At 40.3% G+C, this 144179-nt stretch overlaps 3 protein-coding genes across 9 annotated transcripts; 2 read left to right on the forward strand and 1 right to left on the reverse strand.

The window, feature by feature from the left end:
• The first annotated feature begins 11394 nt into the window (after positions 1-11394).
• Ranbp6 (RAN binding protein 6) lies at positions 11395-15954 on the forward strand. 3 transcript variants are annotated; one of them, XM_021225154.2, is made up of 2 exons: positions 11395-11591; positions 12707-12914. In XM_021225154.2, the coding sequence occupies exons 1-2, from the start codon at positions 11456-11458 to the stop codon at positions 12775-12777; spliced, it is 207 nt and encodes a 68-aa protein (XP_021080813.1). In that variant the 5' UTR covers positions 11395-11455; the 3' UTR covers positions 12778-12914. The 3 variants fall into 3 exon arrangements, with proteins under 3 accessions (XP_021080813.1, XP_005063759.1, XP_040601681.1); XM_040745747.1 differs by having other exon boundaries at positions 11416-11650; positions 12707-15954; XM_005063702.4 differs by having other exon boundaries at positions 11415-15954.
• Positions 15955-18241: 2287 nt separating this feature from the next.
• Kiaa2026 (KIAA2026 ortholog) lies at positions 18242-99679 on the forward strand. 5 transcript variants are annotated; one of them, XM_013114863.3, is made up of 9 exons: positions 18973-19104; positions 35835-35931; positions 40404-40604; positions 61786-63203; positions 74072-74151; positions 82266-82355; positions 90933-91048; positions 93319-93506; positions 94467-99679. In XM_013114863.3, exons 2-9 carry the CDS (start codon positions 35903-35905, stop codon positions 98033-98035), a joined length of 5691 nt encoding a protein of 1896 aa, XP_012970317.1. In that variant the 5' UTR covers positions 18973-19104; positions 35835-35902; the 3' UTR covers positions 98036-99679. The 5 variants fall into 5 exon arrangements, with proteins under 5 accessions (XP_005063762.1, XP_012970306.1, XP_012970309.1 ...); XM_005063705.4 differs by lacking the exon at positions 35835-35931 and having other exon boundaries at positions 18242-19104; XM_013114852.3 differs by lacking the exon at positions 35835-35931 and having other exon boundaries at positions 18242-19104; positions 93319-93446.
• Positions 99680-105565: 5886 nt separating this feature from the next.
• Mlana (melan-A) lies at positions 105566-115256 on the reverse strand. Its single transcript, XM_005063213.3, has 4 exons — positions 115009-115256; positions 110521-110617; positions 107379-107507; positions 105566-105820 (listed from the first exon to the last, which is right to left on the reverse strand). The coding sequence occupies exons 1-4, from the start codon at positions 115077-115079 to the stop codon at positions 105752-105754; spliced, it is 366 nt and encodes a 121-aa protein (XP_005063270.2). The 5' UTR covers positions 115080-115256; the 3' UTR covers positions 105566-105751.
• Positions 115257-144179: the final 28923 nt, after the last annotated feature.

Below are 144179 nucleotides of genomic sequence, written 5' to 3' on the forward strand. Positions count from 1 at the left end.
AGGACATTTCCAGTTAGCTCTCTCTGCCTCCTGCTCGTGGATCAAAGCTATAGCTCTAGTGCTGTGTCTGCGTGTATGCTGTGATGCTCCCTCAAGATGGTTATGGACTCATCCTCTGAAATTGTAAGCCTCCAATAAACTCTTTCTTCTGTAAGTTGCTTTGCTCGTGGTGTTTTGTCATAGTAATAGAAACTAAGACATGGGTTGAACTTAAAATTCTTTTTTTTTTTTTTTTTTTTTTTTTTTTTTTGGTTTTTACGAGACAGGGTTTCTTTGTATTGTTTTGGAGGCTATCGGTCCAGCCCGGCCTCAAACTCACAGAGATCCGCCTGCCTCTGCCTCCCGAGTGCTGGGATTAAAGACGTGTGCCACCACCACCCGGCGAACTTAAAATTCTTAACCATATTGTTCCTGTTTGCTTTCTGTTATTATGATAAATACCACGACAAAAGTAACTTGGGGAAGAAAGTGTTTATCTCATCTTACAGTTTTACAGAGGGATGCCAAGGCGGGGACTTGGGGCAGGGACCTGGAAGCAGGAACTGAGGCAGAGACCACAAGGAACTGCTGCTTACAAACTTGCTTCCCCTGACTTGCTCAGCTACCTTTCTTGTGCAACCCAGGCAGGTCCACCTGCCTGCCCAGGGATGTTACACTCACAGTTGGGTGGACTCTCTTCCATCAAGTAGCAATTGGGAAAATGTCCCACAGGCCAATGTAGCAGAAGCACTTCCTCGGTCGTGATTCCCTCCCCCAGGCCAGTCAGCTTGTTCACTGACACTAACTCTGACGTGTGCCAAAGAATTCCCCAGCGCGCTGACTCCTTCTCAGATTAGCTTTAAGCAGCATACAGAGAGAGAGAGAGAGAGAGAGAGAGAGAGAGAGAGAGAGAGAGAGAGAATCACAAAGGAAACAAATTGTATGGAAACACTGTTGTAGGAATCCATTGACTCCAGTTAAGAAGCCATAACTGCAAAGATATATCTGTGGTTCCTGTAGAAGCAACTCCTTTTTCTTATTTTGTGATTAATAATCATTATTCCAGAAAGGCTTCAAGAATTACATTGTCCTCACCATTGTAAATATTTTCATTTTTACAGATTTTGAAAAGGTTATTGAAGACATAAAGGAAGTTTCTATGCACTAATCCACTTGGGCCCAGCAAGACAGCTCAGTAGGCAAAGGCATTTGCTGACAAAACTCATGACCTGAGTGTCCCATCCCTAGGATCTGTGTGGAGGGAACTGACACATTTCAGTTGTCTCTAAGCACACACACACACACACACACACTAATAATAATAATAGTATAACTAAAATTTTAATTGGCAATTTGGAGAAAAATATTGGTTGTCTAAGTTCTATGAATTCTAGAAATTGTGATGGTTTTGTCAAGGAGAAAAAGTAGACTCCATAGGGAAGCTGAGAAGGCTGCTCTACCCTGTTCCCGCTTCCCCTGCCAGGCCTACAAAGCAGGTCAGAGTACAGATAAACGCTATTCTTCTCTGAACAAGGTCTGCAACTGCGGTTTCTGATGAAGTCCCCTCGGAGGTCTGACGAAGTAGCTCTCATCCCACTAGAGGGCGCTGTGAGTGCAGGTCAGATGGTGCAGCAAGTCAGCAGGCCCTCCGGAATGAGGAGGACTTCAGTACCTTCTTTATAAATAACCCTCAAGGAAAGGTACACAAATGACCTCAGGAAGTGAAGAAGAGGAGACAGCCACATTACACAATTTTTTTCTACATTCTTATTCTCTCTCATTTAGACGCTACAAGTCTTAGTGAAGTAGGCCTTATTGCTCCCCGTTTAAAATAAAAAAAGAGGCATTTACTTTATAGATCTTCCTGAGTTCCCTAAGGACCAGCAGTATTTGAGGTAGTTATTCTACCAGCCTAAGACCTGGAGCAATTGTAAGGGGCAATGTCCATCTCCTGACCCGTAGTGACCATGTGACATCCTTATAAAAAAATCTAATATTAATCCTGAGATATTTGGAGATGAGTCATCATTACTCATCACTCAAACATAATATAACTCATCTACAGACCTGTTTAAACTCATTGAGAGCCAGGTGGGGTCACGTGGCAAGGACATCTGTTCCGAGGTATTTTTCCAGAATCCAGGACTTCCCAGTGTTCATTCACTTTAGTATTCCACAAAACACTTCTCAGAAACACCTCGCATCCACCAAGTGCTCAATGTGCTATTAAATGCAATTTAATTTCAGAAATTAAATATTTGTACACTCATTCCCCCAAAGTGCATTTCCTTTCTTTCAAAAAAGTATAGAATACCACATGCCAGAGTTACAGACAAAATTCCCTGCCTTTGTGAAGCTTACATTCTAGAGACAAATAATAAATGTGATGTTAACCTGTGTGTGTGTGTGAGAGAGAGAGAGAGAGTGTGTGTGTGTGTATGCGCGCGTGCATGCGAACACCTGTGTGTTACCATAGAAAAGACATGCTAAGGAGACACACAAGAGGGAGGGCAGGTAAGTGACTCCTGAAATGAGGTATGTGCACATTAAAGTTTGAGAAGCTCTGATCAATGGAACGATGATATGATGCAGAATAAAGATGTGCTCTTTTGGTAAGCAGGAAAAGACTCCCAAATCAGTTTGGGGGGCTGATAGAGCCTGACACTAACACACAGACAGGTACAGGACTGTAACCCATCATAAACTTTGGGGGTTTTGTTTGTTTTTGTTTTATGAGACAGGGTTTCTCTGTGTAGCCCTGGCTGTCCTGGATGGAACTTGCTCTGTAGACCAGGCTGGCCTCAAAAACAGAGATCTGCCTGCCTCTGCCTCCCAAGCACTGGGATTAAAGGGGTGCACCACCACCTGGCAGCATCCTAAATTTGTATTTATTTTTATCTTATTTATTATTTTATGTTTGTTTTTATTTTAAGGCAGGTTCTCACTGAGCAACTCTGGTTGTCCTGGAACTTGTTGTATAGACCAGGCTGGCCCAGAATTCACAGAGATCCCTCTTGTGCTGCCTCCCAGGTACTATGGTTAAAGGCATGTAGCTCCACACTCAGCCCCAAGATTTTTAACCTTCTATTCTACACATGAGTGTGTATGTATTTGTATGTGAATGCTTATGTGCATTAGTGTATAATTAGAAGTGACCTTGTAATTTTTTAAAGTGCTTACAATATAAGATATCTGTTGCTATATCAAAAATAAACCATAGACCACACAGGATATATCAGTAAGATTTTATGCACATTTAACCAAATTAAGTCTGCTTCTATTCCAAAAGTTTATGTATCACTTCTTACAACAAAAATAAAAATTTAAAGCTCCCTCTGCCTCATATTCCTTAGTCATTTCTAAGCTTTGCTTCCTGTGCCAAACACCTGGGCCCTTATTTCATTTCTTCTAAGCCTTGGCTCTGATTCCAGCCATGGTTATAGGTATCAAAGGGTCCTTCAAGGTTCCACTCTCTTTGCACTGGTGTTCATCTCAGGGTTATGTCTGTAATTCTAGATGCCTCCCACTCAACTTAGTTTTTTGTGTTGTTTTGTTTTGTTTTAAAAATCCCAGGGGCCTTATCAAGAAAAAAGTAAGTCGAGAACTCTCTCCAGACTTTGGTCACAAGGGCCACCACTGAGATACTCATTACTCAAAATCAAGTGGCCCCTTTGGAAGCACACAGTTGTCATACCACCTCATCTTGCACATACTGATATTTGCCATGGCTAGGAACTTCGAAATTAGCAGCCAGCCCACCTTTACACCTTGACCGTGAGAGGACCCAGTTCTGAAAAGCATAGTTCCCCATCCTTACAGAACCTCCTTCATCTCCATAACCCTGACAAATATGTCCACTGTCCACTCCCGATTCTTCCCCTGAAAGGGTACCCAGCATCCCCCCTGTTCCCTCTTCCCCACCTCACCCTTGACACAGTCTCCTTAACGAGCAGAAGCTTCTACAGAGCAAAGAAAACTATCTCCAGACAACTGCTCCTTTCTTATAAATGGTCCCCAAGGAAAAGGTACATAGTTGGCCTTGGGAAATGGAGAATAGAAAAAAATAAACAGTCCCATATCAATTAATGTTGTACGGTTTTTCTACATTCACATTTTCTCATATTTAGCTGCCATGCACGTTGACCCAGTGAAGTAGATTTCATTATTCCCAACTTAAAATGAACAATGGTCTGTGGGCGGGTGGTATGACTCAGTGCTTAAAGCCTTGCTGGGCAACTGTGAGGACTGGAGTTAGGATCTCCAGAATTCATGTAAATACTGAGTATGCATGGCCGCACACCTGTGATTCCAACCTCCAAAGACAGAAATGGGGCCTCAGAGTAAGCCTGATGGCCAGACTAGCCATATCTGACCTCCCTGGATTTGATTGACAGATCCTGACTTGTAGAATAAGGTAGGGTGCAATCAAGGATGATTTCTTACAACAACCTTGGGCCTCACATGCAATGCAGTCACACACCTGCACCCCCCAACATACATACATGACAAATGGGGAGAAAGCAGATAGATAGATAGATAGATAGATAGATAGATAGAGAGATAGATAGATAGATAGATAGGGAACAAACTGGGTATCCAGCAAGGTGGGTAAATACAAACCTGATGACCTGAGTTCAATTCCCAGAACCCACAAGGTGAGATCAATTTCTGCAAACTGTCTCCTGACCTCCATATGTGAACTTTGATGCCCCCCCACACACACACACACTAACAGCCACTGACCCAGTCTTTTCAGGGCTGGCTCTGTTTTAAACTAAGTGACTTATGGGGCAGTTTCATGCTGTGCTGGAAGGAGCCATGCAGGGGGTTGATGGCTCTGAAACTCCAAGTTTCCCTAGACAGGTTCTGGATGTTCCCCCTGTGGCAATGAGGACTCCGCCAGGTCAGGTACCCATTGTCCTGACTAGACCATTCCTTCACATTCACCATGTTTTACACCAGTGGTGCAAAAACCACATCACTCAAAAGATTCAACTATGCAAAAGTATGTAGAATAAATAGGAATGTACTTTTGTTACTGGGGAAATTGGGCCTGTCTTTTCCTGGTCCTTAGTCATCAGTAAAAGAATTTTAAAAGGGACTGAGAAGAAAACTCTTGCACAGATTTTTCAAGCTTGGCATCAAAAAGAACTGGGTGGGCCAACAGAAAGTCTTGGTGGGTGCCCAGAGGAGGGGTGGAGAAGAGGAAAGCCGTGCCTTTTGCAGTGCAGGGTGGCGAGCAGCTGCATGACTGAAGGGAAGGCGGGCTTTAGAGAGAGGGTAAGAAAGCCATGTGTGGCAGGGGCGTTGGTGGCACACGCCTTTAATCCCAGCACTCGGGAGGCAGAGGCAGGCGGATCTCTGTGAGTTCAAGGCCACTCGAGTCTACAGAGTGAGTTCCAGGACAGGCTCAAGGCTATACAGAGAAACCCTATCTCAAAAAACCAAACAATTAAAAAGAAAGAGAGAGAGACAGAGAGAGAGAGAGAGAGAGAGAGAGAGAGAGAGAGAGAGAGAGAGAGAGAGAGAGAGAGAGAGAGAGAGAGAGAGAAAGCCATGTGTGTCCAGGAAAGCATGCTTAGACTTTCGGGAAGAGTAAGAAAGATAAGGTAGGCATTTCTACTTCTCTAGCTCTGTCATCTAAACCCACATATGGCTCGGCTGGCTCTACTCCACATCTGCAACTGTCCTCAGTGTTTGTTCAGTGGTTCTGGTATTTCAAATGTCTTGGGGTCTCCTGTAGCACAAATAATAAAAACCCAGAGATGGGTATTGGGATCCAAGCTGAAGATCAGAAAAGTAAAGCAGCCAGCCATTAGCTCTTACCTCTACCTCAGACTGAAGGAGGTGATCCTGTTTCCATGAATCCTCAGTGTGGCTGGAGACTGAATGTCTTGAGACTGAATGTGGAAGACTGGATAACAGAATAAGCCCCTGAGCTCCTGTCTCTAGTGCTGGGCTTAAAGGTGTACACCACCACTGCCTGGCCTCTATGGCTACCTAGTAGATTGCTGGGATTAAAGGTGAACACCACCACTGCCTGGCCTCTATGGCTAACTAGTAGATTGCTGGGATTAAAGGTGTGCGCCACCACTGCCTGGTCTCTGTGGCTGTGGTTAGCTTTGCACTCTGATTGTCAGGCAAGCTTTATTAGATCATAAACAAATATCACCACAGTCTCCACAGTAACTGAAGCTTAACATACATATACATACCTACTCATATACAGGCACATATCTTAAAATGCCAGGAGTATTGTGTTATATAATTTTAACAGTGACCACAGGTCTTACTATTCATTATTCCCCTTAGGATACAGACTAATGCATAAAGACAGTTTAAACAAATAAAACATTTATGAACACAGTTAATAGCTGCAGAATATAACCAAAAGTACAACACATTGAAATAACAAGATTACATTTAATCACATATGATAAAAAGTCCAGTTTGTTTGTTTGTTTGTTTGTTCTGGTTTTGGTTTTTTGAGACAAGGTTTCTCTGTATAGCTTTGGAGCCTGTCCTGGAACTTGTTCTGTAGAACAGGCTGGCCTCAAACTCATATAGATCTGTAAAAAGGCAGTTTTTAAGGTAGAAAAAGGCTCTGGTATAGAAAATCTCTGACCATATACCAGTGCAATATATGAAGTTAGCTAGAGTTGTGAGATTAATGGTGGCCAGACAACATTAGAGTGCCAGACTTAATGAAACCCACTATAGGGCATGATAAGTCAATGAGTGAAGTAAAATAAGGGGGCAAGGATCCTTGTACCCTTGGACATCCTCCTGGACAGGTGACCAGTGTCAAAATCAATGTAAAGATGGGTGGCCAATAGCAGAGATTTCTCCACTTTGTAGTTACCCACCAACTTGCTGGTTGCACTGATGTATTTGAAAAATGCTTTCATTTATGATTTGCTTTGTTCTGCTACTATAAAAACTCAATGAGACTAATGCAATATCGGTACATGGAATTTGGAGTACCCTGAACCTGTATTCTCAAGCCACAGTTACTCCCACTGGGCAGCTGAATAAACTATCCATTTATTCCCTCAGAGGTGAGGTGAGGTGGTGTGTGTGTGTGTGTGTGTGTGTGTGTGTGTGTGTGTGTGTGTGTGTGTGTGTGTTTAAGGGCTGCAAGAGGCTGCTGCCTCCAGAAAGATGGGCTATTGCTGAAGCAACCCAGAGAAAAGAAGAAAGAACAAGAAAGGAACAATATCTTTCCTGACCCGGCCTCTTTTGAAATTGTCCGGTCTCTTGAGGTTCTTGTTGGCAGAATTCAACAGAGATCCAGCTCTGAGTGGTGAAGACACTTGTTTCCAAACCTAACCTTAATATCAGAGAACAAATTATGCAAGTATAGATGGATCTGAGCTTAAGAAAACTGGCAAGTAGCACTTTGTTTAAACAATGATTTCCAGTGGCTACAGCCTAAACTCCCTATTTTAAAGTTTCCAAGATGTGCTTCATCTAATGGTCTAATGCCTAATGATAATTACCTGGATCCATTGTTTTGTTCAGTGCTGTGGCAGAACAGTTCTCTGACTGAGGCATTCTTTTTCGCTTTGATTAGGAGGAGTCTGCACAGACAAACATTCCCTTACCAACTCTTTGGTTGATTTGAATTACAATTTGTGGAGAAAAGAAAGGAAACTTGATTATTGCTCTTAGTCAGTTTTCAGAGTTGCTGACTTAGGAATCTAAAGATGATTACCAACTTTTGATATTAGAAATTTGTCACATTTGTTCATATTTTTGATCCTCTTTTAATCTATTGTAGGCATTATTCTCTTCTATATTCAGGTTGTCTCATTTTAGGCCATTTAAAGAGTTAGTGACATTTTCATAGCATTTTGGTTTGTTTTCTGTATTTTTTTTAGTTCTGGATTATTCTTGAAAAAATATCATACACAATCAACCTAATTCTATCCCTTTCATTTTACTCTAAATTTCTAAGCCCTTCAGTGAAATTAGTAACTTATCCTTACCTTTCCCCGACTTGGTAATAAACACCTTAATTGTTTGGTGTTGGGCTACTCTAGGGAAATGACCTTGAAATGCCCTCTCCATCAATACAACAAAGTTAGAGTTAATTACAGAATTTAAAATTGTTCAATTCTAACCAAATTGGCAAGCCAACTTGGGTTATTATGTACACTCTCATATGGGGAAAGACGGGGACAACAACAATAAAAAAGTAACTACAAGGTAATTTATTCATTCTAAAATGAAAGGTAAACTTTTAAATCATTATATGTTTTTCAAAAGCAAGAAATCATAAGTGATTGCCCTACAACGGGTTCGATTTTGCTCCTACTGTTGAAATTACAAGTCATTTTATCATGTGGGAGCAATGAGAACAAAATATGGACCCAAGATTCACCTTCGTGAGAAAAGCTTTTTCCCTCCCAAATAGTGGTGTATTTGTTTATTTATATAAGCATGCTTTTTATTATTTTAGAAATAAACTGGCAAATAACAGCGCCTCAAACCAGATGACCAGGGCAACTCTTGGGAAGATGTTTTAGTCTCCTCCTCGTATGCTGTGAGCTATTGATACCTCTACAGTCTTTGCCTTCTTTCCCGCCGTCAAATTCAGCTACTGAAAATTTAGGTTTTCTGGCTAACTGAACTAGGTAATTGACCAACACAATGTCTCTGTGCTTTTTTACATCCATTTTCCTGGTCTTGCCAAACAAATTGCTCTAAAACTTGACTCACAGTACTTGATTAAAATCTTGTCACCTTTAGGGAAAGAACCCACGTTTCTTAGCATGGAATAAGATAGCCTTCATCACATGGTCTCAACTTAGCTCCCCATCTCCCTCCTTACCGCCCCAGGCCTCTCAAGCCCCACACCTAATGCTCTGACACTGAACCATGGGCAGAGAGCATTCACAGTTTGCTTCAAGGCCTCTGCATTTAGCAAGTTGTTCCCTCTACTTAGGACAGTGCTCTCTCTCTCTCTCTCTCTCTCTCTCTCTCTCTCTCTCTCTCTCTCTCTCTTAAATGATTAATTAGGGCTCATTCTTCAGAAATCAGTTCGGATGTCACCTTCATCTGAGATTGACCTCACCCACTTTGAATATTGACTAAGAGTTTCCCCTGCCTTTTCCTGCACAAATTGTAATTCAGGTCGACCAAATAATTGGTGAGGGAATGTTCTTTGGTGCAGACTCCCAATTGATTTGCTCTATATCCTAGTGTGTTAGGCAGCACCTTAACGCTATGGACAGAGTTATTATCACACTAATTCCTTGAGGATGTGACATCTACTACCTCCCATAAGCATCTTCGTGAAGTTGATATTTGTGTGTATACTTCATGTTTGTGCTTATGTGGGTGCGTGCACATTTGTGCAAGTGGAGGTCAGAGGTCAACTTCTGGTGTCCTCTTAAATCAACTCATCTTATTGAGAAAGAACCTCTGACCAAACTTAGAGCTCATCAATTTGTGTAGGATGACCCCTGAGCTCTAGAGATTTTCCTGCTTCTGCTTAGTGTTGGGTTATATATGTGCAGTGTGGTGCCGTTTTTCCATGGGTATTGAGATCCAAACTCAAGTACTCACCATGTTTACATAGCAGAAATTTTATCAACTGAGCCATTTCCCTAGCTTTTCTTGTATTTAACTTTTGATGTCCAGCGCTATGCTTGATATAGCTTCAATGAATAGTTACTGATGGAATAAATGTATGACTGAACAATCTTAACATCATTTCAACCATCTTCCACACTGTACTAAGTTATATATACTCCCAACATAATATCATTGCACCAACCTTGGCATTGTTAGTCATTTACATTCCAAACACAGCAGGGGGTCTGCAATTGCATATTGCTGTAGCTTTAACAAGCTCTTAGTATGCTAATGGTTGTAGCTGTAAGGAAAGCATTTCTCCTGCATTCATTAACATTTCCTAAAACTGCAGATGCAGTGGTTTTTGCAGCCAAACTTTTTCTAGGAGCAGTAAGGAAACCAGTAAGTATGGTACAAGACGAAGAACTACAGGTAAGATCTTAGAATCAGGAGGAAAACCAATTCGATCCATAATTCTCAAATTTGGGTATTTATATGGAAACTTACTATGCATATTCAAATTAGACATTCTGGGATTACAGGTTTCAGAATAGTGTAGCATCTGGAAGCTGGCCCTAATATCTGCATTTTAAATAAACATCCTAAATGATCTTGATATGGTACACAGAACGAGAAACTCTATTCAGAGAATCGTTTCATACTGCAAATTAACTTAAGATACCACCTATTTGGTCTGTCATCTTGTTATTGTGAAAACTATCATTTTTCCATTTTGTATGTATATACAACGGAATTCCACAAAACTGAAATTCAGATGAAGGTCTTTGATGATGTTGCAAAAGCAAGAGTAATTATTGGGGAGTTCTGTGGTGAAAAGGGTGCACTTTAAGAAAGGTAGAGTTTAGACTCAGCTGCTATCTTGGGCAAGTCCTTCAGTCTCCAGGCTCTCAATTTCTCACCTAAAAGTAGTACTATATCTATCTTTATCAACCTCATAGAATCATATAAAGCTTTAAATGAGTGTAATAACTACTAACACTAAGATCACAGTTGCACTTTATAATTAAGGTTTTAAATGACACACCTGCCTAAAGATACTTAGCCTCGGGGAATTTGTTCTGAGGGTAACCTTAGCAGCTTCCTGTTAAAGGGTAATTAAGATTCTTCTAACTGTACTCTGTCATATTACAGCTTAGAAACACAGGTGAGTGACAAAGATAGAAAGTTAATAGAAGATCAGGACTGAAGAAGTTTATTATTACTCCACATCATTTCCACCATACTTACTTAGTGGTTCTTTCTCGTCTCTATTATAATCCACAGGACAAGGGATTCTGATGTACTCCCTATTTGAGTATCACTATTTTACTTCGTTGGATGTGGTAGTGGGCAGGAAATCGTTATCCTTTAATTGAGCTTATTTTGGGAACAGCTAGCTCTATTACGGTATCACTCATATATCCTATTCACCAATTTAAACTGTAGAACTCAGTAGTTCTTAGTATAATGGCATGGCACTGGGAAACCATCCTTACTATCAATCACAAAACATTTTCATCAACCCTCAAAAAGCAATCCGCGGACAGCAGCTATACTCCGTGCCTCCCCTACTCCATAGCAACGGCTAATTAAATTCGGTATAGACGGCCTATTTGAGATCTTTTATAAAAACAAGGACATCATATAGAATGTAGACTTTCCGGGCGAATTTCTCTCCTCCTATCTCCTTCCCGTCTCTGCAGGAGCACAGGGATCGGGAAACACAAGATACCCCCAACATTCACCCCGCTCTTCCCCTCCCCCCCCTTCCAGCGTTACCCGGGCTTCGGCCTGGGGAGCGCGCCCCGCCCATCCCCGCCGTCGCCCCATTGACGTCACTGCTCCAGCCGCAGACTCCCTCCCTCCTCCCCGGTCGCGGTAGCTTTGACAGGGCACGATGGCGGCGGCCGGGTCTGCAGGGTTGCCGGCGACCGTGTCGGAAAAGCAGGAGTTTTACCAGCTTCTGAAGAACCTGATCAATCCAAGCTGTATGGTGCGGAGGCAAGCAGAGGAAGTCTATGAGAATATCCCAGGTCTGTGTAAGACTACATTCCTCTTAGACGCCGTCCGAAATAGAAGAGCAGGTTATGAGGTGAGACAAATGGCTGCCGCACTGTTACGACGGCTTTTGTCCTCTGGGTTTGAGGAGGTCTATCCAAATCTGCCTTCTGATGTGCAGAGGGATGTCAAGATTGAACTGATACTGGCTGTTAAATTAGAAACACATGCTAGCATGCGGAAAAAGCTTTGTGATATTTTTGCGGTGCTGGCCAGGAATTTGATAGATGAGGATGGCACTAACCATTGGCCAGAAGGTCTGAAATTCCTCATTGATTCGATTCACTCTAAAAATGTGGTGCTGTGGGAAGTTGCACTTCACGTTTTCTGGCACTTTCCTGGGATTTTTGGGAACCAAGATCGCCACGATTTGGATATCATCAAGCGGTTGTTGGACCAATGCATTCAAGATCAAGAGCATCCAGCAATCAGGACATTATCTGCTAGAGCTGCAGCTGCATTTGTCCTTGCTAATGAAAACAATATTGCTCTTTTCAAAGACTTTGCAGACTTGCTTCCTGGAATCTTACAGGCTGTGAATGATTCCTGCTACCAGGATGATGATTCCGTGCTAGAATCCCTTGTTGAGATTGCAGATACGGTACCTAAGTATTTGGGTCCCTATTTAGAAGATACTCTGCAGTTGAGCCTGAAGTTATGTGGAGACTCTAGGCTTAGTAATCTGCAACGCCAGCTGGCTCTGGAAGTAATAGTGACCTTATCTGAAACTGCAACTCCGATGTTGAAAAAGCACACGAATATTATTGCACAGGCTGTGCCTCATATATTGGCGATGATGGTTGATCTACAAGATGATGATGACTGGGTAAATGCTGATGAAATGGAAGAAGATGATTTTGACAGCAATGCAGTTGCTGCTGAGAGTGCACTAGACAGACTGGCTTGTGGACTTGGTGGAAAAGTTGTTTTGCCAATGACCAAGGAGCATATCATGCAGATGCTTCAGAGCCATGACTGGAAATGTCGACATGCTGGACTAATGGCCTTATCAGCCATCGGAGAAGGTTGCCATCAGCAAATGGAACCAATTCTGGATGAAACGGTTAACTCAGTTTTGCTTTTTCTTCAGGATCCTCATCCAAGGGTGAGGGCAGCAGCCTGCACTACACTTGGACAGATGGCTACAGATTTTGCACCTAGTTTCCAAAAGAAGTTCCATGAAATAGTGATTACAGCTTTGTTGCGAACCATGGAAAACCAAGGTAATCAGCGTGTGCAATCCCATGCAGCCTCTGCTCTTGTTATCTTTATTGAAGACTGTCCCAAATCATTACTAGTTCTATATTTGGAAAATATGGTAAAAAGTCTGCATTCCATCTTGGTAATTAAGCTGCAAGAGCTGATTCGGAGTGGAACTAAGTTGGCCTTAGAACAGCTTGTGACAACCATTGCCTCAGTTGCAGATGCAATAGAAGAAAGCTTTGTTCCATATTATGATATATTTATGCCCTCACTCAAACATGTTGTCGAGCTCGCGGTTCAAAAGGAACTCAAGCTTCTTCGAGGGAAAACTATCGAGTGCATTAGCCATGTGGGTCTTGCCGTTGGGAAGGAGAAATTTATGCAAGACGCATCGAATGTGATGCAGTTACTATTGAAGACACAATCAGACCTAAACACTATGGAAGATGATGACCCTCAGACTTCTTACATGGTTTCAGCGTGGGCTAGAATGTGTAAAATTCTCGGAGAAGACTTTCAGCAGTATCTCCCGCTGGTTATTGAGCCTCTTATTAAGACTGCTTCAGCTAAACCTGATGTTGCTCTCTTAGACACACAAGATGTGGAGAACATGAGTGATGACGATGGCTGGCAATTTGTCAATCTTGGAGACCAGCAAAGCTTTGGAATTAAAACTTCAGGACTTGAAGCAAAAGCAACTGCTTGCCAGATGTTGGTTTACTATGCTAAGGAGTTAAGAGAAGGATTTGTGGGCTATACAGAACAAGTTGTGAAGCTGATGGTTCCTTTGTTGAAATTTTATTTTCATGACAATGTTCGAGTGGCAGCTGCAGAAGCCATGCCCTATCTCTTGGAATGTGCAAGTATCCGTGGCTCGGAGTATCTTTCACAGATGTGGCAGTATATATGTGATCCCTTAATCAAGGCTATTGGAACTGAACCTGACACAGATGTACTCTCAGAGATAATGAATTCTTTTGCAAAGTCCATTGAGGTGATGGGAGATGGTTGTCTTAATGATGAACACTTGGAAGAACTGGGAGGAATTTTAAAGTCAAAGCTTGAAGGGCACTTTAAAAACCAAGAGTTGCGGCAAGTAAAAAGGCAGGAAGAAAATTATGATCAACAGGTAGAAATGTCTCTTCAAGATGAAGATGAGTGTGATGTTTATATTCTGACCAAAGTATCAGATATTTTGCACTCATTATTTAGCACTTACAAGGAGAAGATTTTGCCATGGTTTGAACAGCTACTTCCTTTAATTGTGAATCTAATTTGTTCAAGTAGACCATGGCCAGACCGACAGTGGGGATTGTGCATATTTGATGATATCATAGAGCACTGTAGCCCAACCTCATTCAAATATGTTGAGTATTTCCGGTGGCCGATGCTACTCAATATGCGAGATAACAACCCCGAAGTCAGGCAAGCTGCTGCTTATGGACTGGGTGTTATGGCACAGTTTGGTGGAGACGATTATCGTTCTTTATGTTCAGAAGCCGTTCCACTGTTGGTAAAGGTTATTAAGTGTGCAAATTCCAAAACGAAAAAAAATGTCATTGCTACAGAGAACTGTATCTCAGCAATAGGGAAGATTATGAAGTTCAAGCCCAACTGTGTAAATGTAGATGAAGTTCTCCCACACTGGCTGTCATGGCTTCCGCTGCATGAAGATAAAGAAGAAGCTATTCAGACTTTGAATTTCCTCTGTGACCTAATTGAAAGTAACCACCCAGTTGTGATCGGTCCCAATAATTCCAATCTTCCCAAAATCATCAGTATAATTGCAGAAGGAAAAATTAACGAGACTATTAGCCATGAAGACCCCTGTGCCAAACGCCTAGCTAACGTTGTTCGACAGATACAGACTTCTGAAGAATTATGGTTGCAATGTATATCCCAACTTGATGAAGACCAGCAGGAAGCGTTACAAGAATTACTCAATTTTGCTTGAAGCACTTTACTGTCACTATCATAAAAATAGCTACAAAGTGTTGTGAGTGGATCTATTACAAATGAGAGATACCACTTCTTTCTGCTAAGCAGTTCGTACTTCCGTGTTTCTCCAGGATTAGTGTTAAGGTCTTCTGTTTATTTTGCATGTGTCATCTCTTAAAGAAACTGTGGTGGTCACTTGTGGTTCCAGTTGTCTTAAGAGTTACTTGTCACCTTCCCCGATTTAGTGTGAAAGGTACAAATCATTGCTATTTGTCTGAACCATGGACGCTAGGTAAACGGTATACGTGGTGCCAAGATGTCTGTGACTACCACAAGAGGTAACGAGCTCAGACAGAAAGGGAAACTCCCAGGATAAGCATCTTTGGAATCGAGGGTGGAGTATATTGGCAGACTTACTCTTCCTTGGTAATGCTTCTATGGTACTGAAGGATGCTAGAACTGAAAAAGTTTTGAGGTACTGCAGTGGATGTAGGAGGGTTTTTTTTCTATAATATAAATGAACCTGTTCATGTAGAACTTCTGTGAAGGGGTTGGAGCATGACTAAATTCCAGTTTCCAAGGTGTCTAGTTGAGAGGTACAAGAGTTTAACTAAATTGGTCTTAAAAAATTAACTAGAATTGAAATGGTGTGGAGGAGGAAGTGCTGATTCATCTAACCCTGAAAGCATGTGACAGACTTTAACAGAGCTTAATCAATAACAGTTAATGCTTGTGGGAGTCAGTTGTTATTACATGTTTTAGCAGAGTTTTACTTTGTGTTTATATGTAAGACCCCCCCCCCTTTCCCCACACCAAACAAGAAAGGAAACCTTTGTTCAGAATGGGGGATAAATAGATTTCTGTTTTGAAGCAGTTTCTAACAGATTCTGTGAAGACAGTGAAACACACTTAATTTCATCTTTAAACATTTAAAAAATGAGCTTTACGAGTAGTCATTTATCAGTGTATTGTTTTACAAAACAACTCTGAATTTAGGGTTAATTATATCAATTGAAATGTCTTTACTGTTGAAGGTGTTTTGTAGAGTAGAAAAAAGTTTCTACTTAACAAAACTTCATTCAACACTTGCAAACAAGGATGTCTGTTGTGATTTCCTGTGTCTGTTGTGGATGATGTGTGTAACGGAGCAAACATGTCAGACCCAGTAAGTGCCCAATAAACTGCCAGTGTTACTACTGTTGGTTGTTCTTCTACTGTGTTCTTTAGAATTTGGTTTACATGGCATTCCTCCCCAGTAGGTCTATCTAGACTACTGTAGACAGGGATATAAAGTTAGAATTTAAGATAGTTCAGAATTTGATATATAGTATGGTTACAGGTGTATTTGGAATATATACCTTGAAGTTTAATAGTTTTCTCTGGATTGTGGGATTAAATGGCAACTTTTCTTCTTGTCTATAAATTAAAATTACATACAAACAGCAGATTTCTTATATAATAAAGTGGGGGTTTTTTTTGTAAAGTTCAAGGACCTGATTTACTATCATCTTGACCTCTTCATGAACTAGAGTTAAGGTTTCTTCTACTTACCTGTAGCTCTTTCTCTGTGTGACTTAAGAAATCTTTCATCAGTGTGTTGTTTGCAGTTCATACAGTCTTGTAAAACTGGCAAATGATTTGTGATTGGGTACTTGGGAGTTTTTAAGTAAGAGAGTCTTTAAATTTGAACCTTGATTTTCCTAAGTATTTGTTTCCCTACCTGCAAGATGAGGATAATACGTGGCCTATGCTATTGTTGTATGAATCAAAGGAGACGATGAATATAAAGTGCTTAGCAGCAGAAGGGTCAGTAAATGGAAGCTATTGTGTGACAATTTTGAGATAGGTCTGGTGGTTAAAAGGGAGTGAGCATTTGCTTGAGTTTGGTCGGGTTTAGATGCTTGAGTTTTGTCAAAGGAAATGAAAGAAGCCCCACCAGACATATTTGCCAGTTGCTGAAGCAGAACTGGTCCCTACCTTTTTCCCTCATGAGCTAAAGTATATCTGACAGAGAGGAAACCAAAAATGCCAGATGAGTCCATTCATGTGTGAAGGAGAGTGTAACCACTCCAAAAACTCATGCTCTTGTTTCACCATTTTTCCTACAAGTGACTTTTAACTTTCTGAACCCCCTACAAAAAAGTTTTAAGTCATTACATTTTATCAGTCCTTTAAAAGTCTTTATGCAGAAGTAAACAATCTTGAAGGTGAGATCTCAGCAATTTATACATTTCATGTTCAAATTGCACTCCTATAGTTTTGATTTTATGTATTATTCCAAGTTTCAAACAAGTAAGTCTGAATATCATACGCATTAGAAAACAGTAATAACTGTTTTGGGGCTTATTAATTCCCCCTTATTTTATGCATCATGTGAACTGTGAGTCCACTTTTTTAGTCACTTTAAAAAATATGTAGCAAGATTGCTAAAGTCACACCAATGACAAGCTGTACAGCTTAGAGTAGAAATATGTGGAGCTTTTTTTTTCTTTTTTCTTTCTTCTTTTTTTAGCGAGATTGCATTCTCTTGTTAGCCGAACTCAAGAATCCAGGTGTTTTTCGGTTTTAAAATTTCAAGAGAACACAGGATTCGGGTTTAAAAACTGTTAACTGGGATCTGGAGTGTCGAGAACTAGAGTTCTACAATCCTCCACTCTTCTTTTGTGAAGTCCTTAAACTTCCTTTCCATCCTTTCCTAAACGTTAGGTTTATGAAAAAAGACCGGTAGGCACAAGGGAGGAGGGGTGCAAAGATGCTGTTTTACAACGGAGAGGATTTGCTGCTGTGCTTTCTCGTTATTCACTTGTCCTTAATAAGGGTTAACTAGTGAATGCTTTGAGAAAACTAATATTAAAATTTTTAAGATCTCTAAGGGTCTCAAGAAAGCAATCTTAAACCCTTCCTGAGAGTGTGCACCGCGCAGGCGCTCTGCCTCCCCCTCCACCCCACCCCTCACAGAAGTCCGCATACTGATGACATCATCGGCCCGCCCCCACGCTCCGCCTCCGAGCCGGTGGTGGAGCCAAGTCCTGGCTCTGGCGTCGCAGGGCGGGATGAAAGGGGGCGGGGCCACTTTGTGCCACTACGCACGCGCGCCGGGAATGGCGACGGCGCTTCTTTCTTTGCCTCCCTACCCAGCTCTCCCCGGCCGGGGGGGCTGAGTGCCCTCCCCCTTCCCTCCCTGCCCCTCCCCTCGCCCCCCCCCCGCCCAGCGGGGCTTCTAACTGACAGTTGTCGCCGGGCCCGGTCCGTGCGCCGCCTCCTCCTGCCCAGGTCCCCCGCAGGTAGACAGGGGCGGGAGGGGGTGTGAGGGAGAGGAGGAGCCGGAGCCGCGGCGGCCCGGTGCTGCGGCCCACTCGGGAAGGAGGAGAGCCCTCTCACTCCTCCTCGCCCCCTCCCTGCGCCCCGTCGGCCCGGGAGGGGGTGGGGCGCCGAGGCCCCGCCGGCCGGGCCGGTGAGCGGGCGAGCGGGCGGGCGGGGTGCGGAGGGTGAAGCCGGCGCGGGCCTCGCGCCGCCGCGGGGAGGGGAGAGGAGGACACCTAGGCTCTCCTCTCCCCCCTCCCCCGCGCGCCATGTAACCCCGCCCCGCGGGCGCGAGCCTGAGACCCCCGCGCGCGCGGGTCCCGGCCGGCGGCTGGAGAGCGAGGCCCGATGCGGCAGGGGCTGCGCGGCGCCTCGGAGCCCTAAGGAAGCGGCCCGCGCTCGCGCGTCTCCCGGCGCCTCGAGCGGTCGCTCCTCTCAGCCCAGCCTGGGCCTGCCGGGGGACATGAGCGTGCCGGAGACGCCGGGGGAGATGGAGCGGGCCGCGGAGGAGGAGCGGCCGCCACCGACGGCCGGGGACGGGAACGAGGAGGAGGCGGCGGCGGCCCGGGCCTCGGGGCTGGACCGCAGGAGGAGTGCCTCCTCGTTGGACGACGAGGAGGAAGAGGTGGCGGAGGCGACGGTGGTCGCAGGCGGTGGCTGCAAGGAGCAGGACCTGACCTACGAGCTGCAGCAGGGCTACCGCATCCTGGGCGAGTTCCTGCAGGAGAAGCACCGCGGCCTCACCGCCCCTTTCCTGCAGCCCTTGGGGGGCGTTGCCGCCGGGGAAGAAGAGGTAGCCGAAGGGCGGCGCAGCGGGGGCCGGGGCAGTCGCGTCGTCCCGCAGCAGCCTGGCCAGGGCATGTGTCTGTTGAAGATGGAGGAGAAGTTCTCCCGCGGCCAGTACAGGGGCATCACCGAGTTTGTGGCGGACTTCAGGTTGATGCTGGAGATGTGCTACCGCCTGCATGGAGTCGACCACTGGATCTCCAAACAGGGCCAGAAACTAGAGATGCTGCTGGAGCAGAAGTTGGCGCTTCTCTCTAGGTAAGCGAGCCGGGTCCCCTCGTGGGACTGACAGACAGACACAAACACACTCGCACACGTGTCCGAGGAGGGGCTGGGCCAGGGCCTGGGGGGCGGCGCTGATAGGTGCTGAGTTGGTGCTGGCACCTCGGGAGGAGGAGGAGCAGCGCAGGGCGCGGGACTGGAGGGGTGTGGTGGGCATGGCCCGTAGGGTGAGTGCATCCACCGAGAAGCCAAGAAGGGAACCAAACTCTCGGGACCAGGTAGATAGGTTCCAGATGTAAGAGCTACACGAGTAGAGAGAGGAAAAGCCTTTTGTAGGATGGAAGTTGAACCCACCACTCGTATATAGTTTTAACATAGCATTTTAAACAGCATGTAGGGCGAAATACCTTTAGAAAAATAAATTTGACTCGTGTAGAAAGATGGTTAAATTTTATTTTCCACTGTCAGTTTCAGCCATTGGAAATTTAGTGTTACTAAATGTTTCCGTTTCATCTGAGAAAGTTAAATTATTTTCAGTGACACGAAATGAATGCATGAACACAACGTCTTTCATAAGTTTAGACTTGCATGAATGTGTGTGTCTATCTGTCTGTGTCTTTTCTTCTTTCGGTGCTAGGGAGAACAGAGGGTTTCAAACATACCAGACCAGCACTCTACCACGGAGTTAAGCACCCAGCCTTAGAAATTTTTTTATTCTACTAGAGGTTATAGGTAATTCAAATTGTGCCATGCTTTTGGTTTACACCATCTGTATACTCCTGCCCTTTTATGAAGAGAAAAGTTAACATAGGATACTAAAACTAAGGTACTTTATACAATAATTGCTATGTAGTGGACATGAGCCCGGCTAATTAAAAAATTTCAGTAATAGAGACATTTTTAAATATTAGGAATGTGTTAGTGAAGGTGAACTAATTTATTACCAACATTTTTTATTTTGTGTGTGAGAGAGAGCGTGCGTCTGCACACTTGCATGTGTGGGCACATGCTCAGGAAGTGGAAGTCACAGAGAGTGTCTGGTATCTGCTGTCACTCTCCACCCTATGCTTTGAGGCATGGCCCCTCCATAAACGTCAGGCTTGCGTTTTCCTATAGGTCGGAAGCCAGCAAGCTCCAGCTAGTCTCCTGTCTTCATCTCCTTTGGAGCTGGGGTTATGGGCTTGCTCCTTGGTAATGGGATCTGAACTTGAGTCCTCTTGATTGGGCATTAAGGGCTGCTAATTGCTGAGCTATGTCTCCAGCCCCTGGAATAGGAGTTTGACTATTTATTAGTTGAATGAACTTGACTGACTGGTTTTTTTGGCCTGTTTCCTTGCCTATAAAGAGGAGTGAGGACAATATCATCTTCAGAAAATTGCTGTGAGGACTAAATTTTTAGGGTTTTTTTTTTTTTGGTTTTTTTACAAGACAGGGTTAACTCTTTATTGTTTTGAAGGCTGTCGGTCCAGCCTGGCCTCAAACTCACAGAGATCCGCCTGCCTCTGCCTCCCGAGTGCTGGGATTAAAGGCGTGCGCCACCACCGCCCGGCGAGGACTAAGTTTTTTAAAATGAAGTCTATACTGTTGATCATATAACTCAGTGTACTAATCACAGTAGTGCAAGGAAATGAATATTATCTAAAATCTGAACCTGGGCATTGTATATATGTAAAATAATGTATCCTTCTTTTGTCTTTGGATGCTCATTTACTATTTTCACATCTATTGCTGACTAATTACACTAAAATAGGGAATGCTTAACTCATTAGAAGGCAAATTCTCTTTAAAGTTTTTGCATTTGTCGGTAAAGTAGAATTAGTTGGTAACATTAACTATTTACAAATTAGTTTTGTAGATTATTTTATTTGGTGATTTATATTACTGTGTTTGTTACTCATCTTTATAGTGTTTTGGGGCAGATGTAGAACATCTTAAAAGAACAGCCCATTCGCACGCCATCATTTTAAAAAGTTTTTTTTTAAAAAAGACTATTTTTAACATGTGTGTGCATGTGTGTGAGTGCAGTTGCCCTTGGAGGCCAGAAGAGTTTGTCAGATCCACTGGAGCTCAGGTTACAGGAGGTTTGAGAGCCACCTGAGTGAGTGCTAGGAATCAAATCTGGTCCTCTGGGAAGGCAGGATGTTCTCTTAACCATCTGAGCCATCTCTCCAGTCCCACGGGTCATTATTTTTAAATAGCTAGTTGTACCCCAAACTGATGTCACAGGATTTTAAACACAGAAGGAACAGTAGAGTTCTTGTAGTTTATCTAGTTTTACAGATGGAGAAACAGACATATAGATGAGATAGGTAGCTGCATGGAAGTTCTAGAAAGTAGCATATAGATATAGCTAAACTGTAGATATTTTCAAAATTACTGTGTACATAACAAATCTTTGTCTTCCAAATGACAAATATTTTCCTCCTTTGTATAAAAATTTTAAAATATCGTTATGCCCAGTGTTTTGTGCTCAGAAATATTCCCATGTGATCTAATAGTGTCTACTCTTAGAAATGAAACTTACAATGTTGTCAAGTTATTAAATATATATATATCTTGATTTATTAGCCAAAAGATATAAAAGTCTTACATTTTAGTAGCAAAACTAAAATGATAATCTCAAATAGATAAAAAATTGAGTCTGTCATGTTTTTGTACCAGTATTTGATGTATGTAAATATTTTGCAAGTGTTAGACAATATTTGTGGATACTAAAAAAATTTACAATATATTAGCTTAAAATCTGAATCATAACTGAGTAAGTGTTTTGAGTGGGCAGAACTTGATGAAAGCTACAGCTGCTTGGAATATAAGTTAGATATATAAATGTGTTCTAGAACAGTATTCTGCAGACTGTGTGTGGTTATGATTTTTTCAGAAAAAAGATGACTGAATATCTCAAAGCGATGTATACTATGTTAGTAATTAAAGCCAGTATCATGTAGTACTTGTTTTCATTCGTCTTATGGTGTGTATTTCTCAGATACCTAGTTAACTATTATGACTTTAAAGTTGCTGCATAGATGAAGATGGCAGAAAGGCTCAGGCTGCTGCTGCCTGAGAACCTGAATTTGACCCCTGGAACTCATGTGGTAGAGGGAGGGAGGGAACTGATCCCTGAAGTTGTCCTCTGACTTTCACTTGTGGGGATACATCTCCCTCCATAAATAAATGTAAAAATTTTCCTTGATCTGCTGCACATACTGTTGAGCTTTCCAACAAGCATTTGATGGGGTATAGTAGGTAAAGAGGATGCCATGTTAGAGAGCAGCCGAGTAGTCCAGGTGCTGTGAACATATTATAGCAAATCTCAGTCTCTTCATCTATACAGTGAAAGTGTTAGGCTAGCTTAGTTGATGGTACAAATATTTCTCTAATTAGTGGAGTTAGGCATTGTCCTTGAAAACATCAAAGCCAAGAGCGGTGGTGAGCACTTTTAATCCCAGCACCAGGAGGCAAAGGCAGGTGGATCTCTGTGAGTTCGAAGCCAGACTGGTCTGCAAAGCAAGTTACAGAACAGCCAGGACTACACTGAGAAACCCTGTCTCAAAAAGACCAACTGGGGTAAAAAAGCAGAGAAATGAAAACGTCAGATCTTTGTCCCCAAGTGGTATGGAAACAGTTAAAATAATAATTGTATATGACTATTATGATAATTATATAATGAATACACAAGCCAAAAATTTAGAGAAAGTTGGCTTAAAGTTAAGGGAGAAGGAGAGTAGGGATGACAGGTGAGGGAAGAAAAGGAGGAGGGTAGAATAGTTTACAGCTGCGGGAGGGTTTATACTTGAAGCGATTCTAAAAGGAGTTGGATCATGTTCTTGGATTTTTTTTAGGAGGTTATATGGGAACATTCCAGAATGGTAAACTACAGTGAATGCAAAGTATGAAAAAGTTTCTAGAAAAATACAAATAATTCTGTATGCTTTAGATTTTGTTTAAAATCTTATCTATACCACAGGAAGGTTTGTAGTGTGATCATTGAGGAAGGAAGGAAAATATTAGAACCTGAGTATATTCAATTGTTTTGGCTTGTATCTTTTTGGCATTTATAATAGTACTAAACATGAAAACCTATAAACAAAATTTGTTTATGTTACTAAATTGTTTTGCTCAGAAGTAAGATTGAGACTCAGATCTGTTCTTTCAATTTCTAAAACCTGATTAAATGCTTGCATACGTTCTAAATTGAGCTACAGATGTGTATTGTTTCTCTAAAGTGATGGTATATTTTTGAAAGGCCCAACATACTTTAAGTAATTAATTTTAAAACTATGCTTTATAGCACTTGTCTTAGTTTCTGTTGCTGTGTTAAAACATCTTGGGAAGGAAAGGCTTTATTTCCTCTTAAAGTTCCATAGTATACTCCATCACTGAGGGAAGTCAGGGCAGGGACTCAAATGAAGCAGGAACTGATGGAGAAGTCAGCCTGCTTTTTAACACCATCCAGGATCATCTGTCCAGGATGGGATCTCCCACGGTAAGCTGGGCCCTCCCGAATCAATCACCAATCAAGAAAATGTACTACAGGCTTCCCTCCTGGCCAGATTAGTGGGGGAATTTTCTAAATCCAGGGTCCCCTTTCTAAAATGATCTAGCTTGTGTCAGCTAACCAGTATTCTTCCCATTCCTATAGACTCTTTTCTCTTTAGACAAAGTATGTATTCTCAAGAAAGTTAAATTTTAGAAGGAATATCATTTATCATTTGAGGCAACTGAGAAACACCAGCTAGCATTAAAAATAAGGATTAAGGGGCTGGAGAGATGGCTCAGAGGTTAAGAGCACTGACTGCTCTTCCAGGGGTCCTGAGTTCAATTCCCAGCAACCACATGGTGGCTCACAACCATCTACAATTCAGTCTGGTGACCTCTTCTGGCATGTAGGCAGAACACTGTATATGTGATAAATAAATAAATCTTTAAAAAAAAAAAGGATTAAGATGGACATGGTAGTGTAGGCCTTCAATCCCAGCATCCACGAATTAAGAGGACAGCCTGGTTTACACATACACACACACCTTTAAAAGAAAGATTTAGAAAACTGGCAAATTTTAAGATTCTTTAAAAATTGATCGGTGGAGGTATTTTTGAAAGTTTTAAGAATATTTACATGGGGCTATAGAGATGGCTCTGTAGTTAAAAGCACTAACTGCTCTTCAGAGGACCCGGGTTCAATTCCCAATACCCACATGACAGCTCACAACTATCTATAATTCCAGTTCCAGGAGATCAACATGCTCATACAGACAAACACCAATGCACATAAAGTAAAAATAAGTAAGTTATTTTTAAAAAGAAGAAAGAATGTGGTCCAAGATAGCTTTTTCTAGTTTTTTTTTTGTTGTTGTTGTTGTTGTTTTTTTTTTTTTTTTTTTTTTTTTTGGTTTTTACGAGACAGGGTTTCTCTGTATTGTTTTGGAGGCTATCGGTCCAGCCCGGCCTCGAACTCACAGAGATCCGCCTGCCTCTGCCTCCCGAGTGCTGGGATTAAAGGTGTGCGCCACCACCGCCCGGCTGCCTTTTCTAGTTTTAATAGATTGAAGTTATAAAATATCCATCATTGATGAGACTAATGGACGTGAATTAAGAATTTTGCTTTTGAACACCAGATATTTTGATGAAAATAATCTTAAATAACCTTATTAAACTTATTTTTTCTCAGTTACATTACTATTAAAATGATACATGTATGAGTTAAAATATCTCTTAAAACTAGTTCTCAACCTTCCTAATAATACAGCCCTCTAATACAGTTTCTCATTTTGTGGTTACCCCCAACTATAAAATTATTTTCACTGATGCTTCATAATTGTAATTTTGCTACTGTTATGAATCATAATGTAATTATCTGTGTTTTCTGATGGTATTAAGTGGCCCCTGTGAAAGGGTCATTTGACCCTCAAGGCTCAAGACTCAAGGTTGAGAACAGCTGCTTTAAAATGCAGCTGAAGATTAGTTTAATACTCGCTTTTTAATGGGCAAAATGTTTTCTTTGGAAATAGAAATATAAAAGCATCATTATTGTAGAAAAAAGCCTCAAAATTTTAAAAATTGAGATGTATAAGGGCAAATAGTAATTGAGTCAAAATAAATTGTGCAGACAGATTTTAATACTCTAAGTTAAATTTGAGGTTGGGTTTTGACCTCAGTCAAAACTCAGAAATTGGTTGAAAAATTTGAGAAAAAAAAAAAGAGAGAGAGAGAGAGAGACTTATTCTGAGTAGTTTAACCCCTCCCACCAAGTTCTGTCATCCTCTTTTATGAAAAAGTGAAAGGTTTATAGGAGCTCAAAAGAGCCCAAGTATAGAACTCTTTTATGTATATATTTAAACATTGGAGACTTTTGTTGTTTAGAATCTGAACTTGTCTCTTGTTCAGAACTATAGAATATTAAAGTTTGATATTGCATATGATTCAATTGTAATTTCCATTTATTTTAGAAAAGTCTCTGAAAATGTTTAAATGTGGGATGAAAATAGAAGAACTCATTAAGACATGTATTGATCCCTATTTCCAAAAGATTAAAAAACATACACAGGTGTGCATACGTAAAAGATAAAATATCTGATTCTCAAAATAGCTCCATCGACAGAACACTTAGATGGCATAATTCTATATAAACAGCACACCGAAATTTTGATGTAGTTATATGTCACTTGCTTTTTTTCTAAAGGATCTAAAAGGCTTTAGACAATTAAGGGAAGAAGCCCCTCATGGAAGAGAATCTATCTATACCTTTACTGTTTTTCTACTCCAAATTGAGAAAAGCAATTACTTGATGGAGGTTGATTGGCAAATCTTAGCTTAATTTGTAAATAAAGTACTCTGTGTGTTCCATAGGAGCATATTTTAGGAATACTGTGATGAGCTGTGTTCTAAAGTGTTAGATGTATGTAGAGTTGGTATAACTACTGGTATTGGGGCAGGGGTGAAATTTAAACCTTACTATATTTTATTCAATGCGTTGTAGTTTTGAGCTAGATGAAATTGATCTCATTGAATAAGTATTTGAGCAATTGTGTACTAAATCGTGTATAAAATCCTCAAGATAGGTTGGTAAACATCTTGTTTCTTCAGGTAGATAGGTGAAGACAACACAGATCTAGAGACAGAAAAGTATAGTGTTGTAGGAGGGTACCAAAGCAGAGCTTCATATGAGAATTGATTTTCTTTATCAGTCTTTTGGGAGAGAAAAAATTATGGAAGATTAAAATGAATGTACCGTATATTAAAAGTTGGACAGCTTGATAGGAGGCAGTAGTGAAGCTAGAAAGAGTATATCATAGCACCAATAAAAGGTATTATTTTCAGTACTGTAGACGAGTTTCTGTTCCACTTGAAAATATTTGAGAATGTTGTAGATTTCATATAATAAAAATGCCTTGGTAGAATACAGTGTGTTTTTCCTTTGTAGCCTGTCAATATGTCAGTGTTATGGCCAAATACCTGAGAAAAACAACTTCAAGAAGTTTATTCCATTTTATACTTGTAGTTTAGCTTTCAGATCATTTTTAAACCAGCTTCTTAAAATTAGAATTACTCAAATAATATCATTTTCATGGTCCACAACCTTTAACAATATTACAAGTCTTTAAAATTCTTATTAAATTACCTGAGATTTGTTTGTTTTGCTTTCGTTGGGAAAGACTAATAAATCTCAGGGGTAGGTAATATTATCTACCCAAACCTTTGACTGTATCTTCTTCTACATGAAACTTGTAAGTGTTCTAGAATTATTCATGCTTAGGTCTCAAAATATTGAGTGTATATACTTTGAAACATAGAAAATCAACAAAATAATAATTTTGCTTATTGCCAGGTAGGAAGTTGCTATATTTATCCCCCCACCCTCTTTCTTTTTCTTTCTACAGAGTCTCCTAAGTGTTCAAATTCACTGTGTAGTCTACAACACATGTAATTTTTGCAGTGCTAGGGATCGAACCCTAGGACTTTATATATGCTAAGCACAACTGACCTACATCTTTAGCCCCTTTTAAAAACTTTTTCTATGTGTATTCCTAGTAAGTATATAACTTTCTATATTGAGAGGTTTTATCAAAAAATATTTATAGTTTTCAATAAACTATATAGGTAAAAAATTGGGTTTAAGTGGGAATAATCAAGCCGATAATATAGTATGCTTAGAGTAGGTACTTATAATTACACAATAGAACTGTGGGTGTTCAATTTGTCTTTCTACTCTTAATTTTTCTGCAGAGGCATGTATTACAGTTTTTTTCTAATTTCATACAAAGTAAAACGTTTTCTAGATGTAGTTTTAAAGATTTAGAATAGCTAGTAGGGCTGGAGAGATGGCTCAGCTGCTAAAGGCTAGACTCATAACCAAAAATAGAATAGCTGGTCCTAAGGATTGAATCCAAATTTTACTGTCTAAAGGTTTTGAGTACAGACATCTGAAAGTATTTCCTGATAGAAATAACTCTTCTGCCTTTACAAATGTTAGTGAATCTTAGAGCTCACATTTGCTCATTTCATGTTGAGATCTGCTAAAATATTAAAAAGAGTGAGTATAGAAGACAAAACTGCTTTACCTTATAAATGTTGCTCATCTGTGAGGTTTGTCTTTCTAGTTAAAGTCAGTGAAAAGCAGTGCTAAGAGATAAAATGCAGGAAGTGTTTGAATTAGTAATTTAGAACATGAAATGTGCCTGGGATCTTCTTTTCTCAAAGGATAGCCTTCTTCAGATATATCCCATATGTTAAGGATGAAATTTCTTTCAAATGATAGCATCCTAATTTGTAAAAGCTATAGCCTTAGCTTTCAAAGGCTTGAAGGTTAGCATGTTAGCAACTGAAAAAATTTCCAATCTATGCCAGTCTCACAAAGACAAGTTATCACATGATTTTTTTGTTTGTAGGATGGTGGGGGCATATCATGGAAGTAAAGGTTGGAATACTAGGCGTGTGAAAGGCTGGAAATGGAGAGTCAGAGGTGATAGGGTAAATATGAACAAGTACGATATATTCATATTTGGAAATGTCACAACAAAACACCCTGTACAAAAATAATTTTTAAGAGGAAAAAATTGGGGTGGAGAGATGACTCAGTCACTAATACCTTCCCAGGAAGGAAGCGCAGGAACCTGAGTTTGGATCTCCAATGCTTTGTAAAAGCTGGAGTATGGTAGCACTGGGAGAGAGGTGGGGAGGTACAGAGACAGGCAGGTTCCTGGGGCTTTCTGGCAAGCCAGTGTAGCCAGATGGTGAGCTCTGGGTTCAGGGAGAGAACCTGCCTCAAAATAGAAGGTAAAAAAGGGTTGTTGCCATTGCAGAGGACCCAGGTTTGATTCCAAGCCCTCACATGGTGACTCTGTAACCATCCATATTTTAGTTCCAGAAGATCCAGTGTCCTTTTATGGCCTTCATGGACACCAGGTATGCACATACATACATGCAGGTAAAACACTTGTAAACATCTAAGTCTGGCCCAAATAGTAAGATGGAGCGTGATGGAGAAAGACACCCAGCCTTGATCTCTGGCCTGCATATGCATGTCTGCACTAACTTTTACATACTCACAAACATGCACTCATACAGGAGGGTATTTTATAAAAAGGAAGAAATTAAAATTTAATATCATAGTATATGACTTTTGTGGTAGTATACTCAGCCTTTTTGGTTAATATTTTTAAAAAAGTTTCCACTAAATATTGCACTCAGAATACTATTTTCCGAGGAGTATTTCATATTTTGTGTTTATTTCTTACTGTATTTATTTTTTGTATGTTTATGTGTATGTGTGTATACATACTCAACAGCAAGTATGTAGAGATCAGGGAAGTCAGCTCTTTTTCCATCATGTATGTATTAGGAATCGAACTCAGGATGTCAGAGTTACCTGCCAAGCACTCTTATATTTTTGTTTTTAAATTGCTTTTCATTCAGGCCTGACTACTCAAGCCTATAGTTTCATCATCTGGAAGGTCAGGATAGAATCAGCTGTTCAAGGCCTGCTAGGCTGTATGAGTCCCTACCCTGAAAAACAAACAAACAAAAATACTCTACCAGACTTGGTGGAGCATACTTTAGATCCTAGTGCTTGATTGTGGAGGCAGGTAAAAATCCAAAGAACTAGAAAACAAAAAATATTTTCTTTTACTAAATAAATAATTCCTAGAGAGACAGTTGAGAATATTTTCTCAGGTTTGTCCTAAAAATGAAGAGGCCACTTCATTTCACACAAAAGGCAACAGGCTATTTAATATACTTTCTCCTGCAATTACAAAAACATTTTTGATGTATCTGAATATTTTAAATTTGAAGATAAAAATAATTAGAAAATAACAAAACTGAAGACATGTTTAATATTTGCTTTGAATATTTGTGCTTGTATTGGGGAATATACTACAAATATATTCACTCCCGACTCCCTTATTTTCTTATCTGGTGCTACCTTATCTAGAATTTGCTGTTTTTCTTAACTAATTTTCCTCTTCTGGGTCATTAACACCTTTAATGCACTTTGTTCTTAATAGGTTTTTGTTTTGCAACCTAACACATAATGTTATTCAATTTATGTTATATATATATTTCTGTCCTCTCAGAATATAAACTATGAGCACAGGGACTTTTTTCTGCTTGGTTTGCTGTTTAACATTTGTGAATATTCACTTGAAATTAAAAAGTAGATGGCTCTTTAAGAATAAAGGAATTTTGTAATATACTTGTTGGGTTGAAAGGAAGCTCCATACTGTTTCCCTCAAGGAATGGATACAGTTTTAGAAACCTAATAAACGTCAAGTTTGAAGTTAGATCAGCCTGGGCAGTTGAGTGAGACCCTTTCTGCTAGGGGTGGGTGGGGTAGCAAATGATACTGAACTTGCTTCTTTGTGACAGCTGGAGGGTTCAGCTGTCCATGCTATAGAAAGAGGGACAAGTGTGTATGTGATAAAAAGTATGGGCTGGAAATGTTGGTATTTGCTTTTGATACCAGCATTTGAGAAGTAGAAGCAGGGGGAATCTCATGTTTGATACCAGTGTGAGCTATGCAGTGAGATCCTATCTAAAAAAACGAAAAAGAAAAAAGAAGAAGAAAGTAGTGTGTGGTTAATGTGGGCTACCTTGTTTGAAGAGCTTTACATACATTGGTATTCCCATAGCTCTTAAGATAATCATCAAGAGGCCAGAGAGATGACTCGGGGATTAAAAAGCTCTAGCCGCTTTTGTAGAGGATGCCAGTGCAGTCTGAAGCATTCACATCAGGTGATTTAATACCATCTGAAACTCCAGTTCTGGAGGTCCAATACTGCCTCCTGGCTTCTTTGGGCACTGACACACACACATATGGTACACATGTGTATATGCAGGCACCCACACTTACACATAAAATCTTTTAAAAAAGATGAGCTGTTTTGCAAATGAAAAAATTGGGGCACTAAAAGATTAGTTTGCCAGACTAATTAGTGACCTGGATATGACTGCTGGTGGTTTGGTTTAAAAGCTAGTGTTTAACCACTGTACTGTATTGCCAGAAGAGATAGGGATTGAGAAAAAGGTGTCTTTCTACTGAGAGACAGACTGGGGAGGAAAAGATTATAAGGAATTTTAAGGAACAGGGGCCTGTTAGTGACCTAGAGTTGTAATTGGCACTATTTGCAATATTCTTCAAAAAAACAACATGGGTAAGGCATGGTGGCACATGCTTTTAATCCTGTGATCTCTGAGTTCAAGAGCAGCCTTGTCTACATAATGAGTTCCAGACTAGCTAGAGTTACACAAATGAGACCCTCTTTCAAAACACCAAAACCAACAGCAAAATGCATAAAATAACTATTAAGGAAATCTAAATTAAGTGATTTAAATGTATCTCATGTATGTTGAATAATTATCAATCCAGTGATTAATGTTTGCATTATGTTTATTAATTTAAGAAATGGTGTGTGTATCTGCTAGCAAAAGCTAAATGATATAAGAACAAAGTAAAATTTTTCTAAGAAGTCTTCTTGGCTAGGGAATTGACTTAGGGGATAAGGTACTTACTGTATGTGCTAAGAACCTCAGCACCCAGATAAAACTGGGCGTGACAGTGTACTCCTCTAATCCCAATACTGGGCAGCAGAGATGGGAAGACGCTAAGGAGTGCAACAGACCAACCAGTCTAGCCAGTTAGAGAGCTCCAGTTGCAGTGAGAGTCCTGTCTTAAAAAATAAGGTGGAGGCAATAAGAAAAACACACCAGATGTCAGCTTCTGCCCTCCACTCCTGCACACAAGCATGGCACTTGCACACATATGTGTATTGCACACACATACATACTTAAATAAATAGATAGATAGATAAATAAATAAATAGTATCTGTTTTCACCAGTCATAGGGTCTCTTACTGTTTTGAGGCCACAGTTGTTTCCTATATAATCAGTATTTAATAACCATTTCAGACATGTTCAAACCTGCACTTGAGGCTTGTTTTGTTATGACAGTGGTTATAGCTTTAATGTTTCTAAGCCTATGAAGCTCTGACCAAAAATATTGTGTTTTTCAAGTTTCTTTCCCTTCAGTTATTTCCCTTATTAAAAATATCAGTTCTGAGCTTGTGTGTTTGTAATGTTGTAGCTTTAGTTCAAGCCATTATCATTTCTAACCAGTGGTTTCCTAATCTCTGTCCTTTCATTTTCTGTCCATCAGCCACTAGAAATCAGCAAGTGCTTCACTCGCATTTTGGGCATATTAAAGAGTTTAACTCTGTTCTTCTACATTCCTGTCCGACCACCTACACACCAACCCACCACCTTTCCATTATTTGGTGTTTGGGCGAGTTGGCTGTGGTTAGAGTGGAGGTTGGGACAAGCTGGGGAAGTCAGTACTCTCTACCACATGAGTTCTAGGGATCAAACTTGGGTTATTAGGCTTGACAGCAAGCACTTTACATGCTGAGCCTTGCCACCACCCCTAACCCTTTTCACACCTCATGGGCTGTGTACTTGGTCTTTTATTTTAAACATATACTCCTTAGGTCCTTGTTTGTTTTTGCTATATTGATTTGGTTTTTGCATGGTTGGCTCCCCTGTCATTTTCTTAGAGAAATTATTGTTGACTGAACTAAGAGTATATAACTTAGAACTTATGTATATGTTTGTTTACTTTGATTGTATATGTCTTTACTATAGCAGTTGTACCAGTACCTAGCCACCCTACCTATAAGCATCTAACTAATGCTGAATGAAAGCATAAATAAGATGAAATAAAAATGAATGGATCTAAGATTTGTTAGTCAGGAAATGAAGTTAAATCCCAGCTGTCTTGTTATTCCCATGTGCAGCCATTGTCACATCACTTCCCCTGATTTGAAATACTATCTTTATAATAACTATCTGTAGTGTAAGATCACCTGTTGCTGATCTTTCTTCACTCGTTGATATATTTATTTTTGTGACTTTAATTTTATTTGTGTGTGAGTGAGAGAATATACATACATGTGTACTCTGCTCACATGTATGTGGAAGCCAGAGAACAATTTGAGTATCATCCTCAGAACACTGCCTACCTCTTTTGAGACAGGCCTAAAGTAGCTGACCAGCAAGCCCCAGGGATACTCCTGTCTCCACAATGTTGGATTTACAGGTATATATCGCCCCACCCAGATTTTCATACCTGGGTTTTCACATGGTCAAACTTGGGCCCTCATGTTTGCAAAGCAAGTGCTTTTTACTGATTGAGCCACTTCTTTGGCACCTAAAATCCTGTAATATCTAGTAAAATGGGTCGTCTGCCAAGACAAGTTGTTGTCCCCCCGCCCCAGTTGCTCTTCTTCTATTTTTCTATAACAAGTGTCTTTTAGTAACTCAACGGATTCAACATTTGTAAAAACCCATATTTTGGTCCATTGGCACAAGGAATATTTGAGAAAACCACGAACTGCTGGTTTGTAGAGAATGGAAATGGTATTGTTTCCTCTTGTGAAATGAAAATGAAAAGAACAGTTGAAGCATTAGGTATTTTCTGTAGATACCACAATATTCAATAGTCACATCCTCCTAACTTTAATTTTGTTTTTAGCTTTGCTAGGTTCCTATATCTTTGTTAGGATTTGTTACCTTGTTAGATGCTGGCAAAGGCAAAACTTAAAACTTGATGGATTGTTCTTTGTCTTTGTGCCACTATCTAAATCTGAAAGCTTCTGAAATTTATAATCCGTTTCAAAGCCTTGCTGTTGCTTGGTAAATACAGAGAAGAGGCAGGACCTGGAAGCTAAGGTATCTGCCTGCCTTAACTCTCTTTTAGATAGCACCAACTTATTTGTACAATGAGCTATTAACTCACTTAGTAATGAGCTTATTTATGTTCTGCCTGCACTGAGACCTCTTGAATTATTCTGTGTGACAAGGAATAGCTCTAAGTAGTAGTATGTTTGGAAGAGCCATCCTGGCTAACTAAAAATTAAACTTGTGGAGGTTGGTAAGACACTTTTCAAACACATTTTTATATAAAACTAGAGAACTTTTTTATCAGTGAATGTTAAATTCAAATAAACAAAATCAAGACATAGATTTATTCTTAGCAAAATGTCTATAGTTTTAAAAACTTACAGTGGCCGGTCTTCAGTTTTGAGTAGTATGTTTATTTGTCTGCTGCTGTTACAGAAAATGTTCAAGGCATAGAAATATTTGCTTGTAAGGGTCCTACTCAAGTAGTCTTGACTTTTACTAATGATTGAATGCTTTCTCTCCCAATCCTTGGGTTTTACTTTGTTCTTTTTCAGTCTATTTAGAAAATTAAGACTTTAGATCATTTAACAATTAAACTTTTGGTCTTTCTTTTTGCACTTTTAAGTTATTCCTTAACCCACCTTTTCAGTGTTCTTTTGCTGAGTTTTTCCTTGTATTTGTAGGTAATTCCTTCACCTATGCCTTTAGAGTTTATATTTCTGTATTTATTCCTCTAGTTACATTACTTATTTTCCATGGCATTACTTACCATAAGATTTCCAGATCCGTATTTTAAGACCTCCTTCCCTTTTAAAAAAAAAGTATATTTCTGTCCATAGAACAGTTAGTTATACAACTGCCACCTCAAAAATGTTAACTATTTCTAACTCAAATCTCTTTGTTTTCTTTTTGGACTTTCTGAATTTTTAGGTTTTTGTTAGCATTGTCTGCATTGTTTCAACCTGAATATATCAATTATCTTTGATATGTATACCTTTAATTCTATATATACAGATTGTCAATATGGTCATTGTTGAATCTTTATTGTTTAGCAGATATCTGAATGAATTTGAATTGTATGAATGGATATTCCCTCTACTTTTCTATCCCCAAAAGTTTTAATTGTGTTAAGTTACAGTTAATGATATTGAGGAAAGAGTGACCAGATGATAGAGAGCTTGTGTAAAATGAAAACTGAAAAATAGCCCTTTAGTTTCGAAGCAAAAACATTGGGAAGAATGGTTCAGTGGAGTATGTGCAGGCGTTTGCCATGTTATAGTCGATTGAGGTGTAAACAAAAGGACTAGCAGTTTAGGTTTGAATATTTTCAAGGGGAGTGGCTGATTTTAATCAAACTTGGACATGATTTTATGCTAAAGGAATGTACAGAAGAACTCATGAAATACAAATATTGAAAATCTGTACCACAATTGGTTTTAGACCAGAGACATTTTTACTGAAACATTATGACATGCCTAAATTCAGATTGCTTTGCGTTTTCAAAAGTAGAGATTAGTGGATATTTTACTTAAGAACTACCTTACTAAATTCTAGTGGGTGATAGGGTGAAGCTTTTACATAATAATGACATTAGAAGTGACTGTTGTGGAGAACAAAAGAGGATGTTAACAAAGTAGTCTTAGTATAAGTTGAACCCAGTTGTTTATAGCTAGAAAATAAAATGCAAGGTTTTGTTTTGTTACTAAAAGTAGTGCTTTAGTAGTAGAAGTATATGAGCAGAGGGACTTTAGGCTAAGACTTAGAGATGCTACATGAAAAGTCATTAGCCAAGGCATTTTGAGTTCCAGCTTTTTTTCATGACTAGTCAAAAGAAGCTGAATTATGTCAGAGCAAATGAAAGTCAAGACAAGATAACTACTTTTCTGGTTGAGCTGAGAATTTCAAGGGGAGAAAGAATAATAACTGAGGACACAAAAGAGGAAAAAAAGTAGGAAATAAGTAATTGTTTGTGGTTAGTGTTTTCTTGTAGATGATTTTTTTTTCTGAAAAAAAAATCTTGGATATCAAGTAGTTTAAAGATCAAAGCAGTAGTCTCCAAGCTTGGTTTTTTTTTTTATTTTTAGCATATATTATTTGTATAAAATGATTGGTTTCACCAAGACATTTTCAGGTCTCTAAACTTTTATAACCTGATCTTTGGAGGAGGGACAGAAAATGAGTGTGTATACTATAGTATGCTTATATTATTTATAAATGTCATATAAGAATTTCTCTAAGCACTAAAAGTACAAAAATTATTTTCATGAGAGCATTGTGATTTGTGTGTCTAGGTTTGGTTTAATACTTGGCTGTTGAGATATTTGAAAAAACGTCTTTTATGCTAGGCTTATTTGGATACTGGGTTTTAATGATTGGTGCAGTTCAGAGCTCATTTAGAGTACCCTGCCAGAAGCAATGATTACATTGCTCATCTAGCAAATGTGCCTAAGTTTCTATTGAAGTCCCTAGTAAACTCTGTCTTTTCTAATTTCATTCAGTTGTTCTTGAAAACTAATACTTAGGTTGTGCTATGCTGTTAGTCATCATACGCTTCTCCAAATACATTCTCCACCCTTGTATACTCTGCTCTGTGCCCCAGGAGGCTGATTTCTAAGGACTGCATCAACTGGTCTGCCTAGTCCCCTGACTTCTGATTGGGTTCAGCCAATGGAAGGCACTGACAGGAGGACAGAGAGGTAGGAGTATTTACTTTAACATCTTCCTCTTTCCTGGTCTTCAGGTTGTCAGTAACTATGCTCAGTCATTGTGTGGCTCTCTTATTTAGTTACAGCTCTCTTGGTGTAGTAACTACTCCCCATTCCCTTCTCTTCCTCTTTTAGGCTTAGAATGGGAATAACTCCTTGTTGTGGCTGATTCAGGAATACTTTATCATCTCTTCCTAGCTTTCTCTTAGCCTTGACTGCACATGTGTAAATAGTTTCCGCATTGTCACTCACTGTCTTTTTACATGTCCTTTCTTGGTAGGACCTTGGGGCTTAGTTATAGTTGAATTTTTAATGTTTTTTTCTAATTAACTGAGTTAACAAAGTGAAAATTTTCACTTAGAATATGAAACATTAGGTAATTTTATTTCTAGGTCACAATTACGGGGGGGGGGGGAGAGAGAGAGAGAGTGAGTTGGGGAATAAACCCAGGACTTGTGCATGCTAAATATGTTCTCTATTTTTGAACTCTACTTCCATACAAATAGCTGTACTATTAGTGACAATTCACAATGCTCTTAATAATAGCAAACAAAAAACACCCACATAATAATGGAAACATTCCTAAAAATCTGTTTTTAAGAAGAGACAGTATCTGTGTTGATTTTTTAGTAAATATCGAGCATATTAGTTTTAGTATCAATTATTTATATTAGTTTTAAGTATCAATTATTTAACATCAATTTTCTTCTTGTTAATACTTGTTTCAGTAATTGTAAGTAGAAATTAGTTTCTGAATTCTAAGATTCAGAATGTATTGGGATAAACATTTTATGCTCTAAAGGAAAAAAAACAATAGAAATGATGACAAAAACTCAATGAGTCATATATAATTGTTGCCAAGGCTTTGTGTATAGTTGGCAGTGTATTGTTTTCAAACTACTGACAATGATTTCATGAAATAATTTTTCTCATATGAAGAAAAGTGCTTGGGTTTTTTGTTGTTGTTGTTTTTAAAGGGAAGATTCATTTTAGTGTGTTGATGTAGTCCTTGATTATAAGACACTTGCTGTTCTGAGGTGAGGTGAGATTTTTATTTTAATCTTTATGGCATTTTATTCTCTGATGAATAAAAACCAAACAACATGTTTAATCAGGACTCTTGCCGTGGACAAAGACATTGATTGGAGATTTTAAAAATATATGTAACTGAAAAATGTGAAACAGTGTGACTTCTATCCTTTCGAAGATATTTAAACATGCACGTACACACACATCACATATACGCATGCTATAGTTGGGGGTCAAAAAGTACAGTCAATAGGGAAGAAAAGTCTCTTATATTCTTGGGCTTTTCCTTCTGGTTGGGGATAGATAATTATTTTTTTAATTGAAAAAAATTCATACAATATATTTTGATCATGTTTATCTCCCTTTATATCCTCCCTACCTCCCCAGAAACCCAATTTTATGTTCTTTTTCCTTCTTTTTTCTTTAAAAAAACAAACAGAAATCAAGAAACAGACACACATAAAACCCATACAAAAACAGAAGCCAAATTATACAAGCAAAAGACCATATTGCAAAAAAATGCCCAAGCAAAGCAAAATGAGACAAACAAGTCTACAAAAAAATACTTTTGAATCTGTTTTGTGTTGGCCAACTTCTCTTGGGCATGGGGCCTACCCTGAAGCACTAGCAGATAATATCAATTGCAGATAGCTTCTTGGTTGGGGGTGGGAGCCTGTGGTCCAGTTTTCTCCTCAGTGTTGGAACTCTGTCTGAATTGAGCCTGTACAGGCTTTGTGCGTGCTACAGTCTCTGTGAGTTCGTGTATGCTTCAGTCTTGTTGTGTCTCTGAGACACTGTTTTCTCGGAGTCATCATCCGTTACCTCTGGCTCTGTATTAGTCTTTTTGCCTCCTATTTTGCATAGCTTTTTGAGGGGGTCAGGTGGGAGGGGGATAGACAATTACTAAATAAATGTTCATTAACACTGTGTGGTAATAAGTAAAATAAACCAATGTAAGAGCATAGAGCTGTTATTAAACTTAATGATCAAAGAAAACCTTCTCAGATTTGGTGGCCTTTGAAACATGGTTGAAATGACAGACTTGCACATGAATATCAGAGGGGGAGTATATTTTTATGGGAGAATAGGGCACAAAGATTCTAGGGAAGTAGATTGTGTTGGTGTGGCTTGAGAATAGATAGAAGTCTATCTGGAATGCAGAGAGCAAAGACTTAGAAACGCTGAAAGGGTAGGGGGCCTTAAGGAGCTAAGGACCATATCATACTAGGTCTTAGAAGTTATCAGAATGTCAAATGTGTTCTAAGTATGACTGGAGGATTCTGGAGGAGACAGTAAGGTAATGACCTACTCTATGTAACTTTTAAAAGTATTGCACAGGTTTCTGTATCGATAGAACAGAATAAAAGGAAAAAGCCTTGTCATGAGCATTTGTAGTAATCTCGGTTAAGAGTTTGGACTCACGTATACACAAGCACACAGACTTCTAGATGCTGTTTATATCTGTGATGTTTGTAGGTTAAACATATCTTACTCAAAAACTTTTTTACACTTAGCTATAATGATGTCTTTTTCAGTGAATGCATATATCTGGTCTTATTAGATGAATGTTTATATTCTCTGGTACATTAGTTAATGTAATATGGGGGGGTCAGCTGAAGGTACTTACTACCAAGTCTGGTAACTAGAGTTTATTCCTTGGAACCCCTGTGGGGGGAAGGAAAAAAACCAACTTTCTGAAGTTGACTTCTGGTCTTCACATATACCTGTCTGTACACAGACAATAAATGAATAGATAAATATAAAATTTTGTTTAAAGGTAGAAAGAATATACTGACACTTGAAAGCAACCCTCTAATCTCTCTACAGGCATAGTATGGCATGTGTTCCCTTCCCCAGCACACAATAAATTTAAATTTTTAATTAAAAAATTAATTTTTTTAAAAAGGGTGACAGCAGCTTGAAATAGCACACCAGATGAGTTGAGCCCAAATTCTTCATTATTAGAAAACTAATGTTCTTATCCTATGAGAATAAATCAGTTAGTGCCAACTCCTTGTAACAGAAAACAAAACAAAACAGTAGTACGATAATTTAGTAGATTCTATTCATGGGATCCAGATGCCAGTGAAGGTAAGAGTGATAAGTTATCCTAATTTATAATCATAAACTGATGTGGACACAGTTTAAGAAGGGAAGGGGTTTGATTGTATCTCATAGTGTAAAGATTTATATTTCAGTGAACTTTTTGACAGTTTTTAGGGAATGAGGGAACTATATCCACAATCAACATTTAATTCATAGAAATTCTTTTTTTTTTTTTTGCGTGTGGTTTGTTTAAACAGAGGGAATGTATATTTATGAAGGAAAAGTAAGAAGAGAGCTTCCAAAAGTGGGAGGGGCTCAAGGGAGGAAAATCCTCATATAAGTTATTATATAGTATTTTGAGTGGTTGCTTTTAGAACTGTCTTGAGTTTGCATGAAATTTTCAGAGGATTTGGCATATTTTACAAAGGTAGAAAAAGAGATGTTTTCCCTGATTTTTTTATTTACTGTTATTATATATAATGTTCCCTTTTCTAGTGTAAATATATTTTTATTGACTTTTCTTGTTGTACTGTTGATCATTCTTTGGGTCTTATGCTTACTGCCTCTGAGCTACATTCCTAGGTCTAATATAATTTTTTTTAGGCAGTTCAAACTCATTAAGGTGATTTGTGCACAATTAAGTGAACTGTTGGGATAATATTTTTAACCAGTATCTCAATGAAGTAATAAAAATATCATGAAGGATACATTCGCATTGAGATTGAAGAGGAATTCTAGAATTCTAAATTCTGAATCTGTTCAGTCAGAAGACAGATTTCATTACATTGTTCATTCATTTTTATTACTATATTTCATTAGTATTGATAAGAATTAATATTACAGAGTTAGATCATTTTGTAAAAATACATTTAAACAAACCTCTACTTCTTCTATTCAGGGCTTGTTATTGCTCAGCAGCTATTTTCCTTGGGCCTTGTAATTCCTTACCCTTAGGACACATGTAATATAATTGCTATATATTGTAACACTGCACTTGTTTATAATTTCCCCAAAGTATTTATTACCGAAATCTTCTTTCCCAAAATGTTTTTATATCATTGTATGTTCTCTCATACATTAATAAACAGTATGATACCTTGCAAACAAAAACTTTCTATTGATGTTTTTAATAGAATTAGTGTTTTAGTCCTTAATTTGAATGCTTCATGCTGATACTTTTTAAATGTAGAGGAGGGACTGTCCCTCAATGAAATTTATGTGAAAGAAGTTAGAATCTTGTGTGGAACAGATAAAACTGGGACGTGGAAGAAAAAGGTTTAACTAAATATTTTGTAGTAGCAAAAGTGATTCTACTTAAGGTGCTAGTGAAAGGGTGCGTTACTTATCTGGAAGATTTGACCTTGTGAATTGACTTGTTCTTCTCCAAGGCACTTGAGAGAAAAGACAACGATAGCAGTTACATCTAGAGGCTATTATGGATTGGAGGAGGAGAAGGGAACTGCATGTACTTCAACAAGGCGCCGGTCAACACCTCGAAGTTTGGCAGGTTTGACAAGTGGAGTTTTTGAGTCTATAATGGTTCAAGTTTTGAGACAGGAAGAACAGCTGAGAGCAAAAGAAGAAAAAAGGTAAATGTTAAAATGTTAACTGTTGAGATTTCCAAGAATTACTTATGGAGAATAGCTGCATTTATATGCCAATATCACATTTTAGTAGTATTCCGCATTTAGTAGATTTAGTAGTAATGTACTGTCAACAAAACATGAATTGTTAATGAGTCACAGTGAACTTTGTTTTAAAGTGTAGTTTTAAATTTTAAAACAAATTATTTTGACAGTATGCAAAAATAATTTTATAAAAGATTTTCAAGTTTTCTAGAACTATTCTCAAGGGAACTTCAGATTATAGCCATTTTTATATACATTTGTATTTTTAGAGTAGAATCACACGCCATTCAATTATTACCAACTCCAGAAATAATAATGTTCAAGAATGACATAGGGGCTGAAAGCACTTGCTGCTTCCACAGAAGGTCCAGGTTCAATTCCCAGTACCCACATGGTAGCTCACAACTGTCTAGCTCTGGTTCCAGGGAATCCAGTACCCTCTTCTGGCCTCTGGGGATACCAGGCATGCACATGGTGCACAGACAGACACACATGGGGTCAAAACACCCATCCATACATATAAAATAAAAATCAGATTTAATAAAACAGTGACATAAATACACCTCTGCCATTTCCTCCAGTAATATTTTTACCTTCTTGAATAACTGCTTGTTTTAGACTCTTCAGAAAAGAGTCTTGTACTCTATTAGTGGTACCTTTCTGTGCCCATGAAGATACAGTGATGACCTTATGTATCATTTGGAAAGTAGAACCCCAAGAGTTAAATGAAACTCAAGTTTCTGTAATTTACTAGTGATTTTACACCAAATCAAATCTCAGACTATGCGAGGAATGTTTGCTGATATAGTTAGGATTTGCTAATGCAACTTTAAACATTTTGTTGCTCTTATATTAATAAATGGAACTTGCTTTGATAATTGTATGGCTAAAACTCAGCCATGATACTTTGAGCAATCATACTTTTTATAACAGGATTAATTTGCAAAACAGGTATAAAACACATTTTCCCTCTTGTTCAGCACCCCAGAGTTTTTCTGCTATAGGAAATAGGAATTTTTGGAAAGAATTAAAATTAACCTGATAATACTACATAACTGATTAGAATATGAGGAACCAAAAATTTTGGAAAGCTGATGGAAGAAAAGACTTCAATTACTAGTTATCAAAAATAGAGAGAGAGTGTTGTAGGAAGAGTTAAGAGAACTTAATACCTTCCTTGATACAAGTAGAGCAAAGGAAGAATTAAAAAATGGAGCACAAGTGGGTGTAGTGGCACCTGCCTTCAATTCCAGTGCTCAGGAGGTGAGGCAGGTAGCTCTCTATGAGGTTTGAAGCCAGCTATACACAACAGGAATGACACTGTGGTGACAAGGAAGAAAACTTGAGTATAGTATTTATTTTCTGAGACAGACCTAGCTCTTCACATGTGTAGTCAACTTGTATCATGAGTCACAGAGAAATAAAGTAGTTTTCCCAAAGTCACACAGTTTTTGAGTGGCTCTTGCGCCTGTGCTACTAAGCAGTAAACTACCTTGTGGTTTGCAAAACAGCCAAAATAGCAAAGAAACTGTAAGTTTGAAAATTTGAGCTGAAAGGGAAGGAACAATGAACTTGTCTAAAAATAAAGGGATTAAGATAATAAATGTTGAAGCATCCAAGTATGAATGTATAGTGGGAATCTAGAATAGTCCCAAATCATCTTTTTTTTTGTTTTTTCCAGCCTTACATGTATTTATGTTACCCTTCCCAAAAATAAACCTAGGAGAATAAGCCATGGCAGAACATTGTCCACTAAATGCCCCCATGCACCACCACACCCAGCTTCTATATGTTTTCTTAATTAAATGTAAGAACTAATTATATATCCAAGATATAAGTCCTTTGCCAGGTAAATATGATTTGCAGATGCTTCTTCAAAAATGTGTCCTTCCCGGCAGTGGTGGCATACACATTTAAATCCAGCACTTGGGAGGCAGAGGGAGATGGATCTCTGTGAGTTTGAAGCCTGCCGGGTCTACAAAGTGAGTTCCAGGACAGCCAGAACTATTTGTTACACGGAAACCGCGTCTCGAAAAACAAAAAACTGTGTCCTGCCTTTCTGATTTCAGTGTTTTTCAAAAAGAAAAGTTTACCTTTGACATTCAGTTGATTGAATTTTTTAAAAAAAGTTACGTTTTTTGTGACCTGTATAAGAAATTGTAACATAGCTTCAGTATTTCTAAGTTTCCTTTTTTTATGATTATATTCAGTACCTAATTGAAATTAACTTTTGGGTGTAGTGTGAGAAAAGGATAAAACTAGTTTTTTCCATTACTGGTAGTCAGTTATGCTAATATCACATATTGTGAAAAACAAAAAAACCACCTATCCTTTTTTCACTGAATTCTCTATGCATCTTTATTGAAGTTAATTGAACATATATTTGAGTCATTCTGAGCTCTCTTATGTGTAGATACATTTATGCTACTACTGCTTTAATTTGATGACTGTTTCATTTGATACTGCTATTTTCAAATTTGTCTGTACTATGATCTTTTCTTTTCCATGTAATTTTAGAACACTGTAAATTTCCCTACAAAAAAATAAGTCTGAGGAAATTTTGATAAATATTGCATGGGTATTACTGATTAATTTCTGGGTAATTGTTTTCTTTAAATTATCTCAACAATATTTTGTATTATAAATCATTTAAACTTGTAAATATGTAGAAATTTGTAATCATGTAGTGTAGTGACCTTTTATCTATTTCTTAATTCTGTCAGATTGAGCTTCATCTAATGTAAATTGTTACTACATACTTGTAATTTTTTAATTATAAAATCAACTCATTATTGTACAAATTAGCTGAGCATGGTGGTGCTGTAATCTCAGCACTTGGAAGATCAGGAGTTGGCTATGTAGGGAGTTTGAGGGTAAACATGGTCTTTACCAGATTCTGTCTCATAAAACCAAATTTGGTCTGGGGAAAAGGCTTAGTGGGTAAAGTACTTGCTGAGCAAGCATGTGGGCCTACATTTGATTCCTAGTGCCTACATAAGCAACTGGGTGTGGTAGCACACATCCAGTACCAGGAGTCGGAGATGGGGTTCCAAGACTGTGCCTCTCAGCCAGTCTAACCAGTCAGTAAGCTCTAAGCTCAGTGGGAGACCCTGCTTCAAAATAAGTTGGAAAGCTATAAAGGAAGACACAGAACATCAACCTCTAGCCTCACCATGCACCCCACACACACACACACAAGCATGTACACATACACATACACATACTTTTTGGTTTTTTGAGACAGGGTTTCCCTGTGTAACTTTGAAGCCTGTCCTGAAACTCTGTAGACCAGGCTGACCTTGAACTCACAGAGATCTGCCTGTTTCTGCCTCCTGAGTGCTGAGATTAAAGGCATGGGCCACTACTGTCTGGCTTTAATTTTTAAAAAGGACAAAAAGAGAGGAAAATTGTAATATACTACAATACTATATTGACTTAAGTGATAGTGTGCTGTCAGCTGTTTGGTTTGATATTTAAAAAAAAAAAAGCTCCCACAAAATGTATATTTAAGTAAACTGTTATTTCCTCACTAGCGTTTCATGTTTCCACTCAGTAAGAGATGCTTTCTCCACAAAATAAGATAAAGTGAGATGGCATGTGTCTTTTAGATTCAGTGCTTGGAAAGCAGAGGCAGGTGGATCTTTGAGTTCCAGCCCACCCTAGGCCGCATAGAGTCAGTCGTAAGACAGCAGGACTGCAGAATGAGGTCCTACATCAAGCATATCAAGCAAACAAAACCAAGACAAAATAAGGAGTAGTATAGTAGAAGAAAACAGTCAGTATTGACTTCTCACCTCCACAATGCCACAGGCATATACCACACACATCTAAAATAATAGTACATTGTACATATTGTTAAGTTTGGTTTTTGAGTATTTTATTGAATACTGTTGTATGTGTGTTCATCAAGAATGTTACCTTTTGTTTTCTTTTTGTTGTGCTTTTATCAGTTTTAATATCAGAGTAAGACTGGCTTTGTAAAAATTAATTTGAAAGCATTTTTTTCCCTGCTGTTTTATGGACTGGTTTGAGAGAGTAGTTTCTGGTACTCAGGAGGGAGTTTTATGAAAAGGTTGTTTTGAAAGTATGACATTTCCTATTGAAGGGTTTAACTCAAGATAAGGGTGGATCAAAAGAATAAAATAAATACTTTCTGATTAGTTCCCAGAGGTCTCCACTGATGAACTCAAGGGAACCTAGAGGATAAGGTTGCCTGTTGATAATCTGTACTGCAAAGAGTGGGTTAGGTGTAGAGGCTATCAAAAGATACTTGGTATAGCATCTTTAAATTGTTCATCTCTAAAATTATGATTGTATGGGCCTACTTCTTAAGACTCAGCATTACTACAGGGCCCCCTTTTTTGGTAAATGGTTTTATCATCTATTAAATCATGCAAGTTAGAAATCTGGGATTCATCCTGGAAATGTTCCTATTTCTTACATACATTTCAAATACATCCCAAGATCCTGGTAGTTTATTTCCCAAGTATCTTTCTCATCTATTATGTGTCTCTTGTTTTTACTTCAGCTAGTTCTTTTGTCTCTCACTTAAACTAATGAGATTGTTTCTTAATTGCGGTAACAACATCCATGCTCTCCTCCTTCTAGTGTGTTTTGCACATTAAACTATATTGTGGGGTGGGGATATAGCTGAGCTGATAGACTTATAGTTAGCTATCTTTAGGAAAATGCTGACAGGAAGTCTGGACTAGCTGGTGCAGTGAGGGCCTTTTGATTTAGGAAACATCAACACTATTAGAGACTTAGAAAATTGAGTTAAATTGTTAATTTATAATTGATAAAATAATCTTGACACTATCCCAACCACTTTATTTTATGTCTAATGGTGACTTTGAGCCATTTAAAGAATATATTTTGTAGACCTCATTTATTAAACGAAAAAGTATATAATACTTTCAAAAAATAAAATTTGTTTAAAAGGACATATTGGCTCTCCTTACGTAAATTCTATTAGTCTGGATTTTTATTATTTTTTGTGTGCCTGTTTGTTTTAGTTTCTTTATCTTATGGGACACAGGTTGAGATCCCAGGCATGCACCATCTTCCTCAGCATAGAATATGACATTATCAGATAGTAGTTTTGATACCTTAATTGTATTAAAAATGCTCTCACAATTGCTTTTTGTAAAATTTAATGTTTGTATTACCAGAAACTATATCCTTTAATAGTCATTGTTTCCCATACCTTTATAAACTAACTCACCTTTTGATTTGGAAATCATAACTAAAGCAGTAAGTGGTTTCTATATTTTATAAAATAAAAATTCTGACTTTATAATCTATTTTCAAATTCTCTAACAAAAAATAGCAATGCAATTTAGTCACCCTGTATTTTTTTTTTTACGGCTTTCCAGACTTTTTCTAATTTCCCATACAAATCTTGATGTTCCAGGACAAATACCAAAAATTTATATTCTCATACTCACTCACATCTAAGGTGAGGGCATGTGATCAGGTATATATTTCTTACATGGAGCTGTATAGACACAACATGAAGCAGCAGTTTGAGATAAGAGACTTTGTATCGAGGCAAAAGTGGTATTAAGAGTTTCTGATTATCATAGGTTCTTGTTTTCAGAAGTATGAAATACTACTGGAAGTCTTAATTCTCTTGGAGAAGTATATAGATATAGTTGAGGTTATACTTTTTGGCTCTTCTAAATTTGTGTCTCTGACCCTACACAGTGTTTCTGTAAGTTCCCTTCTAAATTTTAAATTCCTTTTTAACTGTGAGACTCTGTTGTTAGCAGACAAGTTAAAAAACCTGTCTAATAAATTTGATATGAGTGACTAGTGTTCCTAAAATACAACATATATTGCTCATTTTAAAATGCAAATGTTTTAGCTTTCCTTTGTCATGCCATCAGTTTGCATTGTAGTGTTTCCTTATTGGATAATGTTTAATTGAAACTTCTATGTTTTTTCTAGATTACAAAGTCTTGAGAAGGGGGTCAATTTTTTTTTCTTTTTCTTCCTTCATTTTAGTAAGCATTCACTAAACGTTTGTAAAACTAGTGAGGAACTTTCAAATGTGATTTTGGGGGGGGGAGGTAAAGCCATTCATCCTTAGCAATGCTTTTTCTAAGTCATGAATGCATGGTTAAAATAACACTAGTTAGAACTGTTAGTATTTCATATAGTAGCAGGTAAATGTTCTCCAGGCCTATAAAGAACAACAAAAAGCTTATCTAGAAAGAAGAAATAAGGGCCAGTTTTTTGTTCATTTGATTTTAATGAGTGATTGTCTTTTGCTGTTATGATCTGTAGTCTTTTACTATTTCCCCAAACAGAAGGCTTACTATCTTGAGTTAACAGTCTAAAACCATGTGCTGCTTTCTTTTATCTATTTATGTATTTTGTGTATGAGTGCTCTGTCTGCATGTATACCTGCATGCCAGTAGAGGGCATAAGATCCCATTACAGATGGTCATGAGTTTCAGAAATTACTGGGTCACTCATGTAATAACCAAAGGTTGCTTTGTACTGCTTTAGGCAAAAACAAGTTCATATTTAGTTTTTCATCTGCTTAAATTTCTTCTTTCATTCTGCTCCTAAGCACTGGTTGCTTTTCTTTCCATTTAGAAACATGTAATTTTTCTCTGTCAGAACAAAGAGTTGCTATTAGTCATTTACATATTGCCTCCTGGAGCCTATGATTCTTTTTTGTTCTCTTTCTCTACTGGTTATCATCATTGTTGTTGTTATTATTTTATTGTCCTATTCTCTATTCTACTATTTAATGTTCCTTCATTGGAGTTTAACATACTGGATTTATATTAAAAAGTTTTAATGTGCCAGAATCTGATGCTTTTAAGCTCCAATGACACCACAAATGGAAAAGTCTGCACCTAATGAAATTTATACTCAAATCTTAAAAGTTTATATGGGTTGCATTCAGTGCACAGGTTCATTAAGATGCTGTATATCCATAATGCTACCTTCAGTCTTCATGTATATAGTATATGTGGAATATAAATTAATTTCATGTTTACATTTGAATTTCATCTTCAAGATGCTTCATTTTATATATATGCAAATATTGTGAAATCCAGAACTTTTTGTCCCCAACATTGCAGATAGAGATACCCAGCCTGTGAATTCATTCTCTGAGAAAAAACAAAGTATTACACATTTTGATTTTTTAAATCATGTTTTTTAATTATTTTTATTTTATGTATATGACTATTTTGCTTGCATATATGTATGTACACCATACATGTACCTGGGGCCTGTGCATACTAGACAAGGGTGTCTAGTCCCTTGGAACTGCCATGTGGGTACTGGGTTATCTGCAAGATCAGCAAATGCTCTTAATTTCTGAGCCATTTCTCCAGCCTTGAACTTTAATTTTTTAAATGTGTGTGTGATATCTTTGTGGGGAGGGAGAGAACATGCGTTCCTCAATATGTAAATGTAAGAGGACAACGTTGCCTACTGAGCCATGTCCCTGGCCCTTAACGTTTTATTTTAAAAACAAAAATCTATCATAAATGTCATTAAATTTTGCTTGTGTGTGCAGTTACATAGAGATGATCTGTAGGCTTAGTACGTGAGAGGCTTTTCTAATCACTATTTGATCGTACAGTAAGTTTATAATCAAAGGTTATAATAAAAAAGCTGATCAAAAATAGTAGCAGTAACTAAACCACCATTTTTGATGTTTGATATTCTAACAGATACAGAATCTTACAACAGACTTTTAAGTTCTTACTTAAATGTTATGGGAAATGACTCAAAACCTTTTTGTATAATTAACAGCAGAATTTTGAAGAGGAAATTAGCTTATACGTCTGTAGAGATTCCGTGTATTGGTAAAATGAATCTGTAATTCAAATTACAGGATCTTCAAATGATCTGACTTATCTTTAGTTTTAAATTTTTGGTTTAGGAGTTTTTGTTTGTTATTTTTTAAGACAGGGTTTCTCTGTGCAGTTTTGGCTGTCTTGAAACATACTCTGTAGACCAGGCTGGCCTTGAACTCACAGAGATCCACCTGCCTATGCCTCCCGAGTGCTGGAACTAAAGAAGTGTACCATTACTACCCAGCTAAAATTTTTGTTTTTTCTGTTGTAGACTATGTGACTTAAAGTCTATATAGTCCCATTAAGGTTTCTGGTAAGAGTCTTATTAAACCTCATCTTCACGTTCCAGATTCAAAGTCTCCCACATGTATCTCTTAGCTCTTCCTCATAATTACGTTCACATTTCCAAATAAATTCTTACATTGTCGTTTCTTGACTTTTTGCATTTTTTTGTTGTTGTTGTTTCTTGACTTTTTTAGTATAGTACTATATATTGACAGTCTTTATGGAAAAGATTTAGTTCCGTTGAAACTATTTCCACAGGTAGAAATATTGCATGTTCTACTTCTGTCTTGATTTTCACTTCTCCTGCTTCATGTTTCGTTGTTGTTTGGTTTTTTGTTGTTGTTACAGTAACCATAGTTGTCCTGTAACTCACTCTGTAGACCAGACTAACCTGGAACTCAGGAGATTCACTTGCCTCTGCCTCCCTCATGCCATGATTAAAGTCATGTACCATCACACTTGGCCTATACTTGTTAAGAGAAGCTTTTTCTTTGCTAGCCGCTTTGGTTTATCCCCCGCCAGTCGCCTGGGCTCTGCCGCGCCAGCCTGTTTCGAGATCCGCATGAGTCCCAAATAAACACACAGGAGGCTATATTAATTATGAAGCTGTTGGCCTTGCTTGTCCCTTACTGGCTAGCTCTGCCTTAAGTAATTACCCCATAATTGTTAATCTAAGTATGTTTCTTACCGGAGAATAGTTCCCGGCTTCCTACCCCCATGGCGTCACATGTCGACTCTCTTGTCTTTCTCCCTCCCAGAGTTCTCCTGGACTCCTAGTCCCTCCTATCTAGGTTTCCTATAGGCTCAACGGTACTTTATTGACAAATGCACAGGACTTCCCCCAACATCTCCTCTTTTCTGTTTAAACAAAAAGAAAGGTCTTAACTTTGACATAGTCAAATCATATATAACAGAACAGTTATCAAGTAAGAATACAGTTGTAATATTTTGTCTATCAACATTTAGCAAGATTTAAAGAAAATATCATCCATCCCATTCTTGTGAGTACAAAGTCCTATATGTAGCTTTTCTTTTATCATAACTAAGGAAAACTATAATTATAACTATCTGTCTTCAACTCCATCAAAGACCACAGAAGGATAATATATAAACACTAGGATTGACAGAGACATCTTACTGCCTGGACAGTCACCCGAAGTTCCTCTGTAACGTTGGGGCATCCATCTTCAGCCCATAGACCACAATGTGTCTGGAACACTTCTCAGCAAAGCAGGAAATTTCAAACTGTCCATCTGCGTTGGCAGTCTGTCAGTCATTTTTCTTTGTCCTGCAGAAAGTCTCATAGACTCTTCATCAAGCAGGAACCCTGTAAGACTGAGTTCAGTAGTCACTTTCCTGTGGGTCCTGCATGTCCAGATGATACAACAACAGTCAAACAGTCTAGGCAAGAGCAGTTTCTTGCCCAAATGGCTAATCTTGCCATGTTGAAAGCAAACTCCATATCAAGTTTCTTCAATGCCCATCTTCCTCTCAGATATAATTGGTGCTGCCAGGAGCAGACATTTCTCATTGTCAAAAAAAACCCTAGACCATTTTAAATGCCATGTTCTGAAGGTCTTTGAGAGGTTTGAAGACTGTCTATCTGTCTCAAATATATTTCTGTATATCTAGAAAACCTAACTTACCTAACTATAAATTCTATTATAAGTAACTATCTATAATCTGTATTCAATTATGCATTACATTTTAGAAGATCAGTATAAGCACAATGCTTAATCAAGAGGAGAAATATAAACATCACAAAATTGACCTTGAATTTGTATCAATAAATGAAAAACAATACCCATACCATAATTCCCTTTTTTACCATTAAAAGGAGATTGGCTGTGATCATTAGCCAATTATAAACAATCCCATTTAAATGAAAACAAAGATTTATAAACAAGATGGGAATTGGGACGTCGCTCATTCCAAACTGCTTCCTGCTGGAAGGGGGCGCTGTTCACACCATGGGGATCATGACAAAACTCAGAAACCTGTATAAGTCCGTATTTTCGGGGTCTGTAAGGCTGTATCATCTTAGCTGTTTCAGTCGTTGAAACACCTGGTCCACTGCTTCCGGGGGTCTTGGTTCGTGAAACCACAAAAGCCTGGAAGGAATCCTTAGCTTTTCATTTTCTGTAGAAACATAAATAAAAACTCCTTTTCCGAGTAACATATCCTTATGCTTAAATTTTGAAGTCAAGGTATTTTCAAAAGATATAAGTTGTATTAATTTAGCAGCATTTATAATCAAGTGTACTTTAGTAGCAGTTCCTTCCTGAGCAAGCAAAAAACTGAAAAACACAATAGCGTACAGTATCCAGACTCTCTGTGTATTTTCCATCTTTACGTGGCTTTTTTATTTATCTATTATTTATTTATTTTACTTTTATTTATTTTTCTTTGAGACAGGATTTCTCTTTGGAAATCTGCCTGCCTCTGCCTCTGGAGTAAATCCTACCAGCGTGCGCCACCACAACGCTGGCTTTTGTATTTATTTACCACTTTGCCGTTTCATTTTCTCTCTCAATCTCACGTATATTTTTAAACACACTGTAAACCTTTAGAAGTTTTTCTGTATCCAAGTCTGACTTTACTGTAAATCTTTATGTTTTTCTGGCCACGTGTCTTATATGTAAAACTGCGGCTGTTTTAAACTGCCATTTCAAGATGGCGGGCGTAAGCATGATTCCAGCTTACTGCCTCAGTCCATGCTGATATCCAGCAAAAGCTGCCACTTCCAGCTGTACGTACACACCTTTTAATTGTTAGCAGAGTCTCTTAAAACAACCTTGCTGGTTTTTTTTTTTTTTTCCTTTTATGCCAAGTCAGGAAGACTCCGGTAAGCGAGCCACGTGAATCTCGGCTTGTCGCTAGCAAAACAGAGCACACCTGAGAAAATGCTGCTACCAAAATCTATGCTTCTCTCCGTTCTTCTGTTTCTAAAATTCCTTTAAAGCTTTTGTTGTTTTGCGTGGAAATTCAATCCCACTCCTGACAACCATTATGTTAAGAGAAGCTTTTTCTTTGCTAGCCGCTTTGGTTTATCCCCCGCCAGTCGCCTGGGCTCTGCCGCGCCAGCCTGTTTCGAGATCCGCATGAGTCCCAAATAAACACACAGGAGGCTATATTAATTATGAAGCTGTTGGCCTTGCTTGTCCCTTACTGGCTAGCTCTGCCTTAAGTAATTACCCCATAATTGTTAATCTAAGTATGTTTCTTACCGGAGAATAGTTCCCGGCTTCCTACCCCCATGGTGTCACATGTCGACTCTCTTGTCTTTCTCCCTCCCAGAGTTCTCCTGGACTCCTAGTCCCTCCTATCTAGGTTTCCTATAGGCTCAACGGTACTTTATTGACAAATGCACAGGACTTCCCCCAACATATACTGTTTTTTATTAATAATTTAGCCATCTCATTTTAACACTGGTGATGTCTGAAGGTCAGAGAATGGAACTTGCCACTAGCTAACCTTAGAGGTCTGGAGGTCTGTACAGACAGACAGGAAGTGAGATAGTTTGGTGGAAACGTGATATAAAGAGGGAGAAACAGGAACTAGCTCTCTTGTCTGTAGAGACACTAAGGAGGTAAAGTGTAGCAGTGGTTTGCTCTTTCTCTCTGGTCTCTCAGCATTTTCCTCTGTATCTAGCTCCGGGTTTGTATAACTTAGACTAATTAAGTGCCTCATATGGTTATTCAATATGGTTATTCCTAATCCCTTTTGTATTTTACTTCTTTCTATGATCATTTTTCTTAATTAAATATATTCTATGAAAGTGCATTTATATTCACTGGTCTTATTTCCTCCTGCTACTTCTTTTTTTTTTAAGATTTATTTATTATGTTTACAATGGTCTGTCTGCATGTATGCTGCAGGCCAGAGGAGGGCACCAGATCTCATTACCGACGGTTGTGAGCCACCATGTGGTTGCTGGGAACCGAACTCAGGACCTCTGGAAGAACAGTCAGTGCTCTTAACCGCTGAGCCATCTCTCCAGCCCCCCCGCTACTTCTAATTGCAGTTAATCCCATTTAGTCTATTTTTGTCTCAAAACTTTAATTTTCCTATAAAAGTTCAATTTCAGGGTTTTTTTGGGGGGAAGTGGTCAAGACAGGGTGTCTCTGTGTAGCTCTGGCTGTCCTGGAACTCACTCTATATAGGTCACGCTGGCCCTAAACTCAGAGATCAACCTGCCTCCTCAGTGCTGGGATTAAAGGTGTGCACCACCACCACCCAGCGTTGGTTTGTTTTGTTTTGTTATTTTATATTCCAAGTTAAGTGAATTTAGTTCTTTTTGATGTTTGGCTTTGCTTTGCTTGTTTGAGACAAGGTCTTAACTATATAGCCTTGGCTAGCCTAGAACTCACTATCATAATCTAGACTGAATTTGTATTTGAAGCAGTTCACCTGCCCCTGCCCCCAAGTGCTAGGATTACAGGCTTGTTACATACGCATCTAGTTTAAGTGAACTTCTTGACCATGCAAAATACAATTTCAGTTACTGTCATAGTGTTATTCTAACATCACTGTCATTTCTGGACCAGTTTGATTGATTTTTAAAAATATATTTATTCTTTGAGAATTTCATGCAATGTCATTTGATTATACTTACCCCCACTCCTCCCTCTAACACTCCCCAAAGTTACCTCTATTGCCTTCTCCCTCGTGTCCCCTTTCTCTTTCCAAACTAACCTATTGAGTCCAATTTGTGCTGCCCATATGTTCCTGTGTTTGCCATCATCCACTGTACAAAGACACCATGATCATGATGTCTTAAAAAGCAACTCTTGAAAGGAAAACATTACATTAAGGATAGCTTAGTTTCAGAGGTTTATTAGTCCATTATCATGGCAGGACATGGCAGCATGCAGGCAGACAAGGTGCTGGAGAAGGAGCTGAGAATTTTTCGTCTTGATCTGCAGGAAGCAGAAGCAACTGTGTGTCACACTGATTGTAGCTTGAGCAAAGAACTCAAAACCCACCCCTACAGTGACACACTTCCTCCAATAAGCCCACACCTCCTAATAGTGTTACTCCCTATGGGGATCATTTTCTTTCAAACTATCACATCAAGCATTCGTTTTCTCCTGTAGAGCAGGCTTTAATAAACTAACCAGAAAGTGGTTGGTTATCCCCATAACATTTGTGCTGCCATTGCACCCATGAGCTTATCTTGCCTTGGTGGTTTTTATTGTAGCTCCCTGGGTTCTCAGCTAGGTGAGACTCTTGACTTTTTTACCTAGCAGCCTACATCACACCTTCCAACACTATGAAAGCCAGCGGGGAAGAAACTTTCTGCTCATACCAACTTGATATCAACATATCCTATGACCTGTATATGTGGTGTCTTTAGCAATAGGGTCTTTCCATTAAGTTCTAGTAAGCAACCAAGAGCAATGTCAATAGCCTGTATTACTTTGAGGGTCTCTGGGATACCTCTGACCAACTACTCGAGGGAAGGGAACACACAGCTGGCACTGGGCTTTTTATTTGGCAATGTATGACTTTGAGAAGAAGCAAAATTCCCTATATAGTGTAACTTATTAAATGCTTATAAAATGGGTTTCCATATGGCTTTTAAAAATATCCTTAATGTTAGTTGTAGAGAGTATATGCCACTTAACAGTCTATTCCTGACTTTAATTTAGCTCCTTCATTCTCTTGGTCAAAAGTTTAACATATTCTATAACCTTATTTTTCTTAGTGTGTTGTTTCTTCAGGACAACACATAAACATTTATGTTACAGGACATGTGGAATAACTAGACACTGAATCATGGGTACTGTGGTCCTGGACCATTGTTAAGGACTTTCTGACAACATATAAAAGTATATGAATTCTACCAGCCCTTTTGAGCCTGAACTGCTAAGGCACTGCTGTATCTGTCAGTCTAGGAATATGTTCTTTTCTTCCTTCCTTCCTTCCTTCCTTCCTTCCTTCCTTCCTTCCTTCCTTCCTTCTTTCCTTCCTTCCTTCCTTCCTTCCTCTTCCTTTCTCACTCTTTCTCTTTTTCTTTCTTCCTTCCTCTGTTTCTTTTTTTATAATCAAATTGAAACATCTTAGGTTGGTATCTTTATAAAAGAAAGAAGCCAAATTCTACCAACATACTACTGCCACTCCCATGTAGTAAAAATTTAATTCTTCAAAATTATAAATATATTTTATAGAGAGTAGCTTTTTGTTTCTCTTGTCTTTTGTGACATAGTATCTTAAGATTTAAAAAAAATGTTCATATATTGGTGTTTGTTCCTTACCTGCGTATAACATGTATTTGGAACTCAAGAGAACAACTTGTGGGAGCTGATTCTTTCCATCCTGGTGGTCAAATTCAGGTCATCTGACTTGGCAACAAGTGGCTTTGCCTCTGAGCCATCTTGCTAATCCTCAACAGCTGAATTTTGTTAATAATATTTAACATTTGGATGGTCAAATGCGCACACATACTAAATCACTAACGGAGGTATCTGTATTTTACATATTTAATATACGTGAAATGACAATGTGTACTCTTAGCCAGAACTATAAATAGGGTTCTTATGTAAAGGAAAAAAAGCTCCAGATATTTGTCAATATGGTTTTCTCAATGTCTATTTGTCTTAAAAGATTACAGTTGCTGAAACCCAGAATTCTTGTTTGTGTTTTGGTGTTTTTTTTTAATTTTTAGTTTTTAATTTAAATCTAAATTAGAAACAAGGTTGCTTCACATGTTAATCCCAGGTCCCTCTCCCTTTCCCTCCCCTCCTCACACACCCTCCCATCAATTCCCCCAGTACCCCCTTATTTCCCCAGGGAGGGTGAGGCCTTCCATGGGGGTGTCCATAGTCTGTCATTTCATCCAGGGCAGGGCCTAGACCCTCCCCCCAAGAGTCCAGGTTGAGAGTGCATCTTTCATTGTTGGATGGGCACCCAAAGTCCATTTGTATGCCAGGGATAAATACTGATCTGCTACCCAAGGCCCAGTAGATTGCCTAGGCCTCCTCACTGACATCCAGTCATCAGTCCGGGATTCAAGAGCTAACCTTTGTCAGGTCAGCTGTTTCTGGGGGTTAAACCAGCCCAGTCTTAATCCCTTTGCTCATCAGTCCTGCTTCTCTGTCACTGGGTTCCTTGAGTTCAGCTCAGTGTTTAGCTGTGGGAGTCTGCCTCTGCTTCCATCAGCCATTGGATGAAGGTTCTGTTCCCCAGACTCTCTGGCCATGGGATTGTAGGCTGGCACTCCCCAGATCTATGTCTAAAATCCATATATGAGAGAGTACATGCCATGTTTGTCTTTTTGTGACTGGGTTACCTCACTCAGGATGGTTTCTTCTAGTGCCATCCATTTGCCTGCAAATTTCAGGATTCCATTCTTTTTTTTTTTCTGCTGAATAGTACTCCATTGTGTAAATGTACCACATTTTCTCTATCCACTTTTCAGTTGAGGGACATCTGCGTTGCTTCCAAGTTCTGGCTATTACAAATAATGCTGCTATGAACATAGTGGAACAGATCCTTGTTGTATGAATGTGCATCTTTTGGATATATGCTTAAGAGTGAAATTGCTGGGTCTTGTGGTAGGCTGAATCCCATTTTTCTGAGGAATCTCCATACTGATTTCCAAAGTGGCTGTACAAGTTGGCACTCCCACCAGAAGTGGAGGACTGTTCCCCTTTCTCCACATCCTCTCCAGCATAAACTGTCATTGGTATTTTTGATTTTAGCCGTTCTGACAAGAATAAGATGGTATCTCAGAGTTGTTTTGATTTGCATTTCCCGGATGGCTAGGGATGTTGAGCACTTTCTCAAGTGTCTCTCAGCCATTTTAGACTCCTCTATTGAGAATTCTCTATGTAGTTAAGTAACCACTTTTTAATAGGGTCCTTTGGTGTTTTGGAGACTTGCTTCTTGAGTTCTTTGTAAATTTTGGAGATTAGCCCTCTGTCAGATGTGGAGTTAGTGAATATCTTTTCCCATTCTGTGGGCTGCCTTTTTGAGAAGCTTCTCAGTTTCTGGAGGTCCCATGTAACTCAGTGTCTGTGCTACTGGTGTTATGTTCAGGAAGCTGTCTCTTGTACCAATTTGTCCAAGGGTACCACCACTTTCTCTTCTAAGTGTGGCTGGATTTATGTTGAGGTCTTTGATACATTTGGACTTAAGTTTTGTGCATGGTGATAGACATTTATCTATCCACATTCTTCTACATGCTAGCATCCAGTTATGCCAGCACCATTTGTTGAAGATGCTTTCTTTTTTCCATTGTATATTTTTAGCTTCTTTGTCAAAGATCAGATGTTCATATATGTGTGGGTTAATATCAGGGTTTTCAATTCCATTCCATTGGTCTACCTGTCTATTTTTGTGCCAATACCAAGCTGTTTTCAGGACTACAGTTCTATAATAGAGCTTGAAGTCAGGGATGGTGATGCCTCCAGTAGTTGCTCTGTTAAATAAGGTTGTTTTGGCTACCCTGGGTCTTTTGTTTTTCCATACAAAGTCGATTATTGTTCTTTCAAGGTCTGTGAAGAATTTTGCTGGTATTTTAATGGGGATTGCATTGAGTCTGTAGATTGCTTTTGGCAGGATTGCCATTTTTACTACATTGATCCTACTTATCCAAGAGCATGGGAGATCTTTCCATTTTCTGATGTCTTCTTTAATTTCTTTCTTTAAAGACTCAAAGTTTTGCGATACAGGTCTTTCACTTGTTTGGTTAGCATTACCCCAAGGTATTTTATGTTGTTTGTGGAAATTGTAAAGGGTGATGTTTCTATGATTTCTTTCTCAGCCATTTTATTGTCTGTATATAGTAGGGCTACTGATTTTCTTGAGTTGATCTTGTATCCTGCCATTTTGCTGAAAGTGTTTATCAGCTGTAGGAGTTCCCTAGTAGAGTTTTTTGGATGACTTATGTAACCTATCATATCATCTGCAAATAGTGAAAGTTTGACTTCTTCCTTTCCAATTTGTATCCCCTTGATCTCCTTTTGTTGTCTTATTGCTCTATCTAGAACTTCAAGTACAATGTTGAAAAGGTATGGAGAAAGTGGACAGCCTTGTCTTGTTCCTGATTTTAGCGGAATCACGTTGAGTTTCTGTCCATTTAGTTTGATGTTGGCTGTTGGTTTACTGTATATAGCTTTTATTATGTTTATGTATGTTCGTGTTATCCCAGATCTCTCCAAGACCTTTATCATGAAGGGGTGTTGGATTTTGTCAAAGGCTTTTTCTGCATCTAGTGAGATGATCATGTGATTTTTGCTTTTCAGCTTGTTTATATAGTGAATTACATTGATGGATTTTCATTTGTTGAACCATCCCTGCATCCCTGGGATAAAACCTACATGATCATGGTGAATGATTGTTTTGATGTGTTCTTGGATCCGATTTGCCAGTATTTTTATTGAGTATTTTTGCATCAATGTCCATGAGGGATACTGGTCTGAAGTTCTCTTTCTTAGTTGTGTCTTTATGTGGCTTGGGTATCAAGGTAATTGAAGCCTCATAGACAGAGTTTGGCAAAGACCCTTCTGTTTCTATTGCATGGAATACTTTGAGAAGAATTGATATAAGCTGTTCTTACACTGAGGCCATCTGGACCTGGACTTTTTTTGGATGGGAGACTTTTGATGACTGCTTATATTTCCACAGAGGTTATAGGTCTGTTTAAATTGCTTATCTGTTCTTTATTTAATTTTGGAAAGTAATACTTATGCAGAAAATTGTCCATTTCCTTTAAATTTTCAAAATTTTGTGGAGTACAGGTTTTCAATATATGACCTGATGATTCTCTGATTTTCATCAGAGTCCATTGTTATGCCCCCCTTTTCGTTTCTGATTTTCTTAATTTGCATGTTCACACTGCCATTTGGCAAGTTTGGACAAAGGTTTGTCTATCTTGTTGATTTTCTCAAAGAGCCAACTCTTCGTTGCATTGATTTCCTATTTTCTACTTTATTGATTTCAGCCCTCAGTTTGATTATTTCCTGGCGTCTACTCCTCCTGGGGGAGTTTGCTTCTTTGTATTCTAGGGTTTTCAGCTGTGCTGTTAATTCTCTAGTGTAACTATTCTCCAGTTTCTTCATGTGGGCACTTAGTGCTATGAACTTCCTCGTAGCACTGCTTTCAAAGTGTCCCATAGGCTTGGGTATGTTGTGTCTTCATTCTCATTGTCTTTTTTTTTTTTGGTTTTACGAGTCAGGGTTTCTCTGTATTGTTTTGGAGGCTGTCAGTCCAGCCCGGCCTCGAACTCACAGAGATCCGCCTGCCTCTGCCTCCCAAGTGCTGGGATTACAGGAAAAGCTTGGATTCAAAAGTGTTAGAATTCTAGGAAGTCTTTAATTTATTTTTTTTATTTCTCCTTTGACCCAGGAATGGTGCAATTGTGCATTATTCAATTTCCATGAGTTTATAGGGTTTCTGCAGTTTGTGTTGTTGAATTCTAATTTTAACGCATAGTGGTCTGATAAGATGCATGGAGTTATTCCAATTTTTTTTTGTACCTGTTGAGCTTTGATACGTTGCCAAGTATGTGGTCGATTTTTGAGAATGTTCCATGTGGTGCTGAGAAGGAGGTATATTCTTTTTTATTTGGATGGAATGTTCTATAGATGTCTATTAATCCCAGTTGGGTCATAACTACTATTAGCCCCTTTGCTTCTTTGTTAAGTTTCTGTCTGGTATCCCTGTCTAGTGGTGAGAGTAGGGTGTTGAATTCTCCCACTATAAATGCGTGGGACTTTATATGTGATTTGAGTTTAGTAATATTTCTTTTACGAACGTGGATGCCTTTGTGTTTGGGGCATGGATGTTCAGGATAGAAACTTCATCTTGGTGGATTTTGCCTGTGATGAGTATGTAATGACCTCCTTCATCTCTTCTGATTGATTTTATTTTAAAGTCTAATTTGTTAGATATTAGGATTGCTACCCCTGCTTGTTTCTTGGGTCCATTTGATTGGAAAATCTTTTCCCAACCTTTGACTCTGAGGTCTGTCTTTGAGGCTGAGGTGTGTTTCTTGTATGCAGCAGAAGGATGGGTTCTGTCTTCAAATCCATTCTGTTAGCCTGTGTCTTTTTATGGGTGAATTAAGGCCATTGATATTGAGGGATATTAATGACCATTGATTGCTCATTCTTCTTTGATTTGGAATGGTTGTTGGTGGTGCAATTATGTATGGAATTCCACCCCTTTTTTCTTTTGGCTGTTGATAAGGTGGGATTATCTAATGCCTATGTTTTTCTAGTTGTAGTTAACCCCCTTGGTTTGGAGTTTTCCTTCCAGAACTTTCTGTAGGGCTGGGTTAGTGGATATGCATTGCTTGAATCTAGTTTTGTCATGGAATATCTTGTTTTCTCCATCTATAGTGATTGAAACCTTTGCTGAGTATAGTAGTCTGGGCTGGCATCCATGGTCTCTTAGTGTTGATAAATATCTATCCAGGATCTTCTGGCTTTCAGAGTTTCCATGGAGAAGTTAGGTATAATTCTGATAGGTTTGCCTTTATATGGTACTTACCTTTTTCCTTAGCTGCTCTTAATATTCTTTCTTTATTCTGTATATTTGGGGTCTTGATTATTATGTGGTGAGGGACCAGGAATCTGGGGTGGGTAGGCTCCCACTGGTGGTCTGCAGGCACTGGTCCTAGTCCCCTGGTTCCCTGGTCCCATTGATGGAAAAGAAAACCAGGAATCTGGGGTGCTTGGCTCCTGCCAGGACTGGAGGCTCTGTGGCAGTCCTCAGGCAGTCCCCAGGCACTGGAAGGCAGGCCCGGATAAAGGGCCTGTTTTACCTGGTCCCCTTGGTGGAGAAGAAAACCAGGAATCTGGGGTGCATGGCTCTGGCCGGGAGGGGAGGCTTTGTGGCTCCCTAGGCAGTCCCCAGGCACTGGATACAGGGCCTGGTTTACCTGGTCCTGGTCCCCTGGTCCCGTTGGTGGAAAAGGTGTTTTGGTATTTTCTAACTGCTGCATTCTATTGTCTCCTTTTCCTGGTCTCTTGAGATCATTATTTCACTTGGTTCTTCCATGGAATTGATTTTTGTAGTTTCTACAAACGAGTGAAAACTTGTAGCCTTTGTCTTTCTGTATCTGGTTTGTTTCTCTTACATAATGATTTCCAGTTCTGTTCACATTGCTAATAACAAAAATTAATTACTTTAATGGGTAAATAATATGCCATTGTGTGTATATTACTACATTTTCCTTTTCCATTTATCTATGATGGTATCTTGACTTTATATTGGCTAGTAGTACAGATTTTTGTGTTTGTGATGTGTGTATATGTTTCTGAGATGTGTTCATGTATATGCAGGTGCCTGTGTGTGTAGAGAACTGAGCTCAGCATCAGATTTCTTCCTTTATCACCCTCTACCTTATTTGTTTCAGACAGGGCCTCTCACTAAACCTATACCTCTCTACTTGGTAGGACTGTGTATGCAGTGAGTTTCTGGGAAACACCTGCCTTTACCATTTGCACCCCCCCCCAACACACTCACACAAGTACTGGCCTCACAGCTGCACACCACCGTGCCCAGCTTTTGCATGAGTGTTGGGATCTGAACTCACAACCTCATGCTTATGCAGCAGGCACTTTGCTGATGGAGCCATCCCTCTGTCACCTACAGTTTCTTTATAGTTCTCTTTTTTCTGTCTAATAAAGCTCCATGTAACAATAACAAGTACATAACTTTTTACTTAAATTATAATCCTTTCTCTCTTTTTGAGTCAGTGTTTCTTATATTCTAGGTTGGTCTCTTTCTTACTCACAATATAGCTAAGAATGGCCTTGAGCACCCAGTTCTTAAGCAGTGCTAGGTATCAAACCTGGAGTTTCTTACATGCCAGACAGACATTCTACAAACTGTACACCATAAAACCGAGGATCAGGGGAATATGTATTTCCTTATGGGAATTGAGGCACAACATACTTTTAAGGGGACATGTATTACTGATTTGGAAAACGAAAACAGTTGTCTTAAGAGAAATATAACTTTAAATTTCAGTGTTTTATGCTGCTGTCTTTAAGTAATAGTAGTATAATTTAAATTTTGTTTAGGCTTCGGGAGCAAGAAAGAAAAGAAGCAGAAGAAGCTTGCCAGAAGGAAGTAGAAGAGTGGGAAAGGAAACTTCTTGCTCAAGCAGCTCCAGCCTGTATGGAGAACATGTGGGAAATTCCAGCCATTGGGCATTTTCTTTGTTTAGCCCAGCAGATTCTAAACTTGCCAGAAATTGTCTTTTATGAACTGGAACGCTGTCTTCTGATGCCTCAGTGTAATGCCTTTCTGTCTAAAATAATGACGTCTTTGCTAAGTCCTCCCCACCGCAGGCCGACCTTACATCGAAGACCTACTTTGCCTTACAGGACGTGGGAAGCAGTGCTGAGGCAGAAAGTACAGCAGTGGTACACGGCTGTAGGGCAGACTGAGAACCCTGATAACTGCGCTGAGAAACTTGGCTTGTGCCCTCAGTTTTTTAAGGTTCTTGGAGAAGTTAATCCATTGGAAGAAAAACCTTTTCACGAGCTACCTTTCTATCAAAAGGTGTGGTTACTTAAAGGGCTCTGTGACTTTGTGTATGAAACACAGAAAGAAGTTCAGGATGCTGTGCTTGGGCAGCCCATTCATGAGTGTAGGGAAGTCATCCTTGGCTATGACTATCTGGAGAATGCTTATGTGCACTTTCCACAGTTCTGTGGTGCGGATGTACGGATTTATAAACAAAGACCCTTTCAGGCCCCAGAATTTCCAGTTCCACCCATTAAAGTAAAAAGAGTACCTCGAATTAAACTGGAGAAATTCAAGTGTGACTATGTAAGTACAAGTAATGGAGATCACAGATGTAATAGAGAAAGTCTGCCCTCTGTCTTCAAGAAAGAGCAAGAAATTGATTTTGGTCCAGCCCACTGTCCTGCTAAAATGAACTTTGGTAATCATGACATCTCTGTGGAAATGGAAGTAAAATCCAACTGTGACATTAAAATAAACAGGTCCTGTGAAATTGAAAAAACTGATTGTTGTAAAGAAAATTTGGAGAAGCCCGGAAGTCCAGGAGAAGTTACGGGCTTTGGAGAGCCACTCAGTCCAGGTGAAATAAGGTTTATAGAAAATCAGGAAAAACATGGTGAAGCTTCCAGAGTAAAGACAGAACCCAGTCCACTAAAAGAAAATGCTCTGAAATCTTGCCAAATTCATGTAAATGGTAGTCACATCGATCATCAAGACATTAACTGCCACAAAGTTGTGAGAGATCTTTTGTTAGAGCACTCCTTGCAAAGCCACAAAAAACTAAAACTAACTAAAATGAGGGCAAAAAAGAAGAAAAAGAAAAAGAAGAAATTGAAAGATGTTTTGAATGAAAATTTACAAAGAAAGCGTGAAGGTCTTCATTCTCTTGCTTTCAAATCTTACAAACCTGAGATCCAAAATAAGTTATTGATCATTAAGAAGAAAGGAAAACACAAAAAGCACAAATCTGGTAAGCTGACCTAATGGGCAAGACTTATATTTAAGTGTGATTCCATTTTTCTTCAATTATGCATCTTGGAAGTGCTGATTGATAGAATGAAATGTGTGTGTGTGTGTTTATGTGTATGTAGGGGGTCAAGTTTTATTTCACATGATTAAAAACCTGGGCCAGGAAAAATTTTTTATATACTAACAAAGAACTGGTATAATATATTTGAATGAATCACAATTTGACATGTTTATATTTATATTTATTTATTTTTGATTTTTCAAGACTGGGTTTCTCTGTATAGCTTTGTAGACCAGGCTGGCCTTGAACTCAGAGATTTGCCTGCCTCTGCCTCCCAAGTGTTGGGATCAAAGGTATGTGCCACCACCGCCTGACTATTTTTGGATATTATATTTTTATATTTTTCCTGTAAATGATGTATGTCCATCACTTTGATTAAGCGATTTGTTTTTCTTCCTAAGCTAAGAACAGCGCAAGTATAGCAGCTCATTTCTTTATCTAGAGTAATCATGTTATTTACTGAGTCTGAACTTAGTACCTTGTTTTCAATATATTTTTCAATATATAGTGTTCTGTCTACATGCCAGAAGAGGGTGCCAGATTGAATTGTAGTTGGCTGTGAGCCACCATGTGGTTGCTAGGAATTGAACTCAGGACTTCTGAAAGAGCAGTCAGTGAGTGCTCTTAACCTCTGAGCCATCTCTCCAGTCCCTCAATATGGATTTTCATATGTAGAAAAAAAATTGAATCTAGGAATTACGTCAATTAATAAAACACCAAGATTAAAGCATATACTTGTAAAAGGATTAGTAAACCAGGCTGTGGTGGCCCACGCCCTTAATCCCACCCAGCACTAGGAAGGCAGAGAGAGGCAGGCAGATCTCTGATTTCTAGGCAATCTTGATCTATAAAGCAAGTTCCAAGAAGATCAGAGCTGATACACAGAGAAACACTGTCTCAGAAAGAAGGTAAAGAAATAAAAAATAAATTAGTAAAAAAACCACAGGAATTTCTAAGTCTGTCTTTTGCCCAATTTAAATACCCTATATATTTGCCAGCAGTCTATTTGAACAACAGAAGTTCTTTTCTAGTTGATTACTCTTTTTTGTTTTTTTCTTTTTTAAAGGATTTTGTTGCTTTTGTGTTTCCTATGATCTGTCTTAATCAGTTTATATCTCATTTACCACAGGATAGGTGAGACAAAAACATATGGTCAGTTGTATAATATTTACAAAAAAAATTTCTTGATCGAAGACAAAAAATAAGAATTGCTTCCCAAAATGAGTATTGGCTCCAGTCATCATTGTGGGTTTCATTTTCATTCTTTCCCACAGCAGTGTAGTTAATTAAACTGGTAGAAATTTGCTACTGAGGTGACAAATGAAGGAGTGAGGTTTTAGTTACTTAAATCATTACATAGAACTCAGTATGTTCTAAAAATGTATGTAATGAGCCATGATAAAGTATAGGCCCAGAGAGATGATTGAACAGGTAAAAGCTCTTGCCACCAAACTTGATGACCTCATTTATAACAGACACTGGGAGCCAGGGGTTAGGTACACACTTAATATGTTTTTAAAGTAGTAGTGTAATGTTTACTACCAAAACCAGGCCTAGCTTGTTTGACTAAAACTTTTAAAGTGGTCCATATTGACCTAACTTTTTAAAGTAACTTTCAGAAATAAGCCTTTGGAATGAAAACTTAACAAAGACCATGTGAAGGTCTTCATTCTCTTGCTTTTGTGTCTTACAAGTCTGAGATGTAATGGTATTGCATCCAATGTTATAAGGATAAATATTAGTTGTACATCATTTCAGACCACTTTTTTTGTAAATTTACTACGTTTTGAGGCAGCATGGCCTTTTTTTGGTTGAGTTTCCATCATGTTTGAGTCCAGTGCCTCCTTTTTTATACTTTTTTGAAAGTGAGTTCCATGATCATAGTTTTCACAAGGTTTCCCTTACTGTGTCTTAGTATAGGCTCATGGTGCATTCTGGGAAACTCCTACCACATTTGTTTTGAAGTTTAGAAATCTTGAGATTTTAAAGGGGTATTAGATATATCTAGTTTTTATTAAATAACATCCCTAGTAGGACTTATAAGTGGTTAGAGCAGATGAAATGAAAAAAAATTTTTAATCTTAAAATAGTTCAGGGCTGAATTTGTTAAGCATATACATTAATTTAAAACTTTAGTTTTCAGAGCCTTTTTAGACTTAAAATTTTAGGTAAATGATTTGGGACTTATATATTAAGAATTCTGGAAGACGTCAAAGGAAAGAAAACTTTGTTTTGATAATTATAGTATTCTCTTCAAGTTTATTTTAACACTTACGTTTCCCAAGTAATGGTTAGCTTGTGTGCCTTATAGAACTGCTTTGGGTTAAGCTGTGTCATCCATGACTGGTTTATCAACTTAGACTTAGAGTGATCTAAATTTTACATGTAATTTGGTTATCTATCTGGTCCACAATATGTTGTAGACTATACGCTTTAAGTTTTTAGGTATTTATAAGTTTTAGTTAAACTTATAGTTGTGATGGGAGATGATTTTTTTTAAATAGAAGGTACAAAGGCAAATCAATTTGAATGATATAATAATTTAAGTACACTGTGATCCACTTTTGTAATTTTTAAGCATTTTATCTGCTTTTCAGACTTGGGTTTTTACTTTTGTCATTTAAGGTGAGCAAGTGAGATTAACTGAGAATAGGCTAGAAATAATTCTTTGTTATATTATTTTTGAGAATTTAATATTATGTATAAAATATGTGCATCATTTCCACTCTTCACTTTCTCAGCCACAGCTCTTGTTATGTCTACCCTATCCCTTTCAACCTCACAACCTATTCTTTAATTATTGTTTAATTATATTTTATTAATTATTATTTATATTAATTAATTATTTAATATTGTTTGTACACACACACACACACACACAAAAAACACAACCTGCTAAGTCCATTAAGTATCTTCCAAGGCCCCACTACTAGCCTAACCTCCACCCCTACTGATAGATTATCCAGTCATAAATAGTCAATTGTAAACATGTATACAAATAAGCTATACTATAACTTTTTCAGAGGAAAAAGTTTTTAAAAATTGCATTTTCTCTTTACATGTACTGTCGCTATTGGTGGAAAAGCAAAAACAGTGCATTTTCTTTCTGCTCTTAAGCAAAAAAATTTTTTTGAAGTCCTTTCCTTATTGCCTTATTCTTTTATCACTTAAACTTCCTATCATTTTTCTAAGTAAGTTTTTCTATTTTGTATGTAATTAGAGCATCAGACACTTCTTTATAGTACTTAACTAATAATTGCATTTATTTCTGGTATAGGTTGACTAGTGTCTCCCTTCTAGCATTCTTGAGAACTGAAGGATTATTTCTGGTTTTGTATCCCTAGCACTTAGTGTCATGTTTAAAAATCTGTTAAATATATATATTAACAGAAACTATATATAGTATGGTTTTTCCAGATATATATAAGATTAGCCTCTTCCTATGTATCTTCTCCCCCCCCCCCCCCCCGGTTTTTCAAGAAAGGGTTTCCCTGTGAAACAGTCCTGGAACTCACTCTGTAGACCATGCTGGCCTCAAACTCACAATTCACCTGCCTCTGCCTCCCAAGTGTTGGGATTAAAGGCATGCACCATCACCACCTGGCTTTACTGTATATGTTTAATATCATTTTAAGACAGCAGGCATTCTTTTCAACCAGATTATTTTGTGATACTTTTAAATTAATCTAAATAGGTAAGACAAGCAGTCTCATTTTCTTATAGGTTAAGAAACTTTGATCAGCAAGATAGCCCGATTGAGTAAAGGAAGACTCTTGCTGCCAAGCCTGATAATCTGAGGTCATTCCAGGGACCCATAGGATAGAAAGAAAGAACTAACTCTTCCAAGTTGTCCTGTGTGTGTGTGTGTGTGTGTGTGTGTGTGTGTGTGTGTGTGTGTGTGTGTGTAATTAAATTTTTTGCATTTGAAACAGAGTCTTACTGTGTAGCTCTGGCTAGCCTGGAATTCTATATAGATCAGGCACGCCTTGAAATTGAAGAGATCCACCTGCTTCTGCCTACCAAGTACTAGAATTAAAGGCATGTTTGGCTAATTAAAAAAAAGAAAGAGAAAACTAAGTTCAAAACTGGTAAATATAGGTCCGTGGAGGTGGCTCAGCTATTAAGAATGTTTGCTGCTTTTGCAAAGGACCTGAGTTCAGTTCCTAGCACCCACAAGGAAGCTCAGCCATCTGCATGCAACTCTACTTCCAGGGCATCTGACACTCTACTGGCCTCTGCTGGCTCCAGGCACACATGTGGTGCACATACATACATGCAGACAAACACTTATAAGACTATATAAATCTTTAAAAAAACTAATAAATAGCCTTATCAATTTAATAATCAAAACCATACAATAAAAAGAGGAAGCAAACAGGAAATTTCACAAAGAATGGGAAGATTTCAGAAAGAATGGAGGACTTTGAAGAATAAGTAGGCTTGAATAGATAAAAAATTATTAATATCAGTAAGGCATACTTATGAATAATCAAGTTGTTAAAAAATAGCACAATAAAGTTTGAAGTATAAGTGGAGGTGTTAGAGTCTATTTCAAAACATGCCATGTGATACTAGTTTAAATGATGGAATCAAGATCCCAAGAGCAAATGAATGAGCTTTATATGAGATGTGTCAGATATAGAAAAAGCTGTTTATAGAAAATAACACAAATAATGTAATACAAAATATTTGTGATAGCACCTAGAACCTAATTATATGTATCTTTGTGGAAAATATTTTTAGAGTACCAACTAGAGACTGCAAGATTATGTGAGAATGAAGGAATTCGCTGTACATCTTGTCAGTTATTTTTATATTATTTTACAGTGCTAGGAATGAAGTCCAGGATTTATACATGCCAGGCATATGTTCAACCACTAAGTTACACCTCTACCCCATGTCTGTTTTTTTAGTCCCTTCTGTTTTTTCCTCAGGAGAATTAATATTCATATAACACTATTGTACATATTATTTCATTTAATCATAAAACTCTAAAAATAGATAACTACTGTTAGCCTCATATTTATTTATTAGATTTTTTGAGTACTTATTTTATGTATGTAAGTGTTTTGCCTTCATTTGTATATGTATATCACTTGGGTGCCTGTGCAGGATGAGGCCAGAAGAGCTATTAGATCCACTGGAACTAGAGTTAGAGATGGTTGTGAGCTAATATGTGGGCCCTCGGAACTGAACCCTGCTTCTCTACAACAATAACAAGTGCTCTTAACTGCTGAATCATCTCTCCAGCCCCATGATTTTATAGATATTCTTTAAAATGAGGAACAAGAAGATGTGTTTACTTGCCCAATGTTACACAGCTAATAAATGGTGGGATTTGAAGAAAAATACCTTAAAAGCTTATTAAATAGCTGTGAAAAGAAGCTGGTAGAGTTTAATGAAGAGCTGGAAGATGACTGTGAAGAGAAAATTAATCACAAATAAGGGTGTCATGTAACTCTCTATTACATTGGCTGAAAAAATACTGTCTATTAAGAGAGGTGTACAGAAAGTAGACAAATGTGGCACCTAATTATTATTTTTCAGTTCTTTCTGCCCCCCCGCAACCAATATTCATGTAGTACTAAGTTAAAGAGGATGTTGGATGTTCAGGAGTTACCATATTGTGTGATTAGGTAAAAGAATTGCCATCATGACAAGAATATTCCTCATAAGCAAGGAGAACAATATGAAAATCAGTTGTTTAATTAAGATCAAATTGTTTACTTCTATAGACTAAATATTAGCTTAAGACATGCATATGTAGTAAGTGAAACACAAGTTAAACTCTGTTTCTGTGGCACTTCCCACATCCACTATTTAATATCATACAATGTCCTTGGATTTCTTACTTTAACAGTAACTTATGCCTTTTTTCCATTCACTTGATAATATTCCTAAACTGAAAAAACTGAGGAAGTAATGAATGTGTTGGGATAATTTTACACCTTGGAAAGATTAGATCCAGAAAAGAACTGTTGAAATCTTGTAGAAACCCAGTGTGGCTTAGGGGTGAAAACAGACATGGGAAACAAGTGAAGGATGGAAATAGGGATGAGGAACAGAATGAAGGAAAGGAGATTTGGATTTCTAATTCCAGATAATACAGGATGAGGTGGCATTTGTACCTTGGTTAGAGGATAATACAATTTTTAGTTATGATTCCCTCTTAGGTAGAGTATGAGTTTCTTAAGCTGTTCTGAGCATGGTGTTTTAGAAACCTTCATTAGGTATGCTATTGTAACATTAATTGCAAAGTTTTATTATTAGGACTATTAAGTCTTATACATTTTCAAAGCACAGTTTAACTTTTTGCATACAACAATGTTTTAAACTCAGTGGTGAGAGATTAAAACATCATTTTTTATATTCTTGTATTTTAAACTGACTTTTTAGTCACACAGTCTTGGGCCTAAATTATGGTTGGTTTTGTGGGGTCAGGTGATTTGGGAACTCTGGGAGTAAAAACCTTGAGTATGCTCAGGCCATGAGAATGTCCTGCTGGTGGCAGTTAGTATATGTCTTGCCCTGAAACAAAATTAAAGGATCAAATAACTGGAATATGAAGGTGATCTGGCTGTGGCATCTTTCACTCAATTAAATCAGCCAGAGTTGATTTAGTGTACCTAGCAAGCCATACAGGTACCCCTTTCTCCCTCACAACTGTTATGTGTTCCCTTCAAAGCTGCCTGCTCAGTGAGTTAGGACAGCTTTTGCCTGAAAGAAAAAGACTACCCTGCAGTTGTAGCTGTAGATGTCTATACTTCACTGCTAGCTTCTCCAAATAACCCCAAATAATATCTGTGTAGCTTTTGTACTAACCTATGCTTCATATAAAAAATAATGTTTAATTTTAAAGGCCTGGATTTTAGAAAACAAGGGGAAGCAAATATCCAGGCTATCTTTTGATGTTGCACAAGGTGTTAAGTAACAGTGAATGTGCAAATCTTTTAATCCTGACAAAAAAGATTAGTCTGATGTCAGTCAAAAGTATATTTCATCCCTGCACAAGTCTGAAAGGAAGGTGTGTTATGTCATCAAACATCACAGTTTTGAAGTTGGGGAAATGTAGCTGATAATATCTGTTCCAGTATATAGCAGCTAAAAAGCCTCCATTGATTTCTGTTTATAGTCTGTCCATTAATATGAATGAGCTAATGCAGTCTCTAGTTTGCTAATTTGCTGGCAAGATAAATTAGAGTAGCAAATTCATAAAACCTATCATGCTTGTCACTTGGTTCATAGTAAGAATTAACAAATGGTGACTGATTTTTGTGAGTAGAATTACATAGTGGGAGGAACTTGAACTTTGGAGTTAGAATCCCTGGGTGTGGTGCTTACTTACTGGCACTTGAGTAAGTTAACTAACCCTTTTGATCTTTAGTTACTACTAGTAAAATATTGGTTTCAACAGTTGCTTTGAGAACTAAATAAGATAATTTATATAAAATCATTTTACTAAGTATATGGCATATAATATATGGCAATAGCACAATAAATATTTGTCCTCATATTACCGCTATAAACGTGAGTCCTCCTACGTCCACATTAAATAGTATAAATTAAAGCAGGAATGATTATGCCCACCTGTAATCTCAGGTGCTACAGAGGATGAGGCCAAAGGATCTCAAATGCAAGGACAACCTATGCAACTTACCAAGACCCTGTCTCAAGATAAAGAAGAATTGGGGCTATAACTCAGTGGCAGAGTATTGTCCAAGAAAGTATGATGCTCTTGGGTTCAATTCTCAGTCCTGAAAAAAAGTCTTAATTATTTCAAAGTAATTTCATTGTGGTCTTCAATACAAAATGGACTCAAATAAATACAGAGTAGTAAAGCTAAATAGCTGGGTTCTAGAACCCAGTCTTAAATCCTTCTACATTAGACTGTTGATGCAGAAGTAAATCCAGGAACTTAATAGCATTTAATCAGTCTAATAACGGAAAGACATAACCACATAAATTTGCTAAATCCATTCACATAGACTGACTGCTAGAATTTATTGAGAATTTACTACCTGAGTTGAAAAGTCTATGAGACAACAATATGAAATGCATTTGACTGTTAAAGGTGTCTATATTTACAAAATCAAAGAATGATTTTAAGCTAATTGGAGGACTGGGGATGTGGCTCAGTCAGTAAAGTGCTTGCCTGGCATGCATGTGGCCCATGCATGATCACCAGCACCGTACAAATAGCATTGTAGAGCACATTCCTAACAGTAAGAAAGCTGAGGTGGTAGAATTGCCTTGAGTTTGAGGACAGTTGGGACTACATGGGAAAAATCTCAAAAAGAAGTGGTGGGACCTGCAAGATGGCTTGACAGATGTAGTAACCTGCCGCCAAGCCAGCCAACCTGAGTTGGATCTCCTCAACCCACATGGTGGAAGGAGAAAACCTACTCCCACTAGTTGCCCACTGACCTCCACAAATGTGCCATGACACATGACTACCCACACACATGGACATACATGCACACTAAATAAACAATTATTTTTAAAGTAATGGAGCATGTTTATCGGGCAGTTAGAGGCAGGATAAGAAACTCAAGGTTGTCTTCGACTCTAAGATCCAGCTTGTTAGAGCAATAAAAGAGAAAGAATTGAGGGAGAGTTTCCTTTTGTTCAAATTGTGTTTTTAAAGCTTCCTACAAAATGTAAGGCAAATTTACTTTTACTTAGCAAATTTTTTCCTATGTACTTTCTTTTAAAAAGTATATGATAATTGTGAGATGGCTCATCAGTTAAAAACCCTTGTTCTTCGAGGATCTGAGACCTACATGGTGATTCACAGTGTTCTGAAACTTCATTTCCAGGGGATTCAATAGCCTCTTCTGCTCTCCTTGGGTACCAGGCACACATGCGGTACAGAAACATACATGCAGGCAAACCACTCATACACATGAAAAAAATATACTCAAAAACTTTAAAATGATAAATAGAAAAGGCATCCAGGCATTCAGATTTCTAAGGCTCCTTGAGCTAGCTGTATTTTTACAGACACTAAGAATTTAGTAATTTCTGCTTTAGTATTGCTCATTTTAGCAGGTCACTTACTCTAGTTTCCTAGATTTAGTACTGTCATAGGTAACAGTGTAAGTACAGAAACAGATATGGTGAAGAGAAAGGAAATATATGTTGGTAATTATATAATCATTTGTTAAAGCAAGAGTCAAATTACAACATTGATACTTATTTAAACCAAACAGTGAAATCTATATGAACTTAACCGCCTCATAATTCACATAGTTTAGTCATTGTATGCACACATTTTGCATCAAATGTTAGGAACTATCCAAGTTATAATTTTGTGATTTCATGGAAAGGGAATACAGAAAATAACAATTGTATTTTAGTTAGAAATTATTTTACTTGAACTTAGTAAAATATTACAAAAGTATCATCTTTCATGTGAGATCTTACCAATTTAGAAAGGGATATTAGAATTATGTAATTTCATTTATTTTCCCTGTTCAAAAGGTAAATATTAAGTAGATTTTAGCCTAGAAATAATTGTGAATCAGAATTAACATAGAAGGAATGCACATGTAGCTCTGAGGTAGAGCACTTCCCTAACATGCATAAGGCTCTGGATGTAATCTCCAGCACTCACCAAAAATTTTAACAGAAATATTTTCATGCTCTTAAAAATTGTGAACTCCTAGAAGACAAGGTCTCTAATAATTCCTTATTGTCCTCTAAAGTAGTGTTCTATGTGTAACATTTGTTGAACAATTAAGTAAGTATATTTATTTTTCATTTTTTATTTTGTGTGTGCATGTTTTTGCCTGCATGTATGTCTGTACACCATGTACATGCAGAGCCTGTGAGGGCCAGAAGAAAATCTCAACAAACTATAGAGTTGTAAGCCACTGTCTGGTTGCTGGGAATGGAACCCAGATCCTCTGGAAGAACAACCAGTGCTTTTAAAATTCCTAAGCCATTCCTCCAGCCCACAATTAAGTAAGTTTATTATTTAATAATTACACATAAGGGGAAGACATGGTATTCACACATGTAATACCAGCTATTGGGGGCCTGAGGCAAGAGAATTTTTGTGACCTTGAGCCCAGCCAGCCTTGTTTACATTCAACATTAGAACAAAATAAGGAAAAATTACAGCATGTTCCTTGCCAAAAGTGTATTTGTGTATGTTTTATTTTGTGACATTAAATGCAAAGAAATAGATATATACTTCAGATGTGTTCTTGAAATTGGATTCTTTAAGGGTGAGGTTTAGTTTTCACTATGATTTCTGAGTGCACAAAGTACTAATTACACATTAAAGGGATATGTTGATTACATTTTTAAAATTTGGGTATCAGATACTGCCAAAAGCAGCCCGTTAAAAACATGCAGAGCTAAAGGAAGGCATCTATGTGTTACTAAGGGGTTTCTACTTTTGGTTGAGGGTCCATAATCTTCAGATGGCATACTTACTCAGGTTCGTGACTGCAGAGGTCATTCTTAAGGTAAGGTTCTTTTCAGTCTCTTGTGAGTTGTGAATGTAGATTTTTAACTGAGTAGTAGTTTTGTGTGGCGTTTATGCCAGTGTTTTTGTATCACCTTGAACAGTGTAATCGTTCTGGATCTTATATAAAGAAGCAGTGTTGTTAGTGTGTCTGTCACGGGTAGTTACAGTTTAATGCTTGCTCTCTCTGAGGCGTGTTTGACTCACTATTTTCACTTGACTTACCAGCAGCCATCTGGGAGTTACAGTTTAACTTTCAAGGCTCTATGCAATTGGGTTTCTGTTAATGAGGCGCTGTAAACAGCATTATGAAGTCTTTCTCTTTTAATCTTGAAAGGAAAAAAATCCATATCTAAAAAAGCAATCACAAAGAAGAGGAAAACTGTCACAAAGTCACCTGCTGTGCCGGAGTTTCAGGTAAATGTTTCAACATCGTCACCAAGTTCTTCTGTTTAATTTTTTGTTTCATTGTCATTCCTTAAGAGAATGGCTGGATTTCAAGAAAGTACAAGCTGTATACTTTAATGGCTGTTTTCGACAGTGTGCTTTCCTTTAAATTATAGATGTAGGCAAAAAAAGTCTTTTTTTTTAATCTCTGACAAACCTTGGTATTTTTAGTTTCCAACCTATACTAACTTTTGTAGATGAAGTTTAATGGAAATGTATGTACACATGTCTCTTTTCTTTATATTTATCAGTATTTGTAAACAAATATTTGTAAATGAAAGTCTTCCAAGAAAAAAAAGTCATGGCTTACAGACAGTAATGTTTTCTGGTAAGCCTAATGTTATTCTGGTATATTACTCTGGTAAGCCGTTCTTACATGTTTACCTAGTATAGAAGTGGTGGACTGATTAACTTGAAGAACAGGTACTTTAACTCTTAGCTATAAATAAACTTAGAGAATATTCAGTAAAGACTAAATATAAGTCTTTAAACATTTTTGCAAAAAAAAAAATTGCTGCCATGTGGGAAGGGCTAATATTGAAAGTAAGCAACCTCATTATAAGGAAGTATGCTTTTATTTTCTACTTATCCAATAAGTGTTTTCTTCAGCAAATGATAATTTCTTAAAAATTTTTTCTTTGTACTGTTGTGGCCAGTTCATTTCCAAAAGTTTTATAAGCTCATAAAATAAAAGTGATAGTATTTGTAGGTCTCAAGTAGTTATGAAAGTAAAGGGGCAAGAAAAATACTATGTAACAGTGTCGTAAATCTATTTTCAGTAAAAATCCTACTTGGGGGAAGTTGAAATTTAATAAAAACCAAGTATCTTTAAATAGTCAAAGGAAAATATGTATATACATACACATATAATAGTTGACTACTTTAGTGACATTATTATGATAAGTTATATTCTTTAGAATTTTTTTACATAATCTTTTTACAGATACTCAAATATAATTTACTATTTGGTTGGAGGCCATCCTGCCATTTATTGCTTGTAGCATGTAATGGTATACTACTATATTTTTATGCTTCCACTGGCAATCATGCTAGCTTTTGTGTTTCTCCCATTCATTTTTTCCCTCAATTTCTTAATACAGAAAATACCACTTTTGGTATTTTCCTTTCTCTTATATTAATGAATAGACTTTTGTGTGTAATAGTAACACAGACTGCATAACAGTGCTTTGTACAACTATAGATAGTATTAGTGATATATGAAGTGAAGTCCATGTGTTTCTTTTTTAAGTTATCAGTATTAAAAAAGAATTTATCAAACACCACATATATTCAGCATGTCACAATATCATGAATATGTATAATTAAATATATTGTTTTATTTTTATCTCTGTGTGTAGGTGTTGATATGCTTGCATGTCACCATGTAAAATGTGTTTTTGACTCTGGCTCATGGAAAAAAGTTGGAAAACGTTGTTATAAGTGATACTTCTAGTCAGTTATTGACCATTTGTTTATCACTCAGATATTTAAGGTCAAAAGTACATGTTTTGTTAGATTGAGCTGTTCAAAATAAATAAAGTCCCTTTCCTGGTTCTTAAGGCATGGGGGTAAAAGAGCTCGCTCTCTCTCGCTCTCTCTCGTCTCTCTCTCTCTCTCTCTCTCTCTCTCTCTCTCTCTCTCTCTCTCTCTCTCTCTCTCTCTCTCTCTCTCTTTCTGTGTGTGTGGGGGGGAGCTGTATCTGTCTTGTTTGTGAGTTTATATTGGGCTAAGATAGCTCCTGTTTCTAGTTTGCAGTGTGTATACTATGTTGTGATTCATGAACAGAACTTGAAACAGTCTTCTACAATAGAGATTAAAGGGGCTGGAGAGGTAGTTCAGCTATGAGGACTTTTGCTGTGCTTGTAGAAAAACCAGGTTTGGTTCCTAGCATCTACATAGTGGCTCACAACTGTCTGTAACTCCACTTTTTGGATGCTCAACACTCTCTTCTAGCCTCCAAGGACAGTAGGCACTTGTGTGGTATACATACATACATGTAGGCAGACACTCATACACATTAAATCAGAATAGGTGAATCTTAAAATACCAATTATTATTTAATAAAGTGATTTTTTTTATTCCCCAAAGTACTGGTAGTATATTTACCATCTCGTTTATTAGTATTGAACATAAAAATACTTTGTAGAAATAGTTAAGTAAGATTTTAATAGTATCCTAAACTAAAATATCCATTCTTATTACTGAAAATAAAATTTTGATGTATAAATATTAAATTGTTTTTATAAAACCTGACCTATTTATCAAAAAGCTGGTCTTTGATAGAAAATATGCTAAGAGAAACAGTTTAAAGATTAAATTTTTTAAGTCTTAATGAGCTAAGAAAAGGTGAAGCCTGTTTGACCTCAATTTCTTGGACAGTGTTTTTGTTTGTTGACTTGTTAAATGGTAGAAGTTAAATTTGCCTCCTTTAGCTGCTTCATGGGAATCCATGTTTATATGTGCACTATAAAATTCTGTGTCAGAAAATAATCTTCCCTTTCATATTTAGAGTATGCACTAGGGATTCTGAAGTGATGACTTTGTGTTCATTTTGTGTGTATATTGTAAAGAATCTAAGAGTATTTATGCCCTTAGTTCTTAAAGTTTGTAAAGTACTAAAATAATCAGATGTGTTTATTAAAAGTGAAGATTCCTAGGTTTCATCCTCTCCATAGACCTTCAGTGAGTAGTGGGTATCAGTGCTATACGTAGTAATTAAAACATGTGGATTCTAGATCTCAGCTACTTGAGTTTGAATGCCAAACCTGCCACCTGACTATTGTATCACCTTAGGTAAGTTAGTCAACCTCTGTGAGTCCAGTTGTTCATCTATACAGAGGAGGGATAATAGCCGGTAAATTTTTAGAGTCCTTGTGAGGATTAATTCCATAGCTTACTGTTCCAAATAGGCATTTCTGTTGGAAATAGTACTTTCTGTTGGAAAGTACTGCATTTTTTAATTAGGACAGTTAATTAGGAATTTAAGAGCATCTATTTTGTTTTGTAGCATAAAGACTCTTGGACTCAAAAGTAAATGTCAGTTTTCCTATTAATTTTTGCCCACATGAGAGCCTTTCTTTTTTTTTTTCAGTATTTGAGAACTGTAGTAGTATATAAATTCTCTTTTTGTGCTAAATTAAATTAGAAAATATTTTTAAAACTTGATGTGTCTAATCCCAGTAAACCACATTTGTAAAATGAAGGATCTGGAAAGCTAGGTCATTGGTTAACAGGACTTAGTGCTCTTTCAGGGATCTAAGTTCGGTTCCCAGCACTCACACCAGGCAGCTCACAAACTGCCTGCCTGTACCGTTAGTTAGCTCTAGAAGATCCAATGCCTCTGGCCTCTGTAGGCACACGTACTCGACATGCACAGATACACAGACACACACAGACACACACACACACACACCCCTAAAAATAATTTCTTAAAGTAAGTAGGGGCTGGAGAAATGGCTCAGCAGTTAAGAACACTTGTCCTTTCAGAGGATACAGGTTCTGTTCCCAGCACCCATGTCATATGGCTCACAAGTGCGTGTAATTCCTGCTGCAAGGGATCTTGTGCCATCTCCTGGCCTCCACAGGCAGTCACACACTTGGTATTCACTTAAACAGACATACATAAGTAAGAGCAGATAAAATGTAAAGATACAAGAATAATTTTAAGTGGCCTTAGTTACCATGTTTCTGCTTTTTCATTGGTAATCTCCAACACACACATACCCAATACTTTTTAATGACTGTGTACTTGGCATCTCTTCTAAAAGTATTATTCATTCTACAGCTTAATTTTCAAAGGAAACCCACAATCCATATTGCTAAGACCTACACAGTATTGTTTACAAACATAAACTTTTAACTAATATCCCTGAAAAAAAAGTATATTTCTCCACCTAGCCATTAAAGAATAAGAAAATAAGTATCATCTTCATATAACAAATTGGGACTAAGATTGAAATCAGAATTTTTAACTTTCCTATAAGGAACCATTGATTAAATCATATTTTAATTGCTACCTTTAAAAATATATATTTTCAACTTTACCTCTTTAAAGCCATTCAATTTTCTTTAAGGCATTGGAAAAACATTTTTAATTACATGATATTTTAAAATACTTTTTAACTTGTTTGCCAGAATTGTTTTCATGTCAGATGAGTATTTTCTGTAATTTATTGTCCTTGCTGTTGTGGCGTGGTGATCATAAGAAATAAGATTTTCTTGTCAGCATAGTTCTAACAACTATTAATATAATTTGTGTTTAAATACCATATGGAGTTTTAATTTGGATCATATATTTAGTGTTTTACTTATACATTTTAAAACAAATCAAAGGATCTTTATATTAGAATGGTAGTGGAAATAAGCCATTTGTTTGAACATACTTGTTTTTACTTTTAACGTGGTTTTTCCCTTTCCTTTTTAAAATAACCTGCTTTTTTTTTATTTTGTATGATACTTTATTTGGAATATCTTTCAAACCTAGTGATCCTCTGCCAGAATGGCATGGTTTTGGTGCTTGAATTGACAAAGTAAGGAAATTTTTATTATGTAATTTTTCTGAGATATGACCATGAAATTCTTTTATCTATAATAGTACTTCCTCACCCTAATATACTTTCATTCCTAATGTTTTAGTTGAATAGAAGGCCTTTCAATACTGCCAGCCAATGAAAATAATGGTATGAATAGTTTTGTATCCTAAAACTATATGTTCACTTTTGCTAGTCTTAAATTTTTTCTATTTTGTTTAGAAAGACCCCTTGTAGGGTGTGATGTAGTAGATAGAGTTTAAAGTTCTCTTGTTTCCTCCCCCAGTGCATCATCTTAGGTCTTTTTATATCTGTTGTGTTTCAACTGAAGATGCACCTGTTTAGCCTACTCTAAGCCTTGAGTCAGGTTACAGAATTTTAATCCATTTCATCTGTAAGTTGATTGATGGTGGCTCAGCCTTGATTTAGTCAAGTAAAAAGCTTACTTTAACGTGAGTGTGTCACTTGATTTAGTCAAGTAAAAAGCTTACTTTAACGTGAGTGTGTCACTTGCGGTCTCCCTGCAGGGAAGACTCTCAGAGCGTGTGGTAATCCCAGCTGCTCAGCCATCTTTCACCCAGGAGACCCTGTGTCTTGGAAGCACTTTCAATCTAATATTAACAAGAAAGGGGCTAATTGAGATGCTTTTCTTTGTTCTTACTAAAGTGAATTTTTACTGTGTTGATTCTAGCTTTCATAGAATCATCACCTGAAATTGAAGCCTTTCCTTTTTTTAAAAAGTAGGAATTGAATTGTATGTGATATAAAGTTGGCATAAATTAAACTACATTTCTACTCCAGAATTTTGTAATAGCTTAGCATGATTTAGCATATTGCATATGTTAGGTATATAGAAATATAAAGAATATATTTACATATTAAGAGTATAAATCAGGCCTGGTTGTGATACCTCATATCTGTGACCCCAGCACTTGGAAGGCTGAGACTAACCTAGGCTACGTAAGTTTGAGGATGTCTTTACTGTGTAGTGAGATTTTGTGAGATTCTAACTCTACAATAGTAGCAAAGGTTGTAAATTATTATGTAGATATTATTTTAATATACCTTCAAGATAAATATTATTAAAAATATTCTGAACCTCAACTTAAAAATATTACACTTGTAACTTAGATTAGGAGATTTATTTTAACATCATTATCCTAAAAAAAAACCCTACCCCCCCAAATTCAGAAGTTAGTTATTTTGAATTTTCATGTTCATTAACTACATAGCAGAACATTTTAATGTCTTAGCAGCTGTGTTGGTTTGCGATTCATAGTCATAAAGTACATGACTAAAAAGCATGATCCACTGACTATACCTATAAACTCGTCAGGTGTGAGACATACTAAATCCAAAACTGCCAAGGTTCCCCTGCAATTCTTATGCACACTGAAATTTGAGAAGAGTCGATTTAACACAGCTTACTAACTAGGTAAGCCACTTAGAAGTGTTACTTCATAGAGCTTTAACACTTTGGCCTCAGCTATGTTCCAGCAAATGAAATATAATTATTTGTTAATGTCATGACTAACTGATAATTAAAAGAGCTTTAAAGATTTTAGGATATGTTTAATTTATTGAGTATATGCCTTCATTGTTCCTCTAAATGTCTACATGTTTCACATAAAGCTTCCCTCTTACCGTCTTAAGTGATATCCCTAAAATATAAGGAAAATTTCTTTGAGCCTTGCCACATAGATAAGTGAAAATCTGTGCTGTCATATTAGCCAATACACCAAATTCAGTGAAAAGGGACAAATCTGTCATAGCAGTAATAACTACAGACTGCAGGGAGTACTCATTAAAACTTACTGGAAAGCTGATGTTGCCCTAAAGATTCATAGATTCAATAGGAGCTGAAGATGTTACCTCGCTGTAGAACTGCTTATCTAGTTGGCCAGTCTACTGCTTGACTATCATTTCTTTCATAACTAAATTGACCAAATTGAAATGTGTGGTCTCCAATAATTATCATTTACACTCTCCCACTACAGTACTATATAGTTTTTTACTCTGAAATTGCTTTTATATTTGTATTTTGCAAGTACTCTACCACTGAGCACACCCCCAGTCCTGAAATTGTTAAATTTGGATTACTTAAGTATGTACTTCCCCTGCTTTATCAGTGCATTTGAAGTTTTGTAGATATTTCCAGAAGGTAATTATTAATACTAATTATGGTATAGTATCTGTGATAATTTTTCTTAATTACTTAGGTTGAACGATATTGCCACTTTTGTAGATAAATGTATTTAGGAATTTCTGATAGTGTTAGCAAAATTTAAAACATTTCCTATCTCCTGTTGAAATCACTCAATAACAACTAGCATGTATCTTGTTGTGTGACCCACTTTTGCTTGTTACTTTTGTTTGATTTGCTGATTTAAAAAATGTATGTTTTAAGAAACCAGTAACTTTACATTAATGAATGTAATGAGCACAGTTATGATAAAGGTTGGTGATAATTTATAAATATATAGCATATTTTAAGTTACATGGTATAAACATCAAGATATTCTTTGGTCTGTTTTGCCTATGTAGATGCAATTTTGTTTCTTAATTTTCTTTTACTTTAGATGTTCTTAAATTGCTTAAATTATTTTAGGAAAAGGGTTAAATATAGTAAACTCATTGGAAAAATTCAATATAATTTTACAGGAACCAAATGGAGTAACAAACACTTTTCTTAGTATTTCTGATGCTTCAGTTTATAAAACGGTAGTTAAGCCAAGCTAGGTCAGTTAATAACTAAGAATTCGTCATTTTGGTCATTTGCCAGAGTTAACCAAGTAAAATAAATGAACCACAGAATTCCAGAAGAAAATAGATATTCTTTGCAAAGATAGTTTTATTAAAAACCCATTAAGCTCTTTTGGGCAGGTTGGCACATGTCTGAATAGCATCTGGTGGCTGAGCAGGAATGTCATACATGAGGCCAGCCAGGGATACATAGTAAGACCCTTTTTCAAAAAGAAAAAAGAAAAAAAAACAGCAACAGCAAAAACTATTAAACTCATGAAAAGATTTGTACTTAATTTTGTTCCTGTTCCTATCTTTAAATATATCACACATAGTTCTTGTCCTTTAGTACCACTGCCAGCAGCAATAACTCAGTTTGTTGAATTATAGAGTTAGCAAACCAAAGCAAAGGGATAATGGTCACTCTCACAGGGCTACAATTTACCTGCTCAGACTGCCTGGTGCAAGGGTTTCTTACAGGTGTTTAAGTAACCTGTAAAATCTAGTGAGTTTCCAGATCTTTGTCATTCTGGGATGAAAGTTAATAATACTAAAAAAAAAATAATAGGATGATAATGCCAACTTTAAGTTGTAGGATGAGACTACCAGTGTTGTAATTTTAGTTTATTTTATGTGAAGCCTGAGGTTCATACATCATAACAAGTAAATATCTCAGATAGTAACTGGAGCTTCCTTACTTTTATTATTGCAGAGAAGTAGTCTTAACTTCATTGTATGTTAAACAATTTCTGTTACCACATTTTTGGTGTTTTATTATGTGTTATCAAGCTGTGTTTTTGTGTTTTATTTTAGCTTATTTGCACTAATCTTGATGAACTCAGGGAATTAATCACAAAAATCGAGAATGAACTCAAAGATCTGGAAAACAGTAGAAAAAAATCGGTAGGTGTTTATCAAAAAGTTCTATCTATTATTGTCAGCACTAAAATTTATTCCTGCTTTTCTCCAAAGCTTTTAAAAATCTTGTTGTCCTAATTACACGAAGTTTTACAACTAAAGATAGAAGCATTGTTTCCTTCATTTCTCCCATGTGGTCTAATTTTCATTTTTAACACAAAAAGATGATATTGGGAGCAAGATTAATTTCCTCTGCCTGGTTTATAAAAAGTATAGTCTTAGATATTACTCAGTATGCTGATTGTCTTCTAACTGGTAGTTTTTTGGATATTGCTTATTCTTCATTACATATCTTTAATGGAAGCCTGTTGCATAGTGACAAACTTTTAATTATGTGTAGTATAAAACATACACCAGACCCCAAATACTCTTTATTCTTACCAAGATAATTCCTAAAAGAACTGTTATCAGACTATAGGTTTTTAAAATCAAGTTTTACTTTTATATAAAAAAGTTTTGTTCCTACTGTATAGTTTTAAGCATAGTTGATTTAAGTACTCACAGCACATATTACAAGAGGAAAACTTTTGCAAGTGTTCAGGATTTTCTGCAAAGCCATCCTCCTCACTTTGTTAGTGAAGTGGACTTCAGTAAACTCATAGGATCAAATAGAAGAAAAAGTAAAGGAAACAAACTAAAGGTACTTAACAGTATAGTCTTTGAGGATATGTTTATTAGAAGCTACAGATGAAATAGAGAGTTTGATGGATTACCTTTTGTGTCTCCAAACGACATCCTTTGGTATTTGCAAGTTCTTGGAACTGTACTAGGGATAATTTTACTGAAGTAACAACATAGGGTATAAACTATTTCCCCTTGACTGAAACTGCATAAAGGAGTATTCCCTAGACAATTGTCTCAGCCAGCGAAAATGACTGCAGAGCATAAAAGGAATAGGAAAGTTTTCATTTTAGAATTCTCTCTCTTCCCCAACACACCTTTTTCCTTTACAAAATCTGATGGTGAATGTGATCTCTGCAAATTGCAGAAAATAACAAATTGAGTGTTTCAATTTAATGCCAGCTTGTATTTGTTTGGTATCATTTAAGAGTAATACGCTCTCCTTAACAGAGTTTTTACATAAACTAGAACTCTTAAACATTAGTAAGCATAAATAATACCAAAATCCAGCCGGCTGGTGGTGGTGCATGCCTTTAATCCCAGCAGAGGCAGAGGAAGGCGGATCTCTGTGAGTTTGAGACCAGCCTGGCTACAAGAGCTAGTTCCAGGATAGGCTCCAAAGCTACACAGAGAAATTCTGTCTTGAAAAACCAATAATAGCCGGGCGGTGGTGGCGCACGCCTTTAATCCCAGCACTCAGGAGGCAGAGGCAGGCGGATCTCTGTGAGTTCGAGGCCGGGCTGGACCGATAGCCTCCAAAACAATACAGAGAAACCCTGTCTCGTAAAAAAACCAAAACAAAAAACAAAAAAAGAAAAAAAGAAAAACCAATAATAATAATAATATCAAAATCCTTACCTTAACCATTTAATGCAGAACTTTTTTTGCATCTTACCGTCAGTGCACAATTTCACCCTTTTTGATTGACTTCAGGATCACTGTTGTGAATACCAGTTGTCTTATTATTGTAAAAATATGTTGCTATCACTTGTTGTTATTAAAGATTCATCCATATATTTTGAAGGATTATTTTGTTCTGGTCATGTTTATTTCTGGTCTTTTTTTTTTTTTTTCATTGCTGGGCTGTCTGCCAGTTATCACTTCTTAATTGTGTTCATTTATCTACCCTAGTGGAATACTGTAATTAAAAAACTGTACTTACTAGAATTGGGCTTACAGTGAAGACTATTGCAAGAAGACTTTCATACTAGTAAAATGTATGAACTTCACAATAGAGATCGCTGTCTTGACTTATTCCTTATCTTGTGATAAATTAAGGATAATATTTATCCCCTGAGGATTAATGTCAAGACTAAAATAGTATTTAGAATCAAAACATGTTTTTATTTAATAATGATTTTCATTATTTCAGTAACAATGCATAACAAAGAAGATGTAAATTTTCATTCCCCATAAGTGTCACTACTAAAGTTTAGATTGTACACAGGATGTTGATTTAGTAACGATTCATATAATTAGTGCTTAGCTGTTTCAGAGTTTTCTCTCTGTGGTCTGTCCAGATTCTATTTCCTCCCCAGCAACAAGCAAAACCAGGCATCCCATGCATCCCTGTAATCATCATCTTATCCAGTGAACATTACATTTAAAAGGTTTTTTTTTCCTAATTTAACAGACTTTATACTGTAGAGAACTTTATAGTTAGAAGGCTTTTTTTATAAACCTCAGGTTTTGCCATTGAACTTTTTGTTACAGTGGAAGATTATAGTTTCTTAAAATCTATGTGTTTTCTTTTGGGTTCTTTTTTTTCTTTTTGGTTTTTTACGAGACAGGGTTTCTCTGTATTGTTTCGGAGGCTATCGGTCCAGCCCGGCCTTGAACTCACAGAGATCAGCCTGCCTCTGCCTCCCGAGTGCTGGGATTAAAGGCGTGCGCCACCACCGCCCGGCTTCTTTTGGGTTCTTTAACACCGTACTTCATGACTGCCTCAGCTTTGTCTAAAGTGCAACTCTGGTTGAGATGTAGTTTGACAAAACCTTTTAATTTTTCTTATCATAATTTAGGTTACAGGAATTTTTAGTCTTCTCAAAACATTCTAAGATTTTTTTTAGTTTTCCTGAAAGTTAGAGTATGAACGTTTTCAATAAATTTACTCAGTTTTACTTTATTTGAAATTTGTTAGGCATACTGTATTCTAGGTAGTAAAAAATGAAAGATTTTTGCCACTCTTTAAAAAACTTTTCATGTGAGCCTGTTTTTTTTATCATGTTTACTCAAGTTGTGCTTTACCATAGTTTATTCAAAGAGGCTTTTTTTTTTTCTCAGTGAAGAGTGAGCTGCCTCACTCAGAGTGTGATCTCTGTATTTCTCTGTACAAAGCAGGGATGCTATCGCAGTGGTAATTACATGCCTTTGTACTTGATTTTAATGCCGATTTAGAAGGATAATGAAATGTTCAATGTGAGACTTCATCTTAAATGAAAATTGGTGAAAGTATCAAGAGAAAATTTTACTGTGGCATTGTTAAGACTTTAACTTTTTCATAGTAATATACAGTCATTTCACTATATTATCAAAACTGGCACTTTTAAAAAGGCAATGTGACTGTGAGATTAAGGTGATTTTTTTTATCTTCTCAACTGAATGTGCAGGGCCATGGAAATGTAGAGGTAGTTTCTCTAGGTAAGAAATTATGACTGTAGAATTAATTTTTCACTTAATATTACTTAGACTACGAAAATTGTCAGACCGTTAATTAAAGTAGTTTGTTTTGGGGGGTTGGTTTTTTTTGTTTGTTGTTAAGACAAAATTTCTCTGTGTAGCCCTGGTTGTCTTGGAACTCAAGAGATCTGCCTTCCCAGTGCTGGAATTAAAAGAGTACACCACTACACCTGACTAAAATGGTTAAATTTTATCTGTGCTATTTTCATTTCATAGGAGTTTACGTTCTTTACAAGCCACCTTTAGATTGGATTTGGTTTTAAATTAGCCACTATTGATCATTAGGGATCACTGATACTTTAACAGTTTGTTTTAATTTTTCTTGAAAATTATAATACAACCGTATTAATAAATTGGCAGTCCTTTTCCAACATCAAATTTCTGTTTATAGGAAGAATCAAGCTTATAATATAAGTACTTTGCTTTATAATGGATGTTTCTTTCTATTCGCTAGCATTTGTAAGCAGAAGCATTTTAAAAAGTAGCATTTAAAAAGAAATTCTTGTGCATTTTATATATGACTTCCTTATTATGTGGTTCCTAGTAACCTTGTATAATTATATACATGACAAGAAAATCTACATATGAAATTGGATGGTTTGTAAAAGTGAGTTTGCCATTTATTAATATGTAAACATATCCATATGATGAGATACTTGATCAATTTAGAATTTGTTTTCCTTTTTTTCTCCTAGGTTTCCAATGTCCCCAGCATTAGTAGATTGCCAACTCCCTCTTTACAGCACCCTAGCCAGTGTTAAGCTGGCATTGTCAAACCCATCCCAGATTACTACAGCAGGATGGAGTTGTTCTTTAGTTATGAGGTAAGTTCCCCCATGCTCATTTCACACTCGTTGAGATGCAGTTTTTCATTTTACAGTATTGTATAGTTTTGTACATTTGTTTCTTTCCTCATGTGATTCCTTAGGTTATTGGTGCATTATACTCAAAAACTTAGAAAACTGCATAATACAACAAAGGACTTACCTTGTGGCCATAGATAGCTTCTTTTAAAAATATTCCCTAGAGGGTCATTTAAAAACTCCATAGTTTGGTAGTTGAGCATATAGTGCAAAGGGAGCTGGCAATCTGCAGATGCTGTGGACATTGGATGAGAAGCATTAAAAGGTAAGCTGCAAATTTAGACTTGGCTGTTGTTTTTTCTGTTGCATGCTTGAAATTCATTGTTCATGTTGAAGTTTATAATCTGTTAATTTAAAAAAAATATATTATTCTTTGGGCTGGAAAGATGGCTCAGTGGTTAAGAGCTCTTGCACAGGACCAGGTTCAAATCAATCCACATGATGCTTCACAGTCACCGTAACTAGTTCCATGGGATCTGATGCTCTCTTCTGACCTTCTTGGGTATGGAATACATACATGATGCACATATATACAAGCAAGCAAACACACATAAATAAAATGAATGAATCCTTTTTAGAACCTTAAATGTCCATAATACTAAATGTACATAATACATTTAATTTTTATTTTAAAATTTTTTAATTCTTGAAAATGCTCAGAATTGTGATGATGAAAAAGGCTAAAATTTCCTTGTGTTCACTTACTTGTTTTAAAATAATCAGAGTATATGCTAATTTATATTAAATATTAAACTAAATAGTTTTATTAATGCTTTAGCACACTGTAGCACATAACTAGTTGTCCCAAATACCAATTCTGTCTGTTGATCCATCTATCTGCCAGTTTGATTTTTAGTTCTGTAATCAGTACACATGAAGATTTTGCCTTTCTTAAAAATCAGTAGATTTTATATTAGTAAGGGAGTGCACTGGTTTTACTCTTATTTTCCTTGGAAATACACTCTGTAGCCCAGACTCTCCTCAAACTTGCAGCAATCCTCTTGCCTCTAACTCCAGAGTGCTGGGATACAGACTTGTGCCACCATTCCAATTGTTGTTTTTCTTTGTTTTAATTTAGTTTTAAAATATGTCACTATTTTAATTACTGTTATACTTTAAATTGACACAATCTTTAGAGATTGTAACTTTTAATGTTGCAAGGGTATCTGCACAATGTAATCTATTAGTACTTACTTAGGAATAAGTAGTTGTACAATATAATCTATCTATATTTGTTTAAGAATTGGCTTTGTGGGGACCAGGAGAGACAGCATGGTGTTTAAGAACAAGAGTAGATATTAACATTTATGAGATCTAGAATTTTAGTCTGAAGTCAGTTCCATTTTACAAGTATTTCCTGAGGTGATTTTTAAGACAGCTTTCTTCTAGGAAATTATGCCCTTTTAAGTTTTAATAAATCCATCTTGGAAGGAATATCAAAATTGTGTTTTTCATATCTGTATTGTAATCAATGAAATTGATCAGTTAAAAAAGCTGTTTCTGGCTTGTGGTTACTTACTTAGTTTAAACATCAATAAATATTTGTTGATTCAAAGTAAATTTTTATATTGGACCAAAGGTAAAGCAGATTGTTATTAACTCTAATGGCTTATTAAAAATGGATAACATTTATGCTTTTCGTAATAGTTCCTCTGTACACTGTGAAATGAGATCACTACTCAGTAGAAAGCAACAGTGTTAGGACTAAAGAGTTAGTTTGGTGGTAGAGTGCAAGGCTCAGGATTCAGTCCTTAGCACCAGTGGTGTGGGCCACAAGATGTCATTGTCTGGATTGTAAGCATCATGCTTTATCCAGATGATACAGGAAGCTTGGAGTTCCCTCCCTGTCTAAGTAGTTGAGTGAAAAGCCTTGCTTTAAACACCACTACAAGAAGTGACTCTGCCCTCTTAATCACCTCAAGACTATAGATTTCCATGGCAGTGTATAAAGTTCCTTTCAGTCATTATATTTGTTTATCCTTTTATACCATAGATATTTCAAAACAGGTTAATGGGTAAGGCCGTTATATGAAAGTTATAAATCTGTTCTCTGATTAAACATTTGAGTTCCCTTCCTTTTATATAGTCATAAGAAGTCAAAGGGTTACATGGTGAGATCCAGTCTGGTTGCCCTTGATGAATACTATTTCTTATTCCACTTAATAGTCTTGTTTCGTGGCTTAGAATAAGCACTTCATACTGTCTCACCAATGCTTTTGAGAAAAGTTTTACATTTTGAGATATAACTCACTGCTTACTTTGGTCTGACTTGTGCTTTTCTTAGAATACATTTGAAAAGAAACAATACTCTTTAAAATGTTAGAGCAGTGTCTCTCAGTCTGTGGGTCATGATACCTTGGGGGTCAAACAACCCTTTCACAGGGGTCACCTAAGACCATCTGCATATCAAACTTTTACACTACAAGTTATGAAATAGCAATGAAAATGATTTTGTGGCTGGGGAACTAACTCTATTAATAGGTTGTGGCATTGGGATGTTTGAGAACCACCGTGTGGTAGGAAATAAAAATTTTCTTCAGCTGGGTGGTGGTGGCGCTCAGGAGGCAGAGGCAGGTGGATCTTTGAGTTCAAAGTCAGCCTTGTCTAAAGAAAGTTCCAGGACAGCCAGGGCTATACAGAGAAACCCTGCCTTGGGAGAGAGGTAGTTTTTCTTAAAAATTTTCCTTAATACCATGATCTGACATCCTATTAAGATGCAAATTAAGGATGGAGAAATGGCCACAGTTAATATGTGCTGCTCTTGCAGAAAACTGGATTCAGTTACCAGCACCCACATGGAAGTGCATGATTCCAGAAGATTCAGCTCCCTCTTCAGGCTTTGTGTGCATTACATACGTGTGGTGCACTTACATACATGTAGACAAAATGCTCATACACATAAAAATAATCTTTTTAAAGACATGAATTAGCATAGGGTTCATATTTGGTGTGTCCACAGCATTTAATCCTACATATCTTACTCTTCTAATAAACAGTTCCCCCTTAAGAATCAAAAACCTTAGAAGAAATACAGCTCTTTGGCTTTATATGAATACACACGCTGTGGCTTCCGAGTACTCTTTTGGTAAAGCATGCCATTAAGACTTTGTTACTGGGTGGTGGTGGCCCATACCTTTAATCCCAGCACTCAGGAGGCAGAGGCAGGCAGATGTCTGTGAGTTCGGGGCCACCCTGGTCTTCAAAGCTACACAGAGAAAGCCTTTTTCAAAAAAATCCAAAAAAGAACCAACAGAGAAAAAAAAAAACTTTGGGTTATAGAATTGTCATTTAAAACAGCAAAAGTTTTATGGGTCTGTATATAAAAAATTGGCAACTCTGTACAGCTCTAGAATATACTTTTGCTATAGATAGTGGCCTTTCTAGTCTAAATATGGGCAGACTGACTCAACAGCTGCTTATAGGATGAAGTCTGATTTTATGTGTGTTAAATGTGATCTAATAATATAATTGTCTTTTATTAGAAATAATACATGTTGATTATATGATACAAGATGTTTCCTCCTTTTGTAAACTCCTGTTTTAGTTGCTTCTCTGTGATAGAAACTACTAAAAGAATTATAACACCTCATTTATGGATGGATGGATGGATGGATGGATGGATGGATGGATGGATGGATGATAGACAGACAGATAGAAAGTACCTGTAATACCAGCAAATGGGAGGGACACCAGAAATAATTTTAATGTCGTCATGTAGGTTTGAAAAAGCCATAGACTGGGCTTGGGAAGGTAGCTCATTGGTACAAATGCTTGCTATAGAAGCATGAGGACTTGTGTCCTAATGTCCTCTGGTTTCTACATCCTCATGCCCATACGTGTGCATATATATCACCACAACAGTTTTAATTACTTTTCTGTGCTAGAAGCTGCTAAAATGATTGTAATAATTCTTAAGGAAGTTTGTTAGGAGTCTTTTTTGTTTTCCCTCTCTTAGACGTTGCAAAAAAAAACTTTACTTCATGAGCTATGTTTTCATATTTGGTGAATTTATTTAAATATCTGTACCTTTACATGATTTTATTGGTTTGTTAGTGGGTGTCCCGTCCTTGTCTCCCCCCCCCCAGCCCTGGACACCAAATCCAAGACTAAATGCATTTGGTAAATGATTTATTAATATATTTACAACTGACATAATTAGACTGTTTTTAATATGTATTCCTACTTAGATGACAAACATTTGGGTTTCTTCTGTAGAACTGAGATCACTAAACATACTCAGATTTCTTAGAAGATATTTCCTTCTTTTGTTAACTCTGTGGAAGGAATATTTTTGATGATATTGGCATTTTGTTACTTTTTTATTAGGTGCTAAAACTTGGTTGATACTTATTTGAGGTTAAGTCTTAGAAATTTAATGTTTTGAAACTTACGTTTCTAGGGCAAATGGTACCATCGGAGGCAAGCTGTAAAAGAATTGCATAGTACACTGGTACGCCTTTTAAATGAATTGTTGCCATGGGAACCAAAGTTAATGAAGGCTTTTCAGAGAAACAGGTAACAAGCTTTATGATATATTTATTTAACTTATTCTAAGACCCTTATTTTATGATTTGGGGTTTTTCCATTCGTTTGTAATTCAGTAAATACAAAACCTTATTCTCTGTGATTTACTTTCTGATGGAAGAAGCGTACGGACTCAAATGTGGTAAATGCTAGTGGGCAGAATCCTGATGAAGGGGATGTGTATTCCTGTTTGAGACTGTGGAGGCTACTCCTAAAGGAAATGAGGTACATACTAGAGGAGAAACAGAATAGAAAGGCACGCTCCAAGTGTAGAAGTGTATTTGGCATTTGGAGGAAGCACTAAGAGTCGGTTACAATCAAAGAACAATGATCAATGAAGATTGAGGAAGGACATAAAGGTCAGAGGTCGGGTAGCCAGATCAGCTAGGACTTAATCTTTTAAGAATTTACATGGACCAAGATGAAAAGCTTTTGAAAAGTTTTTACAGAGACAGGTTGCTATTTTCTGTGTTTCTGTTGCTTGCTTGCTTGCTTGCAATGCTGAGATTTGAATTCAGAGCTTTGTACATGGCTAAGTAAATACTATTGAGCTATTTCTCTAACCTTAATGTTTTGTTTTGTTAACTTTTTTTCACGTTGATTGATTGGTAGATTGTTTTGTGTGTATGGCAGGTGGGGGTTGGGATTCCTTTCTCTGTGTGGGTCTTGGTAGCAGGCACTATTATCCATTTGAACCATCACTGAGGCTACCTGACCTTAAATTTTAAAGTGGTTGCTCTAGTTGTCATGTCGAAATAGCTGTAAAGATGAAAGAACATAAATTAGTTATATTGTAATAGTTAACCTTAAAAAAGTGGGAGTAGGTTGTAGTATTGCACATGACACGAAGTGGTTGGATTTTAGACACAACTTCAAAGTAGGCTTGGTAAAATTTGCCTGAAGAGTGTATTATGGAGTATGTGGTGAGTTAATCCTATCTCCAGCTTGATGAGATTTAAAAACAGAATGGAGAAAAACCTGGGGTGTGTCTCTGTGGCATTTCCTAGATTAGTTTAATGGAGGGAGGAAGGCTTGCAAAATGTGGCCTAGGGCCCTGGACTGAACAAGAAAGAGAAGGGAGCTGAGCTGCAACATTCGTCTGTTTCCTGACAGCATGCAATGAAAACAGCCCACTTAAGCCATAATGTACCCTCAGACTAAGATAAATATCCCCCTTCCTTCCGTAAGATGCTTCTGTCAAGTATTTTATACCAGCAGTTAATGAAGTAGCTAATATGTAATAGAAAATTGATGAGTAAAAATTAATTTTTAATCTAAACAATTATCATCATAGATTTCCAGTAATGGAGACAGGAGTGCCTGAAGGAGAATTAGGTTTGAGGAATACCAGGGATTGAATAGTTTTGATTTAAACATGTCATGTTTGATATACTTTCTAGACGCCTAATTGGTGGTGTTGAATAGGCATTGTGTGAGTTATGTAATTCAGCAGCATTACTAGACTTGATATACAAATTTAGGAGTTATCAACATTGATTATATTTAAAACCATGAGTTTAATAGAAAATATGTGGACAGTGAACATTCCAACATTTAGAAGTGAGGTAGCAGCACTTGGGAAGCAGAGGCAGGCCGATCTTTGTGAATGTGGTACCAGCCTGGTCTACAGAGTGAGTTCCAGGACAACCAGGGCTACTTAGAGAAACCTGTCTTGGAAAAAAAAATTGTTTTTTCTTTTAAGTCAATCATGTATATGACATGCAGATTCCTGGGACTTGCTGGCCAGTCTGCTTAGTGAGCCTTAGGCTATCAACTCAGGACTCTCTATTTTTCAATTCAGATAGAGAATTTTAGTTATTTATTGCTTTCCTTAATAATTATAACTAACTACAACCCTCAGAAAGACAAATAGATGGTGTATTCAATTTATATTAACATTTTTTTTTCTGAGACAGGTTTCACAGTGTAGCGTTGGCCGTTCTGGAACTTGATTTGCAAACCAGGGTGGCCACAAACTCATCAAAATCCACCTGCCTCTGCCTCCCAAGTGCTGGGATTAAAGACTTGTACCACCACCACCCAGTTTATTCACAAATTTTAAGACATAGCCTTTAATTTCTTAAGCATATATCATAAGTTTTGTCTTCTTGGGCAATGAAATAATTGGCAAGACTAAACTAATAGGCATTTTAGATACACTTAAAACATAATTTAAGACAATTGAAAATATTTCCAAGATTTAATTTAGTATACTAATTAATTTAGCTTCCAAAAGCTCCACATTACATTGGTTATTTCAGGAGCCGCCTGAAGAAAGACTATGATGATTTCCGAAGACAACCTGATCATAGTCAGTTCACAAGAGAGCTATGGACTACTGAAGAATGTGAAAGGAACCCTGAGAGAGAGCCTCCTACAGCAGAAATCAGTAAGTCTGTAGATGCAGCAGAACCTCTAGACAACCTGGAGACAGAACACGTGGATTCTGGTAGGCATTCAAACTTTTTTTAAATATAAGCACAAAGAGAACTTTCTGTTTGTTGTGAAGGAAAAAGGTAATTGAGTCAGTGAATGTTGATTGAGGAAATCTGATAATTTACAGAAATAGTGTCCATCCTCTCGTAAGCAATTTCTTGAAAATCATTATTAAATTTCTAAGAGTTTTTGAAGCCAGTGCTTAACCCTAAGTTATATATTTGTCATTGCCTGTTGCAGACCATACACTGCTAATGAGTTACCTTCCCCTTTGGAATTCACTGATTATCTTTGTATCGTTACTACTCTTAAAGCTCTGTTGGTAAAGTTTGCTGTAAATGAATTTGAGAAATCGTTAAGATTGTGAAAGGTTTTTAAAATGAGGTGTGACCAAGGTTGCTGGCTGGCTGATTGAGAGCAAAGTAAACACATCTTTCTTTCTAATAAGTATGGGTAGCTAGACCAAGTTACATGCAATTCATTTCTGCTCATCAGTAGCATTCTTTAGTTATATAAGAAGTTAATCTGAAAACTTGTGGTTAGTAATATGTTAACATATTCATATCTTCTTTTGACCAGATATGACCACAATTGTTTAAGGATAAGGAACAAGAAAGGCTGAACATTGGTTTTCATTTTCAGTCTCTAAAGACCAAAATATAGAATAGTAACCATTCCTCTGTGGCATAAAGGTTTTCCTATCTGGAGAAAGAAAACTAGCCAGATTAAACTGTGTATCTTTTTAGAAACTGAGTTTTTCATGCCTTGTCAGCAGTCTTAGTCCAGGATTGATCTCAGTAACAGGTTGCTCTTAAGCCTAGCTGGGATGTGGGAAGTCAGCGTGTCAGAGGTCACTGCTACCTTCATCAGTAGTGCTGAAGCTTTGGGATGACTGTACAGTAGATTTTTTTATAATTGATGTTACTCAAAAACTGTTTTCTATAAACAAAATGCTTGTTTTTATAATTTTCAGATGATATGAAATTATCAGAAATAGGCTATCCTTTGGCCAGAAGCAAGTTGTTGAAAAAGGAATTGTCTTCTAAAGATGTAGTGAAGACACTGCCTAAAACACTTAAACGACAGTCCAAACAAAGCAGTTATCTGGATGATAGCACAAAGGAGCTTTCCCCAAGGAAGAAAGCAAAGCTAAGCACAAATGAAACATCAGTTGAGAACTTGGAAGTTGATATGCAGATTGACTGTTTGAATGAGTCAAAACATACAGAACTGCCGTTGGAGTCATTTGCCTCAAAGGATTCAGTACCAGTGTCTACTCTCCAGAAAGGGACCAAACCTATTCAGGCCTTGCTTGCAAAGAATATTGGGAACAAAGTGACCTTAACAAATCAACTGCCCCCTTCCACAGGTAGAAATGTTCCTGCTGTGGAAAAGCCAGCTGTGTCTCCTGCAGAAACAAGCCCCGTAAAGCCAGCATTGAGTGGCCTCACTGGTACAAAAGGACCTTTACAGATGGTATACAAAATGCCCTGTGGTCAGTGGCTGCCAGTTGACCTTCACAATAGCTCTGTCAAGATTCAGATGCAGCCTGTGGTGGATTCTAAAACAGGAGAAAAGATCATGCAGCAAGTCCTTATTCTGCCTAAGAATTTTGTGATTCAGCACAAAGACGGAAAAGCTTTTGCAAAAGAGCTAGCAGCACCTCAGCAGAAGGGTGCAGAGCAGGGTTCCTTAGTGTCTGTTCCTGTCACCTCAGGAGGGACAGTTTCTACCCAACTGCCTAATACAGTTTTTAGTAAGCCACTTACACCTTCATCAAATGTGAGTGCTAGATCACAGCCTTTGTCACCTGTAACCTCTGTAAGTAATGTATTAGCATCACCCGTTAAGGCTAGCCAAAGTGAAGCAGGGAAAGTCAAGAATGCAGTTTCGTCAGCCACATTCCCCCAGCCTGTTACTTCACCCACCATTTCCTCAACAGTTCAGCCTCTGTTACCAGCAACAACACTAAATGAATCTACAGATCCTGCCAGTTCCCTCACCTCTTTTTCACAGCAAACTGCTGATTGTGCTGAGGCAAAGCAAGAACTAAAAACTGTATGTATAAGAGATTCACAGTCGATTCTTGTTAGGACTCGAGGTGGGAACACTGGAGTTGTAAAAGTACAAACTAATCCAGAACAAAATTCACCCAGCAGTTTATCTTCAAGCTCTGTTTTCACCTTTGCACCTCAACTTCAGGCATTTCTGGTGCCAAAATCAACATCATCCCCTGTTTTTTCACAAGGAGCTGGAATGACCGCTACATCTACTCCCCCATCTTTCAGCCAGACACCTACTTGTGTTTCTATTTCATGTGGTTTTCATCCATCCATGGGAAAAAGTCTCAAACCTATTTTAGGCCAACCCCCCAGCAGTGGCTGTGTGGGCCCCATGATAGAAAAAAACTCATGCATGCCCTCTTCACCTGTGAAGCCCTCCATTTCTTCCAGCTCGCTGCTCCCATCAACAACAAATAGTTCAGTTAGTGTGATTAGCATATCAACAGGAAATTTCGGACAAACAAATACAAATGTTATTCATACATCAAGTAAAGCGCAACAAGTAGATTATTTCACAAAAAGCTACCAAGTTACAAGATCAGAAACAACAGCAGCAATAAATGGAGATGTGCTCAGTGAGACTCCTGTTCAGAAACTCATGCTAGTGTCAAGTCCGTCTGTTCTTCCCAGCAGTGCACCTTCAGTTAATATGGCACCGGCACCAACATCTACAAGTGTTTCTACCCAGAAAGTCGTTTTTATTAATGCTCCAGTTCCTGGTGGCACTTCAGCCTCAGCTATTGTTGCAGAATCATTAAAACAGACACTTCCTCCTCCCTTGAGTAAAACTTACGTTAAGACTCCAGAGCAACCCCAAATAGTACTAATTCCATCTACATTGGGAGCACCAATAAAAATCAATTCTTCACAAACTGTGTCTCAGATTAAAGATGTGAAAATTGGGCTAAACATAGGTCAGGCAATTATAAACCCTCCAGGAAATCTGCCAGCTATATCATCAGTTAATATACTGCAAAGTGTAATGCCGAAAGGAGAAGACAAAAGTAGTAAGGGCTATGTTTCGCCCTTGTCAACAAGTAGTACTGCAGTCCTAGCAAGCTCAAATATTGTGAGTCAGAATCTTCCTCCTATTAATGAGTCAGTGGTTTCTACAGCAAGAGCTGCAAACATGTTTTCAGGAACAGGAGCAAATGTACCTTTGAGTTCCCTTTCGGTGACCTCATCCTCTGCTTCAGTTGGGACTCGACCTCCTGTTTTAGTCAGTGGAACTGACACCTCTTCAAGAATTATGCCTGTTTTGTCAAATAGACTTTGCACATCAAATCTTGGAAACACTGTAGCTATATCAACTGTGAAAACAGGGCACCTTGCATCATCTGTTCTCATTTCAACTACACAACCAACAGTGTCTCCTAAATGTTTGACATCAGCTTTGCAAATCCCTGTTACTGTTTCCCTGCCTACACCTGTGACTACATCTCCAAAAATAATCAACACAGTTACACATTCAGCAACAGTACCAGGAGCCACACACGCTGTATCTCTTTCCAAAAGACAGTCTCGGACTTCTCTCCAGTTTCAGTCGCCAGGGACTTCAACTACAGTGCCAGCAAATGCAAACACAAGTAAACCTCAAGCTGAATTATCATCTCTCTCACCAAGTCCAGGTAAAATAATTAATACTTCCAATGTTACTTCTATACCAAACCAACTTATGTCCCCTTCATTAGTAAAAACAACTTCTGGTAACAATTCTATTGCAGGTGGCTCTGCCATTCACACTTACACACCGCCATTAAATATAACTAGTCTGGCAGGTGCTTCATTCAGTGAACCTTGTATTCAGCAAAAAATAGTTATCAATACCAGTACACCTTTGGCACCAGGTACTCAAATCATGATGAATGGAGCTCGGTTTATTGTTCCACCACAAGGTCTTGGAGCAGGTAGCCACGTCCTCCTTATCTCTACTAATCCAAAATATGGACCTCCCTTAGTTCTTAACAATGCCCAAGGTGTACCAGCGACACCAGTAGATAATCCTGTCCAGAAGATCATACAGACATCAAATCATTCTCTAAGTGGTCAACCTTTAAAGCATTCTGTGAGAAACTCTACAAAGATTGTAAACTGTCTTGGAAGTCATTCAGTACCACAGATGGTAAACACACCTGCTAAAGTTTATGTTCCACCTGCACCAACGGTGCCATTGACTTCGGTGATTAAGTCCTCTCCAGCTACTCTTTTGACAAAGACATCTTTGGTTTCTGCCATTTCCTCCAATAATCCTCCACTGCCAAGTAGCACATCGGTATTTCATTTGGATACCTCTGTCAAAAAGTTATTGGTTAGTCCAGAAGGAGCCATTTTAAATACCATAAATACTCCAGCATCTAAGGTATCCTCATTGTCTTCATCTCTTCCTCAAGTTGTTGTATCTGTGAGTCAGAGTCCTGCCTCTGCCTTCCCTGCTTTTCAATCATCTGGTTCAGAGAAACCTGACAAAGCTGCATCTTGAATTTAGACTAAATGAGCCAGTTTTTAAGTAATGGGGCATTGTTTTAACTCCCATAAAAATTTTAACTGTTTATTATACTGTTGAAAACATACTGTTCATACGTGTGTCTGCGTGTCTGTGTGTGTGTGTGTGCTCGCGCGCGCGCGCGCGTATATGTGTGTAGTATGTGTATGTATGTATGTATGTATCTTCATTACCTTGCACAAGACTTTGTTTTCTTGGGGAGGGCAAAGTAAACCATTTCACTCATTGGTGTGAGGATGTTTTTCCAAGGTTCTTTGTTCAAACTGTGTCATCAACATTTACCTGTCTGTATAACATAAATTGAACAAAGTCAAGTTTGACTAGTTTAAGTAAGCTAGCCTTTTCATAATTATATTGATGTTTCTTCTTAAATTTGGACTGTTGTGGTATATCTACAGTATAGTATTCTGTGTCATTAGTGAAATCTTATTTTTGTTTCTGTAAAAAGAAAATTATATATATATTTATGCATTAAGAAAATGCAGTTCATGGTGTAAAATTGTACATATTCCTTAAGTCCCTCATAATCTGTACTAAATATATGTACAAAGAACAATACTGTCTTATTTATGTTTTGTTTACATAATGTATAGTTTTTTAAGTATTTTAGTAATTTTGGACCAGTGAACTGTTAGCAACAATGCAGAAGAATCTGCATATAATAAAACTGAGTTGCTGTATTTCTTTGTTTGAATACCATTTTTAAAATGTGTTCTTGTCCATTGGAAGAATACATGATATAATGAAAAAGGTGTTAAAATTGGCAAGTATGTAGAAATAATGACGCTTGCACGGTCTTTACACTTGACATTTGATTTCTACAGTAATCTTGGGGGTTGAGTGGCACCTGGTTCATGGGGATGGAGCCAGGGTGTGAGTCTGCTGCTTCACACTCTCTCCGTGGTTGTGCTTTACTTTTGAAGTTTTCATTCAAAAGTTTATGGTCCTAGACACTTAAAAAAAAAAAGCACCAAATTCTGTATTGAGCAGAACAAATGTGTTGTTTTCAGAAAAGAATATTTGGTTTATGTCAATACATCCAGAATTGTTTCTCAAAACTCTTAAAACTTTTTTTTAGGTTTCTGTATAACCATAAACAGTCCTGGAACTTTCCATATAGCCAAGGCTGGCCTTGCCTCAGCCTCCTGAGTGTACCAGGATTATAGACAAGGACTGCCATGCCTGGTGAGACTTACTTTGTAAAAATCTGGGTTCATAAGAGGTTGCAAAAACCTGGTCTACAGAGTGAGTTCCAGGACAGCCTCCAAACAATACAGAGAAACCCTGTCTCAAATGAAAAACCAAAAAAAAAAAAAAAGAGGTTGCAAAAGTAATGCAGAGTGGTGGCATTCCCCTTCCCCTCCTTCTCCACATTTCTGTTTGAGGTCTTGGTTCATTGTTACTGATCTTCCAAAACTATGTTTAAGTACATCAATGTCTTTGTCTTTTGAAATTAAAAGTGAGCAAAAATATTAGTGCTCTCCTTTTACTCAGATTATAGAGCAGCTGCATAAATTGTGATGTGAAACCAACTCTGTTGCTCAGTTGGTTTGACTCAGGGCTTGACTTTGTAGAGCTTGAGAGTGTGCCTCATTATAAATAAAGGTAGCTTTTTACTCACTGGGGCTTTAGTATCTTATTATCTTGTTAAGATACTGATACACACATTCAACTCATCACAGTGTTCTGTTTAAAATTTAAAATGTTAGAGAGAGTAGGCCTGTGAAATATCTTAGCCTGTAAGGATGTTTGCAACCAAACCAGAAGACCTGATTTCAGTCCCCGTGTCCCACATGATCAAAGGAAAAAACAGGCCTGAACTCACACACACACACACACTAAATACTATCTTAAGATATTTTTCATTAAAAAAAAAAGCTAAACAGATGCTCAGTGGTTGAGAGCACTTGCTCTTCCAGAGAACCTGGCTTCACTTGTACTACCCATACCTGACAGCTCACAACTGCCTGTAACTCTAGCTCCAGGGGATCCAGTACCCTCCTCCTCTGGCCTCTATAGGTACCCACACAACATACATACCCACATTCATAAATAGAAGAGAAGAAGAAGAGGCCAAAGATTTCCATTCAGATTGTATCAAAATGATGTAATTAAAGTGGAAAGAATAATGGGTGTTCCTAAAATGTTTTCAGATTTCTCAAACAATTGTTTTATACTGATGACCTAACTGTTGGGTAGTATGTTTGCCTAATTTGTACAAGGTCATGAGTTCTACCCCTAGCACCACAAAAGTCGTGGGGGGGGGCAGCGAGAGACGAGAGGAGAGGGTTGGAAGAGAAGAGATTATTTTGGTACGGAAGGGAAAATGGAACTGTTTCTGTCAGTGTAGGTTAAGCTAGCCCCAAACCCGTCATCTATACTACCTCAATGCAATAACTACAGACATACACCACTACTCTCACTGTCTCAAAATATGTATCCATGCTGTAAGACAGTGCCTTGACCAGTGTGCCTCCGGTCTACTCAATCACCAGCTCCTCCTCTTCCCCATTTCTCTATCAGTATTTTAAAAACAAAACTTTGTTCTCAAGAGATGTGCTGTGGGTGATGTTTAAAATGTATCGTAGGGGCTGGAGAGTTGGCTCAGTGGTTAAAAGCACTAGCTTCTCTTACAGAGGACCTGGGTTCAGTTCCAAACACTCACATGACAGCTCACAACTGCCATGTGACACCTCACAACACCAATGCACCAAAAATGGTGTGTGTGTGTGTGTGTGTGTGTGTCTCATTTAGATGAATGCAACGGAGGTGCATGAAGCTTGTCTCTAAAAAATAAAAAGCAGCCTGACTCCATCTTCAGTTTCAGAAGTTTTCTCAGACTGACCTTCACAGTCTCTAATTTGCGCCCTTATGTTGTTCAATTTTATTTCAATTTCCCATGCTGTGTTTTTCACTCACAGTTTTGGGTTTTCTTAGAAATGGTGATTTCTATCTAAAGTTCTTATGACACATTTTTGGTTGTTTTTTTTATTTTGGTTTTTCGAGACAGGGTTTCTCTGTACCTTTTGGAGGCTGTCCTGGAACTCACTCAGTAGACCAAGTTTCACCTCAAACTGCCAAAGATCTGCCAGTCTCTGCCTACCAAGTGCTGGGATTAAAGGTGTGCGCCGCCACCACCCTCCTAGGCTACATTTAAGAAGTTTTTGCCATCACTTGAGATTAAGAGATTTTGATGTGTCAAGCGACTGAACTTCGTTCAGCTCACTTCATAGAGAAGATAATGTTACTTGTTCACAATATTTGGCTAAATGGAAAGGACTATTCCTAGTCAGAGGGAACTAGCCATGAGTTCTGGCCCCTCTAGTCCCCACCTGGCTCTCAGAAAACAAGCAGCACAGTACCCTGAACCCTTCTCTGCCTGTAAGTGAGCACATTGCCGTGGGAACTGAATCTAGGTTGTTTTCCATCAGTTAGTACCCAATCCTACAGTGATGACACTTGCTTTTTCAGCCCAGGCAGCAAAGGCCTTGAAGCGCCAAATTCAGAGCCTCAGCATATAGTGCTAATGGTTGTTAGTGTCAGAAAGCTGTGTCCTAGCATTCTTGGATTTTCTGTGAAACTGTTTCCTTGTTCAGTGTGAGCATTCTCGGTGTGGTAGCTCCGTGTGGCACTTCTGTCTTTAGCAAAAGGCTCCCAAGGTTGCCTGCAGTTGACTGTGAGTCCAAGCAGTGATCTTCAGAAGTAGGGCTGAATTTTATACCTCCTATTCCTTTCAGCAACACTGATTTCTCTCTCATGGACTCAGGTCAAGCCTGTTGTCTGTCATCCAGGACACTGAATGAAGAACACTTGAGAAGCTTTCCTGGTGGAAAAGAGATTTGTCAGTGTCTTAACAGCATGGGAGGCTCGGAGAGGCCTGGAGATCAAGCCCGAGGTCCCTCTGAAGATGTGAATGAGGTTCAAAGATCTTGTGAAGCAGGGATGGGGGTGGCAAAATGAATGTATTTGAAAGGAGAATGGGGCTATTTTAAGTGATAGGACATAAGTCAGGAAAGGCATAGATATTTTTAGTGTCATTGAATGTCATTTCTGTGTGTGTGTTTATCGCTTTAATCTTTGTCCTGTTGATGTTACGCTTCTGTCTCTAGTGACAAAGGTATCTTAGGTGATTTATTGACACATTAAATAAGAAAGAATCACATAGTGAAAAAGACATTTCTTTAAACAAGCATTGGGATTTCTGTGAGTCTTAGTAATGTCTCTAACAAAGAAAGCTCAGCCTGCTTTCTTGTAGAACCAGGACCACCAGCTAAGGGACCGCAGCAACCAAGGTAGGCTGGGCTCTCCCCATCAATCACTGACTTAAAAACGCCTTACGGACTTGCCTACGGCCCAGTCTTCTGAAGGCATTTTCCCAGTTGATGTTTCCTCCTCTCAGATGACTTAGCTTGTGTTAAGTTGACAAACTATCTAGCACAGGAAGAGAGCAGGCTTTGAGATCTGAAGAGGAACTTCATTGGGAGATCATGTACAGGATCCCCAGGATAGAGGAGGTTTCTGAGATCGGGTAGGTGACAAGTTCTACACCATGTGACTTAGCCTGGGTTAGATAAGTACTGAGGGGCACTGTCACTGGGTAGGATCAAGAGTTTATCTTGGAGTTGCAAGAGGAAGAGATGGGCTTGCTTCTCCACTGAAGCCTGAATGCAATCACCTGTCAGTTCTTTATTGTGGAGGGTCACATGAGGATAGCCTGAGTTCTGGCAAAGGGGGAGAAGCCAGCTAGATGATCTCTAAAAGGGTGGGGCGGTGGTGACGCACACCGTTAATCCCAGCACTCGGGGAGGCAGGGGCAGGTGGATCTCTGTGAGTTTGAGGCCAGCCTGGTCTTCAAAGAGAGTTCCGGGACAGCCTCCAAACCTACAGAGAAACCCTGTCTCAAAAAAACCAAAAAAAAAAAAAAAAAAAAAAGGCCCAAGTATTGTTTCATAATAGACTAGGGATATAAATCAGGTGGTAGAGTACTTGCCTAGTGTGCACAAAGTTCAAAGCAGTTCCCAGCACTACCTGGGCAGCCTGAGGTCCCAGCACTTGAATGTGGAGGCAACAGTACCAGCCTGGTTACAAGCTATATGCAACCTTGTCTCACTCCGTAATGAGCTAACCAAGAGATACTAGGTAATTGATGCAGTCACACCATGTGAATAGTACCACTGAAGAGTCTGTGGCCATTTGTATTTATTCACTCTGTATTTATCCTGTATGTTCTTGTAAGACTGAGAACTCAACAAAAGTAAAGGTCATCAGGGAGATGGCCTGATGACCTGAGTTTGATCCCTGAGCCCTCATAAAAAGCCAGCTGTGGTAGTGTGCATCTGTAATCCCAGTATTCCCACAGAGAGATGGGAGGTAGAGACGGCTGACGGGAAGCTTGCAGTTGAGCTAGCCTAGAGCATGCCGTGCGGTGGCAGAAACAACAAACCCTGCTTTTAATTGTCATGAGGACACAAGACACTGCAGACATCAACCAAACTAAAGCTGCTTTTCTTTTTTAAATCCTTGCACCACTTTCAACCTTAACAGAAAACTAGTTTACCATTATGAGTGTTGAAGTAAAATACAATTAGGACTATTTAATATGTATAGTTTAAGATACAGGCTCTTAGCAACACTAAGTGGACTCCATAGATTTTATGTATATTGTATACACACACATACATGTAAACATGTATATGTTTACAAGTGTAAGGATAATTACAGAAAAAAAAGAGGTCATGAATTTGAGCAAGAGTGGGGGAGGGACATGGAAGGAGTCACGCAGTAAACCCTTTTATCCATACGTCTTGACTTGCAAGTGTTCATTGTGGCACCAGGCAGTCAGGCACTCTTTACTATGGTGAGCAAATGTATGGTGTGGTATGGGAGGGAGAGAGAATGGTTCGTGTCCTGTGGAGAGGCATGTCTGAAGAGGCGAGAAGTGGGCTGACACGGATGGCTTGATTGTCACCCAGGGTGATATCCGGGCCTGGGCTGCTGCTGGGGACCATGCCTGGGTTCGTGGTTCTGATGCAGCCACAGTCTCTGTTAATGTCCATGACTCCTGATACCACCAAAGGCTGAGAAGATAGGGCTGCACAGAGTGCAGCCCTCGTTGGCTGCAAACTCTAGGGAGAGCTGGCCCTTCCCCTCACCAACGGAAGCACTCAGGAGAGAGTGCCTCAGCTGGGAAGGGGCTGCACAATAGAGCTGACCCTTGGGAGGGGAGAGAGAGCATGGGTGAGCTGGCCCTGAAGGATGGGAGAGGAGGTGGCGCCCTTGTGTGCCATAGGGTGGTGAGGGTGAGGGAAAAATACCCTTTCCCCCTGCCACGTGTGGTGGATGAGGGAGCTGACCCTCCTCCTCACAGCTGCACCTCACCTGGGCGTCACAGAGCTGACCCTATTGGTTGGGGGAGCCGGTGAACCAGCGGAGAATTTGAGCAGGAGAGATCAGGCCCCACCCCTCATCTGCCATATGGGGGCGTGGGCCGGAGAGAGAGATTCCGTCTCCCCGCCCCCGCCCCTTGCCACCTGTGGCAGGTGGGACAGCTTCTCCTGAGGCCATAAGTGCAGGTGAGCTGTGCCTGCCCCTCACCAATTGTAGCGCCTAGGAGAGTGGCCTCTGCACCTCATCTGGGCCACACAGCAGATGTGGCCCTGATGGTGTGGGTGGAGAGTCTGCCTTGCTCCTTACCAGGAGGGTGAACTAGCCGGAGCAATGCTGGAGAGCTCACCCTGGTGGTGAGGATGGGGAGAGCAGGCAGGCTGAGCAGCCCTGCAACTACCCAGGCCCAGAACTAGGGTTATGAGTTGGCCCACCCCAATATCCACCCCATCTATTATCTGCTGGAACACATGAAGGGCTCAGTCCTGCAGATCCAAAGCTGCAGCATCTCCACGACACAGGGTAACTACAGGGTATCCAAGAGGGGTCCTAGTGGGGCCCTAGTATTGATAGTGCAGCAGAAACCAGAGGCCTCGGACCAATGGCTTTTTGCAATAAACTCTTGCAAGTAAAGATATATGGATAAAAGGGTTTACTGCGTGACTCACTGTCACGCTACAGCTTCCACAGTGAGGCTTTTTTTTTCTCTTACATTTTATATGCCGGGCGGTGGTGGCATACGCCTTTAATCTCAGCACTCAGGAGGCAGGTGGATCTCTGTAAGTTCGAGACCAGCCTGGTCTACAAGAGCTAGTTCCAGGATAGCCTCCAAAGCCACAGAGAAACCCTAGCTCAAAAAAAAAAAAAAAAAGAATTTATTTCCTTGTATTGGGGGAAAGGCTTGCAAGGGCATAGGCGGATACAAGGGGCGGGGAAATAATGGGTTCAAGATGCATGCTATGAAAGACACAAAGATAAAAAGAAAGTAAAAAAAATATTTTCACAAAGGAATCAGATGCTCCCACATCACCCATGTAAGTTTACCCCTCAGCGATGATGACTTCCTTAATAGCATTACTTCCAGGACAGATAACATGCATTAAAGTATTTATTGAAGCATTTCCCAGATTCCAATTTCTCACCATTCCTCAGTGTTCCTCTGGTTGCCCTAGCAAGAATTCAGCACTGGCCTGTTAGTAGATTTGCACATTATGTAGCATTCTAAAGAAAAACATGGGTGTCTACCAGCCTTAAAGCAAAAGTGGGAGGGGAATCATCTCGGCATTCTCAGCCGCCGCTTGCTGGTGCTCAGGTTGAGTACGGTGGTGGCGACTGGGCCGAAGAGATCTTCTCGTAAGCAAGTGGAGCATTGGGAACCTGTGAGAATGAGCAGGGTGAGTGAGCCTGACAGCAGTGTGCATGCTGTGGGGAGGGAGGGCTTCATACATATTTCTTGTCCGATGGAGTAATTGTTAAATATCACAGCGCATATTTGAAACATTGGCGGGAAGGGACAAGAAATGGGAGGCTTTCCGAATATCTAAAAGTGGATTTGTGCCTAGGTTATCCATGTCAGAATTCCCAAGCCCTAACTAAAGAATTCCTTTCTCATTTGTTACTTTTATTTATTTGCTTACTTTGTTTATGGGGCAGCACCTGCGCCACAGCGCACATGTGGATGATAGAGAATAGTTTGGGGGAATTGGTTCTCTTTCATTACCAGGTAGGTCCCAGGGATCAAACTCAAAGGTTCAGGTTTGATAGCAGGTGCCCACTGAAACAACTCACTCGCCCATGTATTCTTGAATCCTGAGCATCACTCAACAAACCCTGCATATTTACCACATAGTTCCCTGTTAGTTGTGCCTAAAGGTGTATTTAGGGCTGGGGCCGGGGAAAGGGCAGCTCAGTGATAGGCATCATTCAAAGACAACACCACGGAGGTTGGAGAGACAACATATATCTATCAACCAACACAAATGTGTCAATCATTCAGTTAATGCTCACAGTTCTAGATGTTATCAAGTGAAAATGAGACTCAGAAATGTTGCTTGCCCTAAGTCACAAACAGTAAGTCATGCAGCTAAGAATCAAACACTGTTACCTGACTTGAGAGTCAAAGTCCATTACTTTGCTATGCTTAACTACTGGGCCACTACTATAGAGCAGAAATGCTGTGAGACACATGCAGAGCTTAAACTCCTAGTAACTTCACCTTCAGAAAGCAGGTAAATTAGATAAAATACTTAACTTGGGTCAAAATACAGTCATTTCAACATGAAATCAATAAAAGAAGTCAGAAATGGCTATTTTTTTCATGTATTCTGTCTCTGAAATGTATGCTACAAAACTACTTTCAAACTACTATGTTTCAAGTTTTTAACACATGGTAGTGGCTCAGTTCTAGAGAAGAAAATATCCCTGGGACTCTTACATGTAGGGCTCTCATTATTGAATGTAAAATGTAAATATAAGAAGATACAACTTACGCCGGACATTGGTGGGGCACACCCTTAATACCAGCACTTGGGAGGCAGAGGCAGGCAGATCTCTGTGAGTTTGAGACCAGCCTGGTCTACAAGAGCTAGTTCCAGGACAGCCTCCAAAGCCACAGAGAAACCATGTCTCAAAAAAAAAAAAAACCTTAACAAAACCTATTTCCCATTTTGTTTGCTTTTATTATAAAATATGAAAAACAACAATTACCATTTTACCTTTATGAAGAAGGGGCAGTTGTGTGGATTGAATCTAGGCCCTCCTGCATGCAAAGCAAGTTCAATACCACTGAGCTATAATCCCAGCCCTACTTTTGACCATTATTGAGAGTTTAGTGGCATTAAGTATGTTGGTGTTGCTATTTCAGTGGAAATCACTTTGTTAACTGGAGCTGAAAGCAGCTGACATGAAAATGCCCAGATGCACAGTCTCCACCTACCACAGGCTGATGGATTGTTTCTTGAAAAGGCAGTCGGCTGTCCTGATGACCAAGACCATCACATGAGCATTGCTCACCAGGGCATCTTTCCTTCAGGGTACTCCGGGTACCTGCATGAAGCCGTTTGTCCTGAAATATAGCCATAAAAACAAAAAACAAACAGAAACCAATGAGAACCGAGTCCGTTAAAGAAAAGAGAAAGGAAACAACATTTTAGAAATGGGCTTTAAGCTAGTTGCTGTCACTTACTTGCTGTGATTCCTCAGGTCACTCCCTTTACCTCTGTGAATTCCAGTTGTTAGATCTGGAGTAGCAAGATGGTTAAACCCACTTCTCAGAGTTCTTGGAACTAACCACAGACAGTGCCAAGGCAGTGCCTGGCACCAGCTGTCCCTTACGGGGAAGTTTTGAAGAGAAGGGGAAGACTGAATCTATAAAATGAACAATTTGTGGGAAAAAAGGAGATAGGGCTAGAGAGATGGCTTAGTGGTTAAAGGCATTTGCTTTTCTTACAAAGGACCTGGGTTCTGTTCCCAGCACCGGCATCATGGCTCACTACCATCTGTCACTCCAGTTCCAGGGAAACCAACGCCTCCTTCTGGCCTCTGTGGGTACTGTATGCATGTGGTGCTCTTTCATCCATGTATGCAAACACTCATACACATCAAGATAGATGAGACAGAGATGGGGAGGGCTAGAGAGACGAATGCCATTAGAAGCATTTACTACTCTTGTAAAGGGCCTACATTCAATTCCCTGTACCTACATTTGGTGGCTCATAACCCCAGGGAGGCCTGCTTCTGGCCTCTGTGGACACATACCAACACACACCAAATCTAAATATAAGAAGATATAACTTAACCTATTCCCGAGATTATACCAACGCATAGGTATATACACACACAAACATATAATTTAAGATAAAATAAATATAAAAGATGAAAATGTGTTAAGTAAAAACTAATAAACATTGTTTTCTGTCACTTTTTTGTCATGACTAGCTGTAGAGACAATGAGGTTTGGAAAAATTAATATCTAAGGTTACCAAGCAAGTCAGTGATGGGTAATAAAGCCAAATCGTGATTCTCTACAACCAAGAGACTTTTATGTGACTGTTAAGTGAGAGAACCAAACAATAAAGGTAGTGTCATCACTCGTGCCAGGGGTATACAGGTGGAGTGAGGCGGTGGAGAGGGAAGCCCCTCCCCTTCTCAGCATGGACAGTGGCAGTATCCCATGGGCAAGAGTTCTGGGCTTAGGGCAGTCTCGGGTTTTCCTGCAGTTAGTTTGTAGTCTTCTTGTCCACACTTCAGTGTGAACTCACCCGAGGACTGTTTGGTGATGTGTGGGTCCCAATGTGCCCTGCCTGTGTGGTTTACATCCTGGACCCTCAGCTAAAAAAAGGCAATTAGGGAAAGAGAGACACAGATGCCACCTGGTTTCTTAAAAAAGAACTTTCAAGCCGGGCGTTGGTGGCGCACGCCTTTAATCCCAGCACTCGGGAGGCAGAGGCAGGCGGATCTCTGTGAGTTCAAGGCCAGCCTGGTCTACAAGTGAGTTCCAGGACAGCCAAGGCTGATACATAGAGAAGTCCTGTAGAAAGAAAAAGGGAGAGAGGAAGGGAAGGAGGGAGGGAGGGAGGAGAAAATGGAGGAAGGAAGGAAGAAAGGAAGGAAGGAAGGGAGGAAGGAAGGAAGGAAGGAAGGAAGGAAGGAAGGAAGGAAGGAAGGAAGGAAGGAGAAAAGAAATGTGTGTATGATCTAAGTCTAGGGACTAGAGGCATGGACATTCCAGGGAGGCAACATGGGCTCAGGAGCTGGAACTCAGGGTTCAAATGCCTTCTAGGGAGCTCGAGCTGTATGGAGCTGGTAATGGTAGGGTTTTGTTAGGGTCTCCCTCCCTCTGGAGATGACAGACAGAAGCTTTTCTGCAGCCTTGAGAAGTATGGGTCAGAATCACAGAGGGTTCCCACCTGAGTTCAGTGCTGTTTTTATTATACTATGGCTGTTTCTATGACAATGTATTTTGATGACTCTATGACAATCTAATGTTGAAGTGATGTGATTAGGAGGTGTGCTTTTTTTTTTTTGGTTTTACGAGACAGGGTTTCTCTGTATTGTTTTGGAGGCTGTCAGTCCAGCCTGGCCTCGAACTCACAGAGATCCGCCTGCCTCTGCCTCCCGAGTGCTGGGATTAAAGGTGTGCGCCACCAATGCCCGGCTTTTTTACATTTTCTTTTTTTTTGTGCTTTATTATTTTTAACAGATTATTCCTGGTAGCCTGTGGTGACCTGAACCCTGCTCCCCTGCCTCAGTCCTCCTTAGTGCGTAAATTACATATAGGCGCCACCATCCCTAGCTAGTGGTTTTCATTTTTATTTTATTTATTTACTTTATGTCTGTGTGTGTCTTGTCAAAATGTATGTTTGCGCTCCACCACGTGCATTCCTGGTTCCTGCAGAGGCCAGATCCCCAGGGAGTGCAGTTACAGAGGGCTATGGGCCACCATATGGGTGCTGGGAACCAAACCTAGGTCCTCTGGAAGAGCAGCGGGGCTTTTAACCACTGAGCCATCTCTCCCATCAGTGGCTTTTATTTTTAAAGATGTTTTTACTATGTAGCACTTGGTTTTCCTTTGAGATCACATTTAAATTTTCCTATCTTGCTGTGCCTTGCTGACCCCAAAATGCCCAAACTTCATTTTGGAACCTACACAAATGTTCAGGTTTTTAAGGCCTCCTTCTAATGTTAGTATTATGACAAGTTTGCACATGCTCTTTAAGGACCAATAGACAGACGATCAATGGCTGAGGGAAGACTATCCGGTGGTGCATCCTGATACCGTGGGAGGATGGTTTTCTCATGCTGGTGTGATCCTCAGGACCTTGGATATCACGACAGAGTCAGTAGGACAGAAGACCTTGGAATTCGGCTAGGATACAGCACGGCAGAGAAGCATGTTTGCCAGGCTGACAAGCTGAGTTTGCTCCCAAGCCCCACATGGTGGAAGGAGAAAACAACTCCCCAAAAAGTTGTCTTCTAGCCTCCACACCCATGCCACGGAATGTGCACATGCGTGCACGCACATGCATGCTCATTGCTGGAGGTTCAGAGGAAGAATGGGACCCTGCAGGGAACATTACCCTCAAGGTTCGGTATCCACTTCGTCTTCTACAGTACCAACAGCCGATGAGCAGAGCAATTCCCAGGACCACAATCAGAATGCCAATCCCCAAGGCCCTGGACCAAGAGATAGACATGTCTAACACAGCTCAGAAGCATCGTTCTAGACAGCAATGAAACAACCAACCTTCTCCCTTTTCATGGTTCAGAAAAGTATCTCCCAGTCTCCAAATAGTTTGCCATTTTCCATGCAGGGCACCCAACCAGACTCCCAGCTCCAGTAGTTAAGGACAGGGCCTAGTTTAGGAGTCTTTACATGTGCAGCACCCAAGTCCCACGCATAAGGGATGCCCCAGCACCTGGCCCTTATGGGGACAGCCTTTTCTTCTCAACACAGCTCTTATAAAGCAACTTTTCCAACTTGATCCAGAAAAAGGAAGTAGAAATGAACACTGACTATGAGCCGCTGTCGTGACTCTGCAGCAAGGAACCTATCATTATCTCCACTGAGGAAGAAATAAGTTCAGAGGACCAGTGACTTGCCATCCAGAGCTATCACTAGGCACAGTCAGAGCCTGAGGCCACCCCTGCCCCATACTCTGCTGTGGCTCCTGTGGCCCCGGGAGGAGAGTCTGAGCTAAACCTAGTGCATTGTGCTGCTGTCACTTATCTGTGTGTCTGGTCCTGAGCATCAGGGTGCTGTTCTGGGGCTCTCAGTCAGCTGCTGTGTCCTGTGTCCAGAGTTCCCTGGGAAGCATTGCAGTTGCTGCAAAGGCCCCTGGAACAGGGGTGTGTGTGTTCCTGCATGCCACTGCCAGTCAGCTGGCATCTGCCTGATACTCCGCATGGTCCACACTGAGGACCGGACTCTGTCCGAGACTGAACTTGCTAAGAAATGCTCAGCCGGGCTGGAGGATTAGCACTAGCTACAGCGGGGTCCAGGGTGAGAAGGAGGGAGTTTTGCCATTACCACCCACCTTCCTCTCAAGGCTGCCAAGGCATCAAGTTTGTCCTGTCCAACTCTAGATGGGATGGAGAGACCTGGGAGAAGGCTGTACCAGAGGGAAGCTCTGCCCTAGTCGTGTAGGCCACATGGAGAGCTACCAACTGCATGACCCAAACACCCAGTTCCCGGAACATCCTCTAATGCCATTTTTGTGCCAGGCACTGTGCCACCCAACCCCACGTTTCATTTTATCTTCACAGCAATCCTCTGACCTAGACATAGTGCATTTGCGGCCGACATTAGGCTGTCAAAATGCTCAAGACTGCACAGCCAGAGCATGGCAGGACCAGCAGAGTGAGTGGTACCAGACAGCCTTCAAGGACGCTCTAGGACTCAGGCTCGAGTCCACTGCCCAGTACTCTCCTGGGGGATAAAACTCCATCTAAGATGACGCTGTCTCAAGGAGTGTTCGAGGGCTCTTATGTTCGAAGGCAGCTGACACAATTCCCAGCAGGCTTGTGCTCCAACTTCACCCTCCGCTCTGCCTTCGAGTGTCTTGACACAGACAGAGCTCTGTCCCAGCTCTCAGTGCACAGTCACGCTGTTCTTAGAATGCACACATGAGGGACTGAAAGTGTAAAACATCAAAGAATACCAGACACGCCAGAGAAAGCCACTGAGGAAGCAGGGCCCCTCAGTGACCAGACACTGGCAGCAGTCACCCGAGGCGTAATTAAAGTGCAGATCCTGGGGCCCCACGTCTGGCCTAAACTGAGTCTTTGTAGAGGCAGCTCCTAGGAATCTGCATTTAGGCTAGTTCCCTGGATGGTTTATTCCCACTCGAGTGTGTAGGGACCCCTGTCTACTGTGGCTTCAGAGGGAGCTCACTGTCAGCAGGTGGGTAACCCTTTTTGACTGGCTATGGGAGCTCACTGCACACCATTCTTCCTCTCTGTACCACTGGCAAACTTTAAAGGAAGAGCAATATCCTCTGAGGCTCTCAGAGACGAATTGCTCCAGCACAGATGCCTCTGCTTCCCAGTGTCCCACCCTCCAGTTTGAACAGGTGGCCCGATGGGTGAGGTCCTGAGACTGGCGGCCTTGTGCAGTGATTTTCTTGTGTTCTTCGCGGGTCTCTTTCACTACCCTGCACAAAATCATGTACCGTGGTGTTTCAGGTACTCAAGGTTGCTTCCTTCAAGGACTGAGGTTAGAAGTGTCACTGCGCTGTGCTGGGGCCTCAGGTGATGTCAGTGGACATGATGGCACCCACATATGCAGAGTGAGTGGCTGTTTTTCTTCTGTGCTGGAACCTGCGACCTCTCTGTTCTCTCCTGACACTCACTGCATAAGCACTTTGCTCGGGATGTGAGAAGGGATGAGCCTTCGGTGAAGGGGTTACTTAACACGAGGCTAATAACTCACAGGTGTCCTTCCCACGCTGTTGTCCCCCACTCCAAACCCACCTGTCTATTCCCTGCTCTGGGATGCTGGCACTGAACCCAGCAAACCCTACTTCCGCTTTGCCCACGGCCCCGGCAGTGGCCCAAAAGAGTCCCATCTGTTTCCTGCTCTGTTCAGCATCACCCATAAGCCCTCTTCACACTGCCAGTCAGCTCAGTTGCCAGCTCTTTCCCGGCCACTCGCAGAACTGGCCAGAGGCCGGAGCACACAGTAACCAGCCGACAGAAATCCCCCTTCGGTCATGTGGGCCCCATTCTGTGGGGTCTCTCCCTCCATTTTAGGTTTCGATGACCCCTGCTTTTCCATTTGTTCCTCAGCCCCGGGGACATAAGCACAGGGACGTAAGCAGCAGCCTGTGGTTTTGCTGCCCGTGTTACTTCTGTGCCTTTGTCACCTCAAGGCCCCCGCCTGCTTAACCAGTTCCTCATACTGAAGGTGACATGAAATTTTGCATTGGCTGTGGGCCCCCAGCCCCCCACCGTCCAGCCCCCCCCCTCCGCCCCAGCTTCCCCCCCCCCCCAGCTGGAAGCGATGGCTACACACCACCAAGGCTTCCGGCTTGGCAGTTCGCTGGTCTCTGGCCTCTCCTCCCTTTGAACGGAGTATGCACACACTTGCCTTGTTAGCCCGCCAGCTTAGTGCTTCAGGGGCAAACAGAGCTGCGCTTAAATCCCAACATCACCACATCCTGCTGCACATCTCCCAGTTTCTCTGAGCCTTTTACCACATGCAACAACACAGCAGGCAGACGGGGGCGTCGTGATGTGGGGCGCAGAGAGAGGGCCTGAGTGCTAATGGACAATAATGGCCCAGCCTTCCCTTGGCTTCTCAGTTTCTGTTGGGGAAACCCAAAGGTGATGGCCCACCATCTTCACTCAGCGGCAATGCCCAGGGTGACAGCAAGGAAGAAGGGAACTGAGGGGCTAGGACTCCTGCACTACTAAATGAGAGAGAAAAAATCCTAGTGTAAGAAGAACATAGCTTAAGTGGAGTCATCCTAAAGATGACAAACCAATACCATATGCAGTGTATCTCCCCGCCTAAAGAGTATCTTGCTGAGACAGTTTGCTAAAATGTACCACTACCCATATCTCCCTACTGGCCATGCTATGATATGGAAAAATCCCCTGGGAGATGCTCCCAGCTTGACTCCATTGATGGAATCTGTACCTTGTTTGCTGTCTAGCACTATGTGAGGTTTTCCAGAAACTCTTTCTACAAGGGGAGCAGATCTGAATAAATGGCATAAAGGGGGCCTAAATCTACCCCCAGGTCTAAAGACCCTTTCACAGGGATTGAATATCAGATAGCCTGCAAACCAGATAGTTATATTATGATTCATGACAGTAGCAAAACTACAGTTATGAATTGGCAGGAAAATAACTTTATGGTTGGGAGTCACTACTACACGAGGAACTGTATTAAAGTGTCACAGCATTAGGAAGGTTGAGAAACGGGGTCTAAATCAAAGCCTGGCTGGACTCCCTGCTCAGGTTGACCTCCCTGCCACACCCTTCCCATTCCTAGAGTTACTTCCTGCCTAACGCCCCAGTGAACTCTGGACTTTTTTCAGAGATATAGAACAGTATCTCTGAACCATGTACTTAGTTCTTAGAAGTAATAATCGCATAAATACTTATTATTAATTAACTCAGAAGCCCAGACATCTTTCTGTGGGATGGCACTGTGGAGCAAAAGTCATGGCCACCATCTTCAGCCAGGAGTCTGCACACAGGCTGAGACCCACACCCGGGTCATCTACACTGGCTCTTAGCAACTTAACACTATTCTGTCTACAATGTTCCTGCAGCAGTGCTGAGAGGAACTGACGGGACAGCTTGAGGAAGGACGTGTCTGGGTCCTGGACAGATTTTTCCCAACTTGAAAACCAACAACCAAGGCTGGAGAATGCAGACAAAAATAGCAGTATCTAATTTTCTCGATTCTATCTCCCATCCGTTTGGATCCAGGGAGGTGTGAGTCAGACCATTAGAAGGCAGGGAGGCCTCCCCAGGTGGCAGTGGTTGGCATGTGTGGGTGGAGTCAGCAGGCTTTGTCTGCAGATGGCAAACTGGAGACCCAGAAGGTTTTAACTTACTCCTCAGTGGTGACATAAGAGTGGCTGCCTCCCTTCCTGGGGTAACCGAAGTGAGCCTCTTCTCGTGGCATTGTGTGGACTCAGGAGCACAGGACACCTAACGGAAGGGCACATGGGCATTGTTTAGTGAACCCAAAACATCCTCACACGTCCCACAGAGACACACGGAGATTGTCCCCAGGATGTGTCAGCTAGAACACTCTCTGGGTCCTCCCTTTGGGGATTCCTACCTCCTCTCATTAATTCCAAGAGCTTTAGAAATAGCTTAGGTTTCTGATGCCTAAGTGGGAATTTAAGTTCTAAGAAGAAAGTACTAATGAAACAAAACACCTTAAAAACGAGTTATCGGGGAGTGTGTCCCTCAGGCCTCCAGTTGGACTCTATGATAAAATGGAAGAGGCTTTTATTTGCTTTACTGGCCTAGGACAGCAGTTACTAGAACAAGAGGAGGGACTAGAGAGGTGAGTCCATGTATAAAGACGTTTGCTACACAAATTTGTCAAACATCTGACCTCCAGAACCTCAGGTTAAGGTGAAAGATGACTCCATGGCATTGTCTTCTGAGCTCCCACATGTCCACTGTGACACACACACACGCGCGCGCACACACACACACACACACACACACACACACACACGTACATTGTCTGATATACATTTTAAAATAAATAAAAGAAGCTAGACAATAGTTGTGTACACCTTCAATCCCAGTACTCAGGAAGCTGAAGCAAGAGGATCTCTATGAGTTTGAGGCCAGCCTGGTCTACAAAGCTAATTCCAGGACAACCAGGGCTACACAGAGAAACTCTGTTTCAAAAAACAAAAACAAACCGAGATGCATTATTTTTCTCCAAAATTACCACTGTGGTCTATCTCTGGCCAGACAGAAGGTTACAATGTTCAGTGAGATGTTTCCCAGATGTATGTACTAGTGACAGAGCATCTTCCAAACCCATTTTTCAACAAGGGAACCTGATCTTTTTAGCCAAGTACACATCACCCAAGACAAACCTAGGAAGGCCAGCGCCTCATTTTGTCTAATAATTTGTTTTTCCTCCCATTCATCATTCAATTCGATTTCTATCTATCCAGGTCTCATAGCTAAGAATTAAAAAAAAATTAGACAGAGTCTCACTGTGCTACCCTGGCTGTCACAGAACTTAGTATGTAGACTACACTGACCTTAAACTCATAAAGATCTGTGTACCTCTACTTCCCAAGTACCTTTAGGGAAGTACCACACCCAACCCAAACACACACACATACAAACAAAACAAAACAAAACACTAAAATGTGTATATAGTATACCAACAAAAACCTCATGAACGACAGTGGTCATAATTAAAGTGAACTCATTAAAAAGCAGTAATGGAAGCTTCACTCCTCGATATCATAGTGGGGTGTCTTTTTACAGTTTTTATACATGTTAAAGGCCTATCCCCATGGAACATTAATTAGCTCCATTTTGAAGAACAGGGAGAATGGGGGAGCAAAATCAGGACTTTCTTTTTTACTGTATGTCACCTCTCCACAGGGGACATTTTGTGTGTAATTGCCCTTCCCGGGTGTAAAAAAGAGATTACAGTTTATCTCACAGATCATATCAGGCGGGTAGTGTAGGGGTGAAGCCCATGTTGACAGATAAGAGACTCTATTAATTCTGCATTGTTTCTTTGTATGCATCTTCCTTAACCTCAGAGCATCTGCAAACAGTAACAGAACAAATGTACCTCACCCCACTCAAGTCAGTGGAAGTCCTTTTGGGTGACAGACTACATCTAGTGTAAAGGAGTTCCTGTCACCAGCAACAACCCCCCCCCAAACACACACACACGAATCAGTATTCTTTGCAACTTTGGAGGACTGAGAGAGAATCTAAGAGACTGTGAACTCCAGAAGTAAGACAATTACAAACGGGGAGGGAGAAACTCTAGACACTTGAGCTTCAAGAAGGCCCTAAGGGGGAACAGAGAAGTCCCCAAGCCCTGTTCTGAAAGAAACAAGTGCTCTTACCTTCCTGAGGAGACAGCCCTCTGTGTGCTGACTGGCTGTGTGTGTGTGAAGACAGCTTCTTTGGCTATTAATCTAATTTTTTTTTCATTCTTGATCTTGAGTCTCATGATAGTCATGGGTCTGGATTCCTAACAGGATGTCTGTGATTGCTTATTTGGCATGAAAGAAACTTCATTCTACCCCTTAGGGAAAACAGAGAGAGAGAGAGAGAGAGAGAGAGAGAGAGAGAGAGAGAGAGAGAGAGAGAGAGAGAGAGAGAGAGATCTTGCTGGCCTCTGTTTTTCCCCACTCCCAACACTACCCCAGGGAAGCCATGCATTTTTAAGTTGCCCAATAAACTAGGTAAACTTGCATTTCACATAAACAAGTATTTTTGTCATGTGTCTAATGTAATTTTTATCCTATAAAAATGCCTCGGCCTTGGAGTGCTCAGCCCTAAATGTGACTTGTATGTCACACTCCTCGCTGCAAGGCTCTGGGATCTTCGAGGACGAGGAGACAGAAAGATTGTAAGAGTCAGAGGCAGTGTCTGACTTCAAGGTGACAGGGCAATTGCACCCAAACACTCACAGAAATTCTGACAAATGCACAAGACCTACGCAAATCAGACGAAGGCCACCACTAGCTGAGGGGTATTCGATAGCTGCGGGAGAGCTATCGTTAATGGTGTTGACCTATGGCAGGTTGACCAGGGCAGATTCTACTCCCAAGAGGAGCTGAGCAACACAAACTATACTCCATAGGTGAAGAGTTAGAAGAGGAGGAGGAGAACTCAAAGTTGGGTGGGCAGGGAGGTAAGAGTGGAGTGAGGGTCTAGGAGGAGGTGGAAAAGGAATATGATCAAAATACATTGTACGAGATTCTGGAAATTTTAATAAAATGTTATTTTTAAAAAATGTATCAAAAAATTTAAAATGTCTCATATATTATTGAGATAAAGTTATACTAAAAAATTCTATTTCGTGAGCAGAGAATGGCAGCTCACGCCTACAATACCAGCACTTGGGACACTGAGCCAAGAAGATCACAAGTTCAAGGCCAGCTTGGGCTACATGGTGAGACCTGCTTCCAAATATAGTTTACCCAAAAGCCAAGCTTCACTGGGTGCCCTACTTGCACCCCAAAGAACTGAAGAGCTTGTAGGCTGGGGTCTGGAAAGCAAGTCCCAACAGTTGATGTCCTCGTTGTTTGCCGAGGCCTGGGTTTACCTGTTCACTGAGGAATGTGAGTTTCCATGCACTTGCAAGAGACAGATAAAATTTCCCTTTTCAGGGCAGACCTACTTGGACTCTCACTAAACCAAGGATAAATTCTACTTACCTTCAAATCCAATGTGTAGTAATGGGACACTGATAACCTTTACTAACTGGCTGTCCCTAACAGTCACAGACAGACAAATCCACATCAGATTAAGGAGTCTTCATCAACTAGGACTTGGGTGAACTAACCACAAAGAGACCTTCCCCTCACATCTGAGGGCCATATCCTTTCAGAGCCTAGGATTCTAGTTTCCATGCTGGGCTATGAACAAGAGCCTGCTTTGTGTGAGGATAATCTGAACCTACTAAAAGCTTAGTGACTGCCACTAGAACTAGCAAGGGACACACAAAACAGAGAAAGAAGAGAGCTGATCCTAGGGGAAGCTTCTGTGGATCGATCTTTGTACATTGTAAATGTATATTACTCTCAATGGTTAATAACGAGCTGACTGGCCTATAGCTGGGCAGGAAGAGATTGGGCAGGAGAACCAGACTAGGAGGACACAGGGAAGAAGGGTGGAGTCTGAGGAGACACCATGAGACACAGAGCAAGCAGGATGGGAAGTATGTACATGAGGATAACGAGCCTCAGGGCAGCATGTAGATTAATAGAAATGTGTCAATGTAAGCTATAAGAAGTAGCTAAAAACAAGTTTAAGCTATCGGCCCAGCATTTGTAATTAATATTAAGTCTCTGTGTGGTTATTAGGGAGTGACTACTGGAACAGAAAAATCCACCTTCACCTTTCTGCAAAGGACAGACATTTTAAACTAAGAACTAAATGGCAAAGAGGAGGTCTTGCTTTTCATTAGGGCATTAGGGGTGTGGCTCTGTGGCAGAGCAGTTGCGAGGCCCTGGGTTCACTCCCTGGCCATGTTAACCAAGAAAATAAAAGATGAGAAAGAAACATCTCAGGTAGAACCTGAGTGGAAAGACACTGAGACAGAACCAGAGCGTGAGTTGGGCCCCAGGACTGGGGCTGGGTCAGCAGATGTTTAGAAACCTATGATCTGCCCTATGTCTAGGGCAACAGTGGCATTGAACCTGTGGGAGCAGCCAACCACTGTCTGATTTGACTTAAGTTCCACTCCACCAGACAAAACCCATACCCAACTTTGCATGGGTGACCAAGATCCAGACACTGGGTATCTCAGAGACCTATGGTAAAATACAACACTACTGGTCTGAAAGGGGGGGGCATTAGGATGACTCTTAATGACATTCTGCTATACCCAGCTCAGTGCTTTATCCAGTCATCATTAGAGAGGCTTCCTCCAACAGCAGATAGGAGCAGATGCAGAGACCCATGGCCAGATACTACATGGAAAGAGATTCTAAATAGGAGGTCTCCCTCAAGTCTCTCTCCTCAAAGCTCAGGAAATCCCATGAAGAGGATGCAGGAAGATTGTAAGAGCCAGAGGGGCTGGAGGACACCAGGGGAACAAGGCCATGTGAATTAACTAAGCACAGCATGTGTGAGCTCACAGGGGCTGGTGCAGCAAGCACAGGGCCAGCCTGGGTTTGTACTATGCCCTCTGCATATATAGTATAGCTATTTGCTTAGTATTTGTATGGGACTCCTGAGTGTGAAAACAAGTGTGTCTCTGATTCTGGTGTTTGCTCTTAGGGCTCTTTTTCTTCTCTTGGGTGTCTTTCCTTCCGTTGGCTTGCTGTGTCCAACTTTGACGTGATGGGTCTTTCTCCTGTTTTATTGTCTTGTCATGTTTTGTTGTTATCTCTTAGAAGCCTGTTCTTTTCTGAGAGACAGAAGTAGAGTTGATCTGGAGGGGAGGGGAAGTAGGAAGAAACTGGGAGGAGTAGAGAGAGGGGACATTGTAACTAGGATTTATTATATGAAAAAAATCCATTTTCAGTAAAAGAATGAGGAAAAGGGGATATAAAGTTGGGAAAGGGAAGTGGAGGGAATCTAGATGGAGTAAGGGGGTATAGGAAGTGAACGTGATATGAATACATTGTAAATGTTCAAAGAATTCAGACATAATATTATGTTAAAATTAAAAATATATTAAAACTGAAAACTAAAAAAATACTTTTTAAATCTCATTTTACAAGTATAGGTGTTTTGTCTGGGTGAATGTGGGTGAGCCACAGGTGTGCCTGGTACCCAAGAGGGCGAGAAGAGGGTGTGGCATCCCCTGGAACTGATGGGTGTGAGCCATTATGTGGGTGCTGGGAATGGAATCTGGGCCCTCTGGTAGAGCACTCAGTGCTCCTCCCTGCTAAACTATCTCTCCAGCGTCCCCCCACCCCTTTATTTTTTGAGACAGGTTCTCACATAGTCCGCGTTAGTCTTGAATTCACTAAGTGTAGAAAATGAATTCCCGATTCTCTGCTGCAACTGCAGACGGGTGTACCCTGACCAGTTTGTGTCAGGAGATTTTGTATAAAAGTTGGGAAGGATGCAAGCCTCCGGTGTCGTCACATCTGGAAGCAGCACCTTCAGTCTAAACCTCGTCTAGTGGTCTAGCTAACTAGTGGTGATTTTCGATTTACAAAGAGAGCTGCAGTTCTGAACTTGGGAGCCTGACGTTTGCATCCGGGGGACTCTACAAACAAGCAGGGTGCCTGGATGATTAGGATGTAGCCGTCTTGCCGGTGAACCGGTAATGGTGGCCACAACCCTTAGAGCATGACTTCAGGCTGAGGGAACCAGAAAGAGGGGGGCGTGGCTTCTTTTGTGTGGCTTTTCTCTTGGGCCAGCTGATCCGTTAGGAAGGGCAGAGAAGTGCTCCTGTGGTTCTTTATATTTATGTGTTGTGTTCCCCCAATAAACACCCATTTATCATTTATCTTGGGTCTGGTGTAATCTTTACACCTATGCCTTCATTAGGGCAAAGTGAGGCTCCCAGGTCTCAGTTGCATCCTCTGGTGGCATGAGCCGATTCGGAGAATTTAAGTCTGCTCTGGCATTCTTCTAGGGTGTGGGCATCTGGGAAACTGTCATCAACTCCTTCCACAAAGGGTCTCTATGGACAGATGCAGCATTCTGATGGCGTTGCCACTCTCCAGCTCACTTGTTTTGTGAAACCCAGATCGTCTACAGGTGAGTCTTTGGGGGTTTTAGTGCTTTGCAGACTCTTGGATGCTCCGGGAACCTCAGCCTGAAAAAAACCCTACCACATCCTGTTTCTTGGGCTCACACAACATCCGGGAAGTCCTCTCTGATTAGGTCTTAGCATTGTCCTTGGACTGACCTCAAGCATACTGGAGCCAGCCCACGCATGGCCGGACCACCACTAGTCTTGCTACTTCCAAGGGACTGACTTCAGCTGGGGCTGCAATCCAAAAGGCCTGGCCTGCTCCTCATCTCTTCAGTCTGAGCTCCCACCGCCTGAGCTCACTCATCTAAAAAACCTGCTCATCTGAAAAACCTGAGGCTAAAGGCATCCGCTGCACAGGTTGATCGTGACAGTTAATGAGGTAGTGCTCTTGAGTGCTCGCACCGAATGTGCTTAGCCGAGGCTGAGAGAGCTGTTCTCCAGCCCTGCCTTTTGTCCCAGGTGAGAACCGGCACTGTGTACCTCCCTGGCCACTGACTGGTTTTCTGCTGCCACCTATTGGACACTCCCTAGCGCCCCAGGCCCGTTTCATGAAGGGACTAGCCACCCTTAGATCCTCCTCTCCTCTCCGGTGGGGACCTGGGCAAGTGTGAAAAGACACCTTCCCTAAGTCCTGAAGCCCAGCTGTCACCATTTATTACTTGCACCATTTCACTAAGTGATCTCTCCCTCTGAGCCTCAGCGTCCTTACCTGTAAAATGGGAAGAAAGAGGGGGAAAAAGATCAGGGAATTGCTAGCTCAGAGCCTGGCAGCTTACGGAAGCTGGAGGAAGGCAGGTGCCTCTGAATTTCCTGTGAACCCCAAGTACTTGAAGGAAGAAGCCAGGTACAGCTGGGTTCGCAGGGTCACAGCTAAGTGTCATTCTGATTAAAAGCCACTGCCTAGGTCCTGGTAACACTGCCCTTCAAGCCTGTGTTTCCTCCCTGCCACACGCAAGCAACAGCCCACCCATCTCAAACAGCTTGCTCATCGGTGAGACACAGCTCTACTTCCAAGGTGAGCAGAGAGAATAAGAAAACGTGAAATCCCGTGGTCGTAGTGGACCGTGTCCATGTTTGCTCTGACATCAGATGACAACCCCAGGTTCTTGTCAGTGGGAGTATTGGGTCTGTGGGGCAGGAGGGGTAAAAACGGCCAAGGGAAAATGGGTTTCTCCGGAGCCTGGAAAGGCAAAGAAGGGCGTTCCAGTTGGAAAATAGGTGCCACCCATGCGGTGGGGCGATGGTGGGAATAGTCAGGAACGCGGAAGGCTGGTGGATGGGGAACTCTGTGCCCAGAGCACCCGTCTGAGAAAGAGACAAAGAAACATGAGGTCAGGCTTTGGTCTTCAGTGGGCCTGGATTGCCACCAGGCTCGTGGTTTGAAAGACAATGGCCTCTAAAGGGAGTGGCACCATTGGGAGGCGTGGCTTTGTTGGGGTGGTGTGGCCTTGTTGGAGGAAGTGTGTCACTGTGAGGGTGGGCTTTGAGGTCTGTCTTGCTCAAGCTTCCTTCAGTGTGACACTGAGATCGTTTCCTGTTACCTGCAAGATGGAGGACTCAGCTACTTCTCCAATCCCCCGGCCCCCACCCAATGATGACAATGAACTGAACCTCTGAAACTGTAAGCAAGCCACCCAAATTAAATATTTTCTTATAAGGGTTGCCATGGTCATGGAATTCACAGGAACAAAAACTCTAACTGAGACAAGAGTTGGACTGAGTTCAATTTTGAGTAACAAGAATTCCAAGATTGAGCATCAGTCTACTCTCCCTGTCACTAAGATACCTGCCACCAGGGGGCACGAGGGCCTCCTGTGCTGCAGTGTGGGTGAAACACTTGGCGAGGTGCAAAGGCAGCAGCTTGTCCTGGACAGGCCGGACACTGGGTTGGTGGGTGAAGGGCAGATAGGAGCCAATGCTTGCTCCAGCGTTGACTGGTCTGCATCTTTGGGTGTCGAAGAGATTTCTGGGAATGGGAATGCTGCCCCTCAGGGAGGCTGATAGGAGGGGTCAGCGGACATCAGATAAACTCTTTTGTCTGTTGGGTTTGAGCAGCAGAAACTTGAACCTGGTTACTGAAGGAAATGGAAGGCCTGTCACCACAGAACTGAAAATGCTTAGTAACAGGACTTAGGAATGGCCAGGGGTAGCACAGCACACCTGAGATGCTAGCACTTGAGACAGAACCAAGAAGGCAGCGCATCCAAGGTCAGCCTGGATCACATAGCAAGACCATTCGAGCCATGGCCACCCCACTGGAACCAGCTTTAAGGGCCTCCATCTGTGTGTATAATATCCAAGTTCTGTGGGAACCTTGGCTAACTTGAGTCTCAGGGCCAGTCCCACTTGGGGTGGGAGAGAAGATTACCGGTTGCCAAGGCTGATGACAGGGAAGGAGGAATTCTTTAGACGATGTTTAGATTGCTGCTACCAAAATCAGAAGGAAAAGGTGCAAGAGAGACAAAACCTACTTCTCCATCAGGCTGTGGCCCCAGTTATACCAGGATCATCAAGCCAGTGCTGGCCCCGACCAGCTTTTGCTAGTTCTTACAGAGCCCAGCAGAAGGAACCGAATCGTATATATGAACATCTGCAGCAGTGTAGGGAAGGCCGCCAGCAGCTCTCTGTACTCACAGCCTGGCTCTCACCGTCTGCTCACATTTGCAGTCCACCATAGTCATTCTCCAGATGGAGTTAGAAATCTCTGTTCCTCCGTGACCCCACACACTGTAACCAGGCAGAGACTAGCAGACCAAAGTCTTACTCAGTTCTCATCCCAAGAGGCTTTTAAATAATCTGCACCATCAAGGGGAATGGTGCGGTCACTCAACAGAAAGGACAACAGCTGTCTGCTTCTGTTTGGTTTTTTCTAGATTTGATTTGGAAACTAACCAACCCCCAACCACGGCCATTAATAGTACAGTGTCTTTCTTGACCACACAGCCTTCAACAGCTCCTCCCAGCATAGGATTCTCGGAGTGGGCAGGATGGCCTCGCCCTGGCACCACTGGGGATAGATACGTTCTTCATGCCTCCCTCTTCATATTTAGTACCAAAGAGAAAGGGTTAGTAAAACATTTGCAAGAATCAAGTGTCTCAAGTGTGAGGCCACTCACCTTCCCCGCATCACTGGGAGTCCTTTCCTTGGCTCTCCGTGCAATATACCACGGGGGCCTGGTTTCCAAGTCATTTTGAGGTTTGTGGAGTTTTTAGAATTTAGGGACAGGCCATTTAACTGAAAACTATGACTGTCTCAGCAAGAGGGGAATTTCAACCTGCCCCAAACCTTTCTAGGTTCCTGTTCCTAGTTAAAGTATCAGGAGAAACAGCCCCCGGACGGTGAACAGATCAAAACAGCCACAAAAAGGAAGAGTTAGCATGTGTGGAGAGAACAACGCATTGAACAGAACTCCCATCCCTACCATGGAGGGGTCAAGACAAGATTTCCTCCTTAGGGTGAGATCTTATGATTTCAAGCCTTATATTAGGGAAAAGAAAGGGGTAGTTGAAATTGTCCAACGAAGTTATGATATATATATTAACTTTTTATTATTTACTTATGTGTATGTAACATGTGTTTGTGAATGTGCCCAAGGAGTTCCAGGCAGTGTAGATGCTGGGGATCGAACATGGGTCCTCTGCAAGAACAATATGTGCTCTCAATCACTGAGCGTTTCTCTAGCCCATGCCTTATATTTTGTAGGATAATTTGACTTCTTTTCCTACTCATATTCTCTTTATTTCTGTCTCCTACTTTATTGTTCCAACTAGTGCTTCAGCACACAGCATTGAAAAGGAGTGGGTATGGTGGACATCCAGCTCATCTCTGGATTTAATAGGATTGCTTCAAGTTGTTCTCTGTTCAGGGTGATGCTGTCTGTGGCTTGTTGCATAAAACCTTTACTATGTTGAGGTATGTTCCATCCAGTCTTTCTCTTTTATCACAAAAGTATACTGGATTCTGTCAAGGACCTTTTATTTGTATCTATGGTCTATTTTATGTGATTTTTGTCTTTAAGTTCATTTATATAATACATTTATTCACTTATGTATGTTGAATCATCCATGCATCTGTGGAAAATCTTTTTTTGCTATATGCCTTTGTTCAGCTTTCAAGTATTTTATTAAGATATTTGAATATACGTTCATCAAGGACATTGGCCTGTGGTTTTCTTTTTTGTTGTTTCTTTACCTAGTGTCCTAGTTTGCTTTCGATTGCTATGATGAACATCATACCCCTCACCCAAAAATGGAGAGGAAAGCGTTTATTTGGTTTACACTTCCAGATCATAGTCCATCATTAATGCAAGTCAGGACTGGAATTCAAACAGGGAGGAACCAGGAGGCAGGAGCTGATGCAGAGATCATGGAGGGGAGCTGCTTACTGGTTCTCCATGGCTTGCTCAGCCTGCTTTCTTATAGAACCCAGGACCACCTGCCCAGGGGTAGTACTGCCCAGTATGCGCTAGGCTCTGATTTTGACTATTTCTTTTATATTTTCCAACTTAATTACAAGTTTTAAAAGTATTCCTTTGTAATATTTTAGATTTCTTTGGCTTCCCTTGTAGAGTTTCTCTGCTCATTTCTGATTATGTTCATTTGGCTCCTTGCTTTCTTTTTCTTTTTTTGTTAGTTGGGCCAAAGGTATGTCAATCTTGCTTATTTTCTCAAAGAACCAATTCTTAGATCATTGACTTGTAGTGTTTCCTACATTTCTATTTCTGATTTCTGCTCTGTTGTTCTTTTTAATTGTTCCTTGCTATCTACCATATAAGGGTTTGTTTTGTTTTTGTTTTTCTGAAATACTGACTTGCAAGTAATTTGTTGTTGTTATAATTAGGCACTAAGTCCCTTGTAGGACTGCTTTTAATGTGTTCCCAAATATCTTGTATTGTGTTTTTATTTTAATTTGGTTACAGGAATTTTTAAAATGTCATGCATATACATGCACACATACACACACATGCATATACACAAATACATAGTCACATACGCATATACACACACATACACAATGCATACACACATACACGTATGCATCTACTCTCTCTCTCACATACACACATACACACATGCATGTACTCTCTCTCACTCACACACACATACACACACACACACACACACTCCCTAGGCTATTGTGTGTTCATTGTTCCTCAGGAAAAGGGAGAGCATTCTAGCCCAGCTGCTGACAACCCTGTTTCAGTAGTCTGTGCCTCTAGAACAGGGCCCCATAGACTGGAAGTTGTCAATGGGCTGAATGTATTGGCTCACAGTTCAGAAGTTCAAGGAGCTGACATCTGCCAGTGGCCCCTGCCTCAGCAAGGTACATAGTTCTAGTCTGGAAGCCAGAACAATTGCAAAGATGGAGGGTGTCAAACTCCCTCCTGCAACCAACTCACAAATTCCCTCCTAGACAAATTATCTCTTAAAAGTCTATTTTAACAATGTCACAATGCTTGCATTTCAACATGAGGTTTGTGTGTTTATCATTGGATCTCCCTGTGTAGTCCTGTCTGGCTTTCAGCTCCTGTTTTCAGGTGTTCTTTCCACCTTAGCTTCCTGAGTAGCTTTGTGGATGGGCATGCACCCCCATGTTAGGGCTTCAATGTGAGTGAAGGACCCATTCAAACCACAGCAACCAACCCTCCCTTTAATATCAAAGATTTCCTAACTTAAAACAGGGTGAGGACATAGAGGAAGTGTGGGTGTAATCCAGGCAACCAACCCTTCCAATGGCTTCCCTGAGGCAGGAGAAAGCAGGTTATGGTCCATACAGCTTATCATGCTGGGAGCAGATGTATCTCCAGGTAAAGGTGCCAGAAGGCATAACCAGAACCTATAGCAGCAGTTGCCAGAGGCAAAGCAACAGACTCCTGGTTGAGCATTTGTTTAGTGAGATATATTCCCAGCACTCCAAGGAAACCAGGAACTGTGAAACTTCTCAAATGCATGCTTGACATGTCTCTGACCTACACTGCCAGTCCTGCCAGAGCTCATCTGAAGGTCCTAGGCAGCCAAGGAAAGAAGTGTGTGTGCATGCCTGAAGAAGTAATTCAGAGCCCTTCAGACTTGCCCTGTTTTGGTCTGAAATCTCTTTCTATTGTTGCTCAAACCAAGCAACATTGACCCTTTGCAGTCACTGTCATCGGCACAATGGTTCTCTGATCGTCCCACTTGATAGCTTGGCTCTAACAGGATAAATAAAAGGCTCAGAGACTGATAGTGGGGTTCAAGCTTCAAGATAAAGTTCAGAAAAACAAAGCAGCCGGCCACTAGCTCTCACCTCTAGCTCAAGCTGATCCACCAGCTCTTCACCGAGTCTCAAACTGCTGTCTCTTCTCCGCATGGCTGGAGAATGAATACCTCCTCCTGAATACTGAAGACCTTTCTCCTATCTTTTATATCACTCTAGTGCTGGGATTAAAGACGTGTGATCTGTTACTCCTTTAGACTGATTCAATCTCATCCAGTCCTGGGTGGCCTTGAACTCAGAGAGATCCGTCTACCTTTTACTCCTGAGTCCTAGGATTAAAGGTGTGTACCACACCTCCTAGTTTCTGGCTGCTGGGATTAAAGGTGTGTTCCTGACTTCTATGGCTTGTGGCTGACTTTGCTTTCTGAATCCTCGGGAAAGTTTAATAAATCATAAATAATATATCACCACAAAAGTGTATATATTAAAAGCCATTTTTTGTTTGTTTTTCTTGGTCAGGGCAGTGATGGTACAGGCCTTTAATCTCAGCACTTGGGAGGCAGAGGCACTTGGATCTTTATGAGTTTGAGGCCAGCTTGGTCAACACAGTGAGTTCTAGGTCAGTCAGGGCTACAAAGCCAGATTTTCTTTCTCTCAAAAAACTGTGGACCAAAGGTGTTTAAACTGCTCATGTTTAAGATATCTACTATGGTGTTTCTATAATAATCTGATCAGTTAATAAACAGTGACTGCTGATTAAACAAAAGAAATAGTTTCTTTTTCCTCTTCCAGGGATGGTGTTTAGACACTCAGAATGGTCCAGTGTTTGACATCCATGTTGGCCTTCCTACAATACAGCCTCTAACCAAACTAGGTTGTTTTGAACCCCTGATAATAGGATTGTTTACCTTTACACCAAGAAGGTTGGGAAATCACCTAATTCACATGTGCTGTGTGCCCAGGCAAATTTACAGCGTTCATGTTGTAAAACCTAAAGTCCCTATGAGATTGTCAAAATCGAAGAGGCAGTCATCAGGGTCTACTGTGACCCCATGTGTACCTCGGGTCCCTGTTACAGGGTAGGGTGTGCCTCCTTATTGAGGAGCAGAAAACTGTTGTTAAAGTGTTGAAGGCACAAACATGCAATCAGAGAGACATCTAAGAAATCATTGCAGCATCTTTAAAATTCTGATATCCAGACCCACATACAAAGGAGTGTGTTTTCCCAACATGTACCTAAGGCCATGCTTAAGTTTTCTTGAATCTGAATGCTTGTTGAGAGGCAACATGAATGACTGCAAATGTAGCTATATAGCCAGGCCCAATGCCTGGTAGATAATAGAATTCTAGTAGCCCTCTGTACAGAGCCAAGCCATGCTCATGGGAAAATTATCATAGTTCCTAAAGTAGAAAATGCTGGAAGACTTTGGGAAAGCTATGCTAAGCTGGGGCGGTAACTAAAAGGTGAATGCAGTAACATTTGTTAAAAGGTTTTCTTCTTACAGATAAGCAAGAGGAAAAGAGAAGGGAACGCAGTGAGAGAGGAGGGGGAGACAGGCTGGAGGCAGAGGCACCAGGTAAGGCTGTATTCCAGTTAGACCTCTTGCTCAACATGGAGTCTGCAGTGCGTGACTCGGCTTCTCTGTAGGCCCCAGGGTTTCGTTCACTCATCTAACAGGACAGTCAATGCCACCCGTCAGGGGTGTTGGAATTAAAATGAATTCATGGCTGTAAGAAGGACCGGTTCGAGTACAAACTGGACACACAGGGAGGATGTAGCAAACCCAGCAGTGTGACCCCTCGCCCAGTGGCCCAGCCTCACAACAGTAGAACTGAATTTCTCATCCATCTGACAACAGTAGAACTGAATTTCTCATCCGTCTGTCTATCCTTCCAGCTTCCACTGAACAGCCTCACTTTGTTGTACCGAGTATGTGTTGGTACCGAACACTTCTTTGACACTAGGACCACCAGGAGGGCAAAGATGGCCATTTTGCACAATGTGAATGGAACCCCTTCACAGCATTCTGCCCCTCCCCACAGTTTTACCCCATTCAGTTTTCCAGGATGCCTTTCCTTACAACTTGGACACATGTCCCAGAAGAGCAGGTGGGCCTCCCTGGCATACAGTGGGTGTGGGCTCGCAGAAGGAGTACTGAGAGAAGTTCCCGACACTGTGTAGCCTGCACTGAGGCTGGGGAGGAGCCCCAGCATTTGTAGGGAGTTAGCCCGGAAGCCAACGGTTCTAGAATATCCTGACTAGTCCTTCTAGTCCTGAGAGCCCTTGTTAGGGGCAGCTCCACATGATCCCACCCTACTGTGAACCCTGACAGTGCTCACCTTTTCCCTTTCCGGTCTCTGAGACACTTTTCAGACTGGATCCTGATATATAATCACCATTAGACGTTGGCTTCATCCCTCACCATCCCTGCTTGCCCCAAACTGGGCTCCCCACACTGGCTCAGAGCCCTTCAATCCACAATCTTCGGCTTCCAGGACATTCTCCCTGACCTTAGCTCACTCAGTTTTCATGAAGGCATCGGAGACCTGCATTTACTTTAGGAACAAAGGCCCAGTATTGAGCAATTCAGTGCTTTCAACTTTGTAACTTCTTTGAAGAGTGAGAACTAACTGCATTTAATTCCCATCAGGCTCCTAGCAGGTGCACAAATCCCAGGGTTTATGTGGAGGGCAGCCTAACACACAACTGAAAACTTACTCCAAATATTGTGAGGTGTTTTTTGCTTTGCAATAAAAAAAAAACATTATTTAGAGAGGGAAGGCATGTATGCGCCCTGGTACACACGGGAGGGCAACTTGCACAAATTAGTTCTCTTCTTCCTACATGTGGAGTCTGGGAATGGAACCAAGGTTGTCAGACTGGGTATTTCTTTATCCACGAAGTCTTCTTGCCAGCTCCTATGGGACTTTAAAAACAAATAGCTAAACTTCCCAGTTCTTCAGTGTGAGCTACAGAGATGGCAACATCATGTCACACTGTCAAATGTCATCTGCCATTTGGTGGAGTGATCGAAAGAGAGACGCTCTCCCCCATCTCCAGCGCTCGCTGCCTATGGTGGATGGGACCGCTGGTCCTGAGGTCCTGAGGTCCTGAGGTGGGAGAGCAGAACTTGCCCCTTCCTCACCAGTGCAGCACGCCAGAGAATGGGCTCTGCACCTCGCCTGCTGACCCTGTTGGGGGTGCAGGTGAGCCTGTCTGGAGGGATGACCCCGCCATCTGCCACAGAGTGGCATGGGTAAGGGAAAGATGTCCCCCACCTTGCCCCTTTCCACCTGCAGCAGGCTGGAGAACTGGTCTCGGCAGCACAAGTGTGGGAAAGTTGACCCTACACCTCACCAACTGCAGTACTCGGGAGAGAGGGCCCTTCACCGCACCTGGGCAAAACGGTAGAGCTGCCCCTGGTGGTATGGCTACGGGTGAGCCAGCCCCATGGGTGTGCGAGCAGGAGAACTGGCCCTGTTCCTAGCTGCCCGCTGCAGTGGTTGAGCTAGCTAGGGCGGCGCTGGAGACCTCAACCTGGCTAATGCTGACCCGGTATGGAAAAGATGGCTGTTTTCTCTCTAGTGTGTACTTAACAGGCATAAGTATAGGCTGCCTTTTCCCACCGGTATCCAGTGGCACTTTACCCACAGAAGCTGTTTGCCCCCCCCCCCCCCCCCGCCCACAACAAAGTCACCCCTTGGGGGCTCATTAGGAGTGCACATTGCTGGGCATTCAACATCTGCCGGCCCTCTGGGGATAAGGCTCTGGGATCTATTGAAATAAACCTTCCAGGTGATTCTTAGGTACACTCAAATTTAAAGACGACTTCCTGGAGAATGGGGTGTGCAGCAGAAGATGGGGAGGCGCCCATCGGGTGCTCACCCCCCTTTGCGAGGGCCCCCTTAACACCTACTGCCCGGCCTGTGTTTCTCTAGGCTGAGTCACAGGGACACGTATGAGGTTTGCACTGTCCCTGTCCATACAAGTGTGGCTCTTGTAGGAGCTTGGCACTGAATCGCCGGGTCTCTCTGCGTTCAGGCACAGGGCAAGAATAACATGAAAGAGATCAGGGCATACCACCCCAGGACATGGCACTTGGCACACTGATGATTTTGAGATAGAAGCACTTAAGAAAAGAGAAAACACTGGGAACACCTCTGCCATCTTCCCTTCCCCTAAAGCAGAATATAAATCTCCCTTCATCTGTGCCCAGATAGTCGCCCAAACCCCAGAGCTGAAGATCTGGTCTTCGGGTAAATTTGCATAAACCACGGTCCTACAATGCACCACCTCTAGAGGCCCAAACGTCGTTTTCTTGGTGTAGTTTTCTTCTCCACAATCACTTTTGGTAAAAATGTTTGTAGCACCTTTCACTTTTCTGAGAAGCCCCACGTGGATAAAAGCATTAACACACATGGAGCGGATGCCTTTCCTCCTGTCATATAACTTTTGTCAGTTTAATTTTGAGCCCTCAGCCACTACACCAACGGGATGGGGAAAAGAGTTTCCCTACAGTCTGAAAGAGGGGAGGATTTCTGTTTGAATTACAAAACTCCACCTCAGGGTAGTGAACATAATCCCTCTGTGGCTCTTCCAAAGTCTTTCTTGGCTTTCATGTTTCAAAATGCAGATTTGAGATAGCTTAACAAGGCGCAGATAATATGAGGTTAAAAAATAAACAGGGCCTATTGAGATGACTAAGAGGTAAAGGTGCGTGCCCCAGCAAGCCTGAGTTCTATCCCTGGAGCCCATGAGAAGGAGGAGAGAACTAACTTTGCAGACCTGTTGTCTGACTTCCACACACCTGGTGGCTGCACCCCCTATATTGGGAGTGCTAGAAATAAAACTGTGAAAAAGAAATCCCTAAAATTTGCAAGCTACTTATTTAAACACTTTCTTTGATTAGCTGCTTTCTTACTCCAGTGTTGGAGCACAAGAAAACCTGCTGCTTACCCGTGCTGGAAACACATCTAAAGGGAAGGTTTAAGAATTTAGTGTTCTTGCCGGGAGTTGGTGGCGCATGCCTTTAATCCAGCACTCAGGAGGAAAAGGCAGGCGGATCGAGGTGAGTTTGAGACCCGCCTGGTCTACCAGAGGTAGTTCCAGGATAGCCTCCAAAGCCATAGAGAAGCCCTGTCTCAAAAAACCAAAAAAAAAAAAAAAAAAAAGAATTTAGTGTTCTTTAATCCCCGCATTTGGTTGGGAGGTAGGGGTAGGTGGATCTCTGTGAGTCGGAGGCCAGCCTGATCCAAAGAACGAGTTCCAGGACAGCCAGAGCTGTTATACAAAGAAACACTGTCTCAGAAAAACCTAAAAACAAAAAACAAACAAAAAATATCTCTTATGTTATTTTAGGAGTCTGTAATGTGTGTGTGTGTGTGTGTGTGATATAATTTTATTGAGACCAGGTCTCTCTATGTAGCTCTGACTAACCTGGAAATCATGCTTTATAGACCAGGCTGACCTGAAAAATCTCTGAGATCCACGTCTGCTTCCCCAGTGCTGGGGTTAAAGGCATGTGCCACCACTTTTGGCCTGAGAGAGAGAGAGAGAGAGAGAGCAGACAGACAGACAGACAGCAGACAGACAGACAGAGACAGAGACAGAGACAGAGACAGAGACAGAGAGGGAGGGAGGAAAGAGAAAAAGAAGAAAGGGAAGAAGGAAGAGCAGAAGAAAGAAGTGAGATTAATTTGCATTTGATCTAAACTTAATCACAAAGCAATATTAACAAGTCACCTAAAATCACTCGTTAACAAATTAGGGAAAGTTTTTATTTCCTAGCTAGTCAGCAACTCTGTCCTGTTGTTTAAGACATCTCACTTTCTTGAAGCTCTTTCTTTTTTAATTGGGGTGGGACTGGCTTCAAACTTGCTATGCAGCCAGAACTGAGTTGAATGTGTCATCTTTCTGCCTTCTGCATGCTAGTAATGGACTCAGCCAACAGCCAGCCCTTGGCTATAAACGGGGCTTCCTTCAAATAGGTGTGAGGTGACTAGCTGAGACCTGGAGGCTTCCGCCGTTATACGCTGTTTATGGACTCGCGCTTTCTCTCAGTCTTCCCTCTCTTCCTTGTTCTCTCCTCCTCCTCATCCTTTTCTCTTTTGCTTGTTTAAGACAGGGTTTCATTTCCAACCTGTCCTTGAACTCATGATCCTCCAACAACAGCCTCCCTAGTGCTGAGATTGCTGGGTTTTCTTTTTCATTCTCTGACTCAGGAGAGAGAAAAATGTATGGATATGTCTTCAGATAATGTAATTTGTTAATTCATAACAGGTCAGAATAGATTGATAAATATTTGGCTGGGGGAAAAAGCAGGCTAATAGAAACGAAGATGAATGGAAGGGAAAGATGAGTCCTTGGTGATTCGCAAAATGCTATGTAATTGCTAAGTCAAGCTCAGACTTGGCCTTGAGCTTCACAGCAGAAGGAACAAGGAAGGGAACAAACCAATTATAAGATTCATTCTGTGTACCAATTAGAAACACCCCAGAGACTTTGCTTGACATCAGCACCACAGAAAGATGTCTGGCACATGTCTTGAGGGACCTGCAAGAGGGGACAGGGTAGCTGAGGTCTCCCCATCCTGGCTTTGGTACGTCCTCCTCACCAATGTGTGGATGGAGTCTGGGATATTCAGGGGCCCAAACCCTAACTTCCTCCCAGAGTCCATGGCAAGGGTAAAGTGTTGAGATCACCCCACCTCGGAGCTGTAGGGCTGCCTTATAAAGCACTGTTCACAAGGACGTGTGTTTCCCATTATGATGACACTTTAGATAACTTGAGAAACATTACAAAATTATGATTACTTAGGCGCCACTCAGACTAACAGAATGTAGACCACTAGGACTGGGCTCCATTTAGTTTTAGGTACAGTGGGAACAGAAAAGTGCTGACAGCCAGGTCTCTGGGAGGATTACACTTGACCTTGGTCAGTCACTTGGTCAAACCGCACTCTCCCTCCCAAGCATCTTGGTCTCAGAAATTTTGTTTTACAAGTGAGAGCTCAGGGTCTTTTCATGCACTGGTTTTCCAGACACAGTGATCCACTGAGTTTACAGAGGGAAGGTCTGGGCTCCTGATGGGGAAGTCCTGTGTATATGTCAATAAAGCACTGTTGGCCAATAGGGAGGCAAGATAGGTGGGACTAGGAGTCCAGGAGGACTCTGGGAAGGAGAAACACAGGGAGTCATCATGTAGCTGCCATAGGGGTAAGAAGTCCGGACTCTTTTCTCCAGTAACAGAAATACTTAGATTAACAATTATGGAGTAAATACTTAAGTCAGAGCTAGCCAGTAAGAAACAAGCAAGGCCAACAGCTTCATAATTAATACAGCGTCTTGTGAGTTATTTGGGGGTTCAGACAACACGGCAGGGCCCAGGCAGATGGCAGGCATGTTGCTCTCAACAGGCTCCAATCTGCCCTGACCTCAGGCAGCCTGTGGCACCATTCCAGGCTCTTCCTTGAACATTGAGCACTGTGGTTTGCTGTCTTCATTGGTGTAATGGTTAGAGAAATGATAAGGATGTCACATGGATTTTCGGTTGAGTCACAAATAAAAAAGAGCTCCACAGGTCAGAGACCACAAGCCCATTCATTTTTGCATTTCCAGCACATCGATCAGTGTGACACATAGTAGGCACTCAAGTAGATGGAAAATGACTCATATTTGGGAAAGCAAACTAAAAAGGATTGAGCACATTGGTGGCCTTAAAGCATGAAGTTTTACTAAGGTGGAGGGGGAGGACTGAAGCCCATGTTCCCTCACTAATATCCTGAAATTCTGGGTTCATTGTTTTCCCGTTGGCTTGGTGAGCACAAAGAAGCACGTGATCTTAGGGCTTGGGAGAAGAGTGTTCTTTGGGGGATATCGTGTGTCAGAATGTAGGTGGGTTTATGCACGATTTGGCTAGAAGATACTACCATAAGAACTGTACAAACCCACGATGTCAAAGGTCAGCAGACTCACTTAATTTTTATAACATACGTTGTTCTTAAGTATACCTGTTGTAATAGCATGGAATTAATTTTTTAATATGATACTTTAATTTATTCTTTGAGAATTTCATATATGCATACAATGTAGTTCAGTCATACTCACCCCCATTCTCCCTTCCAACTCCTCCCAGATTCCCCCCTCATATGCCCCTCCCTACTACATGTCTTATCTAATTTCTAAAAAATGTTATAGCCCACCGGGTGGTAATGATACACACCTTTAATCCCAGCACTAAAGGCAGGTGGATCTCTGTGAGTCTGAGACCAACCTGGTCTACAGAGCTAGCTCCAGGACAGCCTCCAAAGCCACAGAGAAACCCTGTCTTGAAAAACCATAAATAAATAAATAAATAAGTGTTATAGCCCACCGAGTGCATTCAGTACTGCCCATGTGTGCAGGGATGTGGGGCCATCCGTTTCAGGATGGGCAACCTACCAGGGACACACCTCTACAGAAAACCAACTCTCCCTCTCCCAGAAGCCATCAACTGCCAATAGTTCCTCAGCTAGGGGCATGCCCCTCTTCCATCCAAAAGCATGGGTTTTATTAACCAAGAACAGCAGCTTATTGAAACCTAGGTATCCCTTGGTGATAAAAGTTTTTGTTTTAGTTTTTTAAAGACAAGGCCTGATATAGCTCAGGCTGACTTCAAGCTCATGGCTGAGGATGACCTTGACCTTTTATCCTCCTACTTCTACCTCCCAAGTGCTGGAATCACAGGCAAGCACCACCACTAACTGGAAGTATCACCTTTCAAATAGTAATCAAACCATGGCCTTGTTTATGGGAAATGTCTGTGTTTAGTGTACACAAAGCCATATTGAGATAGGGGAAGTGGGCAGAGGGAGGACTGAGTCGAGGGCTGGGCTGTGGCTGGCTTTATTGCTGGCCTGGAACTCAGTGTGTTCCTCTCCCCAGGCCCTGCTTTTAATCTGTAAAATGAGTTCAGATGATTATTTCTAATGTCCGTTCACTCTCTCACAGGCTTTGTGTGTCTGTCCTCAAACTAACTGGTAGAGCTCAGCTACTGGCAACTTCCACATATTAGCAGGCACTTGAGGGGTGGAATGGAGGCAGAAAGGGATCATTTAGCTCAGTGGTTAAGAGTTCAACTCTAAACATTAAAAACAAAGCAACTTACAGATCCCCCATATCCATATGGAAATAGGAAACACGGACAACAACAAATAAATGAGTCACTGACAAAAACCACTGTGAGCCCTTCCTTCTGCTATTCCGTATATCACAGAGTGTGAGTTTCCTGCAATGACTCTAAAATGACCCCAAACTTGATGGCTTAAGATACAAATGTGTATGTGTTGCTGTAACAATGATGGGCAGAGCTCAGGTCACTCTGGTGTTCCAGAGGAGAGCAGAGAGTCTATGTCCTTTTTTGCAGCTCTAGGAGTCTGGCTGTGTGTCCCATGGCCCCGAATCACCTAGACTCTGCTTCTGTCCCTCACTCTTCTGTCTCCTGCTTCTCTTATAAGAACTCTCATGTCAGCATGGGACTGACCCAGACCCCCTGAATGTCGGTGTCAGTGAGGAGACCTAGGTAATCTATGGGGCCTTGGGTAGTATTTATTCCTGGCGTACAAATAGACTTTGAGTGCCCATCCCAAAATGAGGGATGCTCTCTCAGCCTGGACTCTTGTGGAGAGCCTAGGCCCTGTCCTGGATGAAATGACAGACTCTGGAGATCCACCATGGAGGGCCTCACCCTCCCTGGGGATTGGAGTGGAGATTGGGTGGGGGACTGGGGGGCCTGGTAGGGAGGGCAGGGGAGGAGGGGAGGGAGAAGTTACTGGGATTGACATCTGAAACATACTTGTTTCTAACTCAAAAAAAAAAAATCTGGGTGGTGGTGGCGGCGGTGGCGGCTGCGCACGCCTTTAATCCCAGCACTCGGGAGGCAGAAGCAGGGGGATCTCTGTGAGTTCAAGGCCAGCCTGGTCTACAGAGTGAGTTCCAGGACAATCTCCAAAGCAATACAGGGAAACCCTGTCTCAAAAAACCAAAAAAAAAAAAAAAAAAAAAAAAAAAAAGAACTCTCATGTCCCCTACGCTGGGGATTCTCATACAATCTCCACATCAAGGTCCTAGGTAGCTAGTTAGACATCAGCAGGAAAAAGACCCCCCTCTGTCATAATCAGCAGGTGTAAAACTTAAAGGCTGGTGCTGCATGACTAATTACTGGTCTGAGGACTTGAGTCATCTTTGGTCACAAGAGGACACATGCAATCTTGAACTCATACCCAGAATAACTCCCTAAACCTGGCAACTAGCCAACGCTAGCACTAGGAGCCTACTATGCCTTTATTAAAAGTATTATAGAGCCAGAGGCTTTCAGATAAACAACAGAGATATCCCATTGCCCTCTTGTGTAAGAGTCTAACCCAGCAGGCCTGGCAATGACTCACACAGGACAAAGACCCTCGGAAAAAGCTGCTTGCTCCAGAACCTTTAGGAACAGTGTCTAGGCTGGCCTGTGCTCCTCAATGGTCCTTAACAGCTGTCCACTCTTACCTTGAGAATGCTCGCTTCCTTCTGTAGTCTCCTCTACCTCTCTTCTATACTATGCTCTGTATGTCTCATCTGACCAGGCCCAGGAGCCAAAGTTAGTTCAGAGAGACCTGGGAGAAGGGGTAGGATAGACCCTGGGTGGCATCTGCTTTTTCCTTCCTGCTTTCAGTTAGATTTCTTTGTCTTTGTTGTGGCAAAGCATGGCTTTCTGTTCCTTGAATTGAGAGCATGCAATTCCCTGCTCCTTTGTGCCCATGGAATGCATTTCTGCATGGCTGTTGGGTGTCCCTTGCTTTCCTATCTTAGATACTATATGCCTCGGGTCCCTTGCTCCTGCTATTCATGCTAACCTGTCCATTTCTAAAGTGGGCAGGAGTGACTTATGCTCATGTGCTATTTCCTGGGTGTCCATATTGCCATGTGATAAGGTCAATGCATTGGATAAAATTGGTCAATATTGGACTGAAGAGGTATTAGAAGACCTCCAATGGTGGGTTCTTTTATTTTTGAGGCATTCATTGGATATAATGCAGTACTGGATCCTGAGGAGACTTTAAAGATTCCCCCATGGGGGCTAGAGAGATGGCTCAGAAGTTAAGAACACTGACTGCTTGCTCTTCCAGAGGTCCTGAGTTCAATTCCAAGCAACCATCTATAATGAGATCCTGGTGTCCTCTTCTGACAAGTATATATATAATAAACAAATAAAATTAAAAAAAAATTCCCCCATGGTAACTGGCCTCCAGTACCTCATGACTAGGATATGTGGTTTGTTTTGTTTTTTTCTTTTTGGGTTCCCTGTGTATCTCTTCAGAACCTACAAGAAAGAAGTCATAGCATACCTAAGAGAAGCAATGTACCTTTACTGTGGACCAGCGAAACAAAATAAGATGAGTGTCTGTGTGAAACTTGGTTTCTGCCAGCCAAGGAAATTCTGGAGTTAGGCAAGTCACATTACACTTTATTTCCAGGCTCCTGAGTGAGGGGTCAGAGATGGCCTGGTCATTCACTGGCATTTTGATGAGGCTTAAGTGGAAAGGTGTGTTTTCTGTGAGCACCTTGTATTCTTTCTCTACAAGATGAGTAACTCCCCTTCAATCCCCATTTCCTCATAATTATCATAATTTCAACCTTAAAATTGAAAGTTAACTTTGACCCGAGAGCTCAAACTTTGTTTACCTTTTCTGTAAATGGTTGGGCAAATGTTTTAGAGTCAAAGACCTAGCTGTGTGCCATGAATGAAACTTGGCAGTTTAAGTTAGATATTAGAATGATATGACCAATAATGGGCCATTTAAGCTTTAATGGCATCTTCTAGCTGGATCTGTCTTGTAAAAGACAAAAAGTGGTTAGGTGTGTTTATTTGCAGTGGGGGGGTGTTTGTTTTTGTTTTTGCTTTATGACATTAAGAGAAAAATTCAAATGACCCCAGGGATTTTCATAAAGGAAAGTAAGCAAGAAAGGAACTAGCAAATGTGAGAAAGAGAGCCTGAATTGTAGAAACACATTTCTGGTTAAACAAAAAATGTTTTTGGTTTAAAAATGAAAATACAGTTTGTTCTACAAGAAAAACATTGTTCCAAAATGGAAATAGAGATGAGAACACTAGAGGGCTGTTGCAAGAAGACATAAGATGACATGATGAAGTTATCTATAACTAAAGGTTATTAAAAATTCCTGAGGTCATGGTCTGGGAGACAGCTCATGCTTGCCATACAAGCTTGAGGACTTGAGTTCAGATCCCCAGAGCTCAGGTAATAACCAGACACTAGTGCACACCTGTAATCCCAGTACACCCACAGGCAGACGGGAGGTAGACACGGCAGTCCCTGACAATCACACTGTCCAGCGTGGTGAGCTTTAGTTAAAAGAAAGTCAACGTAGGGCCCATGCCCAGTCACCCAAATTCCAGCATCTCTGCACTCAGGGCTCATACTTTGGATAGCTTAGCTTTTACAAAATCCTGCTTCTCAGGATGTGTCAGGTCTTCAGAAGACAGTGGCGGTTCGTTGTTTTCATTAAGGTTTTGTGAGTAGTTTTAGCTCTAAGAACAGGTAAAACAGGTTGGTGTGGCTTTGTGGAACTGTTCTTTCTCATCTAGCACCTGCAGAGCCTTGGGCTGGGTCCCAGCATGTACACAACCAAATAAAAGAAAAATACTAGTGCTTCCTAGATGTAAAAGCTGAGTCCACCTTCCAGAGAACCTTCTGCCCATCCCTTGGCTTCTGGGCTTCTTAGTAACTGAGAGTTTGCTTGACAGGAACCTACTGAGTGGGGGCAGAGGGAATATACTGACTTTGGGGCGGGGCTCACTGACAGGCGGGCCCTGCTTCAAGGGGAATGTGTCTTGCATGGCATCTCTGCCCTTGTCTGTTTGGAGTTCCCTGAATAACTAGCCTCCAGCACCACGCCAAACAGGAATAACCAGTATTCTGCCCAAGAGTAGGTGAGGTATGAGTATGCCCCAACACAGAAGAATTTCCATCAACACAAACAAGTCCTTCCTCCTTCCAGAGAGGGGAAAAACATCCTATCAAACAAGTGAAGTGACTGATACTGAAGCAAGGGATGGCAGCGTCCCAGGGACCCGGGCTAACCAGTTACTTTGAAGGCTAACAGAATAAATAGAGCTCTCCCTCCACACCCATAGGAGCAGGGGCTCACCCAGTCCCCGGAGAATGCGTTCCAGGAGGTGCTTACCCATCTGGGGGTGGATTTTGCAATGTTACACAGGAGAATCAATACACTATACTACAGGTTACTTTGAAAGCACCTTGGGAGCTTCATACACATTTCAGTTAATCCTCAGGTGAATCCTGCACGGTTAACAAGATTTAAGCCCAGATCCTTGCTACTGAGGAGCCCTGATTTGCTGTGAGACTGTCTACCTATCCTTAATGGTGACATGGATAAAGACTGCTGTTTATCTGCTTTCTGGTCCCTTGTCTCACCTTCCAACTGTTCTACTCTACTGCACACAAATACAGCAAAGTAGAAGCATAAATGTCACCAGGGAGGCAAAGAAGGGTGGGAGTGAGAGCTGAGGCCAGACTGGGCTATTTTGTGTGATAGCAACAGAATTCTACCCATTCCCTCCCTCCTTCTGGAATGTCTCCCTGTGTACCAGTGGCTTCAGAGGAACTCCTTAGGCCCAGTGAGTTGAGATAGCTTGGTGGGTAAAGGCTCTTGCTGCCAAGGTTGACAATCTGAGTTTGATTCCCGGAACTAGAAGGTGAGAATCAACTCCCACAAGTTGTTCCTCTGACTTCCACACCTGTGCCTTGGCCCGAATGCAACCACATCCCTCATGCACACACAAGAAGTAAGTGCATCTTTTACAAATAAATTTCCTTTTTAAAGAGGTCAGAACAGACTCCATTGCTTGCTCTAAGGGGAAATCAAAGAGAGCCAGGAGGAGCGTTCCCTGCCTCCATGAAGAGGGTCTGTGGCAGAAATAGACCCTACTTGGGACTGGAGGACACTGTCTTAGCCAGGAGAGGAAAGGGCTGAGGGAAGTCAAGAGGAGCCCACAGTGCTGATGAGATCAACTACCACTTGATCAGCAAGGGTTAGCTGTGTGAGAGAGAAGACAGAAACGACTGAAATAAGATATCTCATTTTCTTGTTTGCTGCTATCTTCCTCCTTTCCCCTCAAGCTTGAAAAAAAAATCTTTTTGAAGAACACAAATTGTTGAATCCTCTCAGGGCCAGTTATAGGCCAGGGACATGAAAAGTATAAAAATAAACAATGATTTTTAAAGATAGTTTTAAGATGACAAAAACTAAAGAATCCCGAACATTGCTTGATGAGAACAGAAATGCCAAGTTTCAGGTTACAGGTCAAGTCTAAATGTCAAAGGCCCTGCCCTGCCTCAAGGGAGGGCAAGATGGGGGAGGGGGAGACATCCCTTATTCCCGCTGGCAGGAAGCCCATCTAAGACACCAGCAGGGCCAGGAGAAAATCAGAAGGCAGGTTGGTATGCCCAAACCAGCCCGAATTTATGGTAGGCCAGCAGGACAGAGTGTGGTATTGCTGATGGCTGTCTCTGTAGCAGATGGTATCTCTAGAACGGCTGGGCTGACACTGGAAACATATTTATGTGTACGCTATGGTTTCCTGAAAGGAAGGTAAAGCGGAAAACACACCTGTGAGTGAATGAAAAGGGGGAAGGACTGCTGCTTTTATGGCTAAGCCTCTTCCACAGAGTGCAGGCTGACTCCGAGACCTCTCAGCAGGCCTCTCAAGGTGGACAGTGCAGATTTCTCAGAAAGACTGAATGTCTCCCATGCTGGGGCCACTTACCCACTGGTATCTGAATCTAAGCTGGAGACTGCAGGAGGGGAGCCTGGGATTCCGCCTGTCAGTGTTTTCTAAGATGGGGAGTCCAAGCCGGGCATTGGTGGCGCACGCCTTTAATCCCAGCACTCGGGAGGCAGAGGCAGGCAGATCTCTGTGAGTTCGAGGCCGGGCTGGACGGACAGCCTCCAAAACAATACAGAGAAACCCTGTCTCGTAAAACCAAAAAAAAAAAAAGATGGGGTGTCCAACTTTATAACGTTTCTCCTTAATTAGGGAGCAGACCTGCTGCTTTGGCTGTTGTTCGCCTCTCAGTGATGGTTTACCGTTTACTCTTCTGATTAAAGCCTGTGGCTACAGGATTCGCCCCTGGTGGAGAGGCTCCTTAGCTTCCAGAGCTGCCTGTTAGGTCTCAGGAAGTGCGTATATTCAGAGAAGACAATCTTGGCCTACCTCAAACTGAGCTATAGGAGGATTTCTGGCAGTTAGATAAGTGCCAGCAGTCCTCAGGAATCTGTGAAAGGAGTTATTTATTTCCTTCACCTGAGGCAGAAGGGACATATGACTGTCCATTGACATATACCTGTGTTGCCTCTTGAAGCCATGCTGGTTTTCAGGGTTCCTCAAATCATATTCACATGCACTTATTATACATTTCAAAGCGCCCCCACTCCAGCATCCTTGCCTCCCCCACTCCTCCTCCACCGTGGTAGCCCCCACGCTGTTCCAGCCCCCCCCCCATAGCAGCAAGGGTTTCCCCCCTCCACACCCTCACTCTCTCCCCTGCGGCTCTACCATCCTCTCTCCGGCTAGTCTCTGCTATTCTCCGGCTTCTCTGTGTTCCCAAGAGATGGTTCTGGCCATGTCCATTCTGCTTCTTATTCTCTCTGCTCTGGCCTCTTCCAGATACATCTGGATGTTCTCTCCCTCTCCCTCCCTCTTCCCTCCCCCCCCCACAATAAGATTCTTGTCCCTAATCATATGGAGTAACCATCTTGGTGGTTTCTTTACTGCCCCATCGCTTATACCCACTTTATTGTAGGCTTTTGCCTTTAGTCTTCCCTTCCTTCCTCCCCAGAGGCACAAGAGAAGAATAAATACATCTACTTATCCCAGGCCTGGCCTAACGTCTAGAGAGGGGTGTGTGTGTGTGTGTGTGTGTGTGTGTGTGTGTGTGTGTGTGTGTGTGTGTTAGCGCTATAACTCACAAAGGGCCCCAGTGTCTTCCCTGTATGGATAGAGCCAGATGGGTGAGGGAAGAAAGCATTTCAGAGCATTTGTTGCTACTAGAAACCCAAGCTCTGCACACAAATGTCAGGCTCATCCCACTCAGTCCTGCTTGGTGTAAAATAAACAGAGTGGTCCTAGAGACCAAAGGGAAGGAAGCCTTTGACAAGATTATACCCGGACAGACACAGGAACGTGAGGTTGAACGGCTTCCTAATCAATGCTACAACTGTTCACTTTCTCCCATATCTTCAGATGAGAATCCCGTCTATAACCTGATCCCCACGCAGAGAAATAGTTTATCTTTAGTGAGTATAACCTTCAGGGCTTAGAGTCGAGGGCTGCAAACTGGCATCCTGTGAGTGGGATGCACTTTGTAACCCATGGTGTTTGGCACATACCGTGATCTCTCTGTAAACCAGTTGCCAACGTTAATAGAGCAAAAGTTTTACATGCATATCTCGAGTGCAGCCATTTATTGAGAAAACGGAAGATTCAGATCCTGTAAGTCCACATTCCACAGAACAATAACAGCTATGATTTAGGTGGGTCTCCGAGAGTGGCAGTTCACCCCATCCTTGTCTCCCTGGCC

This window comes from Mesocricetus auratus, unplaced genomic scaffold, assembly GCF_017639785.1.
Source record: "Mesocricetus auratus isolate SY011 unplaced genomic scaffold, BCM_Maur_2.0 Super-Scaffold_4256, whole genome shotgun sequence".
NCBI lineage: Eukaryota > Metazoa > Chordata > Mammalia > Rodentia > Cricetidae > Mesocricetus > Mesocricetus auratus.

What these genes read in the sequence shown, in the direction of transcription:
- Ranbp6 (XM_005063702.4), top strand. Translation starts at nt 11,456, where the DNA reads ATGGCGGCGGCCGGGTCTGCAGGGTTGCCGGCGACCGTGTCGGAAAAG.
- Kiaa2026 (XM_005063705.4), top strand. Translation starts at nt 18,524, where the DNA reads ATGAGCGTGCCGGAGACGCCGGGGGAGATGGAGCGGGCCGCGGAGGAG. An exon ending in AAGTTGGCGCTTCTCTCTAG is followed by an intron (nt 19,105 to 40,403) that starts GTAAGCGAGCCG and finishes TTCTTCTCCAAG; the next exon opens with GCACTTGAGAGAAAAGACAA. An exon ending in AAGGCTTTTCAGAGAAACAG is followed by an intron (nt 91,049 to 93,318) that starts GTAACAAGCTTT and finishes TGGTTATTTCAG; the next exon opens with GAGCCGCCTGAAGAAAGACT.
- Mlana (XM_005063213.3), bottom strand. Translation starts at nt 115,079, where the DNA reads ATGCCACGAGAAGAGGCTCACTTCGGTTACCCCAGGAAGGGAGGCAGC. An exon ending in TCTTATGTCACCACTGAGGA is followed by an intron (nt 110,618 to 115,008) that starts GTAAGTTAAAAC and finishes CTCTTGGTCCAG; the next exon opens with GGCCTTGGGGATTGGCATTC. An exon ending in GTGGATACCGAACCTTGAGG is followed by an intron (nt 107,508 to 110,520) that starts GTAATGTTCCCT and finishes GCTATATTTCAG; the next exon opens with GACAAACGGCTTCATGCAGG.